Here is a 112,965-nt window from a genome sequence, read left to right as displayed (position 1 = left end):
CTACTCTTCGATGCTGACCAGACGTCTTGGAAGAAACTATTATCTTTTGATTCAAAGCTTTCGTGACTGCAGGGATTCATATTCTTGGTTCTTTCGGTAAAGTCACGTAGAAGAGAAATAATTAAATAATACAAATGTAAAACAGTAACAATTTCACACCTGATGATGATTGCTTGTGTTGCAGTCGAAACGTCGTGAGAATTATTTTATTATTGTTTTATTTTTTTATTTTATTATTTCCCTTCTACGTGACTTTACCGAAGAACCAAGCATATAAACTATTATCTGTTTTACCAGTTTACGCCCAATGAGCCATGTAGCTCTTTTTCAGAAGCGACCTGGGCCACGAATGATAGCTCCACGAAGTGGCTCATCACGTGGAAATGTAGAGCAGCCAAATATTCTAAACGCTTGATGTTGATTCTAAATGTGGATGGACTCGGGAGAAATATCCACGCGACCACGGGTAAAAAAGACACGCAAACTTCATACACAGCAGGCGTCAGGGTCGGGATCGACCCCATGCCTCCTGTATACCAGGCGAGGTAGTTAACATCTCGCCACCGTGGAAGAGGTGGGCGTATCCAGACTTAGCCCAGCATCACGTAAGTCTGTGGGTCTCAATGTAAGTCAATGTACGGGTGTCTTGTGCGAGTCTGTATACATCTTTCGTGTGTTTCGTGCGCAATTTTTTTTGCACAGCCGCAGATCTCCTTACGTAACGGAGGCTACGTTTAGTGGCCTGGCTCAGAAGCTTGTTCTACACACACACACCCTGTACCGTAGAGTTAAAGACTGCGTCTACCGATCAATGTGAATGTTCGAAGTTCACATCCAAGTCTCGGGTCGATTCAGTTCATCATCTGCCAGGGGTCGATGCAACATTTACCGCGTTGTGGAAACGTTAACAATGGTTGTCCTATGGATACACTAGTCCCCGCCATGGGAATATGGAATTTCCACGAATGGCTGAGGGTCGTCAGTGAAGATGACCCAGACCTCGCTCGCTGCGAGTGTGCGCAGTGGTGTGACCGTAATGCCCTTGGCTAGCCCTGACGGATGTCATCTAAATCTACTTGGCCCACTGGCCCCTGTTGATATGCAATGCGTGTGCGTGAGAGAACAACCCCAACATGCTGAAGCGAAACGCTTCGGGGAGCGTTGACCGAAACCCAAGCAACGTGGATGATGAGATAGCACCACAGAAGAGGAGAGAGAAAGGTGACAGACCGAGGAGGAATGCAACAAATGAAACGATTAGAAACTATATATACTTTTTTTAAATTTTAACAAGGTCCACTGAGCTATGTAGCTCTTTTTCAGAATCGACATGGCCACAAATGATAGCTCAACGAAGTGGCTCATCGTGTGGAAATGTCTATCAGCCAAATATATAAGCGCATGATTCTAAATGTGGAGGGAAAAACCGGAGGACCCGGAGAAAAAAATCCACGCGACCACAGGGAGAGACATGTAAACTCCAAATATACATTTTGATTTAAAGCTTTCACGACGTTTCGGCCACAACGCAAGCAGCTGTCCTCAGGTGAAGAACAGGTCTGTCGGGAAGACAGCGTCTGAGGACGGCTGCTTGCGTTGTGGCCGATACGTCGTGAGAATAATTGTATTATGTTTTATTTTTATTATTTTATTATTTCCAAATATACAGCAGCAGGCGTCAGGGTCGATATCTCAACCCACGACCTCCTGTATACCGGGAGAGGTAGTTAACCACCTCGCCACCGTTGGCGCCCACATCTCGCACTGCGTCAAGAGGCCCACGAGGTGGCGATGCTGCTCTACCCAAAAGGGAACCCACGGCGTCGATAGCGCTGCGGCTGTTCGGTGGCCAACGCGGCTTCTGCACAAATCAAAGGGGTTTCCTCGGTCCTTTCGGTAAAGTCACGTAGGTATAAAATAAATGAAACCACGACGTTTCTTGCTGTGGTTGTCCCACCTGATGACGGACGCTTGTGTTGCGCCCGAAACGTCGTGATTTAATTTATTTTATACCCACGTGACTTTACCGAAAGAACCAAAGAGTATGGATCCCTGCAGTCACGAAAAACTTCAAATCTAGATTGGGTTTCCTCGGGTTACGAATGAGGGCGACCGCCCGGGCCCCGCGCTTTGGGGGGCGGGGGTAGCTGTGCTTCATCGTCACGGTTTCAGATGTATATACTTACGGTATAGTTTAAAGGCGTCGGGGGCCCACACAATGTGGCGAGATGTTATTTCAATCGCCTGGTATGCAGGTGGCTGCGGGTTCGATCCTGATGCCTGTTGTTTATTAGAAGTTTGCGCGTCTCTCTCCTTGTGATCGCGTGGATTTTTCTCGGTGTTCTCCGGGTTTTCCCTTCCACATTTAGAAGCATGCGTTCAGAGTATATGGCGAATAATCCACTTAATTTGGCTATAATTTGTGGCCAGTTAGCTTCTGAAATAGAGCTATATCGTTTAGTAGACCTTACCTGGTAAAATAAAAACGGTTTAAGTTTTTAAAATAGTTTAGTGTGATCTGCCCCATGCCCCGCACCCCGCACCCCCGTATGGACTGCCCTGGTCACGCCGACCACCGATGCTAGCGGGACTCTACATTGCTTCCAGACCGCCTGCAGTACACTGCTTCTAGATTTGACGGAGACTTGTGTTGCCTCCGAAACGTCGTGATTTATTATTTTATTTTATTTCTATCATTACTTTTATTAATTGTAATTTCATTTTTTACCTACGTGACTTTACCGAAAAAAAACCTAAGAGTACTCTACATTGCTGCTCGACATATCCCCGACGCGCCCTACGCCCCTACACGGCCCACCTGACACGCAACGTTTGCTAAAGTTGACAGGTTTATTTGCGACCTTGAAAATGACCTCGACAGGACAAGCGACCTCCCGCGTACCCAGCTGTCTCTCTGCCTCTCTCTCTCTTGGGGACTTTGCTGCAGCGTTAGCTCACTCGGCTTCCACCGTGCCCCCTGCCTCTATTGTTCGCCGAGAAGAGATCGACACTCGGACGGGGGGTCAGCGTGGGATTAGAGAGACACGCACAGGTAAGATCGGCGTTTGGGCTGGCAAGCGAGGGGGGTGCTCTTACCTCTGTGTTTATATTCTTAGGTTTTTTTCGGTAAAGTCACGTAGGTAAAAAATGAAAATTAATCAAAGTAAAATAAATAAAATAAATACAATAAAATAAATGTGTTTATCTTGATTTGATCTTGATTTGAAGCTTTCGTGACTGCAGAAATCCATACTCTTTGGTTCTTTCTGTCTTTGGTTCTTTCTGTCTTTATCTCCGTCCAACCTGTCCATTGCACCTGAATTAGGGGAGCCGATTCCTTACAACTGGCAGCCTTCCGTGCTACCGGCCACTCACCTGTCTGTTAACCTTCATTCATCACGCATAGCCAGCAAAAGACCATTGCGCAAAAACGCGTGACCTCTTAAGACGACGTTCGCATTAACTTCTGCTGCCATGCGCCCGGCGTCTCGAGTGATTTGTTTGATCCACGGATCACGGGGGGGGGGGGGGGCAACCACGGGGATGGTGCAGTTCGTTTCAGGGTCGCAGTCCACTTGGAACATCAACCACAAACTGAAATGCGCCATTTAAACAACAATTTTTTAAAATTTTATTTTACCAGGTAATGCCCACTGAGCTATACAGCTCTTTTTCAGAAGCGACCTGGCCACACAAATGATAGCTCAACGAAGTCGCCTATCGCCACGTGGAAATGTATATCAGTAGCCAAATACTCTAAACGCGTGATGTTGATTTTAAATGTGGAGGGGAAAAACCGGAGGACCTAGAGAAAAAATCCACACGACCACGGGGAGCACATGCAAACTCCAGATATACAGCAGGCGTCAGGGTGGGGATCGAACCCACGACCTCCTGTATACCAGGCGAGGTAGTTAACATCTCCTAGCCACCGTGGAGCGATGCTGGAGTTTGCGCGTCGAGACGGGCGACGCATCCAGAAGGTGATATCCGTCTCCCTCGCGAACTAAAGCTCTCGATGTCGCTTAGAATTCCCGAACCTCTTTAAAATTCAATCTTGATTTCAAGCTTTCGTGACTGCAGGAATCCATACTCTTTGGTTCTTTCGGTAAAGTCACGTAGGTATAAAATAAAATAAATCACGACGTTTCGGGCGCACACACAAGCGTCCATCATCATCCCACCTGATGATGGACGCTTGTGTTGCGCCCGAAACGTCGTGATTTATTTTGATGATGGACGCTTGTGTTGATTTTTTTTGATGATGGATGCTTGTGTTGCGCCCGAAACGTCGTGATTTATTTTATTTTCTACCTACGTGACTCTTTGAATTCGTGGCTTCCTCGCTGTCCCGGGATTGTTGCGTCTCCTTTAATCCATTGCTGGACTGCCAGGTCCTGAAACTCTCTCCCGTAGTGGGCGCTTGTCCCGACGCGACCTCTCCACTGCATTACACAATCCCCTATGACAGGGGTGGGGAACGTCCGGCCCGCGGGTCGTATGAGGCCCGTGAAATCATTTGAGTCTGGCCCTGTCAAGGCAACCGCAGGCGGGACTCGAAATTCAATAAATCTCGGAGAAACCCTGGAAAAGCAGTTGCGGGTAGCAACATCATCAATACCAGCTAACATCACACGCCTCACCAAAGAGAAGCAGTTCCAGCCCATCACATTAGGAGTGAGTTAATTAAATGTTTGACCAAATATAACAGGCTATTTTTAAAGTTGATAATTTTGTATGGCCAGCGAATTATGTTCTAAATATCCAAATGGCCCTTGGCAGAAAAAAAGTTCCCCACCCCTGCCCTAGGCCAACGGTTCTCAACATTTTTTGGCCACGACTGTATTTTGCTTCTTGAATTTTGTTTTCAACCGAGTAACCCCCCCTTTGGTTCTGATAAATAAATGTAAGAATAACGAACATCAATATTTTTACCAATTGTCCATTTTCCTAGTAACTGCAAGCGGATAAAAACAGATTTTCTATGGACGCTGGGTACTTTGTTTACTATCAATGAGTTTAGAAAGGTTTGTATTTTTGTCGGCTACAATATAGATTTACAATATATCGTAGTTATTTTATACCAGCAGCTTCATACGCGATTATTCACCAATGACTGCCATGTATTTTATCATTTCACACATTTATAAATCAGTTCACGTCGCCCCTGTGACATTGACATGTAACCTCCAGGCGTCCACTGAGGACACCTTGGGCCGAATCACTGTCCGGGTTGCCTCAGGAGAAAGTCATCAGGTGGGGTGGTCTGACGCCAGGACTGTATTTTAGGCTCCTCTCTCCCCGCGTGGGTCTAGTGGTCTAATGGTGTACGAGGTGTGGGGGGCGTAGGTGCTTCTTGTTTATTTGCTGATTGCGTTTTTGAGCCAGCTGTATAAGAAACAACTTGTTTACCAGGTAAGGCCCACTGAGCTATACTCGTTTTCAGAAGTGACCTGGCCACAAATGATAGTCCAACGAAGTGGCTTGTCGTGCCGAAATGTAAGTGTGAAAGTCGCAGATCAGAGGAAGCGTCACCAACCTTTTTGCAGCTTCTACACCCGTCAAGATGGGCTCTGCTTCTGCCACAATGTGACCAGTCTGTTCGAGGTAATCGGAATCGCCTATAACCAGAATGAGTGGCGCCTCTTCATTGACTGCTCATCCAGAAGCCTCAAAGCCGTGCTGCTCCATCATGGTAACAAGTACCCGTCTCTTCCCCTGGCTCACTCGGTGCACCTCGAAGAGGATGACAACAGCATCAAGACCTTGCTGGATGCCTTGAAGAATGATGAGTACACTTGCAAGGTTATCGGAGACTTCAAAATGGTGGCATTCCTGATGGGTCTCCAAGGCGGTTTTACCAAATTTCCCGGCAATCATTAACTTTGGGACAGCAGGGACACCAAGGCACACTACCAAAGGCGGGACTGGCCACAGCGGGACCGAGTTCTCTGTGGGGTGGAACAACGTCAAGTGGGATTCACTGGTGGACCCCCGAAAGGTGCTGATGCCACCACTGCACATCAAATTGGGCCTTGTGAAACAATTTGTCAGCTGTTGAAAAGGAGTCGGCAGCCTTCAAGTACCTTCAAGACTTCTTCATTAAGCTGTCTGAGTCGAAGGTAAAAGCTGGTGATGGACCACAGATAAAGAAGATCCTGGAGTGAAATTAATTCCCCAATAAGCTCACTAGTAAAGAGAAAGCGGCTTGGAACAGCTTTGTCACAGTGGTTCGTGGCTTCCTGGGCAATCACAGGGTCGAAAACTATGTGGAGCTGGTTGAAACTCTGGTGAATAACTACGGCACAATGGGCTGTAAGATGTCCCTCAAAGTCCATATCCGTGATGCTCATCTTGATACATTCAAGGAGAACATGGGAGCGTACTCGGAGGAGCAAGGCGAGCGCTTCCACCAGGATATACTGGACTGGAACGCCACTACCAAGGACAGTATAACGAGGACATGATGGGAGACTGCATTTGGTGGCTGATTCGTGAAAGTGATTTACAGTATAATCGTAAATCTCGAAAAACTACTCACTTCTAAATATTTTGTCGTAATTTTTGTATTACTTTAGTATAAATACATGTTAATTTTGATTCATATGTTTTTGTATAACTTTGTGAACGACAAGACACAAAGTTGCCCGTTTTCTCATTGAAAATATGTACATTTCAAAATATCAATGTCCTGGTCACAAAAGCAAAGTTTTTGAGGAATAATAGCCATGTTCTATACTTTTTAGGCATAAGCAATTAGGAAATAACACTTACTACTGAGGAACAAATATTGTGTTACACTGCTATCATTCCGTTCGCGTTCTATAATACGTTCATTCATGGGCGGGTGACCACTACGCGCAAGAAAGAACAGGTGCTATAGGCTTCGTGGCCTGTAGAGGGTTGTGCCGGGAAAAAAATCAACCACTAAAATTCTCCCGAGGGATCCTTCGAGTGGAGGATCTTTCGCCAACAGTGGCGTGAGCAAGGCCATTTCTGGGTAGCGCCTTTAACGGTTAACAAGAAGAGCCATTTTCTTCGAATTCCGTGAAAAAAACTAAATATCTCAAGAACCACAATACATGTGAATACAAGACGACGGTTCTTCACGAATAACGTCAACCCATATTTTTTTCATTACTATTTTAAGAACAGCACACGCGCATGATTTGCGATGCCGCATTACAAATCATTGTTGGGCTTTTAGACGTCCAGCGTTTATAGAAAATAATTATGAGGGAGAGAGGGGGGGGTACTAATAGGGGGTTTCCCCTTTTTTCCGGCAACAAACCTGATACATTTTGCAAGGAATCATGTTTACATTAACCACAATACTTGCAGTCAAATGCAAACAAAAAACAATACTCTGATAATTTATGCATTGTCTTTGAAACTGATTGGTCCACACCAGAGACAGCTTTCTTTGGAGCCTCGTCTCATATGGTGTTCGACCAGATGACGCCAAAAGGCGCACAGTTCCAATTCAACGCACTACCAGAGTAATGAGGGCTCGGGGTGAGCAGCTACGTCATGGGACCTCCTTTGCCAGTACCAAAATATACTAATAGGGGTTTTCCCCTTTTTTAAATCCTTTATATTAAGTTCGCTTGCTTGCTTACGACCGTGCAAATCTTTCGGTCGTTTTTTAACCCACTTCCCGTGATCCAATTGAGCTGACATTTTCCACACAGACTCGTTGTGCGTGACAATAAATGTTCGTGATTAAATATAATATTTTTAGGACAAAAATATTATATTTAATTACCAATTGCTTAATGGTTTCAATGCAATCATCTGACCCATAGGTGGCAGTCATCTCAAGCCAGAGGACGAGAGGACTCTAGCCGCCACGCATATAAAGGATTTATAGTGAAAAACTTTGTTTTTACGGGTTATACTTGTTTCTGGCATATTTGGTACTGGCAAAGGAGGTCCCATGACGAGAGGGAGGGGGTGTTAAATTTCTTATTTCTCGTGTCGGGAGCCCCGTGCCAAGTCAGCGCCGTGGGTTCTGGGGTGGTTGCCTTGGCACACGTGCGCCACTCAGTGGCTGGTGTCACCGTCGGGGATTGTGTTGACTGAATGTCCCCATGTGGAACAAAACAACTCATAAAACGCGTGCTCGTGAAGCGCTCGCACGCTTGGAGATAGACAGAAATAGGAACACGCGGCTTAGAGAACACGCGCACGTTAAAGACATGCATTTAAACTGTTCAAGATAATTCAATACGTAGGCTTTCGCGACCAATAGCATCCACGAAATTGGGTTTTTTGGGTTAGATCGCGTAAATATAAATGTGTCGTTAAAACCGCCACCGCCCGACAGCCGACTAGTAAGATTTGTCACGTAAACAGAACGTGCCAATTCGTTACTAGTACAGCACCACCGGTGTGTTGGACTGACGTGGTTAGTGTTATGGATAGTCGGACAGAGTTTTAATCGCTCGCGCATACACGCAATATGCAGATGCGCGTGTGGCTTGTCAGACTGCCTAGCTCGATAAATCGAATTCACACCCAGGAATCTACACAAAGACCCCCCGTATAGCCTCCACAGACTGTTGGGGCAAGTGCTGTAGGCGATCAGCACCTATGAAGGTGGGCACGGCACAGGAGGGGTTGGGTGGCCAGCACCTTGAACTTCTTTCGCACCGTACGTAGCCAACCGTGATAATGGGAGGTGCACACGGACTCACAGCTTTAACAGTCGTCACAGTGACAACAAGCAACGACTACACGTGTCCAGTGACAAGACAATTCCTCCAATGTGCACCTAGGTGCGTGTATGTGCAGCGATTAGCGCGCTGCACTACGAACCTGAACACCCGGAATCGATTCCCGCTCACGGCCAACACCAGTGACGATTATTATCTGAACCGGTCCTGGGCCTCCCGTAGGTTGACTCAGCATCAAATGAGTACTTGGTGCGGTGTGTAAATATATCCACTCGGAAGACAAAGGCGGTCGGGCGTGGTGTTGGCCACCCACCCCCTCGTGTGCCGTGCCGGCCTGCATAGGTGCTCGCTAACAGCACTTGCCCCAAGTCTGTTTAGGATATACGGGGGATCTTTGTCTTTGGCTGCACGTGACACACGGTGGTAATATTGGTGAGGACACTGCGCCACGTGGGTTCGATTCCCGGCCACGGCTAACATCAGCGGCGAATATGTGAACCGGTCCTGCGCCCTACCATAAAATAAGTACCTGATGGTGTTAATTCTAGATTTGAAGCTTTCGTGACTGCAAGGATTCATACTCTTAGGTTTTTTAGGTAAAGTCACGTAGGTAAAAAATAATAATAAAAAATAAAAATTATAGAAATAATAATATAAATAAAAGTATTAAATACAATTATTTATATTATTTTAAAATAAAAATCATAGAAATAATAATAGAAATAAAAGTATTTTTATTATTTTCATCATTTATTATTTATTTTTATCTACGTGACTTTACCAAAACAACCTAAGAGTATGAATACCTGATGGTGTATAAACATCACTGGAGAGACAAAGGCGGCCGGGCGTGGTTGTGCCCCGCCCCTCCGGCCTTCTTAGGTACTCGCTGGCTAAAATATAAGTTAATAACTCAGTGGGTTTTACGTGATAAGATTTAAAAAATATATTGTTCAGTTTTATTTGTGTGTCTATATTTTATAAATGATTTGTTTACCTTTCCTATACTTTGAACTCATATCGCGTGTTTTTGTATTGTTTTTGTTGTTGTAAATTCTGACAAGCCCCTACTCGACATGTGTGAAAAAGAGCTTTATAGCTCATCGGATTCCTCCTGCAGTGTAAATACAATATTCTGATTCCAGTTATTGGGGTCTGGGTGGTTCTGCACGGGCTCACAGCGCCACCCGGCGGACCCTGTTGAGGATCTGCACGCAACCATCGCCTGGTTTATGACGTCGTTCCCACATTTGAAATGAAGTCAATTATAGTTAAAATACGGTATAACACCATGTGAGACTAGGCTCTAAGGAAAGCTGTCTCGTGTGTGGACCAATCAATTTCAAGGACAGTGCATACATTATCAGAGTTGTGTTTTTTGTTTGCATTCCGACTGCAGGTATTGTGGTCAATGCAAACATGACTCCTCGTAAAAAAGGTGTCAGTTTTGTTGCCAGATAAAAATGTAAAAAACAATTATCATACGGTATAACAAAACTATGAACTATTTTTTGTATGTTACCAAGTAAGGCCCACTGGCTATCACAAATGATGGCTCGACGAAGTGGGTTGATCGTCATTGCGTGGACATTTATAGCAGCAGCCGAATACTCAGAACGCGTTGATGTTGATTCTAAACGTGGAGGGGAAAGGGGCCGTCCCTAAATGACGTCACGCGATTTTGGACTATTTTTGACCCCCCCCTCGTCACACGGTGTCACAAAAAGTCAGACCCCCCCCCCTCAACTATGACGTCACAAAGCTCTGCCCCCCCCCCAAATAAAACATGCTTCAAATCGCTTTAAACTATTGTCATTGTAGTGCGTATTTAATGTGGCGCTGCACTCTGATATTGTAGGAGAGAACATTTATTAAAAAGTCTATTTAATTAAGTAAAACGTCTTGTCGCTATTTATTTAAAGTTGCGCATTTTGATGTGACGTCACATTTCTCAAACCCCCCCCCCCTCGTCACACATCGTCACAAATGTCTGACCCCCCCTAGGTGCGTGACGTCATTTATGAACGGCCCCTAAGAGAAAGCGAGAGACGCAGGAGGCATTTCAGTTTCATTCATTTCATTTATTTGGTAGAACCCTGTGAGCTATTCGGCTCTTGAATCGGGTGCAACCGCAACAAACAAAAACATGAACAAGAAAAATATCTTAAAGTGACTTTGTGCAAACAGAAAATCCAAGAAAAGACAGCAAAATATTGCAGAAAAGGCACCGTACACCAACGCTATGTGCAAAAATCCCAGTGGGATGCCAGTCAAACAACAACAACCACAAGACAACTTAGATTAAAGCCATCAGTCTAACGCCGTACTACAACAAACAAACATGCCCAAACCAAAAAACTTTCGAAATCATCAAAATAAAGTCATAAAAGCAATGTAACAGTGATCATAGGAACTGTCACCGAATTTCCACAATAAACGCCATAAACCACATGTACCACCAAAACCCTGTAGCCATAGCTGGCTGCATGAGTCACTCCACAACAGTAGGAGCATCAGTCGGAGTATCAAAAACAAATTCAATGCACCTTTAAGATCAGCACACTAAATCAAAACACAGATCATACTTTGCAGCGGTCATCCGGAGCGAAACATTTTATTTTATTTTAGGCATCAGCGTCGGGATCGAACCCACGACCTCCTGCGGGCCGCCTTGACGTCACACTATTTAAAGCGGCTGCGTCACGTGACGACCGAGACCACCCCCACTCACGATAGCCCCTCCCAACTCCGCGTGATGTCACGAGGGCCGCGCGCGCGCGCTCGCGCGCAGGCTTCGTACCACGTGACTTGACCCCCCACCGCCGCGGCTCCTCCATCTCCCCTCCCTGATACCCCCCCCCCCGCTTTAAGCCGGGTGACGTCACGAGGCTTGGGCCACGTGACCCGCGCGCCCTTCGCCGTCGGTAAGAGGCCGCGCGCGCGCGCGCGCACTCGGGGTCGCGTCGGGAGCCCCGCGTTTCCTAGTTCTCCTGCCGCCGGAGGGGTCACCCGGGGTGGCCTGATGACTAGGCCTCACTGACCCCCCCTCCCCTACCCCGCCCATCCGAGCACAACTCCCGCCGCCAACCACGACCACCGTAACCACCGCGCCGTGCGCCGTAGCGATCGCGACACGTAGAGGGATAGCAACAACGACGACGCAGGGCGATGGGAGTGCGGTAAAGGCGAGGGCGAGTTGAACTCCCACCCCCCCCCTCCTCCTCAGCCGCCCCCCACGTGCCCGCCTGGCCCAAGAGGCCACCGTCACCATTGTGGGGGCAATGCCGGCGCGGCCTCTCTCCCTGCGTGGCGGCGAGGGTTTAAACTCCACCCGCTCCTCTCTGTCTCTCGGTGTCTCTCTACGTCTGTGTAGGTCGATGATGCGTGTTGTTGTGTACGTGGCTCCCCGAGCGAGACTTGCCCGCGTGTTGCCGCGTTCGTTTCTCGGCGCCGTCCCGATGCGCCGCCACTGCTACTGCTGCCCCTCTTTCGACTTTTTTCTGCGTCTTATTTTCTGCTTCCGTGTTTCCGTGCGTTTCTTTCAACGCGCGTCTGTGTGGCTATACCTCGTGAGTGTGCCCCTGTGTGTGCGCCTCGCTGTCGCGCCGTGTCTCTGTATACCTGCGTGTGTAACTGCTTGTCTCTGCGTTCCGCCGTGTTAATGCCTTTCCTCCGCATTGCCATGTGCGTGTGACGTTGTCAATGTCCAGCCTGTTTTTGTTTTAATCTGCGCGCGCGCGCGTGAGACTGACTGACTGACTGCGTCTGCTGCGTTGACACTATTGTTGTTGTGGTTGTTGTTGTTCTCTGTCTCTTCTCGTGCCTCTTAGCGGTTGGACCGCGTCGGCACGGACGCGGCGGCGGCGGCGGGAGGAGGAGGAGGAGGCGGACACGACAGCTGCGCTGGCGGCGCAGGCTGCGCTGGTGGTGGCGGTGGCGTCTGGACGGGGCCCGCGCTTGGCTTATTGGGCCCGAGCGCGATGAAGGAGATGGTCGGCGGGTGCTGTGTGTGCTCTGACGAGCGAGGCTGGGCTGAGAACCCGCTCGTGTATTGCGATGGACACGGCTGCAGCGTGGCCGTGCATCAAGGTGAGGATGCGATGTCGGTTCCGCGGTTCGCCTGCCCTCATTCCCTTTAATGAGGTGCTCTCTCGTTCTACTGCAGCAGAGGTTTTTCGAACTGGCCACGTGTGGGATGCGTGCTTTCACTGCCACCAGATGTTTTCACTGCTGTGACGTTGGCTTGTGGTTACGGTGCGAGTTAAAGGTTCATTCATGAGAATATTCCATGCTGGCTATTAGAAACTAAACTATTTTGCATTATAAAGGTTTTCTTTGGGGTTTTATCGCGTAAATATGAATGTGTCGTTAAACCCGCCACCACCCGACACTGCCAATTTAGTAAGGTTTGTCACGTAAACAAAACATGCCAATTCGTTACTAGTACAGCCCACCGATGTATTGGGAGAGCAAATCTATAACATTTACAATCTGGCATCAGGCGGCAGCCAGATTTGTGGTGGGTATAACGACACATTTATATTTACGAGATCTAACCCAAAAAAAACTATTATGGATGATATTGGTCGTGAAAGCCTTAGTGTTAACTTTTTTTTAAAGGTAAGTCCCACGGAGCTATTCAGAAGTGACCTGGGCACAAATTATTTCTCATCGAAGTGGCTTATCACGTGGACATTTATAGCGGCTAAATAATATAAACGCACGTTTCTAAATGTGGAGGGAAAAACCGGAGGACCCGGAGAAAAATCCATGCGACCACGGGGAGAACAGGAAAACTCCATATATGCAGGCTTCATTGCAAACACCAGGCAAAAGTAGATTATGTAATTCATTTGTGTTTGTTGATGAGACCGAGAACATACAACTGACCCAGTTTTATGCTGCAGAAAAACATTTGTATGAAATGCCCATAGACCAATGGACCGCATCGATTTATGTTCTGTATTTGGCGCGACTTTTATATGTTTATCCCTGTGGGTGGTGTAGTCCTCGACTCTTCCAGCTCATATCAGACGAGTTCAAAACCATTATCCTTTAACGCAGGTGTTTCTCGCATGATGTCAGGTGACATGATAGACCTCACCTCTATAAAGGTAGTGTAGAGACCCTGCCGAGAGGCTTGTCCGCTATATATACGGCTAACAATCATTGGCCAGTAACTTTTGTACATTGAGAGACGTGAGAATCTAAGTGGAACATTCCACTTCCACCTTTTTGTCATTGGCCACCAACTCAAGTGAACTTGAGTGTACTCAAGTTGGCCTGATTTCTCCCAGCACTTGAATGACAACTCAAGTTGTGTTGATAACACGGAGTTTCACAGTTTTTTCCCAAGTTACTCAAGTTGTCACATAAGTTAGTTGGATCACTTACGTAGTATGTAAAATTAAATTTTCATTCTGCCTACAATATTTCTTATTCACATTTGGTAATGTACTCCATTTTGGCCAGAATAGTGACATAGAATTCAGGGCAGCCCCAGAGGAGACATGGGGGGACAGTGCCAGAATTGCCAGCTAACTCGCACTCCCATGGAAATGAGAGGTGGTAGAGGGTGGGGGGCGGCAACTGCCCAAATTGTAGACACGAACACTGGATTATTAACAGTAGCATCTGCCGTAGACTTAATAATGTTTGTCAAAGGACACCTAACCTGTGCCTGCCGAATTGTAGTGAATGTGAGAAGTGCATTCAGTGTTGAGTGCAGAACTGACACTGTGTAAACTATACAACACTGTGGTCAGGACGAATCACCAAATACCACTGTTTCGTACCAGTAGTGTGCTACAACAATCTACGTGGTATAAAATTACCGTGCAGACATACAGTCAAATGCAGTTTGTGTAACATTATCTTCATTCGATGTAGACTAATACCGTTCGACAAATTAACGACTGATGGGCACGACATACTGGCGCACACCACTATGGTCCAGAAATTTAGAGGCAAGGGTCTTTGGCTCATCGATATGTTTATTAAACTCCCAAATCCCCTGGGCTGCAAGAGGACCAAGGAGATAACAGGATGGAAATGTGGCTCAAGAACCCTCTTTGTGGACTTGAATTTTCCATTCTTAAGTATGGAATTTCTCTGGGTATTTTGGTCCTTTCACACAGAAACCTATTTATTACTGTGGCATGCTGGCATTAATGTAGTAGTGAAAATATATATATATTATTTGCATAATATAGTTTTGTATCAATGGGTTCTCACCTAGTATTAAATAACGCTCATGTGTGTACATTTGCAATACGATTCACTGGCTCAATCTTGCCTGACATCTCTATTGTCAGCCTCCAAGTACATGGAACTTCGTATTTACAGTTCCAGTACTGAGGATGATGCATCTTACGAGGCCGTGGTTGATATTTTTACGATGAACAACAAGACGTGCAACTCATTTTCTCTTTCAAGCTGCTCAAGAGATAATCGGAGATCACCCATAATCCTTGACACCGGCCTTAGTCCTAACACCACTTTACTTGCAAACATAACCTAGGAGGCCCCTTGCCTTAGGGTTTTCTGTGTTTAAAGATTATTTCTGTATTGTTTAGAAGTTAACAGTACGAAGCATAATAGAGGTTTTTGGGTTAGATCGCATAAATATAGAAATGTGTTAAAACCCGCCACCACCCGGCACAGCCAACTAGTAAGGGTTGTCATATGAACAGAACATGCCAATTCGTCACTAGTACAACACACCGGTGTGTTGGAAGCAACAACATTTACAAACTGAGTACCAAGACCTGATGAAGAGTTATATATATATATGTTTTTAAACAGGCTGTGGTTCATCCTGCCACTTAAAACATTTGCATAAAAAAACATCAGTCTACATACTTTGTTAATTTAACTGGTGACATGAAGGGTACCTGTCAATATATTTTTTTCACAAGTTCATGTAATTTCTTCCTAAAATAATTTCTCTTTCAATATCACTTTCACAACTTTTATCACAAGTGTTGTTGGAATTTGTTCATAAGTATCAAGTAAAATACACCTTCAGAAGACTTAACACAAAATGTGTATTGGACAGATGTGGAAATTCTATTTATTAATGACTGTGACTTTGTTGTGAGATCCAATGCTTGCTAACACGTTCCTGTCCAACTGCTCAGATTGAACGATTGCCCAATGATATAATCGCAATTAATAGTTAATTCACGACACGTTTAAACTGTGGCGTAAGATATTGATAAGAAATTAAAACGTGTAATTAAATCGGTAAAACTTAATCGATGTTTTAATGCACGCTGTGCACCGTAGTTTTATAACCAGGCAGTGTCGTGTTATCTGGCTGGTGTGCGTATGTGTACTCGCACATGGCCCTCCCCGTTACATCATGCGCCTGCTGCTGTCGTCCGCAGCTTGTTACGGGATAGTGCATGTCCCCACGGGGCCGTGGTTCTGCCGAAAGTGTGAGTCGCAGGAGCGAGCAGCGCGAGTGGTGAGTATGCAAATGGTCCTGCACACTTTCACACATGCATGCATGCTCACCCTGCACATGTGCATGATCGCTCTACATGCATTCAAGACTGTCCACCTACTTACATTAGTAGTGGCCTAGGACCTCAGAATGCTTCTTAATCTTTTGCGATACTTTAGCATTGCTATCGGCATGTAACGATTCAACACCAACCCCCCCCCCCCCCCCCATTAAATCATTTCTTATTGTCCCATTTTTCTACTGTATTGTTTGTTTTCTTAGGTATTCTGTGTAATTTGTACAACTTTAAAATATTAGCATGAAAACAACAGCATATGTGCATTTTATTTGCATAGAGATCAATGACTGATTTTTGCATGAACATTTTGGTGTCTATCACGAGTGTGAAAAATAGGTACATTTTAACAAATGAATAGGTAGATATGTTATTTGCTTAGTTAAGTAACTGAGCTGCAATACTTTTGAAGAGGAAAACTATTTAATAGCCACTTGTTATCTTTGCCCAGTCTTGGAAAGGGAAATTAATACCATCCTTCTGAAGGAAGGTGTACTTTGTGCCTAAAAAAAACATTGGAGATTTCAGGAAAGATTTTTCTTCTTTGCCAAAATGGATTTCGAACCGTTGGTTTTTCTTCAGGTCACAATAGCAACTTGCGGCACCGCACTTTTATCTTTGGCTTGCCGTGTAGTGCGCTCTGCATTCTGCGTGCATAAATAGCTACTGAAGACACTATTGTGTCTGTGTGCCCGGCCGCGTGGAGGCGTTTTCAATGGGTGACAGCAGGCGATGACAGCCTCCGACAAGAGCCCCTCCTGCTTAGAATGGGTGCGCGAATCAGATTCTTCCCCGCTTGCCACGTTTGATGCTAACGCTCCCATGCACTGCTGCATTCCACGTCCCTCCATGCAACTTATTCAAGGTTTTTTTTTTTGGTACAGTCTTGAGATGCCCCTTTTATTCGTGATAAAGTTTGTTGGGTTAGTTTGCGTAATTGTGTCGTATACCCACCTCCACCCAACACAGACCATTAGTAAGGTTGACCTGGCATGTATTGCTCCACCACACCGGTGTGATGGAACACACCTACAACATTACCAATTGAGTGACATTTTGCTGGTTCTGTTCATGTGACAACCTTACTAATTTGCTGTGACTGGTGGAGGTAGGTGTACGACAAATTTACCTTTACGCGATCTAACCGAAAAAACTTCATCATAAATAATATTGGTGGTGAAAGCCTATCTGTTAAAATGCCCCATTCATACTTTGTACATTAAGAGTATTTTTTTTTATTGTAGAGCTAAGTCAGGGCCAGCATTTGGCAGTGCAGAAATATCCACTCTTGTATTTTGCTTACGTGCTCCCATATCACACTCACATTCGCTAACCCGCATTATTGACCAGCATGGTGACCCATATGGCATTGGAGGCCTTCAAAAGGGCTGTATATGTACATTAGTTAAATGTTTTTGTTGCACAGACCTCGGTTCGAATGTTAACGCAGCATAGCGATTTTTTACATTCATATTTGTTCGTTATCTTAATTCCAGTTTGGTTGTCTGTGCCAGGCGTTGTCTAAGAGAAACCACATTTTTGGGTTTTATCATTTTAATAAGAGGCTCAATTTTTTTTGTTGCACGTTCGGGGCGCAAACACAATTGGCACATGCTGAGTGTTGGGTCAACGGTCAGCGGCTTGTCAGATTGCTCCTTAAAAAAAAAAAACCCCAGGGTGTGTCCCTTTTTACTCATTATCTTCCTGCAAGGGTCACCATTGTCAATAGTAATTTGTGAACTATTTACATGCACACGTGGGTTTGATTGATCGCATGGCTTCAATGGGAAAGATGCCGACTTGTTCAAGTGTGTGGCAAATGGGCCTGCTTTCAGAATGCGCCTTCGTGTGTTTTTTAAACGTATGTGTCGCGGCAGACGGCGCACTTTGGATGTAGATCCCTGCAGTGCATTCAAACCCTCTGATCCATCGTCACCTGCTGCTCGATGTTAACGCACGCAACGCTGATTGATGTTCCCACAGAGATGTGAGCTTTGTCCACATAAGGATGGAGCATTGAAGAGGACGGATAACGGAGGTAACTGACTGGCCATCAGGGAAAATGGTTACATCCACAGACGGGAAGGGCGAGCTTGTGTGGCATGCTGTTCGGATCGGTGGGCTTCCACCAGAGACGAGCCCACGCTATCCTTCTCACATGCCCACTCGTGAAAGCGGATCTCATGGCCCAATGAGCCTGATGAGATAAAACGTCCAAAAAGGAAGTGGGTAACTTGGCCTTCCTCGTTACAATCAGTTCTGTAATCTGCCGCTGGTTTGCATTGCCACATCGTTGAATGTCTGCGCACGTTTAATGCGTGGTACATTGAATCCAAAAGTCGTCGATTCAATCACCTGTGTGTCTACACTGTTGCATGGTTACTTAACAACTGCAAAGCGGAGACAAAGATGGACGGTCATAGTACAGTACTGGTCACTTGACCCCCTTGTATGGCACGTCAGCCTAATTAAGTATCTCGCTACAAACATTTGTACCTGCTATCCGTAATGTTACGATGCATCTTCATGTATACGCATGTGGGGGGTGGCGACGTAGTCGTTGGCGTGTGCATCGAGCTCGTCTCTTCATAGGTGCACGCTGACGGCAATTTTTCTCTCACCTCGGGCATGCAGGCTGGGCACACGTGGTGTGTGCGCTATATATTCCTGAGGTTCAGTTTGCAAATGTGTCCACCATGGAGCCCATAGTACTCCAGTACGTGCCTCACGATCGCTACAATAAGGTGAGTGCCGCCCGCCTCCCCCGCTGCACTTCCCGTCGGAGCCATCGCCGCCTCTCCCAAGAGGCGCCATTCTTTGCCGAGCCATGTCGCGTCGCACTTTTCCGTTTCGGCCGAGCTGAGGGAGTGCCGCTTCGTTGTCGCCGCGTTGCCGCACGCAGACGTGCTACCTGTGCGAAGAGCAAGGGCGCGAGAGCAAGGCGGCCACGGGCGCCTGCATGACCTGCAACAAGCATGGGTGCCGGCAGGCTTTTCATGTCACATGGTACAATGAGCGCTCATGCCTGCACAGATGCATACACACACAAAACATTATACATTAGTCCCTCGGTTAAACTTTTTTTTTATCCGTTCCACGAAAACTTCTGTTAACCAAAATAAGTTGATTGAATTCACATGTAATAAAAAAGAAAGTCTTAAAAAATCACGTCTGCAAGAGAGCTGTTTCCACTGCCAAAATAGAAATATAATATAAACAAAGCCCATAGTGGTCTAAACGCTCAAATGGGCATCGCTGATTGGCCGAGTGCACGCTCTGCCCGCTTACGAGCGCGCGGATTGGCCGAAGTTGGCGCCATTGTATGCATAACGCAAACAAATCGTTAATCAACATTTTCTTGGTTCTTTCGGTAAAGTCACGTAGAAGGGCAATAATAAAATAATAAAAATGAAACATAATAAAATAATTCTCACGACGTTTCGGCCACAACGCAAGCAGCCGTCTTCAGGTGAAGAACAGGTCTGTCTTCCGTTGTGGCTGAAACATTATCTTATTATTTCCCTTCTACGTGACTTTACCGAAAGAACCAAGAAGATGAATCCCTGCAGTCACGAAAGCTTTAAATCGAAAAAAATCTACATTTTTTTTTTTTAGAAAAGTATTTTATGAACACCGTTAATCAACATTTTAACGTTAGTCGAAACGATGCGGTCCTGTCGGAGGCGAAATGTTAAGCAAAAAAACTTTCAACGATGTCACTGTTAACCGAGGGACGACAGTAGTTTATAATAGTGTTGGTTTATATCAGCAGGGGTGAGGATCCTATGGCCCGAGGCATCATTTCAGATGCTCCACTGCCACTTGAAAATGGCCCAAAAACGAAATCCGTCGTTGCAACGGATTTGGCCTCACTGAGTTGGCATGAAAGGACAATGTTGTACTTTTAATGTTAATGCATTCGGTCATTTCGTTCGCTACAAGGGCATCTTGCGTTAACAGAAGTGTTTCTCAAGTGTGTGTTTATGTGCGGCCCACGAAGGTATTTGAAAGTCTTATACGGAATTTCCCACCCAGAGTTTATACGGTGGTACTCTCCCACATGTGTACGCTAACGGACCTGTTTTAATTGTATGATGGTATAGAGTGACGGAGTTTTTTTCTGGCCAACGAGGACAGTTTATTTAGGTGTATTTTAATAACAATTATTGGTTGAGAGCATACACACAACTCTGGGGGTTGTCATGTGACCTCTGTGATCTGGTTGGAAATTGCCTTTCCAATAGCCCATCAGGGGGGAAGAACCGATGACATTCAGATTTGGGAAACTGCATTTCCTTTACGTTGGAAAACTGCAGCAACTATTACCAGGGTCAGTTGCCAGCAGCGATGGCCATAACATGCCCAGGTGTCGGTATCTGAAGGGGAGTACATATGTGCTTGCTTCAGTGTGGCCGCGCACCTATACATGTGGTGCGGCACGGTGGCGAGATGTTAACTACCTCGCCTGGTATGCAGGAGGTTGTAGGTTCGATCTTGACCCTGATGCCTGCTGTATATTTGCAGTTTGCGTGTCTCTCTCCCCGTGGTCGCGTGGCTTTTTCTTCGGGTTTTCCGGTTTTTCCCTCCACATTTAGAATCAACATCACGCGTTCAGAGTATTTGGCTACTGCTATACATTTCCACGTGGCGATAGGCCACTTCTTCGATCTATCATTTGTGTGGCCAGGTCGCTTCTGAAAAAGAGCTGTATAGCTCCGTGGGCATTACCTGGTAAATAAAAAAAAATTGTGATTATAGTTCAGTGCGATGCCTGCTGCACATAGTGATGCCAGTGTGTGCCTTCACAGCGCGCAGATGGCCGGCCTGCTGTGCGAGGAGGAGGGAGTGGGGGCCGACAATGTCAAGTACTGTGGCTACTGCAAGTACCACTACAGCAAGATGGTAAATGGCACGTGTCGTGGAGTTTGTGACGTTCCTATCTCACTCTTAATTGCAGTTGCTTGCTAAAACAAATCGGATACGCCGCAAGCGGATAATCGAGTCTACTGTATTTGGCTGCTATAAATTTCCACGTGATAAGTCGCAGCGTTTATTTATCATTTGTGGCCAGGTCGCTTCTGAAAGCTACATAGCTCAGTGGACCTTACCTGGTAAAATACAAAATAGTTTAGTTTTATAGTATCAGGACATTGATGCTTACGTAGGTAGTTGGCACTGCTGGTGCAGGCTTGATATTAGCGGCGATGTTGTGATTGTCGCTGCTGCCACTGTAACGCTCACGGTGTTGTCCAACAGAAGGGGCGCCCGGCCGGACGGAGTGCGTTTGATGCCGGGCTCGGCGAGGCTGCGTCGCACTCTCAGGAAAAACACGAGCGCGACAAGAAGGTTCGTTTGTGCCGCTGCACACGCTGTGTCCATGTCCGTGCAAACGGGATGCGCTCAGTCCTAATGAGGCTCGGTCAGTGCTGCTGGGTTCCCAGTCAGTGCAAATGAGTCTCAGTGCTCCTGGGATTCATTGGGTACCAATGAGTCTCAGTCGCATTGGTTTTTTTTATCATTACTCATGAGTCTCAGTGCTACTGAGTATCTGTCAGGACTGATGGGTATTGGGTTAGTTAGTAAAGTTGGAGTCTATTGAGGCCAGTGTTCTTCATTGCAAGGCCTGCGGGCCACTGGTGGCCTTTAATGCGGCCTTTGACGAGCAGCCCCCGACAATACATAAATGTGAAAACACCCCCCATCGTGCTGTCACACCCAATGGTTTCAAATATGTGGTGGCCCTCATACTGACGATGTCTTATCGGCGAAAGTGGCCCCCCTCTGAAAGTTGGTGTAGAACACTGATTTAGGATAATGATCCTCCGTCAGTATTAATACATCCCAGTGAATACTGCTAGATCAGTGTCAGTACTACAGGGATGCAATCTGTACTGCTGTACCAGTCTCTGTACTGATACGTTCCTGTGAATACATGTATGTATCCTTCAATACAACAGTCTGCTTGGTCTCTGTGTGTCTCTGCATGTGTCTTAGTTTCTGTGTATGCCTTCGTATCTGTTTGGAGGGAGTTATGAAGGCGGGGGGTAGGGACTGATGGCTGTCTGCTTTGCCACGACCAATGGAGACAGGAAGGCGGGAGGTGGGCTTTTGGGTGTTTGAGGTTCTTTCCCTTCCTATAATTCCAAAAATACCGCGGCACACCGGCTGCAAAGCTGTGTGTGTGTGTGAATGTTGAACTTCTTTCGCACCGTACGTAGTACTGCCAGACACTGTCTCCCAGTGGCTTAGAGTTCCAGTGGCTTTTGTCGGACACCTGCAGAGAACATCACATTTTTGTGTGAGGTTTGTCCCGGTTGTCCTGACGTGCCCAAACGGGTTTTATGGAATTCCGTTTGTGGGTGTGGCATTGAGTCTTCGTGCGAATTGTTCGGGAAAAATGTGCAAGTTGTGGTAAAGCGCTTGATGTGACACGACTGACAAGTGGTGATGTGCGCACTGTGCAAAAACACAGGGAGGCACGTTGGGTCAATCCGGATCCCAGCCCGGCTCATTACCCGTTCCGTGTTTGCAGAAGAATCGAGAGAAGGAAAAGCAAAAGAGGCATAAACGAGTGGGGGAGCCGAGCCCCCTACTGCCTTCCCTCACCGTCACCACTGAGAAGGTCAGAAGTCATGCCATCGATGTCCTTAATTGTCTTATTTTTCCCAGAGGTCCCTTTTGCTGTGCCATTTTCGGGAGGGTTTGGGTGGCATTAAACACCAAAGGCGGTTTTGTTCCCGTGCACGCTTGACAAGGTGTAGTCCGTTTATTCTTGTTTACTTTCCAAGACAAATTAATTAGATATAATTGACATGTTTTTTGGTAATTTACTTCGGGAGAGGGCTTCTGTGTTTTTTTTGGTGGGGAAAAAAATTAGAACGTAATAGGCGAGGTAAATGTTATCGCGTAAAATGACTCGCATTCGTAGTGCCTAATGGTGGTGTCTCACCACGGTGACCATGTCGTCGTGTGATCGTCGTGAAAGATGGGGGATTAATTGGAGTGACCAAATACGTACTTCTCTGATATTCGCTCGTTATCCATTGCTTTGCGACACGCAGATGGAAGAGGCGGTACATGCCGAGCAGGTAGTTCTCACCGGAACTATTCTCTTCATCAAACATTTTTTTCTCCTGGGTGCGACCCTCTTAAAAATCAAACTTGGTTCTTTGGCAAGGGGGGGGGGCGATCTTTCTCTGGATAATTGGTGTATTTCTCATCCTATGGGACATTCTTTTGCCAGTATCAAAGTATGAAAAATAACAATAGGTTTTTGCCATGTTTGGCAATAAAACAGGTGTTAATATGTTCAAACACCAAATAGATAACTTTTGCAAGGAATCAAGTCTGCATTAAACATACGTACTTGTGGCAAACATGAAAGCATGTTGTTTGCATGCTTACCACACGCATGTGTGGTTAATGCAGACTTGATTCCTTGCAATAGGCGTCTATTTGAAGGTTGAACATCTTAACGCACCTATTTTATTGCCAGAAAGGGTAAAACCTATTATTTCTCATCCTTGTGCTGCATTTGGCTCTCTGGTTATACTTTCGCTCTCTGGAGTGATGTAACAAATATCTCTCGATTAAAATACTACCGTCCGGTCTCCCATTTTCCACCACTGACCAATCGGGGTTAATTTGGCAGCTGCCTACGTGAAGTGGAAAATGTAAATGAGTTTATTTGATGCTCCTCGGTGTCGGTCCGTTATCACCAAGCGTGGTGCGTGTCTGGTGAGTGGCGAGTAGTGAATGTCCGGTGCTTATCAAGAGTGGCAAGTGGTGATGGTCGGCATTAGGCATGTGTAGTGACGCGAGTAAAGCTAGTCTTTACATAAATTAACAGCAGGCGATGTCCGTCGGATGCCGCGTGGTACAGACGTACACCAGCCCGAGTGGCGCCTTCCTGAACGCGTCGCTCAAGCGCCTAGACGACCCGACTTCTCGATTCACCCATGCCAACTTCAAGGAGGTGCCGGTGCACTCTGGCACCGGCAGTGAGGGCTCCGAGGGCAAATGTCAGGACGGCAAGAAGAAGAAACTGCCCCATGGCTCGGGGCAGAAGGGAAAGAAAGGTGAGTGTGGGGAGTTTTTTTGTAAAAGTTGCCATTTCATTATCGTCCAGGGCCACACGCCAAAACGCGTGCGGTGTGCATAATGACAAAATGCTGATTTGAAAATGTGTTGTGGTAACAATAGTAATAGGGCATGTAAAGATTCATCGTTTGATACATTAAATACATTAAAATCCATTCTTACATTTTCTGTACTAGTATTGAATAATAACATGTTTGACTTAAATTAGTAAAATTTCGGTATAAAATGTTCATAAGTTAAACATTGAAATTGGTGGCCTTGGTAGTTGAGTCCCTGCACGCGACCATTGATACTTTAGTTTCCACACATGGCCCCTTCCCTTCCCACTTGACTACGACGCAACGTCTCACAATCGTACGTGCACGCCACAGGTGGCAGTGGCGCCGTTAAGTCGGTAAGCCTCGTGCAGTCAGCCCAGGAGCTGCTGGGCTACGTGGACCTCAACACGCACAAGGACGGTTACGCGCCGGCGAGCGGCCTCAAAGGATCCGGCCAGGGCTCCGGCGCCACTCGCGATGGCCCCAAGGCCATGGATGGGGCCTGCCAGGACCCCACGGCGGCCCCGAGCAAGGCCGCGCTCGGCGGCTCGGCCGCTCCGCCTCCACCGCCTCCGCCGCCCCCGTCGTTGTGCGCGCCGGCCCCCACCGCATCGCCACCGAGGCTCTACGAGAAGGCCTACGAGCACTCGTCGCCCCCCAAACTATACGAGAAGGCCTACGAGGAGTACGTCATGAGTGGCTTCAGCACCGTGGCTGGGAAGCGTTCGCACCCCTGCTCGTCCGGAAAAGACGAGTCGGGCCCCGGCTGGGAGAACAAGCGCAAGGCGAGCAAGAAGGCCAAGCCTTCGGTGGGCCTCGCCAGGGCCGCAGCCGCGTCGGTCGGTGGGCCCGGGGGGGCGCCGCCACCCGCCGCCGCCGCCTCGTCGATCGCCGGTGCCGCGACGTGCCCCGGAGGCGGCGCCGTTGGCGGAGGTGCGGCGGGGCCCCCCGCGCTGGACGGGCTGGCGACAGGTGGCGGAGTAGGAGGTGGCGGCGGTGGCGGGGGAGGAAGGGCTGGCGGCGCAGGGCGGCCCGACGCCTTGCCCACGTCCTCGCGCCTATCGAGCTCCTCCAACTCTTCGTCGGCGTCCTCGGTGGCGTCGTCGACGAGCAGCGCTTGCGGTTCGAGCGCCAAGTCGCCGTCGTCGCAGCGCAACGGCAGCTTCCACAGCATGAGGGCAGCGAGCGCCTCCCCGCCCGGCTCGTGTTCGCACAGCCCGCCTCCGCCTGGCCTGCCCGCCTCGGGTACGCCGTGTCACCATCGTCGCCATCGTCATCAACGTTATCTTCCTTGTCGTTGTCATCTTTATCATTCAAGAGATGCGTGATGGTGTATTTTGGTTTATGTGGCAGTGTGTGTTGTGCACGTGGAGCGGGCGTGTAGCGGTCAGCACGATGCGCTACGAACCCGGCAACCAAAGTTCGATTCCCACTCACGGCCAACACGAGTGACGTTTATCTGAACCGGTTCTGGGCCTCCCCTAGGTCGACTTGGCCTCAAATGAGTACCCGGTGCGGTGTGTAAGCATCGCTACTAGCGAGACGGAGGCCGGGCGTGGTGTTGGCCATCCCACCCCCTCTTGTGCCGTGTGCCGGCCTTCATAGGTGCTTGCTAACAGCACTTGCCCCAACAGTCTGTAAAGGCTATACAGGGGATCTTTGTCTTCGTATGCGGTGCTTGTGTGTGGTGAATTCTCTGCGTGCGGTGTGTACGGTCATTGTGGTCCGTATGGTGCTGGTGATGCATGTGGTGCATATTCCCAAGCAGAGCGTGCGATGTGTGCGTGCTGTGCACTTGTGGGCGCGTTCAGGTGGTTTCCTGAGTGGGGACGCGCCACCGTCCCTGCAGAGCTCGGGGGGTCCCTCTCCTCTGTTTCCGTCGGCGCTGGCCCAGCCGCACCTGCCCACGCTGCCCCCATTGCAGTTTTCCTCGCCCGCTTTCCCACCAACGCTCTCCACACAGGTGCGGTTGACCTCCCTACCTCCCTCCCTCCCTACATCCCTACCTCCCTCCCCCGTACGTCTGCGCCTGAATCTTGTGTGCCCCACCCCCTCACCGCCTCCTCTTATTGAAGACGATGCCGTTCCTCGACTCCCGAATGGTACAACCCAGCCCATTGAGCTGCTCAAGTGAGCAGCGGGCAACTTGCATGATCGTGTTCTATTCGAACACGAGAGAGGCTGATTAATTTGGCAACTTGCCACTGATGCTCACCCCGGTGGCAAGCGATATCTCAACCGGACCTTGGTCTCCCCTCGGTCGACTCGGCTTTGAATGAGTACATGGCACGGTGTGTATAGGTCAGCGCTGAAGAGAGGGAGGCAGCCAGGCGTAGTACTAACCACGCCGCACACTTGTGCGCCATGCCAGTCTTCATAGGTGTTCACTAACAGCCTATGTAGGTGTTATGCAAGGTTATTTGCGTGTTTGTGTGTGCACGTGTGCGCAGAGTGGAGGGTGTCTGCGGTCTCCCCATGGTCTGGCACCGGCTCATCTGTACGGGAGTCCCCTCAGTACGGCCACCAGCGTGGCCGCCCTGCCCGCCATTACGCCCGCCGCCGAAACAAGCTCCCTGGACGGTGCGAGTCGGCTCCTGAAACGCAGTCGGTGTCGCCAGCGCAGCCATCGGCAAAACTACTTGCGCCGTCACCACTGTCGTCTTCATATCATCGTTACCATCATCGTCATCGTCTTCATCGCAATAAGTTTTATCACTACTGTCGTCATTTTCTGAACATTTGAAGATGTACACAATCATTATATACGTGCAGTATTCATTTTACATCATCATTCACACTTTTGCAATAAGATTTTTACATAGATTGCTAAGTTTACGATTAACAGTGCGTGTACACGCTGCAGACACCGACATTTTTTGTCAAATTTTTGCGCTAGCAGTTGCATCTCGCTGAGGTTTGCGTGATGGTGCCACGTGCGTTTGTAGACAAGGCAGTGGACAACTCTGACTCGAGGCTACATAAAAAGAGCATCGCGTCGCACAACAGCGCCCCATCTTTGTGAGTATCCACACGAGAACACCTTCCGGCTGGCGTGTGTCTGCCATGCACAATCGTGAGTTGAGGCGATTATCAAGTCGGGGCAATTTTTAAAACAAGTTGGTGCCAGAATTTCTCTCTGTTGCTGGTTGCCACCACCATTCTTCGTGGTAAAAAAACGAGTTATCTCCAAATATTGGATCCACCCCCTCGTTGACAACTGGGATGACAACCTTTAAATCAGAACAGAGATCACATGACAATCCAAGGTTGTGTTCTCTGTCGACCTATTAGCGTTCATCAAATACAGTTTTCAAAAAGTCTGTCTTCATTGGCCAGAAAACAACTGTCACTTTGTAGCAGTTGCCAAAGTTGCTCATAGTAGAGGAGTAAATCACAACTTTGTGGAACGTCAACGCTGTGATCATCCCATGCAGAAGCTGGCCCAGCCATGGGTGGTGTGAGTTCTCAACGGGAATGAGGGCTGCCCCCAGAGCTCCCCCTTGACTTTTGACGAATTGCACCGATTGCAGTGTGAAAAAGAGCTACACAGATCAGTGGGCCTTGGTCAAATAAAAAAAAATTGTTTAGCTTGGTGTGCGCCCACGCGTTATTGCCTATTAACGTGCGACACCATGCCCGGTGCGTGCAGTCTGCAGACGTCCGACATGCAAGTGCGCTTCGACGCCGCTCCGAGCGCTCCCTCCGGGCGCTATGATGTCCCGCAGCCTGGCCTGTCCGTGCGCTACGAGCCGGGCCACCTGGGGCCCGGGATGGGCCGCTTTGACCTGGGCCAGGCAGGCATGGGCATGGGCCCTGGCCCTGCCGGGCTGGAGGCTGCCCAGCAACCAACACCCACCAGCATCGAGCAGCTCTTGGAGCGGCAGCTGAACGAGGGGCAGCACTTCCTGATTGAGCAAGCCGCTCCGCCTGATGGTGCGTTCCAGATTGCCGTCATTCACTAAACTAAAACTATTTTAAACGAAACCTATTTTTTATTTTACCAAGTAAGGCCCACTGAGCTATATAGCTATTTTTCAGAAGCGACCTGGCCACAAATGATAGCCCAATGAAGTGGCTTATGTGGAAATGTATAGCAGCCAAATACTCTAAACGCATGTTTCTAAATGCGGAGGGGAAAACCGGAGGACCCGGATAAAAATCCACACGACCAAGGGGAGAACATAAAAACTCCAAATATATAGGTGTCAAGGTTGGGATCGAACCCACGACCTGTATACCAGGCGAGGTAGTTAACATCTCCCCTCCGCTAAGTGACCCACATATTACGGTCACTCTGACCCACATAACACACTCACGGTGACGCACACGGCGACCCACGTTCAGTACCAAACTCCCCACCCATCCTGTCCGACTGCGCGTGCAGTCATAGGCTACTTGCGGGGCCTGCACCGGCTGCAGACGGAGAACCGTCGTCTCGAGGAGCAGATCCGCATGCTGACGGCGCGACGTGAACGCCTCATGCTGCTCAGCAGCCAGCTCGCTCTGCCGCTGGGGCACGCTGGTACGGTGCTGCTAGACGTGGGTGGGCGCTGGCGGGCATTGGTAGGCATGGGCGGGCATTGGTGGTCGCGGGCAAGTACTGGCAGGGACTAGCGGGTGCTGGCAGACACTGGTAAGCACTAAGGGGCATGGGCGGACATAAGCAGGAATTAAAAGGCATTAACAGACACAGACTGGCACTGGCGGGTACCGGTGAGCACTAATCGGTGTGGCGAAAGCGAGGCAGTGTGGCACACACCATGCAGGTTGTAGCACCACTTCATTGATCGTCACAACTGGAGGACGGAACTCGAGTTAAACTGGAGGCCCCATATGGGTGCAGTGTTGAATATATTAGTTGGGCATGGCAATTACTTAACAAATGTAAATTACCCGTGAAAAACAAACCTGTGCTGTCAGTGCGTTCTTACCTGGTTACCTGGCTGTAAATAGAGATAATGTATCTGTAGGCGTCAGCAAATATTGGTATCATATGGGGCAAGCACACACAAGGGATGCATTTGGACAGTGTTAATTGTGTATCATGTAAATAAGATAAATCTACCAAAATATAAAGAAATACCACAAGACTACTTATCCTTACCAGTTGTGACCGCTGAGCAGACTTGGCCTCTGAGTTCCATACAGAAGTGCAAGTCAGAAGTCAGAACTGAGTTTGTGGTGGAGGGAAAGGGAGGTCGTCCAAGTAATGGAAGAAGTGATACTGACCACGATAGAACACGTGCGAACTCGATAAAGTAATTATCAATCCCCCAATGGGATCACGAGCTCAAATTTTGACAATTAAATCAGTCATGGGGGACTGAATCATTACGGTCCTAATTGACAGGACAGCATGAGAGCTGGCATTCGTGCAGTATTATATTATCATTCTATTTAGATCAACAGTGTCTTTCACACATTACGTGTTTATCCATAAATCTCACGCATAGTTACACTTTTGTAATTGCAGCACAGCCACTGCTCCCTCGCCAACATCGCACACTCCCCTCTTACTTTCACCACCTCCCACCGATCTGATGTGAAACGATGCCTAATTTAAACAAATTATTGCACTCACGAATCAATCGTTATTTGCAAGTGATGTGGCAATGTTACATTTAGGCTGATAGAGCAATGAAAACGAACCGGAGAGAGAATCAATAAAAAGTGCTTACAAGATGGTCACGTTGAACCGCAGGGTGTTGCCGCCCAGGGGTGGTCACTCTGGGAAAAACAGCCGTCAACTTTTACAAGCACACAAAACAATGTCCCGTGGTGGATTTCCTAACGACTCGGATTTGTTGTTGTTTCTTTTCACTTTGGGATTATAATGCTTCTTGTCAAACCCGCCCCCCCGGGGCCTTGTGTTTATTGCCACAGATCAGCAGTGCAGCAGGAAGACTCCGCCGGGTGGTGCCGGGTTTCACATGGACGGGTCGCTCACCATGTCTGCCGCTGTGAGTCGTCTCCCCCCCCTCGTTCTTCTGTATCACTATTCCTCACCGCTCAACCGATTCGGTGGGGGAGCCCTGGTCCGGCCAGCTGAAAATTCGGGGGCTTAGCCGTTATTTAAATAAATATATACATAAAAAAACACGTGTGTATGTGTATTACACACACAAATAAGCTCTCCAGTATATGTAGTACAAATATTAGTGTGTTGGGTATGTGTGTATTCGTGTACATATAAAAATTTTTAAAGTACTTTGTGGTATGTACCTGTTGAACTTCTTTCGCATCGTATGTAGCCAACCGTGCTTATCAAAGGTATTTGTATGTTACAGTGTACTGTAGTTATGTCTGAGGGTATGTTTTTTCTTAAACAAACTAAGCTACTGTGGTGAAGGCCTCACTCTTAAATGGATCGCTGCAGCCACGTGTGTTGGCTGTGCCGTTTGCTGGTAGTTAGGACAGTTTTACAACTCAAGTCTCGTTTTAAAGTTCAAATCCAGCCGCAGACTTAATCGCAATGTTGTGAATGTGGCAGTGAGATGAGCCGCTCAGATTCGTTTGCTTATGGCCCCCCCGTGGTCAACAGGAGTCGGGCTCGGGCACCCCTCTGTCCGTACCAAGCAGCTCCCCTCTCCTCCCGGGCGCCTCCCTCACCCCGGCCGGAGTGGCCAGCGTCCTGCATCAGCAGCAGCAGCAGCAGCAGCACTCACTGCCTGTCGCCTCCGGCATGCTCGGCATGCAGCAACAGCAGCAGAAAGGAGCAGCCATGCCCACCCTGACGCCAGCTCAAGGGGCGGCGTGCATGCCCACGGGAATGCTCGTGCACCCTCAGGGCCCTGGCAGCAGCAACTCCATACCAAGTCTGGTTGTGCAGCAGTCGCCACAGCAGCAGCAGCAGCAACAACAGGGCCTGGGGATGCAGCAGTCGCTCAGCTTGCAGCAGCATAACACCGTTGGGATGCCGTCGATGAGCGTGCAGCAGCAGCAGCATCAGGGCGCCGGACTGACGGGTGTGCAGCAGCAGGTGGCAGCTGGTGTCGGCGCGATGCAAGGCGGCGCCGGCAGGATGTTAAGCGGCCTCCCCGGCAGCCAGATCTCAATCAACGGGCTCGTGGGGGCACTCAACAGCGTCGTGCAGACGCCAGCGGCAGCGCCCATGGGGCAAAACTCGAGCCCCAACCACCCCACGCTGGGCCTCTCGATGCCCAGCAGCCTCGGCAACAGGTGTGGAGATGAACCCACCCGCGCGCTGCCAACGTCCACATGCGCCCGCTCACTTGTTGTTGTTGTTTATTTTGACTTGTCTGGCTTTTGTCTACAATTTTAACCTAATTTTGCTCTGCATCATCACGAAGTTAGAATCTATTGGGGTTTCTCACAGAGCAGTTGCTTCAAACACTGCGAGTTTAAAAATGCGCTGCGCTCAAGGTAAATTCACAGAGCCACCTCTGAAAGCCCATCAAGTGACCTCTCCGTCCACTGAGTCGAGGGCAGCACTTTCCCACCAATTCTGCTTCTGAGAATATAATGTTGAAATTTAGAATTTCTAAGAAGAAAACGTTTTCATCAAATTAAAATCCCAAACCCACTTTAATGTTTTTCCTCTTTTACAGTCATTGTTAAACAGGCTGAGACCATCAACTAGTTACACTTGAGAACCTGATGTAATCACAGGTAGGTGCGTGGATTCAAACCCAGAATCTCAGCAGTGCCGAATGAGGGCGCTTACGGACCCCCCTTCCTCTCGGCCACATCTAATGAAATCCGGGTTTTATTTTATGATCCAAGCTCTCATTTTTTAATAACAAAAATGTGTATTCTAATTATCGTCACCTTTTCATATTCATCTGATATATGACTCTCAGGCCCTTGGCCCATTGTGCAATGCAGCCAGACAGAGAGATTTTTAAAGGATGAAACCCAGATGAAGAGAAACATTCATTTATATAACAGCTGACCAGGTGGTTTGAAGTGGGAATGGCCTCTGAAAAACACGTCATTAATTGGGCCACTTACTGTGTGCTTAATCTTCCAGAGTTGTTTGCCGCCGACTTTCATTTGCATCCTCTGGCAAATATTGACACGCTTTTGTGTGGCTTGCTGCTGCAGAATTGCGTCCGCGTGCGTGTTTATCTCCGCCGGTGCATGTCTTTGACTCTCTCGTATGTATGCAGCATCTCTGGGCTCGCCCTGCTGCAAGACCAGCAGCGCCAGATTTTGATGCACCAACAGCAATCCTTCCACCAGCTCCTGGGAGACCAGCTCTTCACGCAGGTCAGACTCTTGGGCTGTCAGAGGTGCAAGCACCAGTGAGTTCGCCAATTATGAATTCGCTTGGCGGATGCAACGATTTGTCGATCAATATATAGTTTTTATTGCTCTACATACATTGACATCTTGTAATAATCCATTATTTCAAATCTTAACATTTAAGGGAATTTTCGTACCCAAGTGTATTTTTTATCTGTTTGCATATTTACCCCGTGCCATTTCTGAAGCAGTCGTCAAAGAAAAGTTTAGTCTTTCTACGTGTAATGATTTTACGCAGGGCCCCTCAAGCCCCCCTCCTACACCATGGACTGTTGTGTATTGCAGCGTAATTTTCTTCTTTCGTATGGCTGACGTAGATGCAGAGCAACAACTACAATTTCACATTCAGGTGGTCAAGCCAGATAACCGCATCGGGAGCAGCGGAGTGTATCGATCGCTGTGATGTCTCCTTTGTATTTGTGGATCGGGCATTGCGTCGTTACATGGTTGTACGGCCTCTATTCTGGATGACCAGTCGCACACTACAGGAGAGTTTAAAATGTTCCATTTGTGTATCAGGTCTTCGCATCTGCCATGGTTTGTGCGGATGCGATTTAGAGTGAACCATGAGTGTAATGACTAACGTGTGTGCCGTCAATTGCATCAGAACAATAGGTCAATGCGCACACCTCCTTCATAATTGGAAAATTAAATACAAGCCACAGTGCGATTGAGCCCATGAAACCCAAATTACGGACCATATAATTAACCACTGGTCTGCGCTCCGTCAACGGAGGAAGAATAGCAAATACGCACTAACTCTCACCTGAAGCCCTGAATATATTGCCATGCGCAAGGTTGGAATGAATCTGTCCAGGTAAAGCCCGTTTGTCAACCGGTTGATAGATAAGGGCCTCCCTACATCATGCGGGACATGGGGGTTATTTGACTATCCTTAACTACGCTGGTCTGTGTCAATTGGTGAAGGTTGCTTGAATAGATAACCAGGAGCATAGAAGTTACAATTACTGATTTGAGTCCCCCATCCTGCATGGCCACTGGACAGGATCCTCAGCAACTGATGTACCACCTCATGCAGCAGCAGCAGCACCAGCAGCAGCAACAGCACCAGCAGCACCAGCAGCACCAGCAGCAGGGCCCCAGCAACGCCGCCTCTCACGAGCAGCACCTGGCGGGGGGCCCATCGTGCACGCTGCCCCCCCTGGGTGGCACCCCCGTGCCCGTCTCTGCTCCTGGCCAGGCAAACCCCTTCCTGAGTCTTCATTCTGACCAGGCTGCTCTGAAGGTGAAGCCGTCTGCACAAGCTGCTGCTGCTGCTTTGCTCTTCTCCTTTGATTTGGGCTGTAAACTAGGTGGCGGCGGTGGCGGGCGTGGTGGCGGCGGTGGCGGCCGTGGTGGCGCACGCCTGCAGACCAAACCACTTTGGTGGCAGGGTTGGTCGATCGAGCTGATTTCATCTTGTGCTCTGAAATGCCAAACCTCCTGGGTTTCAATGTGGCCCAGTGATGGCAGTGTACATTCATTGACATCTTGCTGATATATCTATATATATATAAAATGGAAATTTGTGAATGTGTCTGTTGGAAATGTTTAGCATACTTCCCAACATGCAACAAACTTTAAATTTGGCACGTGGGTAGCTTCCAGACTGGACACAATGCAAAAAGTATAAAAATAGACTTTTGTATTTTTGAGGGGGGGGGGGCGCAATAATGGATATATTTTGCACGGCAAGTGAGCGGTGACGTCACATCTGTGATGACATTACATCTGTGATGTCACCCGCATGCGGCAGCGTCACGCAGTGTGCCTGCTGACGTCACGCACCCCCACCCTCCGCGTAGGCCGTGTATTAATCCAAGACAAGAATTCAAGTCTCGGGTGAAGCCGGGTAGTATAAAGCTAGTTAGTAATAAGCTGCATTTTTTTCTTCAAAAGTTGTATGCACTAGCAGATGTGGCTTGACTTTGTCTCGATATGGTATACGGTAACAATGTGGACAGTGGTACACTGAGCTAATATTGGGCTGGGTTTGGGTTGAAGATGCAAATATTTAAACTCTTGAAGTTGCTCCTTCACATGTACGATATCACCTGGCTCAAATATAGATTTTTTTTTCTTTAAATGTTTGTAAAAGCCCGACGATGCATATTTGGCCCATGACCGCCCCCCGACTCCTCTGCGCTCTCCACTTTCTCGTCCACCACAGAAGCGCAGCGAGAGAGGCACCCCCGGCAGCGGCGATGGAAGCTGAAGGGTCGTCTCCGCAGGGCCGGATCTGCGGAGTTTGCGCAGGGCAGCTAGCGTGAGCGGTGCAGGGGGTTGAGGAGAAGAGGAAGAAGACGGGGCAGGGGTGGGGGATGTCGTGCTATGCTGGCATGGAGACGGCGGCGGTGACGGCTTGCCCTCGTCGCACGGCCGTTGAGATCACCGATTACTTGAGCTGAGCCCGGAGAAACTGAACTCATTTGGGGGAGCACACGGAGCGGCATCGACAAGACACCAAAAATGTACCTACCTCCTCTGGCATGGTCTCGGCAACGGCTGCTCTGCACGCCTGCAGCTCCACTTTCTCACCGCTCTTATGGTGCGTGAGGATGAGTGGGAGGCAAGCTTTTGAGTGGTATTATATATTTTTTTTACAATTCCCAGAATGTATAAATATTTAGCGAGTGCCCACTAGGTTTAACTTAATGTGGGAAAATTGCTTGGATTTTCGCAAAAAAAGGATTGTGGATAGTAGGACTAGCAGTCGCCCGTTGTGGCCCAGGATATGGCGGAGCTGACGAGACCACGTTTATAGAAAAAGTAAAGTTTATTTGTTTTTATGAACTTGATAATTTTATTTATGTTTTTCCGTATTGAAATGGACACGTGTGTGCTTAGGGGGGCCCACATTGGGATTTTATTTTGCAAATGGTCTATCCGTCACGAGGGGGGCTACTGTGTTGTAGATCTTAAGTTACAGAAATTCATGGACAAGGACTCAAACCCAGGAAAATCATCCCTGCAAGTGCCCCCACCCCCCCTCCCTATATCCACTGCACAATTCACCAATGAGAGGCCAGCGTATTGTGGCCCCTGATGCACATCGACATCTCCCTTGCACGCATTTTCTTGACCGAGCCGTAGAGGGATATATTCAGTCCTGGCAGCAGACAATTAAATCTGCTACTATGGTAGTTTGTGTGCAGGCACAGGTTTCCTTCACGCCAGGCACAATGCCCCAATTTGCGAGTCCCGGTCACGGCGAGTTTGTGCCGTTGGGGTTCACGCTGCCAGCAGCTGCTGGACTTGGGGGGCAGCATCTGTCCCCAGCAGCATGTGGGTCAAGCCACGAGACGCGGTATTCGTTGAAGCAGAACTGCGCCGTTCCCAAACCTGCGCCGCATTGCCAATTCTGCACCACGCTGAAATTGACGGCCAGTCTGTTCGCATATGGCTCTCTTGGGCAGTGGTTTTTTGCCTGTCGCGAACACCACGACCGAGTTTCCGAGCCGTGCGCATTCGCAGCGAGTGAACTCTTGCTGCCACACGCACGACGGTCGCTCATGAGCAAGCACGAGTCGAGCCCCCATGCACGTTCCCAGGCCTCTCTTTGTCCCTGAGAAGGCTGCTTGCATGCCGTGTAGCATTAACTGAAGTCTGTGCACTGTGCACAAACACTGGATGTGGCCACAGGAGTCGTCACAAGCGAAAAGGTGCGAGGGGAAAGTGGACTCACATGCCTGGCCTTGTTTCTCTCCTCTTCATTTTGTAAAACTCCGACCCGAATGACGTTGCTGCCACCGCCCGTGCCCGTTTTGCGCCTGCGTCGCTGCTCGTCTTGGAAGCCGCTCGCCCCCCGCCCTCGCGCGCGACAGTTTTAGACCGATGGTAGCAAATACCTTTATAGTTGTGCCTCGTGGAAAATCAGGTTTTTAGCACTACTAGATCTTTTATAAAGAAAGCTAAATTATACGTATTAAAAAAATGAGATTATTGCAAACGCAATGGGGGTGTGTGAAGAGAGAAGAGGGGGGTGCTAGCCGACACGCGCCTTAGACCTCGAGGCCCTGCGTTGCGTGCGGTTGCGGTGAAGGCACGAGCGGCCGTTTGGGGATCGAGGGCTCCCTCCCCATGTGCTTTGGGCCTCAACGTTGATCATTGCGGCTGAGGTTTGATGGTGTCGCTTTTTACCCGGCAATGATCTCCCCGAGGTCTCCACAGACAGACGCGTTCATCTTCAGGTATTGTTTCGATGAAATGTTTCCATGTTTACACTATTTTTGTTTTCCTCAAAGTGTAAAGGCGGGGGTGCATTAGATCTTGCCCGTGTCGTGGGGGCCTCGTCAGCTGACCCAGGTGCCTCTCATTCAACCCAAGACGCTGGCTCTTGAACTCTATAAACTCCGTCTGCCATTGATGTTATGGCAGGAGCTCTCGCCCAGCATGGGATCTCAATGCCTAGGATACTTGTTTTTTTTTTATATCCACCTTTTGCTATTCTTGAAAGAACTATTTCACGAGTGATTAATTTGTGGTGCCAGTAATGTATACGTTATTGTATGTATACCTTTTTTCTAATGCACGAAACTACGCGTGATTGCACGTGTAACTACCACCACCTGTTTACAGTATGGACAGGATGTGCAGTCGAAGTTGGCGGTGGGCAGTCTCACAACCCTGGCTTCTCCATCCGCAGATTTTGGCGACGGAGCTAAAATGATTGGCCATTGTTCCAGCTGTCGTCCTGGTGATTACACATCGATCTTTTAACACGTAAATTCAACCCCATCTCTAACTTGAACTGTATGTGGAAAATGCATTTGCAGTTAGTGATCGCCAACATTTGATAGTCGGTGGCATAACATTCATGGAATAGAACTGATTCTTATGCTTGCGGTGCGTGCATCAATTTGTCATTTGAGAATTGGTTATTTACAATTCGTGCAACTTGTATGCAATTAATAGCAAATGTTTCGACCTATGAAATTAACAAACGTGCACAATTGGGAGACAAATGAGTGCTAATGAAGTGGTAAAAATTAAGTTCTTTAAATTTCTGCCTAAAGATCTGACAACCATTATGAATATGTTGGCTCCTGAATATCCTGGAGGAACTCTTTGGTTATTGCTGAAGAAAAATTTGCTTTCTTGTTGCATGCTGAGAATGGTTCTCCATACCTCGTGATGACTTGCGTGTTTCAGACTGAATCAGATTTTTGTTGGAGACTGATTTGCATTTACCATCAAACTGGTGCAACGCAAAAAAAAACATATTCCATGATCTTGTATGAACCACTTAAGAAATGTACAACAGCCAGTGTAGTGACAAACACCCATACAGTTATTCAACACATTTTGGTTCAGAAATGAGCAGCAACATAGCTTTCAAACGAACTATCCGGATGGGAAATTAGCCTGAGAACATCATGAACCAGCCCATACCCCATTCTCCGACTATCTCCAGGATTTTCACTGCCCAGGTCAGGAAATTATTTCAATCTGTGTTATTGTGTTATCTTTGTACATTTAAATGCACTGGCCACACCTCACCTTAGGGCGCTCTGCAAACTGCCCAACAAAGGCCACGCTCCCCACAGCTTCCTCTGCCCCATAATACAAAAAAGAGCACAGGCCTTTTTTAGCCGCCCTGCACACAAACTTGCATGGGTTTTATCAGAACTGTACTGTGGGAATAATAGTTCTTCGGGGAGGCAGCTCGGTGGCATGTTCCTACGAGCCTCTGAAACGTTCTGCTCAGGGACGCGAGCGAAACGCATGTGGACGTGCCCGTGTCCATACGTGTCTCTGCCATCGGGGCACCGTTTAGCCCGTTGCCTTACCAACACTGAAGCACTACACACGTATGCACTAGCAATGACAAGCATGGCCATCGAACGTGAAACGCGCGCAATGAAAGGGTCGCAACGTGGCGGGCTCCTTGAGATGTCTCCACAACCGATCTTACATTCAGTACTTTTGTGGGCTCCTCCAGAAAACTTCGTGATGCCCTCTTCATTTTATTTTGATTAGGGTTTCATTCACGAAGATTCCTCCACGATGCATCTTCCATGCCACTCTTTGGCGAGGGGCCTCCAAAAGGCCGTTGGTGCGACCGCTTCCGGAAGCTCCTCCATTCTCTTCCTCGAGGCTCTTCTTTCTGCAGCGTCTCTGTTCGAAAGGTCGATCATCTCCGTGGCGAACGAGCGAAACGTTAACGTTGTGCACGTGTCATCATGTCGCGGGTAATGGGCATGTTGTGTTGTAGCGCTACGCAGTTGAAAATATTCCTGTAGGGGGTTTGCTGAGCACTGGCCTGGCCCCTGGTCTTAGCCCGTGCATGTCGCGATGGGGAAGGAGTGGGGGGGGCACGATGGTAACACGCCTGCGTCCTGCTCAACACGCAATGGGGTTCTGCATATTAACTCACATTTTCATTTCATTTTGTACGTTGAAGAGGCCCAGCAGATGTGTTTGTATTTCTAATTTATTTCTACACGTTTTCCTGTGAAACAAGTCTGGTTTGTAGGATGTACAGTGGGTGATTTTTCTTCCCAGTTGCGTAATAATGTGTACAATTTTTGTACAAATTTGTACCTGATACTTCCTAAAGTGTAAATGGGTAATTAAATGTCTTTTGCAGTTTAATATTTTTTTACATATTTTTGTGCTAATCAAATTTTTTGAAGAATTAAATGACATGAAAGTTGTAAAAAATGACATCAGCTATGAATTCCGGCTTGCGAGGAATGGTGCCCGTCTGAATGAACCTCATGAGGTTTTAAACTCGCCTGGACACTGCACTAAACTGTCTGTGCTTGCAGGATCTAGGTTTGCTCTGTCCAACCATAACTGGCCATTTGCCTGGGACTATCAGCTGGTATTGTGAGGATTTACAGGTATCTTGTAATCGCTCAATTTATTTACAATCGGGTAATAGATTGGAGATGTCTTCAACGTCTCGTGGATGGATCATGAGATGTATCCAGGAAAGCCTTGCCAATAAATACTTTTGAGGAAGTTCCTAAAATTGTAAACTAGTGCTTAAACAAACCCCACTTGTATGAGGATAACACAATTGTTAATTAACCTTCCTGCTGTACTGTCATGTGGTTGCATTGCACTCAGAGCTTTGGGAGTTTCGCTAATCTATATGGTTCTTGCCTTAAGGAATGCACCACCACACCACTTAAATTGGGTGGACCGCATTCCTTGTTTACAATGCGAGTCCAAGGCTAACACTTACATTCAGTGTTTCCAGCGACCAGGCTCCACCCCAGTGCATTGTGTGCAAAACTATTTGTCAATGACAATGTGTGAATATGAAGTGTGGATATGCTATCAAGTGGTGACAAGAATTTGAGAATTCACTTAGACATTAATAATTATGAACCGATAACGACTGTCTAGGAAGGGAATGCTTTGGCCAAAACTTCCCACCTCTGGAAAGGCACGCATTAACGCCACTTGCAATAAGTGACTGCACTAAAATGAGCAGTTTTACCAACTTTAAAGTGTTCTCCAGATAGTCCGATCAGTTTGCATAAGATGTCCTGCAGCAACAAATACTGTTTTTGCGCAGTCTTGAAACGATAGGGCTTCAGGTTTCTGCTGGCCAGTCCCCAAACCTGCCTTTGCACAATCTCTCCTGACAACCCAGCTGATGTCTAATAGGGGGGGGGGGGGGCAGCTTCACTTGCATTGATTAAACGCAGTGTTGCCAGCAAGGACTGACGTGGACATCAACCCTCCAATGTGACACCAAGCCCTGCATTCCATTCTCTGAATGCAACTTACCCAAGCCGATTCACTGCTCTGCCTTCAAGCCTGCATATGTACAAGCTTGTTTAATTTCACCTGTGAGAAGGCCTTCAGGTGCTTGCAGTGACACAATTGTCCATTTACAATCGAGATTATCCTGAGAATTCCTGCCGATACGTTTCAAGTTTCGTGCACCATGCTTCAATTTGTTAAAGTTAGGCATGTGGCGATTTTATAAAAAGGTATGGGGAGATTTAAGGGTACCCATATCACTGGCAATTTGATATTTCGTGGTGCAAAATATTGCTTCCCAAATTTGGAAAAAGCCAATTACTTCCCTTCCACTCTAGAACAAGGGTGGGGAGCATTCCTTACTGCAGATCAAACAGGGTTCTGGAATATCTTTGGTCGGCAAAGCACATTACCATATACACACCTTGATCACATCTCTGAACACGAGGCTCTTGCAAGTGACAAGTGATTCGGTGCACTAAAGTTGACGTTTCCAAAAGTATGCTCATCTAGTATTGAATTAGGGATGCAGAAATACCTCCAGTGGATAGTGGTAGGGCTCACGTGGCTGTGGGCTATATGAAATGAAGTCAAGACCACGGGTAGCAGGTTCGCCTGTCTTAGAGGGCAAATGGCATTGAAACTTCCAATTAGATCACAAGTTAAATTAGTACCCAAGGTTTAACGGCTTGGTGAGTTATAACTCCACTTCGCCACTGCTGTGCCATATTATCTTTGGTCATGCCTTAATCTCCCAGGTATTTCATGGTCTGTCTTAACACAGCTGTTGCAGACCACTGGTTTTTGCCAGACCCCATGGCGACATGGTACAGCGGTCACATGGGCTCCGTGTTGATTAGTCGTTTAACCAGTGAAAATGCACAACTTGTGTCCATGCATCCCATTATTATCGCACAGACACTATGCACACTTCCATTGAAGATTTTTTATTTTGTGACTTCTATAAACAACATTCACACAAATCAAGTAAATGATTATTTAACGTGCCAAGACAGGATAAAATAATACCATCACAATGGACAGATGGGTCCAGAGTGAGAACATTTGACTTGACTGAGGTTTAAGTTTTGAGGTGAGCTTGGCGAGTTTTTTCACATTTGCATTAACATAACGATTGTGTCAGAAGTGGCATCTGGTGGACATTGGGTCATGGAAGCCTGCGGGGGTGGGGAAGGGGTATATGCAGTTTATAATCTGAGCAGGAAAGTATCATCGAGGTATTATTACTCTGCTTTTTCAGTAGCACGCCCCAGCCCCCACTGGCTCTAAATGAGGGTCCGCCACTAGGTGTTGTTTGGGCCGTGTCAGCGTCACAGCAGGCGATGGACGACAATGGCATAACCACCAGGTGGCACTTGAGGGCCCTGTTGTCGGCGAGGCTCGTGCCCCCTGTGCAGCTGACAGGAGCAGCCTGCGCCACCCAGAAGCCTGCCTCATTGCGAGGGAGGATTCTCGGATGGCGCCGTGCCAATCTTTTTGTGCGCACCGTCACAGAAGGGTGGCTTGCCTGTCTGCTTGCACAGACAGAGCCACGCGACGCCACTCTCGGGCACCTTGAAGAGCACGGGCCACTTCTTGGATTCCCCCTTCCAACGGGCCTTGAAGTGAGAGCCATCGCAGAACGGCTTTGGGATGGGGGAGCAGGGAGAGTCAGAAAATGTGAAAGTTAGACTCGGCGACCAAGAGATTTCCACGCTCGGCACATCACATGCAGTACTCTGTCCTCGCTGTGGCTACTTGTCACGTGATCCCTCCCAGATTTTTTTTTAGCTCCCAATCACCCAGAAAATATTCAGTGAGGAATTAAAACCCTTCCGTGAAAACAAACTTCACTTTGCATCTTGAAACCAGTGATACAAATTACGCAAATTGGCACAAACTAAATCACCAGTGATGTGCAGAAGCCGAGGCATCAGTGGTGACCCCTTGACCATATCGGCTAAGGGATCTACTGATGTAATGCCCCTTACAAATGTAATTGTTTTTTTATAATTCATAAAACTCCGTCTATTCCTCACTGCGTTGAGGTGGGTTGCACACCTACAATGCTTGTTGGTCTTTTACTCCATGTAGAAAGGGTGCAGCAGTGATTATCTTGGAGCCGAGCGACCTAAGTTCAATTTCCAGCTATGGATACCACCGGGGGGTGAGTGATATCTGAACTGGTCCCACTCCACCAACCCGCTTGAAATACGGTCAAATAACGCCGACGATCTGCCCAGTGGTGGGGGGGCCTCATCCAGCAGTAGATTGACAAAAGGGCTGTACATGTAAATACATCACGTAGATATGCATTCAGTTTGACAGGTATAATTAATGTGCATAATGGCGAAAGTCCATGGTTTGCTGCGACTGGTGGTTGACACCTAGAAAACATTAACGGTCTTAGATTTGCGGACCAGAAGGCATTGGCATGACCATTGGAAAGTAACTACAGCAAACGTGAGAACTTGATAAGGCAGATACATGAAGAGAAAAAAGCAAAAGTCATATGCAACAAGAAATGGGTTTGCCGCAAGTCTACGACCCAGGTGTTTATGCCTAAATGTTCACATTTTGACAATCACCAAGATAGACGGTAAATCAACTTAATCAATTGACACGTGAATGGAGAAGATTAATAAACTGCCACTGTGGGGTGCACGATGCCTTTGTTTCGTTTGCATATGCCTAGCACCAACACTGATTCATGGGAATGAATACACGTGATGCTATCTTGAATAAAAGAGCAAGGTTTCAAATGCCTATTCCAGCAACATGTTTTACGCATACCACAATGATGAATGCAGGCGACTGCCATTTGTAAGTGGAATGTGGGAATCTGCGGGACTGCTGTCAAAGGATTAAGGTAATTCTCGACCATCTGTTCCCCAAAAAATCATCATGGGTTTCTAATTTTTCTTCAGCCCAGCCAGTTGCGTTAAGTTCCACAGGAATCGGTATTATCACGTTCAATATTTACATTCCACCACGGAAGATCTGATCAGAGGACATGGACTTTCTGTTCACCAGTGTGCTTGACATTGTAAATCTGGGACAAGCAGGACGTTACTACCCTGCCCGCTTGTCTGTTGGATATCGATAGTTGGATGTCTGACAACTGGCTGAAACCCGGACAAAGCAATATTTGCTGGTTGGACAAGAGTCTAAACTTGTTAACGTGCCTCATGACAGGATCTTTAACTGTCAATTGAATGACACCCCAACTAGTATATAGGACTCAAGAGGCTTGGTGTTGGATAATAATCCACTGCTGTTTCTGCTCCACTGAAGGCAAATAAAAAAAGATCAAACCATTCCTCTCGGACTGAGATCGTGCTATCGTTCCGAACATCTCGTCTCAACTGGCAATGCCCTGTGCGTGGGTCTTCTACGGTGTCGAGTTAAGACGACTCCAAGGCATTCAGAACGCCTCTATGCAACGTTTGACCCATCGTTCTTGTTGGGACCCAACCTCCCAAGCTTTACTGGACCGACACTTGCTTCCAATTGAGCTCTGTGCACGATTCAAATGATCGTTCCTAATTTACAAAGCCATCTTTCAGCAATAGCCTCAACATTTGACCGGTAAACTGCAGCTTTACAACCCTTGTAAGGAGTTTGAGGTCATCACGTACCATGCGCCTCGTCAGCCATGCTTTCGGCAAAAAACGTTCAGGAGCTTGGCCTTTTTCGGCCCTCAGATTTGGAATTCTCTTACATGTAGAACTGCCTCAATTTAACACGTAGGCTTTCGCGACCAATATCCATAAGAGGTTTTGTTTTGGGTTAGATCGCGTTACATCCAGCATAATCAATTCTGGCGAATTGCGATGATGCTGGATGTAATTACCAGCGAAACGTCGTACTCAAAAATTGTAAATGTTGTGGATTCACTCTTCAACACACCGGTGAGCTAAAGAAGTGAACTGTTTATCTTTTGTCAACGTGACACTTTTACTGATTGGCCGTGTCGGGTGGTGGAGGGTTACGACACATAAATATTATGAATGATTGTGTGATGCATGTTACTACTGCACGGCGCTCTCAAGGCGCTCCCCGTTGGTTGGGTCGCCCGCGCCTTGGACAAACGAAAAAGGATAATCACCTAAATAAACACGTGTCGAAATTTGCACTGCAAACACAATAACCGCTTAAACTCTCGGAGGCGTAGGTGTGTATTGACGAAGTTTATGGAGATTTTATTTGAAAATCCCAAACTACACAGCCTTTGAGGAGTTGCAATCGGCGAAGAGCAGTGTGGAAACACTGCAGGCGGTGGACTTTTTTCGCACCCTACGTGAATCGTCCGTGCTTGTCGGAGGTGCACGGAGAGTACACGGCAACTGCGGCATTGCACGCTCTCGACTCAAGAAACCACTGTGACCTTGACAAGTCGCCGTACACTTATGTGCAACATGGAACAGCTGCGCTAAAGACCGTAAAAAAATGGACACCTTGTGCTATTCTTCTTCAGGCCAAAAATCCCATTTTTTTATTAACACAAAGCTAAACGTGTGTGTGATGTATTGTTAGTTGCGAAGCGTCTGGAAGCTGGGGCTTGAGGGCGAAATGTGGCGGAGTTCAAACTCTAAACTTGCCCCGGTCACTGTTCAGGCGATTGCGAAAGTTTCCAAAGCAGTGCCATTATTGTTTTCCCCCTTCTACGTGACTTTACCGAAAGAACCAAGAAGATGAATCCCTGCAGTCACGAAAGCTTTACATCGAAATTTAATTGTGGGTTTTTTTGGTGTCTAAATGTACCTGAAATAATCCTCTCCCCCCCCTCCCCTTTTATTTGGTTATAAAGCAAAATGTTACACGTTAGTAGGATGTTGGGGAACACATGTTACAGACACACTTGGTGGCTACATTTCCCATCGTCGTTCTCAACTTTACGTACACGCTCATCGACGCGAACACTTGTAAAAGATGAACATACGATCGAACAAGTTATCGAACTGCTTTTACGCACACACCTTCCAGCATCTATTTCTGACACGATACGAAGATTTGGCACCCTAAGGAGGGCACCATCCCACACCGTCCCACACCATCTCGGGCCCGGCCACGTTGATCGACCCCTTGCAAAAAAAGTTACCGCCCGTGCGATCCCAGCCCCCGACACAACCCCGCCGTACCTGGTTACGACTGAAGCCACACGCGCACCACAAGTGCCTTTTGCCCGGTTTGCCCTCCAGGCGAAACGGCTTGAAGGCGACGGGCGCCCCGGGTGAATCTTCCCCGGCCCCGACTGCTGCTGCGGCTGCTTTGGCGGTGCCCTCGGCAGCGCCTCCGGCCGCCTCCCCGCCGCTCGCCCAACGCGTCGAGACGACCGGAGACCACCCGGGGGGTCGAGCCCAGCGACCGATTCCTGCTAATAACTGCGCCCGTCCGATCATGACCGCCGCGAGGTATTTTTTGAGCTCACAGATATGATGTTGATGTCTCCCCCGACGAGACAAAGCGTGCTGCTGCGTGCGTGATGCTGCGTGCGTGGAGCGGCAACTGTCAGGAATTCGTGTGCGGATTTCCTTTTATGGTCGGAGCGCTTTCCGTGACGTCACTCGCGCGGGGGGGGGGGGGCACGCCGGGAGCCAATCACGGGCGTGCAAATGAGGCCCCCCCCCCCTCTCTCCCCCGCCCCTCTTGGGAGGCAAAGACCGCGTGCAATTAACGTTGCACGTTCAAGAATGTTGGGGATCATTTTAACAGAACAAAAGCCTCCGGTGTAGCCTTCAATTTAAGTTACAGTATACGTGCGTTTTTTTACTTAGCCAATATGAAAATTAAAACCGTTTTTTTTCAAACGTTTAACCGAATCCGAACTTTAAAAAAACATTTGAACCCATTGAACCGTAAACCTTTTCTAACGGTTTTCGGTGCACTCGGAAACCAATAATTTCAAATCGAAATCGCAATTTGAAACAATGCGGTTAGCAAATCGCAAAGGCTGCGATTTTTTTGATATTTAAAAGTCCTATTACTTTCTTATTCGAATAGTTTTATTTATTATTATTATAACTTTATTTATTTAACTTAACAATTTTTCTATGTATGATTGTTCTATTTCATTTCATTTTTTTAATAAATACATGTTGGAAGCAATTAATATATTTTAAGTTCTCATCCTTGCATGAGAAAATAAAAAGCAGTTCATATGTTAATGGTATCATATGGTAATGCTCCATCACATGTTTTACATCTATTACACAGTGAATTATGAACTGAAGCTTGGCTTAAAAATGTTTTAATCGCAATATCTGTCAGAAAAATCGCAATTAGATATTTTCCCCAAATCGTTCAGCCCTAGTTTTAAATTATATCATTGATAGAGGTTCTTCAGAAACCATTGAAAGCATGAGTGTGAGTACCAGTGCTGTTCAGCACGGATGATGTATAATGAAGGTGAAACCATCTCACACTGGTCATGTCTGGTAACTACTGATTACGTATAATAACGATGGAACCACTACACAGAGTTGTCATATGCACAAGGTAGCAGGGCTATAATGTTGATGATGTCTAATACATTTTGAACCACAGGTCATGTTGAGTTGAACATGGCCACGCAACACTGAAGATTCATAATAATGCTGAAATTTGTGCAGTACCCATAGTGTAGAAGTGGTGTGATTCACTGCTCATCCCCAATAAGAGTGAAGCCAATGCACTGCAGTCGTATTCAGGGACACATATGATGAACTGAAAATGCATAATACATAATTATGATTGAGTGCAATTATAATACTGTAATTTACTTATTTATCCAGGAAAGCCACACTGAGTCGTAGGACTATTTTCAGGAGGGTCCTGATCCTACATTGGGGTTTTATGTTTAAAAAAATTCAGCCAATTAACGAACAGTGTTTGTAATACACGTGGACGGTAACTAGAGCACCCGGAGAAAACCCACGTGTTGTGCGAGGGGGCAACACTTTATCCCTGTAGAGATGGACACAGATGGCGATTAGTCCACTCCGCTATACCGCCTCCTCCTGGCTAGCCCGGGTTACGGCAACTCCTTGACGCCCAGGGGTAGAAGGGAGTTTCACACCATCAGTGCGATAATCCATCAACCCTCACTGCTGCCTCCACAGCGCGCGAGCACGACAGGCAGCAGCCACCACCACTACCCGGCTATTCATAACAAAACCATTTTACAGTATAGAGCATAGGTGGGACAAAGTCATTGTTATGCAAGTCCAAGTCGAGTCGCAAGTCATCAAATTCATGACTCGAGTCTGACTCGAGTCCAAGTCACATGACTCGAGTCCACATCTCATAGGTGGGACAAAGTCATTGTTATGCAAGTCCAAGTCGAGTCGCAAGTCATCAAATTCATGACTCGAGTCTGACTCGAGTCCAAGTCACATGACTCGAGTCCACATCTCATAGGTGGGACAAAGTCATTGTTATGCAAGTCCAAGTCGAGTCGCAAGTCATCAAATTCATGACTCGAGTCTGACTCGAGTCCAAGTCACATGACTCGAGTCCACATCTCATAGGTGGGACAAAGTCATTGTTATGCAAGTCCAAGTCGAGTCGCAAGTCATCAAATTCATGACTCGAGTCTGACTCGAGTCCAAGTCACATGACTCGAGTCCACATCTCATAGGTGGGACAAAGTCATTGTTATGCAAGTCCAAGTCGAGTCGCAAGTCATCAAATTCATGACTCGAGTCTGACTCGAGTCCAAGTCACATGACTCGAGTCCACATCTCATAGGTGGGACAAAGTCATTGTTATGCAAGTCCAAGTCGAGTCGCAAGTCATCAAATTCATGACTCGAGTCTGACTCGAGTCCAAGTCACATGACTCGAGTCCACATCTCATAGGTGGGACAAAGTCATTGTTATGCAAGTCCAAGTCGAGTCGCAAGTCATCAAATTCATGACTCGAGTCTGACTCGAGTCCAAGTCACATGACTCGAGTCCACACCTCTGGTATAGAGGTCATATATAGGAATGCTACCACAGTGGATGCGGTTCAGGGTTCACCATGAGCTTCTCGTGGGAGATCAACAACAACCACCGTCCCCCCCCAGAGACGATCTTCCTTTGATCCCAGGGCCTCTTCCACACCTGCTGCGAGCAGCGACGATTTCGTGTCTCACGCAGCGTTGCGAACACTTCGAACGCCGATTTAAACGATTGTTTCGTGCACACGTTGTTACACGTTGGCTTTTGCGACCAATATCATCCGTAATATGGGTTTTATTTTTGTTTTGGATTAGGTCGCGTAAATTTAAATGCGTCGTTAAACTCGCCGACACAGCCAATTAGTACGGGTTGGCACGTAAACATAACGTGGTAATTCGTTACTCGTACAGCACACCGGTGTGTTGGAGAGCAAATCCACTCAGATTGTAAATGTGCATTTGTTCTCCGACACACAACCGGTGTGCTGTACTCGTAACGAATTGGCACGTTCTGTTTTACGCGACAAACCTTACTAATTGGCTGTGTCGGGTTTAACGACGCATTTAAATTTCGATTTAAAGCTTTCGTGACTGCAGGGATTCATCTTCTTGGTTCTTTCGGTAAAGTCACGTAGAAGGGAAGTAATAAAATAATAAAAATAAAACATAATAAAACAATTCTCACGACGTTTCGGCCACAACGCAAGCAGCCATCCTCAGGCGAAGAATGAAACACCCCAAGCTTGGAGCGTATATTTAAGCTGGGTTAGAGGGGGGGGAGGTGGGAAGAAGAGCGCCTAAACAAAATAATTTGCATATCAAGAGGAATTCAGCATATGGAAAATGCGTAGGAGGTGGGCGGGGGGGGTTCCAAATCAATACTATGCCCGTGCATTATGCAGGATTAGCAGCATCAAAGGGGGGGGGGAAGGGGGGGAGCATTAACAAAGGAAAGGAATGTTAATAGTATGTAGCTTTATTATGTTTTATTTTTATTATTTTATTACTTCCCTTCTACGTGACTTTACCGAAAGAACCAAGAAGATGAATCCCTGCAGTCACGAAAGCTTTAAATCGAAATTTAACCGCCTCTACGGGGAGGGTTTCCACATAACTTTGAGATCCTTCAACAAGCTCCGGGACAAGAAGGCTCAGCTAATCGAGTCTCTCACCTTTCTGAAGAGATGCCGCGACTCTAAGGTAATACCGAACGCATTTACACTAACATCTGCTGCTGTAACTTCTTCTAATGCGAAACGAATTCTGTCTAGAACTAGCTTAGCTCTTATCTCAGAGAAAATCAGACTTACGCGCACCGAACTAGATCAGTTAGACAAGACACTCTACAAATCACACTTATTCTTGAGTGCAACAATGTCCACATCGGATTGGGAACATGTGGAAAAAATGACTGCCTCTTCAGCTGCCGCTATGTCGACTAAATGTAAGGACAACTTGATTTCCAAATTCAACCGCCTCTCAAACAAGAAACCGGACCCACACATTGAAAAGCTAGATGTTAACAAAGTCGTAATTAATCGCAGTAACAGTCCTATTTCTGAAGGTTTGAAATCCGTTTTAGCTAAAGGACTAAACTTTGCAGTCACACCTAGACACATACCAGTTAATGATATAATTGCTCGAGTAGATGTAGCTCTCAAGGGCTTGAGTCACATCGCTGCAGACGTAGCAAGATCGGAAATCTCTGTAACCCTCAAAAACGCTAAGATGCCAGCTAGCAACATCAGCAAAGATGAGCGTTTTGAATTAGCTCAATTAAAAAAGAGGGATGACATTGTCATCCTCTCAGCCGACAAAGGCAATGCCACTGTCATCATGGACAAAATAGAATACAACAACAAAATTCAAGAACTACTCACCGATGGCAGCTATACAAAAATAAAAAGAGACCCCACCAACAGCCTCGTCTCCAAAACCAACAACATCATTTCTGCTTCAACCGCATTAATTGATCAGACCAAACAGTTCTCGTTGAAACCTTCTGCAGCCAGGCCACCAAGATTGTACGGCTTGCCAAAGATACATAAAGAAGATACACCTCTTCGTCCCATTGTCTCTACTATCAACTCCCCGACTTACAAACTGGCTCGTTTTTTGTCCGAAATCCTACGGCCTTTCACTGGAAAAACCACCTCTGCAGTACTAAACTCTACTGACCTGGTATCAACAATCAAGGGGATTGCCCTGTCCCCAGACGACCTGCTTGTCAGTTTTGATGTGGTTTCCTTGTTCACCAAGGTGCCTGTGCCTGACACCATCGCAATCATTGAAGACTTGGTTCATCAAGGACTGAATGCTGGGGTACCCCCCCTGGTGAGACACTGCTTAACCAATACATACTTCACCTGGAATGGAACCTTCTACAAGCAAATTGAGGGCACCCCAATGGGCTCCCCCTTATCTCCGGTTGTAGCCAACATCTTCATGGAGAAATTTGAGACGGACGCCATCCAGACTGCCACTCTACGCCCGACCTTATGGAAGAGGTACGTAGACGACACTTTTGTCATCTGGCCACATGGCCGGCCTGCTCTAGACCAATTTCTCGACCATATCAATTCCATACACCCAGCCATCAGATTCACCATGGAAGTCGAAAATGATGGCAAGCTACCCTTTTTGGATGTCCTAATCAAAAGGAGACCTGATGGTTCAATGAGCCACTCTGTCTACAGGAAAGCCACCCACACGGATGCTTATCTAAAACCGGATTCCCACCACCATCCATCCCAGAAGAATTCCCTCATCAAGACTCTATATCATAGAGCCCAATGCATCTCCGACCATGAACACATTTCCAGTGAACTCAAACACGTACGCCAAGCTCTTAAGGCTAATGGTTACTCCGACTACACAATCCGCAAAGCCATCACTCCAACCACCAAGAAGGATCCTGTTGAGGAGCCTTTCAAGACCATCACCTTACCCTACATTGCTGGGGTCACAAAAAAGATCTCCAAAATCCTGATTAAACACAAGATCCAGGTCCGATTCAACACAGTACATAAAATCCGTGATCTGGTACCGTCTGTAAAAGATGTGGTTCCAGACATACAGTACCCTGGTGTCTACAAACTAAGTTGCCTCTGTGGTAGCAGTTACATTGGGGAAACCAAACGACATGTCTCGGACCGCATCCGTGAACATAAAGCTGACCTGAAACACTGTAGAACAAACACCTCAGCCGTGGCAGATCACTGTTACAACTCAGTGGGCTCACATGACATTGACTTCTCCAAGACAGAGGTTCTCTGCAAGCCATCTGGCTATCATGAGAGATTCGTACATGAGGCGATCCACATTTACAAACACAGAGACAATTTTAACCGAGAAGATGGATTCTGGCTTAGCAATCACTGGAAGGACGTAATAAACCATTTTGATACACATTAGGGTGGGTAGAATAATACATAGTGTTATATTAAAAATGTATAAGGTATAGGGTGGTTTATAGCAATACAGTATGTAATTTAATGTTGGTTTTGCCTATGGAAGTATATAGTACGGTATAGACGCGTGTGATGTAAGAGAATAAAGTTTAGATGGAAGCATATTATATAATTTTTTACAACGTAGAATTTTTCATGTATTACTTACTGTTAGTAACTCAGCTTATTGTAGAGTATAGTAAGTTTACTGATGATGCTATGTAGTTTATACTTTAGTTTGTCATGCAGTTTATACTGTAGTTTTTTACGTGGTTGTTTAGTAACTACAGCTACATACTATTAACATTCCTTTCCTTTGTTAATGCTCCCCCCCTTCCCCCCCCCCCTTTGATGCTGCTAATCCTGCATAATGCACGGGCATAGTATTGATTTGGAACCCCCCCCGCCCACCTCCTACGCATTTTCCATATGCTGAATTCCTCTTGATATGCAAATTATTTTGTTTAGGCGCTCTTCTTCCCACCTCCCCCCCCTCTAACCCAGCTTAAATATACGCTCCAAGCTTGGGGTGTTTCATTCTTCGCCTGAGGATGGCTGCTTGCGTTGTGGCCGAAACGTCGTGAGAATTGTTTTATTATGTTTTATTTTTATTATTTTATTACTTCCCTTCTACGTGACTTTACCGAAAGAACCAAGAAGACGCATTTAAATTTACACGATTCAACCCAAAGTAAAAAAAAAACCTCTATTATGAGAGTTGTGTTGTGGGTTTGAAGCTTTCGTGACTGCAGGAATCCATACTCTTTGGTTCTTTTGGCAAAGTCACGTCGGTAGAAAAAGAAAATTACTTTATAAAATAATATTTTATACAAGAATAAAAAATAATAATTAAGTAAAATTATTTTCATTATTTTATGAAAATAGTATTTTTTAAAATAATAAAATAAATGTATTTTAATTATTTTATAAATATTATTTCTAAAATAATTTCTAAAATAATATTTTATAAAATAATTATATTGTATACCTACGTGACTTTACCGAAATAACCAAAGAGTATGTTTGTGTTGTGAGGTTTTCGCATTAAAAAAGCGTTGTTCGTGACCCCGTCCGGGGGCGGGGCTTAGTGACCTGGAAGCGGAAGCTGCGCGCACGCGCCTTCGCGTTTCCCGCGAAAGTGGCGACCCAAGATTCCCGCCCGCCACCTTCTCGTCCTCCTCCTCCTCCATCGTCGTCGTCGTCTCCCTGGAACCTTATCGCCGTGCCGCTTCAAAACAACAGCAGCAGTAGCAAGCACGCAACCCGCAACGACTGCGACATCAACACCCAGCGGTAACAATCGCGACTGTAGTAGGAGCACTCGGTTCCGTAGCAAGCGATTTAAAATCTCTCGCAGTTCATCTCCGTCGGCCTCCCTTGTTGTTGTTGTTGTTGTCTCTCTCTCTCACGGCCTCCCGTGAGAACCTCCTCGCACACTGTCCCCCCCTCGTGTCGCACGCACGACCCTTCCCGACCTTCTGCCCTCTCTCGTCCCTCCTGTGTCACCCCCTTTCCCCGTCGCTATCTTGCACCCGCGTGTTTTTCTCTCGTCTCGTTAGTTTATCGAGACCCCCTTTTCTCTACACGTCACCTGCCATAAGCCCAAACCAAATGTTTCACTCGTGGGTACCACCTGAAGTGAACGTTAATTGAGCGTTCAGTGTTCTCCATATGCGGCCAAGTCCGCTGAAACATTTAATAATCTACTGAAATAATCGGGTCGTCAAGTAATTCAATCTTGTATACATGTCGGTACACGACTAACCTTAGGTGGTGAGATTTGCTGCGTCTTGTGTTGCAATTGCAGGAGCTTAATTAGCAGTCAGGCGTACAAATACAATCCTTCGTCCAGGCTCCACGGTGGCTAGGAGATGTTAACTATCTCGCCTGGTCTACAGGAGGTCGTGGGTTCGTTCCCGACCCTGACGCCTGCTCCTGTATATTTAGAGTTTGCGTGTCTCTCTCTCTCTTCATCATCACAGTGGCTAGGAGATGTTAACTACCTCGCCTGGTATACAGGAGGTCGTGGGTTCGTTCCCGACCCTGACGTCTGCTGTATATTTGGAGTCTGCGTGTCTCTCTCTCTTCATCATCACAGTGGCTAGGAGATGTTAACTACCTCGCCTGCTATACAGGAGGTCGTGGGTTCGTTCCCGACCCTGACGCCTGCTGTGTATTTGGAGTCTGCTTGTCTCTCTCTCTTCATCATCATAGTGGCTAGGATATGTTAACTACCTCGCCTGGTATACAGGAGGTCGTGGGTTCGTTTCCGACCCTGACGCCTGCTGTGTTGTGTATTTGGAGTCTGCGTGTCTCTCTCTTCATCATCACAGTGGCTAGGAGATGTTAACTACCTCGCCTGGTATACAGGAGGTCGTGGGTTCGTTCCCGACCCTGACGCCTGCTGTGTATTTGGAGTCTGCGTGTCTTTCTCCCCGTGGTTGTGTGGATTTTTCTCCGGGTCCTCCGGTTTTTTCCCTCCACGTTTAGAATCAATATCACGCGTATTTGGCTGCTGCTGCTATAAATTTCCACGTGATAAGACAATTCGCTGGACTATCATTAGTGGCCAGGTCACTTCTGGTAAAGAGCTATGTAGCTCAGTGGGGCTTTACCTGGTAAAATAAAAAATAGTTTAGGCAAGTCTCGTTTAGCCTTAATACTCCTATTAGTCATATACACGAGGGTCTTGTATTGGGATGTTTTGCCATTCCATTCAGACGTTATCTATGTAAGGTGTAATTTGCGAATGTAGAGCCACCTCACTCGTGTAAGCTCTCCAACAAACTTGTTTATTCCATTCAGGAATGTTTAGCATGTGGAAGGAAACTGGGGTGACGCTCGGCTTTGCGCAGATAGTTGGAAACTTAATATTGTACTGTATTGTGCAGATTATTTGCTGTCAAGATCGAGTACCACAGGGGGCATCTATGGAAACTTAGATTTATGTATTGAATCATTTAGGTTTACAATGCACTGTGAGACTAGATTTGCGTTTTAAAAATGAATAAATTCACGTGATGTCCAAAGTTGCGTTAAGGCGAATAATGAGAACAAAACTGTGCCCCGAAAACGCTCGCTGGTTACTCTTCAACCCCACATTGTTTACTATTAATGAGTTTAGAAAAGTATTTTATATCATTCTAGGTTACTATAAGGATTTAAATGTTATCGTAGTTATTTATAGTAGCAGATTCATACATGATTATTCACCAATTACTACATATATGATATAATTTCACGCATTAATCACCTCACGTGCCCCCTGGGACATTGCCACGTACCCCCAGGGGTCCGCATACCCCCGGTTGAGAACCACTGCAATAGATGGACTCAGCCTCATGAGTCTTGAGCAGTGACACTGAGTGGTGTGTTGTCGGTGTGTGCATAGGCGATGCCGCTCCCGGCCGTGGAGGGCCTCCTCCGCACGCTTCAGGATGGTCCCCCGGATGACCAGGTGGATGCGCTGCTCACCCTCTCCAGGTGAAGATGCACTTTAGCTATGTCTGTGGGGCTGCCGAGTTTGCGTTCCTAGTTGCACCTGTCCAGGGGTGGCCAGGGGTGGCCAATGGTGGTCAGGGGTATCTGCTCAGCGAGAATTGAAATGCGGCTGTGGCGCACATATCATCAGTCTGCCTACGGTCACCTCTTTGCGAATATGTAAGTACAGTCATACCTCGGTATACGACCGCTTTTGGAATACGTCGACGAGAAAAAAATGTCTTGGGATACGACGTCTTGCTTGGGATACGACGCGCTTGCTAGAACTTGTATGGTTCGGGATGAGTCACCGCGTAGACCCCGTTCACGACTGAAACAAAGCGCCGCTCGTCAGTCTGCCTGTATAGTAGATCTCGTTTAAGTGCACAACCCGTGCTATAACTCTCCGTGAATTTTCACGTGTTTTTTGTCATTTTAACGTGCATTTTTTGCGAATTCATTCAACTTCTCTCAGCAAGGTAAAGTGATGTTAAATAGTATTTTTATTTCAATTTATTTTAATTTATTTATGCATTTATTTTAATTTATGTATGCATTTTAGTAAAAAGTAGTGTCTAAATTATTTTATACAACCCCATTAATGTATAATATACCATATAAAATATAATTTCTTATACTCTGGAACGCATTATTTCCTTTCCCTTTATTTCTTATGGGAAATATTCGTTTGGTATACGTCATTTTCGGTACAAGTCCTACCTTCTGGAACGAATTAACAACGTATACCGAGGTACCATTGTACTGTTATTTTGGGAGTGACTACCGTCCCTGCCGCTATTGTCCACGCATATTTTCATCCAGTCGTAGAAAATGTTTGGGTTATAGTTGCCCATTGATGGTCCTCTCTACGTGTTCTTTATTTGTATTTTAGTTAACCAAGTATGAGGGGACGCTGCTTTGTTTAGGGTTAGGGGTTTAGGATTAGGGATCAGAGATTATGAGTTAGGGTTTAGGACTAAAGATGGTGTGTCTAAATTGTCTTTTCTCTAACCTGAATCTGTAGTGCAGTAACCTCGGTCCTTTTCAATGAACAGCAAATAATGGAATTTGTCTTTCAGTCCGTTATACAAGTAGCATAAATTGCAGTGGTAATAATGCGGAGAAATCACTGCACTGTTGCAGCCCAAACCTGGTAATGTAAGTTGTGGTGATGTTTAATTGCACCAATGGTGAAGACAGTTGTAGTATAACTACATTCACCACAAAAGTGACCTACGAGTACATGGTAACTATGTGATAATGAAATGATTATTACACAAGCACTGTGTGCATAATAGTAGCAATGCAGCATTGATTGCGTTTTGTGTATTAATGTCAACTAGCATTGCTCGTGTGGCGAGACGTTAACTACCTCGCCTGGTATACAGGAGGTCGTGGGTTCGATCCCGACCCTAATGCCTGTATATTTGGAGTTTGCATGTTCTCCCCGTGGTCGTGTGGATTTTTCTCCGGGTCCCCCGGTTTTTCCCTCCACATTTAGAAACATGCGTTTAGAGTATTTGGCTACTATAAATTTCTACGTGACGATAAGCCACTTGGTTGCGCTATCATTTGTGGCCAGATCGTTTCTTAAAGAAAGAGCTATATAGCTCAGTGGGTTTACCTGGTAAAATTTAAAATAGTTACATAGGTGAGCGTGTCTGTCTGTGTGTGCAGTAACTTGAGCTCTGAAACAGCTGGTGAGGTGGTTATGGAACTGGTTCCCAAATCGGAACACCTCTTCACACTACTGCAGGTGTGTGCATGTCACTTGTACCTATTCTTAGGTTTTTTCGGTAAAGTCACGTAGGTAAAACATCAAAATTAATGAAAATAAAATAAAACAAAATTTTGATGTTTTACCTACGTGACTTTACCGAAAAAACCTAAGAATATGATTCCTTGCAGTCACGAAAGCTTCAAATCTAGAATCACTTGTACCTATATTCATGCTGAACCCAAACCAGGTTGGTCCAAATGAAAAAATCTCTCCAGTGAGATCTAGCGAGGTTCAAGCAGTACTGCACATGCCCATAATCAATGTCTCCGAACGCCCCCTTGTCTCTTGTTTCCCACTTCCATCCATCTTCTCAGTCACGAGTGGGTAGCTCCCAGCAGGTGCCTCCAGCGGAGGTTCAGCATGCCGCCCTGCGGACACTGGGCTTCTGCCTGGCACAACCCTTGCTCGTTGCTACTCTCTCCGGTAATGATGCAATTCTTGGCATGTCATTGACGTTCTTCTCTGTGGTGTCAGTTGGCAGCACGATCCGATGGTTGGATTTGCAAGTCGAAGATCCCTTGGTTTGAATCCAACCTGGATGAGGTGTCCTGGGGGCTTCTTTGTGAGCCATTTGTGTGGAGCTTGTCTGCTAGGATTGTCTCCTGTTGGCAGAAGAGTACAATGGCCTACAAAGCTATATGCGGAATCTCTTTTTTTTTTTTCTGTCCGCTTGGTCCTCCGCACATGCTTCGTGATCCGTCCACGTGCCTCTGTGCTAACGAGCTTGTGCTTTCATGTCTGCGTGTGCAGATGACACTGCCGATAGCCTGCTGTGCATGCTGCTGGATGTGGCACACGGCTCAGGTGATCTGAACACCTCCACCAGGGTGCTGTGGGCCCTCTCTCAGCAGTTGCTGCCACCCACCTTCATGGAGGCAAAGGTTTGTCTCTGGAACCTTGTAGTGGTTCAGGCACTTTCTCCCATCACTGTCGGCCTAACCGTGGGATTGTGCCACGTTGCATCGTGTTGTATTGTGTTTTGTTGTCATGTGTTTTGTCGCATTGAATTATCTCATGGTTGTGATGTACAAGCAGTGAGGCTTTTGCTATGGCGTAGCTATTGAGTCTGCATGCGCTATGCAGAACAGGGCGCTCCAGCGCCCGTGCCAACCACATTACACCACTGGGCTATTGCCAAACTGCACTCACAAGTGGCCGTAGTGCAGCGTTTATTTCACAGCCAGGTTATTTTAGCTTCCACGGTTTGTATTTAAAATACAGAGGGATTCGCTGCAGAATGAGGTGTGTTGCTCGCAGGACAATTGTGACCTACACAATCCTGTCTTTTAAACAAACCTGAGGTGCGATCTGGAATACTGGAAAGAATGTTCTTAATACTTACGAAAATGATTAAAATAAAAAAGGAGAGATGTCATGCCTGAATGGAGCAATCCAGTAAGGATGAAAGGTTTTAATTAATCAAGTGAGGTAGGCATGCAATATGTGATTTATTGTTTACATGTGCTCTTTGTGACTGTGTTATGGGTGGTCGACATGACAATGGTGTGTGTGGTTGATTTGTATAAATATGAATGAGATGCATGCGTCCGATGTGTGCCTATGATGGTGTGGTGTGTGTTTGGTTGGCCTTTGCCTATGGCGGTGGAGTTTGTGGTTGACATGTGCCTGTGGTGTGTGTGCTTGATGTATTGTGGTTGAGGCGATTGTGGTTGACATCAACCTGTGCATTGCCGTGGCATCTGCACAGCTTTCTTCGCTGCTGTCACTCCTGGAGAAGCTAATGGCGCCAGGGGAGGCTCACTTTGTGGTGGAGAATGAGGCTCTCAAAGTGTTGAGCAGGTTAGCATCGCACTGGGCACCATCACTTGTCTGTGTTAACAACAGAGGCACCATGCATTGAAATCACAAGGCATCTGTGAAGCAACTACTGTGAAGTTCTGACGTTTGGGTTAACTGTGACAAAATTAATGTATTATAGTCATTTACAACCCTTTCTTAGTCCACTGCTGAATGAAGACCTTACCTCACCATGTCATATGTAGGGTGTTATTTTACCATTCTTTGCCCTGCTGGTTATTGCTGGGGATAAAGTCTGATTCTAAGATTTGTCAGAGGCTTCTCTATCCTTCACATATTCGACACGGGAAGTGGTCACAGGCTAGTTTGCTCAACGTTACACTTTTAAATAGAGCCGAAGAGAAAAAGTAATTCATGGACATGTACAATTTTACTCTGAACAGATCTCTGTTGAATTACTGAAAATGTAAAACAATTCAAGGTATTTATTGAAAATGGACCATGGTTAAATTGATGGAATAAAGAGGCTGGCGAGAGCAAGTTGGAGTGCTTTTGGAATAATTAATTGTATCATGAATATGAATTTTACCTTATGCCTATAGAATATGTATTAATCACTGTGTATTACCTCAAATCTATTTGATTTGGAAACATGGACGATGTAAAAAACAAAAGCTGATGTCTGAAGGCAAGGAGAGGTGCATGCTTGAAATTGTACTTAAAAAAATAAAATAAAAATAATACATTTATCAGAGAACGCGAATCAGAGACATACTGACTGAAGAAAAGTGAGCTTGGATAGATACTTTTCTCGCAGTGATGATGGCTAGTGGTCGAAACTAACAATGTAGCTAAAGCAGGCAACACGTTTTAGCATCAACCACTATGGATAGAGCAATGAGATCAGCCCTTGTGCAGCATTGCGATCGCTTGTTTCATCAGGAGACCGTAAGGGGTACCACCGGCTTGGATAGACCATCTTCCAGTGGATAGATCGTTGTTGTTGAATATTGACGGTGACATTATTGATGTGATGATGATGATGACAACTGAGTTGACGTGGAAGGATGGCGGCGTAAACAGTGCGCTTGTGCTTCCCGATCGCAGGATGTTGCAGCAGGTTCCGCGTGCGATGACACAGAAGTCCACCTCGTGGCTTGCGCTGCTGCTGCCTATGCTTGCCCACTCCATCGCCAAGGTGCGTGCGCGGGCCCTGTCCGTGTTGGAGTCGGCGATGCCGCTGCTAACCCCCGGCTCGTCGGCGGAGCTCTCAGCCTCCGACTCCGCTGCTATCTCCGTCGTCGTTGAGGCTCAGCTCAAAGGCGTGAGTGAGAAAAATTACGCATGCGCACGAACGTACGACAGGGTTGGCCCGGTGACATGGCCCCAGCACAAACGCTTTCGCCGTTCGTTGCAAAGGTTCACGGATTGAATACCAAGAAAATACTACGCAGTCTGCTTTACAGTTGACGTTAAATGACTTAATTCGTAAAAGTGGGCCATTGTGTGCCATCGTCATGGCCCAGATTTTACTGCAAATATACATGGCAATCACACCCTTAGGCGAATATTGTGCAAGTTGCTGTTGAAAACAGTCTTGAGGCTCGGTGAGGCTTTCCTGGGTAAATAGGTTTGGTAGAGACAATAATTCCACTCCCGTATGTACACACCAGCTCCCTGGATATCTCATGTCGTTTGTTGCACGCAGTGCTGGAGCAAGAGCGGTGTTTATAGAGTGCGTGCACGTGCGCGACATTGTGCTGCCCTTGTGTGACTGCTTGTACGTGACTTTGTTTGCCTTGCAGAACCTGCTAAAGGAGATGGAGAAGCTTTTCGCTGCCAAGAACGAGGTGCACGTGATGCGCGTGTGGGCTCTGTGCGTCACGCTCTTGTACTCGGTATGTATGTATAACTTCTTTCGCACCGTACGTAGCCAACTGTGTTAAATCGGAGGTGCGGGAGGGTCGATTTGATGCATTGTGCATTCACTGCAGAACTTCCTTGTCCGACACTCCAATGAACATCAAACTGCACTTTTCTATGTTGAACTGCACTGCTTTGCTTAGCCTCGTGTGCCAAGTTTCAAGGATTGTACTACGTTCTGTGTGTCTTATTCTTTGTGTGCCATGCACCTTGTTTTGTGTGCACCGTACTATGCGCCCTGTGTTGTCTGTACTCCATGCTGCCCTGCACAGGTGCTGCGCAAAGGAGGGAAGCTCACCAATGCCGTGCTTCACCTGGCAGAGCTGGGCTTCCGTAGCAGCTCCTCGGAGGTTAAGAGCGCGGCCTATTCCGCGTGGAAGAATCTCATCGACAACTTTACCTCCGAGCCCGGTGAGCAGCAGCAATGAGGATAATGCTAATGTTGACTCACGAAAACACTTATGATTTAACTTCTTTCGCACCTTACGGAGCCAACCGTGCAAATCGGAAGTGCGGGGGAAGGACAACAAACTAAACACAAAAATCAGTTTTAAAGAAATTAGTTTTCAACTTAGATTTTTTAAAAGTGCATAGCTTCAGTGGCTTTTTAATATCGGAAGGAAGAGCGTTCCAGATGGCCGCAGAAGCGCATCCGAAAGCGTGCGATGCAGTGCCGTCTTTAATATAATAAGCAAACGATATTTATATTGAAGTTGATAAGCAAACTATATTTCTTCTTCACATGTGATCATGCACATAAAGTACAATTGTTTTAACAGCCCATCGGCCGCACAGCCTTCTGGGAGTGCCAGATTTCAGAAAAATGTTTGCCCCTACGAGAATTGGTTCGAGAATATATTTTGTGCATTGTTCCTCATTTGCTCTTTATTGTAAATTTTGTGAACTCTGCTCGCCCAAATCTAACCAGCATTTATAGGAAAAGCCGCGGTTATCCAGTATCCATGGAGAATGGAGGTTAATCGAATATGCCGGTTATCTGAGTGAAACTTATGGTTCACCAAAATTTGGCTAGAACATACAATTTTTAAGAAAGAAATGAAGTCTCCATTTTAACGATGATTTGAGAAATAATATGTTCTTTTACAGAGGTGGTCACCAGTCAGTTGTAGAGCATTCTAAGTTCATGTTAAAGAAGCAGTGGGGCAGTTTACCCAGATCACTAAAGTGTCGCACTTATAACATTACACTTATAACATAACTTAAGGGTACGGTACAAGCACAAAGCAATCGCAATGGCGGATGTTTACAATCGAGGCTGCCAATAGCGGCACCACTTGGCCGTGTCTTGAAGCTTCCGTGAGCAGTGGATCTATGAGAAGCGCACGGCAAGATGCCGGATGGCTATCGGAAATTTTCCCACATACGTGAAGAAAGATTTGAATTGCCGTCTGTAGCAGATGTTGGTTAATAGTGCATTCCTGGATGGTAAAGTGCTGGATAACAGAGCTTTTCCTGTAATTCGCTTATCATTTACATAGACCATAAATAATACATTATAACATGCACAATTTAAAGCATGCATAAGTTGTGAGATAATTTATGAATCGATGCAATGTTTCATTCCGACCACTAAACTTTTTATATCACGTTTTTTTACACCCAGGAAAGCCTCACTGAGTGTTTTGACTCGTTTTCAGGAGGTTTCTGCCAATTTTACGGAGTAGGGGGTGAATTGCTGTGTTTTTTCCAATTGAGGATTTTGCGGTGTTTAATTTCAATTTTGGACTAGGTTGCTGGTACGCAATGGGCCCATTCTTGCAAATTATGTTACGAGATCTTTAACATCAATCGTGAAGCAGACCTTGCATTTTATTTTTAGGATTGATACACATGGCAGTATTCACCAGGGTGACTGCTGGATCCATACCATGAACCACACAAGCAGCAAACGCCATACCGTTAAGCCGCGTGGATTAAAGTCATGACGACAAGAGTCGCGGTGAAGGCTTAGCCTCGCCTCTTGAGATGGCCTTTGCGTGTGTGTTGCTTGCTCATCGCGCTGTGTGCGACCGGCTGCAGAGCTCCTGAGCAACGGGAAGCGTCTGCGTCTATTGCTGCAGCCACTGTTGGTGACGACGGTGCGGGTCGAGGTGCTGGCCCAGGCAATGCTTCATACGTGGTGGCACCTGGTTGGCCGCCTCAAACAGCAGGTGGCGAGCAGCTTTGAGCAGGTAAGGCTTATTAACCTCAAGGCTTCACCTTCCAGTTGCCTTCAGTCCATTTTCGTTATCGGTCATCACCATCTTTAAAGTAATTGAATAATTATTTGCTTTTGGGTAAAGCACCATAAGTGTCTCAGAGTACTTCCATCTCATCTCAAATATTTTAAAGGTCACCCCCAAGTGGCATCTGTCCCTGTTGATTCATATTGACTCGCGGAATGAAGTAATGCTGAAGTGTTGAAGCAACTGCAGCATGAATCCTAACATCCACTTTAGTGGAATATTGTTACGTACATTTTTTTCCATGAGGTTTTGCCTTGATTGTATTTAGCCAGCGGAATTAGCAGTGCCAGGATCTTTGCAGAATTGTATAATTGGTCACTTAATCACTACAATTGACATGTAACCTTGTTTGTTTACATATCAGTACAAGTCATCCTATATCTGTTTATGCTTTTTGTAACTTAATTGTGATTGCATTATAATCGGTATAAGAATAATCTGCTCCAGGGAATGTATAATTTCAAATTGTTTCATATTTGTGCAATATTTTATGCTTCTCTTGTGACAACAGTTGTATTGTGCCGACTTCTCTTTGCTTCATTGCTGTTCTTTTATTTTGTATTTATTTTGGAGGTCTTGGAGACTATCAGCATCTCTCTCAGTTTTCACCTGATTAAACAAATAAAGTTGGCACCACCCTAAGAACGTCATCTGCCAACCTCACCCCTTGTCTGCTCTCCCCGGACGATGCCCAGGTGTGTATTCCACTGCTGCAGTTTGTCCTGGGCTCACCGCTGAACGAGACAACGCTGACCTCCGCTTCCACCCCAACTGGGTCACTGAAGCCCGGTAACGATGTGCATCATACTCGCATTGCAATTGTATTACCACCAGGGGGCAGCACTATCCTGGTCTCGAGTTCTCACCGGGTTAAATAATTCAGCTTCAATTAAGAATGTGGTCATGTGGTTAATTTCAATTATTATTCCTATTACGCTTATTTACCCAGGAAAATTTCATTGGATCATGTTTTTCAGGAGGGTCCTGCCAAGTTTTTGCAGTCGTGGGCGATGATCGCTATGTCGATTCCACTTGAGTAATTTGCGGGGATTTTTTTTATTTGCCAAATTTGGACCACGACACCGGAACATGATGGCCTACTCTTGTGAATGACGTCACAGAGTCTTTTAATGTCGATTGTGCAGCAGATGGTGCGTAGTGTTTTATGGCTATGACACCCACAGTATTAACCAGGGCAGCCACTGGATTTGAACCGTGAACCTCTGCAGCAATCGGAAAACTCGATACCTCTAGGCCATGTCATGACCTTTCACCCATGTGGTTGATGAGATGATGTTTTGTGCATTTGTCCAGGCTTGCCGGTGACCTTGACGCCCAATTTCCGACTGTCACTGGGTACGGGCTCGGGGTCGGCACGCGTGTCCTCCCGTGCCATGCAGCTACGAGGCTGTGAGCTGATCGGACATCTGCTCCTGGGTCCTGACATTGCAGTGCTTGGCCTCCCGCTGACCTTGGGTACGTACGCCTTAAATGGAAGACATTAACTGGCAGAAAACAATAATTCCTTATCTTCACCTGCAATTGCATTTGAGTTGTATTACATATTAGTGCAACAGTCACCCTATTATATCTCTTGCATCGTTTATGTAACTTAATTGTTGTCGTATGATGATGAATAGAAAAGTAATCTGCCAAAGCCAACTTATGCTGCAAGGAATTTGTTATTTGACATCTACTTATATTTATTGAACAATTTAGATTTTTCATATGCTATTTATTTCTGAGTTCTATTTGCTTAATTGTTAGTTCGTTTCTCAATCCGCTTTTCCTGGTGAGGGTTGCGGCAGTAGCATGTTGAGTAGGACTGTCCAGACCTCCCTTTCCCTGGCAACAAGACTCAAGCTCTTCCTGGTGAATTCCCAAGTGTTCCCAGGCCTGCCTAGCTGCTTCATTGTTGCGATTTATTTTCTTTGTTTGGCTTTTGTCGTTTTGGTGACCCGTATCATTCTTGCAAATGAGACCATCCTGGTCCCTTGAGTTCTCACCTGGTTATAGAAAATAAACGTAACTCGTAGGTACGTATCTATGTTGTGACAAAAGTGTGTCCTCGAAGCAGCCATTGTTGCTTCAAGCTGCAGCTTTACAATTGAAACTAAAAATGTGTAAATGCCCCATTACGTTTAGTGATTTGTTGTTATTGTGAATTTTTGTACGCAGGTTTTTGATTTAGGTTTATCAAAAGTTTTGCTTTGATTTTTTGTGCGTGATGTCTTTGTCGATCTCTTTGCAGCGCCGCTGGCTAGCGTGCCGATCACGGCGGGGAGCTCGTTTACGCGCCTGGCCCCCACACTGATTATGGCCACAAACAACGCCCTCAGCATCGCCGGCAGTGACGTGCAAAGTGAGCAGCGCCTGCACGCAACACGCAGCAAACACAACACACATGCACACGCAGCAAACACAGCACACACAACACACCCAAACACAGCATACACAGCACACGCAAACGCAGCATATACAGCACACACAACACACGCACACAGCACACACAACATACACAACGCACACGCAACACACGTAACACACAACACATGCAGCACAATATAACACGCAACACACAGCGCACACAACACACACAACGCACACGTAATACACGCAACGCACACACAACATACACGCAACACACATGCTCTCACATATACGCAGTGATTAAAACAAATTTCAATCATAATCGTGGTAATGCACGACTGTAATGAAGTCAGTGGTGGAGTTGTAATAGCACGTGCAGAATTAATTCTGTTGGAGGTGTCCAACATACAGGGCTATGATGTGGCCACCAGCAGGTGATGGAATAGCAAGGAGGTAGATGACTTGTCTTCGTGAAAAAAATTCAACACATTCATCAAAAACACTGCCTTAAAAGGAAATATATTTTAGGAGACATTTCAGGCAATGTACCCTCTTCATAACACGTACGTATGGAGGCCATAGATAGATTTGGAGGCTATACCATACACGTTTGGGTCCGATACGAATAAAAAATATATATATATTAGTAGCTACTGAATAACAGACAAACCCTTTAATAATAATACAAAATATTACTAAATAAACTAATTTGTATCAAAAGTAAAATAATAAAAATATTGCTAGCACATTGCAATTTGGGTATCCCTGTTGCAGTGAGGTTCACAAACCATAATTAGCATAATCCACTTAATAATGCATTCCTTGTCCCAATTATCATTGTCATTTCAATATGGTTTGAGAGGCGTTCACTATTTGTTAGGATCAAAGGGTCTTTCATCTGTTTTAAATTCCTGAACCTTGCAAGCAGGGTAGTGAAATTTATGGGTGACTATTTCTGTCCGTCTGCACATACTTAGACACCTTTCGCTCGACAATGTATCGTCATCATCATTACCACACCTCATTGCTGCAATCCTTGCTGTTGTCATTGCCAGGTTCGCTGGTGTTGCCGGTGTGGCATAAGCTCCTGAGCCACGTGGCAGCAGGCATCGAGTCAGGTAAAGGCAGACATTATTGTTATTATGCTTGTGTACCTAGGAATGCCTGACTGAGTTTCATGACTTTTTCAGCAGGGTCTTGCCAAGTTTTCACAGAAGGGGGGTGGCGATATCCGCTACACATTCCAATGGGGTATTTTTGGTTACTAATTTTTTTTGGCTTATTTGATCCCAAAACACTGGAACGCAATTGGCCTACTCTTACAAATGATGTCACCGGATCTTCAACATCCACTGTGAAGCTGACCGCGTATTTTTACGTACCCGCCAATATTAGTCGTGGTAGACGCTGGATGCTAACCGTGCAACAAGCGGCAAATGTGCTACTGCTCGGATGTGGGGTATGCGTCAGCTACCCTCTCCACCAAAATGCAATTGTGTAATTGTGCTTACTCAGGTGGCTCTTGGTGTGTGAATTCTCCCTGTGTGCGTGTGTGCATCTCTGCACTTGCGTACATGGCTAGCTGGTAATCGCAAAGAGCGGCATGGAACGGACAATTTCGCACTACTGCTAATGAGCCTCCAGCATCTGGTGCGATCGGAGAACCTGCCTGCCTCCCTCTCCATGGTGAGCACAAATAACCCACTTCACCTGTGTATGTTTCCCAATTTATGTGTTCATCTTTCTGTCTCCCATCATTATTACAAGCATAGACACACATCATGGGACCTCCTTTGCCAGTACCAAAATATGAGAATAGGTTTTCCCCTTTTTTCTGGAAACAAAACAGTTGTGTTAAGATGTTTAAACACCAAACTGAAACCTTTTACAAGGAATCATGTCTGCATTAACCATAATACTTGTGGTCAGAATGCAAAAAAACATCCTCTGATAATATATGCATTGTCTTTGAAACTGATTGGTCCACACCAGAGACGCCAAAAGGCGTCCTCTGGTCTAACACCGTTTGAGACTAGGCTCGAAACAAAGTTAGATCTCGTAAATATAAATGTGTCGTTAAACCCGCCACCACCCGACATAGCCAATCAGTAACTTTGTCAAATAAACAAAACATGCCAATTAGTTATGAGTTCAGCACACCGGTGTGTGGGAAAGTAAACCCACAACATTTACAATTCGACTACGACGTTTCGCCGGTAATTACAACCAGCCTCATCAGGCGACAGCCAGAATTGTGTAGAAATCTTCCTATTTCTTAAATAGAGGGGGGTATTTTTATAGCTAATACACCCACAGTATTAACATGGGTGGCCACTAGATTTGAACCGTGAACCTTGGCAACAAGTGGCAAATGTGTCACCTTGGGCCATGTCACCACCCTGGTCTCGGTCACGTGGTGTCTTACGTTGACATGTCGTAAATGAGTGCCCGTGCACTTGCCTTGCTCCTTTTTGCAGTCCCTACTGGAGGCCACGGTGGCCGGGCTACCCAAGAAGGTTCTGGGCTCTCCAGCGTACCATGTGGCTAGCATGGACGTTATGCAGGTGAGCGCTTTGCCCCGGGATGTGTACAGCTGTGGGCAAGGAGATGATGGGTAGAGATGGATTGGAGACCGGTGGACATAGAGGAGGGTGGAGATAGAGGGGAAGAGGCTAGGCTGGCAGGAGACTGGTGGATGTGTGTGTAGGAGGGTGGATGTGGAGATTGTTGAACTTTTATTAACTCGTGTTAAGCGTTGACTTTGCTCAACGCTTTCTTTATTTTCTTTTGGGGGAAAATATATCCATCAAGTATTTAGCGGAATTAACCAAGATACATCTTGACTTAAAGCTTTCGTGACTGCAGGAATTCATATTATTTGGGTCTTTCGGTAAAGCCTTGTAGATAGAAAAAAAAATATCACGACGTTTCGATCGCAACACGAGCAATCGTCATCAGGTGACTCTAGCATTAGGTTATTTGCTTTGCCCAGGATGCGACCTACAATACCACTGGGCTCCGTTTTAAAAGTTATCTTGGATAATATTCTTTGGGTCTTTCGGTAAAGCCACGTAGATAGAAAAAAAATATCACGACGTTTCGATCGCAACACAAGCAATCGTCATCAGGTGAATTGTTTTTTTTCGCTGTGATTGCTTTGCAGCTGGTGTAGTAGTTTTTGCTGTTCGTTTGTGTGTGTGTGTAGGGCACCTCTGCACTATTCCTCATTCAGATTCTTTTCCATGACAGCCTGCTGCAACTTGACTCAGCAGAGCAACGGTAAACACGCGAACATGCACAAACGCACATGCACTCGCTTACGCTTGGCACATGAGCCTCACATCTTTTACGAGCACACTGAGCTGTCGATTCAAAATATACTAACCTGGTGGCACTGCCTCTCCAGTTTTCCTTACAAATTTTTTGTTGCAATTATAATACTGTAATTTACTTATTTATCCAGGAAAGCCACACGGGAGTCGTAGGACTATTTTCAGGAGGCTCCTGATCCTACATTGGGGTTTTATGTTAAAATATTTTCAGCCAATTAACGAACAGTGTTTGTAATACACATGGAAGGTAACTAGAGCACCCGGAGAAAACCCACGTCTTGTGCAAGGGGGCAACACTCTATCCCTGTACAGATGGACACAGATGGCGATTAGTCCACTCCGCTATACCGCCTCCTCCTGGCTAGCCCGGGGTACGGCAACTCCTTGACGCCCAGGGGTAGAAGGGAGTTTCACACCATCAGTGCGATAATCCATCAACCGTCGCTGCTGCCTCCACAGCGCACGATCACGACAGGCAGCAGCCACCACCACTACCCGGCTATTCATAGCAAAACCATTTTATAGTATAGAGGTTATATACAGAGTACTGCCTTGATAATCCGAAACGAGTGAATCCAGTACACGATGACGATGCATTATATGTCTAGACTTCACGGCTGATCTCGAATGAAGGTGAAACCAGTAGTGGTCATGTATAAGGGGGGCATGCCTGTGCCTGCACTCATGCTCCCAAGGCACCGTGGTGGCGAGATGTTAACTCCCTTGCCTGTTAGGTAGCTCATAGGTTCGATCCCAACCTGTATATTTTGAGTTTGCATCTTCCCCCCGTGGTTGCGTGGAATTTTTTCTCCGGGTCCTGCGGTTTTTCCCTCCACGTTTACAATCAACATGCGTTTAGAGTATTTGGCTGCTATAAATTTCCACACGATGAGCCACTTCATTGAGCTATCATTTGTGTCCAGGTTGCTTCTGACAAGGAGATATATAGCTCAGTGGGCCTTACCTGGTAAAATACATTTTCTTTTTTATAGATTTCAGTGTTAATACAGGAGCAACATAGAGGACTTGCTATACATAGCAATCAGCAGCACCTCCTGCAAAAAATTGGCAGGACCCTCCTGAACAAGAGTCACACTCGTATTAAATCAACACTGCGGAATTTACGCACACTCAGAAAGCCATGGGGCTTTTAGGTTGAGAGACCCATACATGAAGGAGACTTGCCCGCTCATATATGTTGCTTTTCATTGTAACAATGCATTGATTAAAATGTATTCGTACATACGATACGTGCATTGATTCGTGCTTGTAAGAATTGGTTATTTATGATTGATGCAAGGTATACAAAATGTATAATCTCGTGTAACACTTCAGCTAAAGATACAGACAAAGGGGTAGAAACGAGATAGACCAAACAATACAAATTAGATGCATAAGAGAGGTTTTTTTTTGGTTAGATCGCGTAAATATGTAAAAGTGTCGTTCGAACCCGCCACCACCCGACACAGCCAACTAGTAAGGGTTGTCACGTAAACAGAACGTGGCCAATTCGTCACTAGTACAGCACACCGGTGTGTTTGAGAGCCAAGCCACAACATTTACAATCGGAGTACGACGTTTCGCCAGTAATCACAACTAGCTTCATCAGGTGACAGCCAGATTTGTGGAGAAGTCCACCTGTTTCGTTCCTTATATAGAGGCGTAGATGTGGTGACCATGCTTCTGCGCTCTTGCGCCAAGTGGGGCGGGGCGGATTACTGAGTCAACTACATTATGCATTATGTGAGCCCTTTGATCTTGTCCTTCCTGTCTATTGTGTATGCAGCACTAAGGCGGTAGCTATCTGAACGGTTAAAATTATTTTTATTTCTTTAAATTTCCATAGATTATCTAATTTGTCTTGGCTCGTAGTCGCTAGTTTTGAGTGTCCTTGTTGACACGTGTGTTCTGCTACTGCTGACCGTTGTATTTGGGAGAAATTCATATTTTTCTGATCTTTTAGTCTCGTGCTGATCATTCGTCCTGTTTGCCCAACATAATATTCACCACACATGCAGTTAATCCTGTACACACCTTCTGTTGATAGCTTCGGTAATACATATTTGTACCAGATATAAAATTCTGTATTTTATGTACCGTGCCAAATCTGACTCTGATGTTTTGTTTTTCCCAACATCTGGCTAGTTTATCAGTTACTCCCGCAATGTATGGTATTTTGATCGTTTTTATTACTTGGGCAGTTTCAATGCTCGTGTTATTTGATTTGGTTTTGTAATTCAATGCCCTGTTGATTTGTGCATCATTGTAACCATTTATTTGAAGCGCTTCTTTGACATGTTCTATATTTACGCGATCTAACCCAAAAAAGCTCTATGGATGATATTGGTCGCAAAAGCCTACGTGTTAAACTCACATATTAGATAGTCAAAAATATACACTTTTTTTTTTACTGAATTATGTCCCGAAATCATGACACATGATCGTATCGATGGTTGGGGGCAGGAGTGTGTGAATCGTTACATTCCGAGTGCGCCTACACATGTGGGTTGCGGGCGCAGGCTGGAGTCGCTCCTGCACACGCTTGTTGCCTGCGTACTGGACGGGCCGGCGTCCCCCCTGGGCTTCAGTGCAGCGGTGCTGGGGCTGCTTGAGCAAGCCGCGGTGGGCGCCACCCTGCCCTGCCAGCGCCTGTGCACCATTTGGGAGTTGGTGGTGCACCCTCTGACGGCCCGCATTCAGCAGGTGCGTGCGTGTGTGTGTGTGGTCTCAGGCTAGGTCGGTCCTTCACAGATGCCATATTTTACGTCCGTCTGCTACAGCAGAGGTGGAGGGAATTCTAGCAGCACCTACATCTGCTTTATTGACCTGGTCAAGACCTATGATACTATCAATAGGCCTGGGCTCTGGCTTGTTCTTCGTACTTACACAATCCCTGACTCTGCTCACATTAATTAAGGAACTACATGATGGTGGGCAGTCACTACAGATGTAATATGGATAGTTACGCATCCAGAATAACATAGTTACGTAGCTTACATGATTTTCAAAACTCGTTTGCATGTTTGCATATGATTACAAGCAAATATGATTGGGAAATATGCTGTAATTAACCTTAATTAATTGTCTTAAGGAGGCGAATGGGCATAAATTATAATAATGGTTGAACAATTATATAATAATTGTATAATTTACCATTAATTTGAATAAATTAGACCAGACTATAAAGTAATTTGTGAAATGTTTATTTTATTAAAATCGACTGGTGTATTCATTTATATGATTAATTAGTCCATGAGAGTACAGGTAAAAAGAGCCTTAAGAGACTGGCTCGATTAATTTGTGTGGTAATTGACTCACTGAACGTTGTCAGCTGCTGCGTAAATGAATACAGTACTGTAGTTATTGTCAAAGAGTTTATTTAATTCGCTTGGTGGTTTTGATTTTAAGTTATTGATTTAGTGTTTAATATTTTAAATGTGTTAATACTGTTGAATGCCAGTAATGATATTGTTATTCATATGAAAATAGTGGGTAGATAGAAAACCAATATCAGATTCACAGCAGTGATGTTGTCAACCCGTGAGGCTGGGAGAAATGGGCTAAAGTGAAAGTAATACTTTTTACATACAGGAGGTTCGAGCTGAAGTTCCAGATAAAAAAAAACACCTCCAAGAAGTCTCTACATCCATTGTTGTGTGCCCGTTGACACCTGAATGGACACATTTTCTTTATTTTTAAACAATAAACGTGCAGCCACTGAACTAGACATACGCTCTACAATTCGATGTGCTACACATGCAATGTTTGACCAATTTCCTATTGAGTATTTAGCAGAGGTGTGGACTCGAGTCATGTGACTTGGACTCGAGTCAGACTCGAGTCATGAATTTGATGACTTGCGACTCGACTTGGACTTGCATAACAATGACTTTGTCCCACCTATGAGATGTGGACTCGAGTCATGTGACTTGGACTCGAGTCAGACTCGAGTCATGAATTTGATGACTTGCGACTCGACTTGGACTTGCATAACAATGACTTTGTCCCACCTCTGGTATTTAGAGAACTACTCATTTAAGCTATACAGTTAATGCACCAATGGATAAAAAAAATCCGACTTGCTCTACTGTGCTGTACTGGCTTTTGTAAATATCCTTGAAACGTAATTCTGCCTCTTGTAGAGATGCATTGTTTCGCGAGAATCCCATCCACTGCAGTTCGATTGTTTGCCAATCTGTGGTGGGCTTCCTGTTAAGTGAACTCGGTATGTGCAGACGTGCATGTATTAGCACGCTGCGATATGTACCCAGCAACGATTAGATTCCCAGCCATGGCTAACGTGAGTGGCAAGTTATATCATACCTGTCAACCCCTTATCAGCAGTGCCTACCTTATTACAGACCAATTCAGACCTTATTGGTCACCCCGTGCCCTTATAAATCTGAACATTCATCCTGCAAAGTCTCATCACAAGGAAGAAAAACAAATAGACTTTTTTTTGCCAGTTTTGAAATGGCTGTATGCCATATGGACTTGAAAACTCAATTTCCCTGTGCAAGAATACTGGTAAAACCACATGGGTTGACAGGTATGTGATATCTTAACTAGGCCTGGGTCTCCCCCTAGGTTAACTTTCCCAAATGTGAATGCCTGGTGCGCTGTTTAAAACATCAGTGCTAGGGAAACAAGAGGTGACAGGATGTGGTACTGGCCACACCACCCCCCTCGCCAAAAGCATTTGCCCCAACAGACTTTGTCGGCAACATTGGAGATCTTTGTCTTTTGCGTGAACACTCGGATGGTGCTAAGGGTGGCAGGGCAAAGGGGCGGGTATGAAGTGTGTGTTTACTTGTGTGGTTTCGTCTCAGACCAAGGAGGTGAACCAGGGAGATACGTTGGAGCACAACTTCACGGCACTTTACAAGGCCTTGCTTTTGCCCATCCAGTTCATCTTCCCAGAGGCCAGCCTACGTCCGGTACCACACCCACACTTGCATAGGATATTACTGCCAGTCTCCCCCTTAATTATATTAAAGTCTAGATGAAATACATGGCACCCAAAATATATTTCCAGAAGTAGTTAACTCGGAGGTTCAATGCTTGCGTCTACACCTGGCGTCCTGAAAAGGTGTCTTTTAATGTAGCATCTCAACAATTTTATTTAGTGATGCAGAGGAGCGCATTGTTTTTCTCGATGTCTGCGTACAAAGGAAAGTGCTTCAGAGCCGGGCTGGACCAGCGATGGGTTTTTTGTCCGGTAGTTGTTGCTGATCAGAGTGCGTGTGCGTCAGCAGGCCAGCTTGAAGGCGGTGCTCCACAGCTGGAAGCAGCTATACCAGGCCTTCTCGTGCTGTGCCTCCCTCGTGTGCACCGCCGAGGCAAACGTGTGGTGCGAGGAGCTGTGCGCCCTTGCGTTGCCGCACCTGCATGTTGACCAGCTCGCGGTGAGCGTCCCAGTCCACCACGCCGTTCGACGTCCAATGTTACTGAGCCCCGTGTTGCCGAGCCTCACTCTGCTGCACTCTATGCTCTGCTGTTCAGGTGGGGAGAGTTAGCGCAGTCGTAAACCAAATAACATGCACGTTGAACTCGGCAACCTTGGGTTAAATTCTAGGCTGCGGCGAACATTGGTGGCGAGTAATATCTGAACTGGTCTTAGCTCCTGACTGTTGCCAACCCACACTGACCAGCGTGGTGAAGTTTGATTCACAATGGGTTTCTTTTGGGATAAATTGTGTCGGTGTAATGTCGATTAGAGCCACCCAACAAAGCCAACCAAAGAAAGTTGTCACGTGGGCAAATGTGCCAACATAATAGTTTTTCAGCAAACCGCAATGTTGAAAAACAAGCACAGCGTAATTAGCATGAGCTCAGATCTTAATTGATAGTGCTTCCTGATCTGGATCCTTAAGTAGATCCCATCATGTCATCAGAACAGCCATACAAGTGAATCGCTTTGAGAATAAATTGATTGCTGATTAATTTCGTTGTAATTTACAAGGTTTAAAAGTGTAAAAAACTGCATTTGTTTAATGATTGATGAAAATAGGCCATACTTAATTATGTTTAGGTGTAGTGTGCTAGTTTTTCTATAATTTAGTATAAATTATACTAAATTATATATAAATTATTCCAAATTATAGTATCATAGCTCCAGCACTTGAAGTTAAAGCAATTTATTATTTGATTACAATAATGTAAAAACTAGATTTGAAGCTTTCGTGACTGCAAGGAATCATCTTCTTAGGTTTTTTTTCGGTAAAGTCACGTAGAAAGTAAAATAAAATAAAAACAAAAGTCACGACGTTTCGGAGGCAACACAAGTCTCCGTCATCAGGTGGGACCGTCACAGCCAGATTAGCTGTATCAAGTGAGGCAATGATTCAAGATGTAATCCCTTAAAAGCGAGTTGAGGGGGGAGGGAGAGGGAGGGGGGAGCTCATCAGACTATGGTAGCCAATGAAAGGAACGTATCGGGAGGGAGGGGGGGCGAGGCCAAAAGGGTGGGCGATGGACGTGGAAGCGCTTGTGCGCAAGCGGCCAATTACTGCACACGCCAACCAATGGAGCGATTGTGCGCAAGCGGCCAGCCACTGCACCCGCCAACACAATGGGCAGAGAGGAGGAGGGGAGGTCTAATACACATGATAGACAAAAGAACGAAAATGATGATGGGTACAAACTTAGGGGGAGCTCATCAGACTATGGTAGCCAATGAATGGAACGTATGTTATCAACCACGCAAAAAAGACTTAATCACAAATTTTTTGGACTATCTTATCTGACAGGCACTATTTCACTGTACTTTACCGAGTGTTAACATCCCCAGTTATTTTAACAGTACTCTCTTCATTGTTCAGCCAGCATTGGTATAAACATGGGCATTTTCGTTCTTTTGTCTATCATGTGTATCAGACCCCCCCTCCCCCTCTCTCTCCATTGTGTTGGCGTGTGCAGTAATTGGCCGCTTGCGCACAAGCGCTTCCACGTCCGCCGCCCACCCTTTTGGCCTCGCCCCCCCCCCGCCCCCCCTCCCTCCCGATACGTTCCATTCATTGGCTACCATAGTCTGATGAGCTCCCCCTAAGTTTGTACCCATCATCATTTTCGTTCTTTTGTCTATCATGTGTATTAGACCTCCCCTCCTCCTCTCTGCCCATTGTGTTGGCGGGTGCAGTGGCTGGCCGCTTGCGCACAATCGCTCCATTGGTTGGCGTGTGCAGTAATTGGCCGCTTGCGCACAAGCGCTTCCACGTCCATCGCCCACCCTTTTGGCCTCGCCCCCCCTCCCTCCCGATACGTTCCTTTCATTGGCTTCCATAGTCTGATGAGCTCCCCCCTCCCTCTCCCTCCCCCCTCAACTCGCTTTTAAGGGATTACATCTTGAATCATTGCCTCACTTGATACAGCTAATCTGGCTGTGACGGTCCCACCTGATGACGGAGACTTGTGTTGCCTCCGAAACGTCGTGATTTTTGTTTTTATTTTATTTTACTTTCTACGTGACTTTACCGAAAAAACCTAAGAAAATGTAAAAACTAGCAATATATTGAATTAACCTTACCAAAATATTGTAATTAACAAAATAACTGTCTCACCTGAAACATGGCTTGCACAGTGTTGTTGTAAACTTTGTCCAACAATGTATAGACAAAGGGCTATCAATTATAACTGCACATTACTGCATTACTTTATCGTACTGTTCACTGAATTGCACCACACTGTAACGTGTTGCACTGTATCAAACCCAACTGCACTGCATCGCACACTAGTCTGCATGGCGCTGCACATCGCTTGTTCTGCACTCCGCTGTGATGCACTGCGTTATAATCCCAATAATGGTTTGTGTACACATGGCCCATGCACCGGAACTCATTGCTCAATTTGGAGCTCTGCTTCAGAGTTTCATGCTACACTCAAAAGGATATATGCCTGGTTGGGTCTTTGGATGAGTGACCACAACGTTTTGAAAGAAAATTGCAAAGAAATTACACCTTCACATTTAGCGTATTGATAATATTTTCACTTTACAAGTATTTTATTTGTCTAGTTTATAATGATGTCATCACCTCATATCCCCTGAGCAGCGTGATCACTCCATTGTGGACTCCGTATCATCACCCTCCTCACCTCTCCCTCCACAGCACTGGCACTCTCTGCGTGCAACGGCTCACCTGGTGAGCGTGATGCTCGCCAACTTCGACTTCTCTGCTCTGGCGCAGAATCGGGCTGCCACGGACAGTTCCAAAGGTGAGCTTGCTGCCCTGCCCGTAGGGGTTGCGTGCCCCATCGCCCCCCACGGGTTTTCCCTCAATCGCGTGGAGGCTGGCGCACGGCATGTAATTGTTAATCAATTCTTAGATTAAAATTCATTGCTACACTTGGGTTGAATGTTTAAAATGGTGGGTGTAAGAATGCATTGTTGACGTTATGCAAATGTTAGATTTCTGCCAGGCAGTGTTGGTGGCTAGGTGGCGAGGGGTTTGTGGATGGCACAAATATTGTGAAATTCCCTTCCCATGAGTGCTGAGGTGCCATACCCTGTCTTGCCTCATAAGGCAGTCCGGCAAATGTGGACCAATCTCCATCTATTGGCTCTCTGCAAGGATAGAGTGTTGTTGCCCTCTCCTATGTGTGGGTTTTCTCAGAGTGGTCCTGTTTTCTCCCATATTCATGAAGTTAGCCAAACATCCAAATTTAGGCCCATAGAGCTTGGGAAATTGTTCTTGGGCCTCTGAATTTACAGAAACTGTGCATTCCAGATATGCAACTTTAACTTTTTTCTGCTTATGAAACAAAACAAGACAGGAAAAATGACACTGAACAGAAGAAACAGATGATTCAAACGTGACAGTATACGCTGGACAACAAAATACATTTCTTAAATTTGAATTGTAGCTCCAAATCATCGGAATGAATTGAATCGTGGCAATAGCGAATCATTGCATGTCCACCGTGTTCCACCCCCCCCTCCAAACGCCAGGGTGCCTGAGCCCCGTGTGTCCTCGCCGGGTGAGGAAGGACTCCCTGGGAAACCTGAGCTCGCTGATCACTTTGCTCGCAAGGGCCATTGAGGCGTTCGGCAGTACTGCAGCAACGCCGGCGACAGTGGAGACAGCGCAGACCAAGCTTTGGGCGACAGGCGCGAAGTTGGTGGATGCGGCTGCCACGCTGCTTCGCCGATTGCAGACGTCGTCTGAGATCCGGGCGGCTATGACCATGATGGTGCCTCCCATTGCCAGCCTTTACGCACAGTGAGCATCTCGAGGATGATCGCAATTACGGGGTATTTGGGGTGATTTTTTTTTCATCCTGTGAGTTGTTGAGTTGCTGTCTTGTGTTAATGCACTCAACTGTGTCCCTTTTCTAGGAGTGGGAGAAAGGGCCATCGTTACAGCCCCCTGCTGATGGGCAAGGTAAGACGTCACACTACGAACACGTGTGCGTGCATGTGTCGGTGCCGGTTTGTGGCTTCAGGTTGAGGAGCCAACAAAGTCTATCATCTTGGGTTTTCCAGTCTAAGATGACGCATGCAAAAACTTAAATGGTCTGGCAGTGGCTTCATCAGCACCGCTTTCTTCAACAGGCGGGCATCCATAACCCACGCATGTTCCCAGGAATCGCCACTACCACACGCTGCCTTTGTGTTTAAATGATCAATTAGTTCACCTGCACAGCCATATTATCAGCTGAGACTGGAAAACCCAAACTGGACTTTTTTGCCTCCTCCTACTATTTGACCTCTCGGTTTTTCCGAGTGCCTTCACCATCGGCAGTGGCGCTGCAGGGTTCGATATGTCTGGTGGTGGATGGCCTGCAGCGTTGTGGGTTCATGCTAAACGAACCGAAGTGCAACATTCAGCCCTCCCAACGCATCATACACCTCGGACTGGTGTGGGATACGAAGTGGAATGCCATTGTTTGTGCGAGAGGAAAAGTGGGAACAGCTGGTGCACGTGCTAAGGAAACTATGCTCTCTCATGGCGGGTCCACCGCCAGGGCGTTCCCTGTGGTGCTGGGACACATGGCGGCAGCTATAAACAATTTTTTTTTTCCTGGTAAGGCCCACTGAGCTATATAGCTGTTTCTAGAAGCGACCTGGCCACAAATTACAGCTCAATGAAGTGGCTTATCATTTGGAAATTTATAGCAGCCAAACTCTCTAAACTCATGTTTGGTTCTTGGACCTTCTGGCTGTGCAGGTAGGGCCAAACGTGGTGCCTACCAAGTCGCCCAGACCTGTTGTTCTAGAGGGGCAATTGGTGCCAGGATCTGCCGGAATTGAATTTGTCAGTATGGCGGTTGAGAGGGCATGCTTTTCTGCTCTAGGGCTTAGCAAGTCAGTGCATGATTTACTCTTGAAATCTCGACATCAGTCAATTTGGCAAGGTTATAACTCCTATTGGTGACAATTCTGACTTTTGGTGTAAGTCACACAGGGTTCACCCGGTGACATGTGGCCTTGACTGGGTAGCCCAGTGCAGGGTAGACCAGTTACAGAAAGGGCTCTGAATTCCCCCACTCAAAAGTGAGAGCTGTGGCGATGACAGATTTTCACGATAAGTATTCGGGGAAATCGGTTGTGGCATCCTAAGTGACATCCGTACTTCTCCGGCCATGCGCCTGGAGTACCTGCCGCACCGATAAATAGTTTCCCGTGGAATCTGCACCTCGCACTGAATGTGCTGTGCAACCTCAACCTCTTTTTAAGGGACAGCCATTACTCTAAAGTAAAACTTGTTGTTTGAAAGCTGATCAATTGGATCATAACATCATCAGAGTGCATAATCGGCCTATCATCATCATGTTATGCGAGCAAGGATTGAGGGGGGGTGGAGTCTGGGTCACGTGGGGAGTGGGTGGAGTTAGGGTCACGTGGGGGAGAGGATTTAGGGAGAGAACCGGAAGGGGAAAGGGGAGTTGAGACGGAGTGAAATACGAGGAGGCCACGCTGGGCAAGACGGAGAGTGTGGCGCGGTTGCCACGCGGGGGCAGACGTCGACACAGACGGCCATCGGTGTCAGGTGAAGAGAGCTAACGGGGCAGTGAGAGGCTAGCTGAGAGGGGCAGCAGTGACGCTAGATAGCGGGGCAGCGGTGTGGCTGCAAGGATTGCCTGACGGGGCAGCAGTGAGACTGCATATTGGAGCAGCAGGGAGACTGCACAACGGAGCAGCCGAGGCTGTGGAGAGGTCGTCGAGCGGGACGCGGGCCTGAGCGAGACGCCGTGGTACGGAGATTCTACGAACCCAATAAAGGACAACGGAGATCGACATCTGAGAGAGTCCTTTATTACAATCAGAAGCAGTTCCAGCATCATCAGTACCGTAGTGTCATAATATAGCCTCTAGCTCGCTGTGAAGGCAAGTGCTGTTCACGAGCATCAATGACGGCCAACAGTGGAAATGGGGGTGTAACAGCACCATGCCTGACTGTCTTAAAAAAAATATTTGTATTTTACCAGGTAAGGCCCACTGAGCTATGTAGCTCTTTTTCAGAAGTGACCTGGCCACAAATGACCACGGGGAGCCGGGATGAGTATCTGGTACTTGGAGTAAACATCAGAATTTGGAAGACAAAGGCAACCTGGCGTGGTGTTGACCACCCACTTCCTCATGTGATGTGCCGGTCTTCATAGTTGCTCGCTCACAGAACCTTTCCCTAATCGTCACTTAAGGCAATATGGGGGATCTTTGTGTTTACGCCCATACTGCTGGCTCACTAGTCACTGTAGTCAGCCAGTCAAAATATGTATTTGTCCTGTGACCTGCCAAACAAGCCTTTGTGATGGCAACTGACCTCATTCGATTTGATTCAAACTGAAAATTGAAAACTTCTTTGCTGAAATAAGCCACAGTTTTGCTGTTTCATTACCAACACCCTCCAAAGCTATCCAGCCAATTTAATTTGAAGCAATGCTCGCGAGCGAGCCCCTCTTCGTTTCCAACAATACAGAAAACGTGATGCAGTGTTAATCGTGGCGAGGAATAAGAAACGCGGAGTTGCTAATTGCGCCGTCTCGTTCGGCCCCACGTGTGTCGAATAGCTGCCTGAGCTGTGGGAAGTTGTGGCAGGCCTCCTGGAGGGCCCGTCGGCGGGACCTCACGACGACTCGCTGCTGCAGCTCCTGTCACCGCTGCTGTGCCACACACTGCCTCACCGGACCCCTGCTGTGCGATCGCGGGCTGCGCAATTTTGGGACGCCACCTTCGGGAGGACGAAAGCGCCTTTGAACTACCCTGAGCAGCTCAGGTGCTGGGAGCGTGTGCGTTCTCGTGCATGTGTTGTGAAACTGGGACACGTGTGGTGTGACGCAGGGGGTGTGTTCGTGTGAGACAAGGGAAGGTGGTGTGACACGGGGGGTACTGTTTGGCTTCTCACTCATACTTTCCAGATGAAAAACCAAAAAAACCTATTAAAACTTTTTATTTTACCAAGTAAGACCCACTCAACTATGTTGCTCTTTTTCAGAAGTGACCTGGCCACAAATGATTGCCCAATGAAGTGGCCCGTCATATGGAAATGTATAGCAGCCTCTTAAACGCATGTTTTTAGATGTGGAGGGGAAAACCCAAGGACCTGGAGAAAAATCCACGTGGCCACAGGGAGAGAGATATGCAAACTCCAAATATACAGGCATCAAGGGTTGGGATCGATCCAATGCCTTCTTGCGTACCAGGCGAGGTAGTTAACATTTCGCCACCATGGAGCCCATTTAATTTCTCCTTTAGGGCAGCGGTCCCCAACCTTTTTGGCACCAGGGACCGGTTTCGTGGAAGACAATTTTTTCACGGGGAGGGGGGGGGGGGGTTCATCATGGAGTCTTTCACCCTTTTGAAAGAAGCTCTCCAGCAACGTTTGTGTTTTACTCATTGTGGCTACTAGGGGTTAGAGCTTGTGGGCTCACCAAAACTGTGATTGAGACGAGTGCGCAGTGCGGGAAAGAGGCGCGGACGGAAGGGGTAAATTAAATAATGGGGGCGGGCCACGCGCGGACTCACCGCTCTCACCTCCTGCTGCTGCTGTGCGGCCCGGTTCCTAACAGGCCACGGACCGGTACCGGTCCACGGCCCGGGGGTTGGGGAGACCCCTACTTTAGGGGACTGTTTGCGTCGGCCAAACGCAAGTTTTTGGTTTGGCATACCTGTTCACCTTTGTCTCGCCAGTGTTGGTAGCAAAGCCACCACATTTCCGTTGCTTCAGTGCACATGCACGAGCTTATGAGGGTATACGCTGTCTGAATGAGGCAGCTTGTCTGTGCCGCTGTCATGCACTTGCAACGTGTTCATGGGAACCCTGCTGTGCACTGTTCTCAAATAGCAGCCGCCGCTTAATCGTGTGACATCTGCGCTCATTAAATATTTTGTGTATGTTGTTTATTGCTTGTGTGAACAGCTGCGATTTGTGTGTCTGTGGGTGTGTGCATATCTTGTCTGTACTTGGATGTGCCTTGCTATGAAATATTTCTCCATTTTCTTGCTCAGTGTTTCTTTAAGCATTCAGTTTGATGATTCATTTAAAATAATCATTAGCCACTGTGGAGAATATAAATAACAAAATACATAAGCAGACAATGTCTCCTTCACATATCTATTAAAATAAATTATGCTTTAGACAAACCATTATTTTTAGTTATTTATCATTTGATTTTGCATACAACTAAGACCCATATATTAAAAAGAAGAGTTACTTGCCTATAACATTTGGCAGTTTGCCAGCATTGGTTCAAGCAATCCTGACTGCTGATGAGACTGCGTGTTGAAACTGGTCCAGAGTTTGCTCGTGTTGAATCAATGCTACTGAAATTATGCACTCAAATAAGCCCCGTGTGGCTGATAAATGTGGATATGATAATAGGTTTTTCCCCTTTTTTCTGGCAACAAAACAGTGGTTAAGATGTTAAAACACCAAACTGAAACCTTTTACAAGGAATCATGTCTGCATTAACTACAATGTTTGTGGTCAGAATGCAAAACAAAAACACTGATAATATATGCATTGTCCTTGAAACTGATTGGTCCACACCAGAGACAGCTTTATTTTGAGCCTCGTCTCAAACGGCGTCCTCTGTGTCAAGAAGACTGCGTCCTTAAGAGGAAAAATATGTACTGGGCGAGGTTTCGGGCAATGGTCCTTCTTCGTACCACATTCAGAGAGGCCAAAGAGCCATGGTGAAGAGTAGTTGGAGATTACACGATACACAATGGGGCCTGATAATAATTGCATTTTACAAATATTTTCTGATTTAAGTTTTAAAATGACGTACCTATTACTAGATATTGTGTAACAGAAAAACTCTCCGATAATCAAAAATGTATTCCTACAAACTCATTTGTAGTAATATTAAAACGTGTTGTTGCCACATATTATCGGCAATCCTGTTGCAGTGTCGTCTCTTATTATATATTTATCACATTAATAATTCACGTAATTACATAGACTTGTTGATGCAGGTCATAATTAATAGATTAATCCTTGACGTCTTGATGAGGCTAACGATGTGTGTGCATGCTTGCTGCATATTTGGAGTTTGCATGTTCTCCCCGTGGTCGGGTGGATTTATATTTTCCCGGTCCTCTGGTTTTTCCCTCCACATTTAGAAACATGCATTGAGATTGTTTAGCTGATGTTGCTACTATAAATTTCCGCATGATAAGCCACTTTGTTGAGTGATCATTTGTGGCCAGGTCGTTTCTGAAAAGTAAGTTAATACCTCAGTGGGCTTTGCATGGTAGGCTGGGGATGGTTTAGTTTTATTTGTATGTGTGGTGGTGGTATCGGGGTATGCACACGTATTTTGGTGATTTGTTTGCCTTTCTTGTACTTTCCTGTACTTTGCACGACTATTTTGTTTTTGTATTGTTTGTTGTGGCGTTCTTACCCCGTGCCCCGACTGGACATTCTTTGAAAAAGAGCTTTGTAGTTCATCGGATTCCTCCGTTATAAATATTCTGTTTCTGTGTGCTGACGTGGCTGCTGCGCAGGTTGGTGATGCAGCGCCAGCGATCTCCGCTTGCGTTGCCTGGTGTGGAGGTCACAGACGAGGAGGCATGCTCCGCCCCTCTGCTTGACAACCCAAATGATGACGACGACGACGACAACGACGCCGTTGCTGACAAAGGGGACTCCAATCGCTTCGCTGTCAAGGTGCAGCAGCCAGCGTTAAATGTTGGCCCATGTAGAGACCTTTTTGTCATTCTGCTGTGGAATGGGGGCCCATGCCATAGGGAGACATGGGTGTTCTTAACTGTACTGTCAAGGATGCACCTCCGATTAGCATGTAAAGCTATGTACGGTGTGAAATAATTTCAACATACTTGTATAAACAATTGGAGAAAATTCTCCTTGCAGAAATGCTGCCGAGCCTTACACAAGAGGGAACGGTGTTGTCAGTGCCATGCCTGACTACCCTTTGTGTGCTGCACCGGTACACAAGACAAGGCCAAATACCACTTGACACTGATGGGCATGGTTGGGAATCTTGCCAAGCTCACGGGGATTGTCGTGCAATGCACAAATCACTGCTTCACCACTCCGACACACAACCCTTGATAAAGACAAAGATCCCCCGTATAGTCTTCACAAACTGTTGGGGCAAGTGCTGTTAGCGAGTAGTACTAATGATGGCTAACACGGCACACGAGGTGCCAATGTTTACACACCACACCAGGTACTCATCTGAGGCTGAGTCGACCTAGGGGAGGCCCAGGACCAGTTCAGATATTCGTCACCGATGTTGGCCGTGAGCGGGAATCGAACCCGGTTCACCGGGTTCGTAGCGCAATGTGCTAATCACTGTGCCACAACTCCCCACACATCACATTACACATACACCCCATGACACAGCACATTACACAACCGTGTATTATGACCAATGGTTAGTCAAAGAAAATCTGCCCATTGTGAACCTTTCATAAAATGTCGCTTGAATTGTTCTGTCGGTTTACTTCTGAAGCTGATTTCAAGACATTGGTATCGCATTGCATCATCTCATTTGTACACTCCCGACAGCAGGAAGCCACAGTCCAGGATGGTCGGCATCCCACGGGGACCGGCGTAAAGGAGGCACAAGCGATCCACAAGGAGACACAGCCAACCATTCCCACACCTGTTACCCCAACCCGTAATAAGACCGCCATAGCTACCTGCGCCTCTCCGTGCCTGCCTGTGGAAAAGGCAGCTACACCGAAGGTACACGCTCGTTCACGCACACGTACGTACGTGTGTGTTTGTGTGCAGCTTGGCATTCCCAAGCAGCTTCTGTTATTATGGATAGAGGGCGCTAAACCAGCACGGCACAGGCGAGAGAAGAGATGGGCCGATGTTGTGCAAAAGGATCTGGAGCTCTGGACTTGCTGAAGACTGGTATAAGCAGTGTCAAGATCCGCCTCTGTGTAGAAGGCTTGTGAAGGACGTTACTTGGCAGTTAGAGGCAGTTGCCCTCTTATCAACAGCGGAAGGCAGAGGGGTGACGCTCACAACAATGGTCGGGCAGCTAAAACCTAGCAGGTTGGCACAGTGGTGAACACAGATGGGGGTGCATCTGTCAGTAATCTCAGTCAAACCATGGTACCTGGATCTGTCCTCTGACCTGTCAGCAAGCCGTTGACAGTTCACTTAGCCTCAAAAGTGCACGTAGCCTGGCACAAGCGCTGTGGTGATGTCACCGTCACTTGGAGGCGAATATCAGTTTTTGTTGTTGCAGCCTGGCAAGCGCCCACTTGTTTGCCACTAGGAATTCTTACAAGCCATTTAACAATTAACCTTCACGGCAGTTTGAACTGTCACATTTTGGGGTCACGATTCTGTTCAAAAGTAGGTTATTTTTGTCTTCTTTTTAGTGTCAGTCCTGTTCTGGTTTTGACATTACAAATGTACCACGAAAATGGATAATAGGCAATACGTTAAGATAAAGACTTACGTTAAGAAAAATCTTTTTAACTGCAAGAAACCAGCAATATTTGCATCTGTGCGTCTTTTTGGCAGCATTTGTTTACGTGGGCAAACTCTAACTTTCTAAGCTTCAGCAGAATTTGGTATGTTAAACATTTCCTGCTGGGTATATGCATGTAATGGTATATGCCGGCCCTTCCACAAACATTACAGGAACTGTGCTGTGCAGCAGGAAAAAATGTTACAAAATATAACTTGTCAAGTTGTCGGTTATGATTTACACATGCTGTTTTGAAAATGTCAGTGTTTTTCTGAACAGCGTTGGACTCCATTTGAGCCCGTGAATTTTTGAGGCTCTTTGAAAAAGTGTTAATTGGTAAAAACGGACCGTTGCCGTGCCACGCGCGCTTTGCTGCACAACAGGCAAGCAGCCTGCGGTCAACCAGGACAGTGCGCACACGCCAACGTGTTCAGCTCGAGGAGGAGAGCTCCCAGGACTTTGTGTTCATCCCCCCGCCAGCTACAGCCGCCAGCCGATCCCGTGTGCTCACAGAGCATCAGAAGGAGGTGCTGCGGACCAAGAGGTGCTGACTGACCCGTACCATGCACACAATGTCTATGCATAATGGCCATACATGATGTACATACATTATGTATGTTGATTTTACTGTGAATAACCCAACCAATAATATATATCGATTGTAATTTATATGAATACATTAATCTTCCCCCCCCCTCTTGTCCCCCCGCGGCTGATTGGCTCGCCAGAGACAACATCACATCTATCCCTCTAAAACCAAAACAGGAGGATTTCTTTACAATTCTAGCTGTCGCCTGATGAGGCTGGTTGTAATTACCGGTGAAATGTCATACTCGACTTGTAAATGTTGTGCGATTACTCTCCAACACACCGGTGTGCTGAACTTGTAACCAATTGGCATGTTTTGTTTACGTGACAAACCTTACTAATTGGGTGTGTCGGGTGGTGGCGGGTTTAGCGATTCGCGATCTAATCCAAAAACCTCTATTATGGATAATGCACAGTTTAGCATTCCGTGTGTCATGATACAGGTTCATCATACCATAACCAATCAGTTCTGGGTATCACAACAATTCGATTTAAAATTTCGCTTGGGATATGGGCACAGGTGCATAGTCTTGGGAATGGTAAATGCTTTGGCTTCATACAAGTCGATCTTGTAGATGATTGTGCGCTTTGCCAATTCCTCGCAGACATAACCGGCTATCTGCATGAACGATGCCTAACTGACCACATGTGAACTGGAATGCACTGACTTCAAGGCCACCAGTCCAAGCGTATGGTGTGAGAGTGCGTGGTACGCAATGCATGGCATCACACTCTCTGCCTCCGCATGTCTCTTCTCACCCTTGCCTCTTACTACGTTCCTTCCCCCACCGCCCATGTCCCACCATTGGCGAGCAGGGTGGACATACCGACCATGTACAACACACTGGACGCCTCTCAGGACTCCACCGTGTTTTCTCAGCTGTCCGGCACGCAGGACTCTGAGTGAGTACTCTGCCTCCACGTCCACACGCTCACCGCACGGCCCATCGTCATTATTATGATCATCACCACAAATCTTAAACACTCCCTTCTACGTGACTTTACCGAAAGAACCAAGAATATGAAACGGTGGCTGTGTTAGTGAGACATTTAGCGTGTATGTAACTCCGATAGCCCTGTTCTTCACCTGAGGACGGCTGCTTGCGTTGTGGCCGAAACATCGTGATAATTTTATCTTATTATGTTTTATTTTTATAATTTTATTATTTCCCTTCTACGTTACTTTACCGAAAGAACCAAGAATATGAATCCATGCAATCACGAAAGCTTTAAATCGAAAAAAATCTTGTCACCATCTAACTTTTTAACGTGTGGATCTGGCTTCTTCATGGAAAGGAGGTTGAACTTGGAAATCAGGTTATCTTTGCATTTAGTTGACATTGATGCAGCTGAAGAGGCTGTCATGTTATCTACATGGTCCCAATCAGATGCAGACTTTTTTCGTCAATGTTAAGTGTATTTGCAAGAGAGTCTTGTCTAAATTGTCTCGTTCAAATCAGAGCAATAATATTCTCTCTGAGATCAGGGCTAGGCCGGCCCTGAACAAGATCCGTTTAGCATTAGGAGAAGTGACAGCAGCAGATGTTAGATACCCTTTGCAAGGCATCAAGTCTGCATTAACCACATATTCTTGTGGCAAAACATGCATACAAACATGCTCTGATAATATATGCTTAAAAATATTTAATATATATTAACATAATACGTCACCTTTTATGTTTTTCATTTTTGACTTTACTTACTTTTTCAGGAAAGCCACACTGAATTATAGGACTCTTTTTTTTTAGGAGGGTCCTGTTTTGGGTTTATATTTTATTTTAAGATGTTTACAGCCAATTTAATGGTGAGTGTTTATACATGCGAGAGAAAACTGTGGAGCAACCCGGAGAAAACCCACGCATTTGATGGTGCAACACCATCCCATTGCACATGGAAAGAGGGGGAGCGATTATTCCACTTGCTCTACTGCCTTTTTGACAGCCATGGTATGGCACCTCGATGACCACTGGAAGGGAGTTTCACAACATCAGATCGACCAACACTTGAACTAAAACTATTTTTATGTTACCATGCATACTATTTAAACTATAAAATACTATTTTTTTACCAGGTAAGGTCTACTGAGCTACATAGCTTTTTTTCAGAAGCCACCTGGCCACAAATGATAGCTCAACGAAGTGGCTTATCATGTGGAAATGTATACCAGCCAAATACTCGGAGAAAAATCTACATGACCATGGGGAGAACATGCAAACTCCACATATACAGGCGTCAGGGTTGGGATTGAACCTACGATGTCCTGCATACCAGGCGATGTAGGTAACATTTTGGATTACAGGTGTGCGCCATCAGTGCCCAGAATAGACGGTGTTAGTGATGAATGTGAGTTTTTGTGCTTGTGGTACACTGACAACGCAGCATCACCAAATAAATATTTTATTGTTCAGAACCAAAATAAATAGTTACACATGGTACCCAGCTGATGATTCATAAACACTGAAGTCTGTGCTGTGGTTGGGGCTTGAGGACTGGAATTGATAAATGGCTGTCGTAAGCCTGCCTGTAGTTGTTTTGACCTGACGGTAGTAGGTGTCGATTTAAAGCTTTCGTGACTGCAGGGATTCATCTTCGGGGAGATAGCGTCTGAATTCAGACGCTGTCTCCCCGACAGACCTGGTCTTCACCTGAGGATGGCTGCTTGCGTTGTGGCCGAAACGTCGTGAGAATTATTTTATTATGTTTTATTTGTATTATTTTATTATTTTCCTTCTACGTGACTTTACCGAAAGAACCAAGAAGGTAGTAGGTGTGTTTTAACCGGTGGCTGTTGTTGAGTTTGACAAACATTAGCTTTACTTGCGTGTTCCATGACTGGTTCTGCAGGAGCAGTGGGTCCTGCCCTCTCACACACAAGACTCCGATATTCGCCGATCAGATGAATGCGGATGAGACGGCTGTGAAGAGGGTGGTGGAGACGGGAGCCATTGCAGAAATAGAGTCAACGGAGACAACAGTGGATGAAAATAACCGCACTGCACTGGTGTCAAGCGGACACTTGAATGGAAGCGCCGACAACGCTCAAGAGGTGGTGCAGTCAACACCGTGTGGTAAAGACGAGGTCATCAATAGTGCCAGCAGCAAAGAGATTGAAGTAAGTTCCTCGTGCGTGGACGACAAAGCGCAGGCCCCTCCGAGTGGAAACGATGCTCCAGAATGCGACGCTCACAACGGAGAGGCCGAACCGGAGCTGCTGATCTGTAATGGCAGCACAGATAAAGATGGAGCGAACCTGGATTCGGACGGGAAAGCAATGGGGCTTGCAGTCGACACGGAGGAAGCCAGTGAAGATAATGTGGCTGTGGGCCCTGCCAACAGCAGCAATGAGTCGATAGAGATGGTGGCTGGTACCCCGCCAAAGCACACTCCGGGAGAGCGAGCCCTCCCCACTCTTGGCAGCCAATCGAGAAAGACGTTTCAGGAGTTGGAAGTCGATCTTGAAATGGAGGAGCAGCAGGAGCAGGAGGATGCCTCCAGGGAGCTGCCGGTCACGCCGGTGACACAACCGAGAACCCGCCGCAGTAAGAGTCGGGAAAACGCTGCGCGTGAGGGCCCGAACTCAGGGTCGGATGGCAAGTTGACGGCAGAACGGAACGTAATGGTCGACAGCCAGGAGGAACTCCCACCAGAGGGCGCTTTACAGCCTCGACGCGGCCTCAGGCAGCGCCGCATAAAGAGCAGTGATCATGCAGCTCCCATCGTGACCCCAACGAGTAAGTTGGTCACGGAGAGCGACATTCCACAGCCAACACCCGGGACCGATGGTCGGGCAGCTGACCAACGGAGAGCATCTCAAAAGGGGCGGATGTTGAGCGCAAGCAAATCCCGCAGGAAGCTGCTTACTATCGAGGCCGGCATGTACATGGGAGATTCAGAGGTGGAAGTGACGAAAGCAGAATCTAGTTCTGATAAGAGCAGACTTGAATCCCTCTCAGATAGCGCTTCTCTTCAAGAGCATGGTTCTTGCAAGGGCTTAATGGCCGACAGCAGTTTGAAAGGGAATGCTAATTTTGGTGTTGCAGTGGCAGATGCAGCAATCCCAGGATGTAGCATCGACCTCAACACTCCTCGCAGCAAAGCAATCCGGGGGCGACAGCTGAAGCTGTCTCAGATCTCCATGCTAAGCACCAACAACAGCACACCCTCCACTACAGCAGAACAATCTCTTGTGTCTTCCCTCGTGGTTTCAGAACCTGCCACGACCTCTCCTGTAGTGGCACAGTTACCTGTTGCTGCTCCAGTTGAACAATTCCCTATGATTTCTTCTGAAATGGAAGAATCCTCCAAATATTTCTCTGCAGTGGTAAAGTCATCCACTCCTATGATGGCAGAATCCCCCACGATCTCATCTGCGGTTGAAGAGTCCTCATCTCCTTCACCAATAGTTGCACTGACCCTGCTCGAGGCCTTCAATTCCGGTAAACAATCTAGTAGTCAAGCAAAGGACGGCTCCTCCAGCTCAAATGTTGGAGATGGTGTAACAGAAACAAGTGACACTGCAGCGGTGGCAACGGAAGAGGAGATTAATGGCACCAGCGGTGACAGTACTGTGTTCAGCCCACAGGCCAGCCCTAGCAGACCGACTAGTTCTGACGGTCGGATCCAATTAAGTGGAGAGCCAAAGAAGAGGAGGGTGAATTTGGTGAGCATCCCAGGTGGGCAGGTAAACTCTGGGTGGGCAAACGGGAGTGTCCGCATTTCTGTACGCGATGTGGTGCGCACGCCAACGAATGGGGAGAGAGCGCTTACTGCATTCGAGAGTAGTGAGCAGAGTGCAGGTGTGACGAGGGACAATGGAGCAGCCGGAATCTTGGACAGGGAAAACACAGCTGTGGACACCAACCCGCAACCCACGGAGACATCGGCATCTGCAGAAACAAGTGTTTTGTGCTCGGAGCTCGTCCTCTCAGGTAGCTCACATTTAGAGCCCAAGCTCGGCTTGAGCAACTTTCTGAGGAGGTCCCAGAGGAAGAGGAAGAGCTGGGGCTGCGGAAGGTACAGTTGGGAGAATGTCTCCATGAAGAGGAGAAGCTCGATGCCCGAGGCGTCCGCTCCAGAGTCAAACCCAGCAGCTGGCGGAGCCACTGTGAGCGACATAGACGATTGTAAATTGGAGGGCAAAGCCTGCGCCAGGCTTTGTGGAGATGCCATCACCGAGTCAGATTCGCCACTGCAGCCATTTAAGTCACCGTTAGAGAAACTGTCGCATAGAACAGTTGAAGGAGAAAAAGGAAGCGGGAAGGATACAAAGTTGCTAAAGAACGTTGAGGATGAGGTGGAGGAAGGGACTGCCAAGGAGAAGATGGAGGAGGATATGGAGGAGGATGGGGAGGAGGAGTATAATGTGAGTGATCAGGTGGGGCTTGAAGAATCTCCACGGCTCAGCGAAACAAGAAACACCATGGAATGCGCTGCTCAGGAACAATCGATTATAGATTTGAACTGTATCGCCACGTCTGATTTTAAAGCCAAGGAGCAAGACCCCGAAACAGAGTTTGTCAATGCAGGAGATGACGAGGTAAACACGTCTCAAGTTGTAGATAGGGAACAGCCGGGCAATGTGATGCTGCCCCCCTCTCCCTCGCTGCTGGTCTCCAGAGGGAGTGACTGCGCTGCCTCCACCTCTCTCTCATGTGGAGCGGATCCCGACACAATTGATACAATCGCCACCGCATCTCATTCCGTGCCAACCGAAGGCGGATTTGTGGAGGAAGAATTTGGTGTCGTTTCAAGTGAGATGAGCAAGGAGACAGCATCACCAATCTTGACCGCTCAGGAGAACCCAGCAGAAGAGAGCAATCCCAAGGGCCAGGAGGTATTGCCTGGGGAGGATGGCAGCGAGCTGGAGATCATCAACTCCAGCAGGGCCTCGCCAGCAGAGCCCTTGGTCAGTGCCGTATGCGAGGAGGTGATGGTTACGGTGACTGAGGCAGTGGCAGGAGGAGAGCAGAAAGTGTTGGGGGAGGAGAAGATGAACATGGGTGACAGCAAGATGGAGGAGGGGCAACAGGAGGAGGAGGAGGAGGAGAAAAAAAATGACATTGCAGCCCAGACTACGGAAGCTCCAGCCTCGCCAGGGTGCAGCACTCTTCTGCGGTTGAACGGAGACATCGCCCAGAGGGCAAGCAGCCCTCCGCCGGTCGCACCAAGAGGCACGTGGTCCCCAGCTGCATCCCCATCCCCCAGCATCCTCAAGAAGGCAGCGGGCATGAAGTCGGAGGCTGAGCAGCTGCCGTCAGACTCTCCACCAAACAAGGTGAGACCTGCGTCACAAAAACACATCCTGCCAAGTATTACTGGCAGTTAAGAGAGTGGAATATTCAGATCCTGCTAATGCATCGACTCAGTCCATCACTTTTCCATTGGTCATTAAATGTGGGATGCCCAACAGCGGTTGTTATAAGGAGAATTTGGTGCCACCATTTACGTTGAATTTCCGGCATCTCAGAATCGCTAACAGAGATGTGCTTTGCATGACGCTTGTTTCAACAGGGGGACGCTTTGACTTGTTTACTTTAGTTTAAACATGGCAGCATGTCTCTGTGTGTATGTGTACAGACACGACGCGTGTCATTTGCTAACCCCATCCGGCACGAAACGCTGGCAGATGACATCGACCGCCGCAGTCCCAGCCGCAGCCAGTCCCGCACGTTCACACAGGTACGTACGAACACGGATAACAACCGCTGTTCGCCACTCGGTGGCGGTTACGTCACCATGACGCTTGTGCCAGACTAAGTACACTTTGAAGCCACCTGAAGAATGGAAAGCTCATTGGCAGGAGGTCACGGGACAGACCCAGGTGCCATGGGTTGACTGAGATGACTGGCAGATGCACCACCTGTGCCCCCTGACTGTCAACTTTTGTTGTATTTTAGCCGCCCGGTGCTCCACTCATTGTTGTGAGCTGCACTCTTCTGCTTTCCGTTGTTGTTAGAGGGCTACTGCTTGGCGGAGCCAGTGGGGGGGGGGTGGGGTTGTACGTGCCCCCCCCCCCAATGATCTGATCGAAATCCCTAATTTCGATCAGATCATTGGGGTTTATTATTAATAAATCGGCATTTGGTGACCCCACTGCCACTGTGTAGCATATTATTACGTGCCAGGGACTTTATGAGATGATAGGACAATAGTCCGAGTCCATAATTGGCAATAAGTAACGGCAAAGCAGTTCTAAGTGACTCGCAGAATTGTGCGCAGTTGCGTATACAGTACACGACTTCCCTGAAGGCATTAACACCTTCAGCGAGCGCGATGCAGATCACATACGGTATGAATTCGACCCTCGATCGATGGCTGCATCATCGCCGCACACGCGTCGAATAAAAAGCAAGGGACAAGTCCTTACTTACTAACAACTATAATTTTTCATTGCTGGAGGGGTTGCCCCCCCCCCCCCACCTGAAAATCCTGGCTCCGCATTGCCCACACCAGCACACAGGTGGTTGTGAGCCCCCATCTATGGTGACAGTGGTGCGTGTGTGTGTGTGTTGCACAGCACCTTTTGACTCCGACGCGGACCTCCCCGATGAGCCGGCGGCCTCTTTCTCGTCGTGCTCTCGGAAACACCCCACCCAAGAAGCGGCTGGTGAGTGGAGGAGTGGCAGTGGCAATGGAGAGAGCAAGGGAGTGCCAGGGGCGGTAGTGTGGTGGCAGGGAGTGTTAGGGAATACAGCAGGCGAGTGAGTGTAATAATTATGAATTACATTTATAAAGCGCATTTCGACGGAGTACTAGAGGCATTGTAAATTACACGAAAAAATCGTCGGCCAGTAGGAGTGGCAGATTGTTGTTTACATATTTGTACAATAGTAACGCTATTTCTATTTAACTAGCCATTTGCCCGTCCAAGGCTGGTGTATTGCAGTAAATGTGAAACTTGCAAGCGAAGAGCAGACCGCGACGTGATATTCATTGTATGAATGCGTGTGCAATTTGTAAGGGCGCGGTGACACAGACCTGTTTCATTTTAAGGTTATAATCCTTTGTTCATCATGACGTCCTTTTTACTTTGATGCCTCAACAGCATTACGGAGATCGCGTGACGTGAGGGTTCTGCCTTTGTAGTGAAGGTTGTCAGTTGACGCCGAGGAGGGGGGAGGAGGCGCATCGGCCCCCCACGTGGAGTGACGTCAGCCGCTAATTATTATTAATGGAGGGGGGGTAGCCCATTTGGAGGACGTCACCTGTTCATGATTATTGATTATGGGGACTGTTTGATGTGGAGTGATGTCACCTGCTCATTATTAATGAGGGGGGGGTTCTCCGTGCAGACTGACATCACCCGCTCATTATTAATGAGAGGTGGGGGGCGTGTCCATTTGGAGGACGTCACTTTCTCATGAATATTAATGAGGGGGGATGGTCGATTTGGAGTGACGTCACGAGCATTAAGGACATTCCTGGGTGATTATAGTAGGTATGTGTCTGTAACTTAATTGTAATTCTTATGATGGTCAGTGATTACAATTTTCTGCCTGAACGAACTTACATTACAGGGAATATTTTGTTTAACATTGATTTATGTTTGCAATATTTCCGATTCCCCTGTTGCCGTTATTAAATCCTTTATAGTAAGTTCGCGTGCTTGCTTGCTTGCTTAGGACCGTGCAAATCTTTCGGTCGTTTTTTAACCCACTGCCCGTGATCCAATCGAGCTGACATTTTCCACACAGACTCGTTGTGCCAGACAATTAATGTTCGTGAAAAAAAATTCCCAAAATTTTACACTTTTTAGGCAAAAAAATAATATTTTACATATATTCAAATAGAACTCATTCATCGCTTTGGCTGAACGTCACAGTATAAGAGCCCAGAGCGTAACCCCTCCACAGGCCGTGGCGGAGTAGCGCAGTTGGTAGCGCCCTCGCTTCCCATGCCAAAGGTCGCGGGATCGATCCCCGCGTCCTCCACAGGCGAATATATTTTTAAATCCTTTATATTAAGTTCGCTGCCACGCATATAAAGGATTTATAGTGAAAAACTTTGTTTTTACGGGTTATACTTATTTTTTCCCTGACTTTTTTGTCGTTATCGTGACATAGGCCACTTGCAAAGGAGACTATCATGGTCTCTTGAGTTCTTACCTAGTAAAATAAATAAACTGGACTTGATAACCAAGTGTCCAAATAGTACAGCAAGCAACATTGCTAGTCGCTAGGCATGTAGGGCTTTAATTTACGGTTCATGAAGACGACCTTAGAGATGAGTGCCACGTCCTTGTGCCAAGCTGTGTCAAAAAGCATTTTTGTTTCTCCCTTACTTGCCCCCTACCTTGTTCTGATGTGCCAAGTCTCATCGGGTTTCGAGTTACAGCCAGGCTGGTTGTGCTGCTGCTATGTGCGTTGCGCAGCATGACTTTCCACGCTTTCACTGCTCCGTGCATCCTCAGCAGGAACAGCTGTGCACCATGTTGCCCCAGCCACTGGAAGTGGTTCCCGTGCAGAGCGTGGGCCCCATTTTCCCCGCGCTCATCGGCTGTAAAACTCCAGTGGAGGCCGTGCTGCACCAGCTCACGCCGGCGATATGGTGAGGCCAGTGTTAACTATTGGCACGGCCACATGTACAGCAGTCCTGTTACACATACACAATCGCAGTGCCACAACCATGTGTATCACAGAGCAACGCGGTGGCAAGATGTTAACTACCATGCCTGCTATACAGGAGGCTGTGATGTCGATCCCTACCCTGATGCCTGTATGTTTGGAATTTGCATGTCTCTCCCCGTGGTTGCGTGGGTTTTTCTGCAGATCTTCTGGTTTTCCCCTCCACATTTATAAACATGCCTTTACTAGAGTGTTTGGCTGATGTAAATTTCCATGTGATAATCCACTTTGTTAAGCTATCATTTGTGGCCAGGTCACTTCTGAAAGAGATCTATATAACTCAGTGGGCCTTACCTGGTAAAATTAACATAGTTGATAGGAAAGTTTCCATTTAAGTTAGTTCTGCATTTTGAACAAGTGGGTGTTGTTTTGAAACTTCACGAGACGTGATCTCAGACCAGCGAGGGATTCAGAACTGACTGTGTTTGACCTACTGCTCAGTGGACTGAGGCGGACCAATATTATTTTACAATAAATAATACATATTCTTTGGTTTTATCGGTAAAGTCACGTAGGTAAAACATTAAAATTAATGAAAGTAAAATAAAATAAAACAAAACAAAAATAAAATTCACGACGTTTCGGAGGCAACACAAGTCTCCGTCATCAGGTGGGACCGTCACAGCCGAATTAGCTGCATCAAGTGAAGCAATGATTCAAGATGTAATCCCTTATAAGCAAGTTGAAGGGAGGTGGAGAGGGGGGGGGGGGAGAGCTTATCAGGCTGTGGTAGCCAATGAATGGAAACGTATCGGGAGGGAGGAGGAGCGGTGATCAAAGACTGCACGTAGTGCTCAACACAATGAATGGAGACGTGTCGGGACGGAGGGCGAGCGGCGATCAAAGACTGCACGCAGTGCTCAACACAATGAATGGAGACGCGCCGGGACGGAGGGCGAGCGGTGATCAAAGACATCACGTAGTGCTCAACACAATGAATGGAAACGTGTCGGGACGGAGGCCGAGCGGTGATCAAAGAACAATGAAGAGATTACTGTTAAACACTGGGGATGTTAACACTCGGTGAAGTAAATTAAAATAGTGCCTGTCAGATAAGATGGTCCAAAAAGTGTAATTAAGTCTTTTTTGCGTGGTTAATAACATCTTTCCAGTGATTACTGAGTTTGTACCCATCATCACGGTTGAAATTATGTCTGTGTTTGTATATTTGTATGGCTTCGTGTACAAACCTTTGATGGTAGCCCGGAGGTTTGCAGAGAACCTTGGTCTCGGAAAAGACAATTTCATGAGAGCCCGCCGAGTTGTAGCAATGATCGGCAACGGCCGAAGAATCAGTTCTGCCGTGTTTCAGATCTGACTTGTGCTCGCGGACATGATCAGCAACATGACGTTTTGTTTCTCCAATGTAGCAATCACCACAAATGCAACTCAATTTGTAGACTCCAGGATACTGTAAGTCAGGAACGACATCCTTCACAGATGGAATCAGATCACGGATTTTATGCACTGTACTGAATCGGACTTGGATCTTATGTTTGTTTAGAATTTTGGAGATCTTTTTGGTCACGCCTGCTATGTATGGTAACGTGATAGTTTTGGTCGGAGTTTCATGTGGTTGTTTCTGTGTGGTGGGAGAGACAGCTTGGCGGATAGTACGGTCAGAGTATCCGTTCATCCTGAGGGCCCGATGTACATGTCTTAATTCATCAGTCAGGTGGTGTTGGTCAGAAATGCCATGGGCTCTGTGGTATAGCGTTTTGATGAGAGAATTCTTTTGAGATGGGTGGTGGTGGGAATCCGGTTTCAAGTAGGAATCTGTGTGGGTGGCTTTCCTGTAGACAGAATGTCCCAAGGATCCGTCAAGCCTCCTCTTAAACAGAATATCCAAGAATGGTAGTTTACCGTTTTTCTCCACTTCCATGGTGAATCTGATAGATGGGTGTCTAGAATTGATGTGGTCCAAGAAGTGGTTCAATGCTGGGAGGCCATGTGGCCAGATGACGAAAGTGTCATCCACATATCTCTTCCACAGGGAAGGACGCAGGGTGGATGTCTGGATGGCGTCTGATTCAAACTTTTCCATGAACATGTTGGCTATAACTGGTGACAAGGGGGAGCCCATAGGGGTACCCTCATTCTGTTTGCCATCCAGACATCCACCCTGCGTTCTTCCCTGTGGAAGAGATATGTGGATGACACTTTCGTCATCTGGCCACATGGCCTCCCAGCATTGAACCACTTCTTGGACCACATCAATTCTAGACACCCATCTATCAGATTCACCATGGAAGTGGAGAAAAACGGTAAACTACCATTCTTGGATATTCTGTTTAAGAGGAGGCTTGACGGATCCTTGGGACATTCTGTCTACAGGAAAGCCACCCACACAGATTCCTACTTGAAACCGGATTCCCACCACCACCCATCTCAAAAGAATTCTCTCATCAAAACGCTATACCACAGAGCCCATGGCATTTCTGACCAACACCACCTGACTGATGAATTAAGACATGTACATCGGGCCCTCAGGATGAACGGATACTCTGACCGTACTATCCGCAAAGCTGTCTCTCCCACCACACAGAAACAACCACATGAAACTCCGACCAAAACTATCACGTTACCATACATAGCAGGCGTGACCAAAAAGATCTCCAAAATTCTAAACAAACATAAGATCCAAGTCCGATTCAGTACAGTGCATAAAATCCGTGATCTGATTCCATCTGTGAAGGATGTCGTTCCTGACTTACAGTATCCTGGAGTCTACAAATTGAGTTGCATTTGTGGTGATTGCTACATTGGAGAAACAAAACGTCATGTTGCTGATCGTGTCCGCGAGCACAAGTCAGATCTGAAACACGGCAGAACTGATTCTTCGGCCGTTGCCGATCATTGCTACAACTCGGCGGGCTCTCATGAAATTGTCTTTTCCGAGACCAAGGTTCTCTGCAAACCTCCGGGCTACCATCAAAGGTTTGTACACGAAGCCATACAAATATACAAACACAGACATAATTTCAACCGTGATGATGGGTACAAACTCAGTAATCACTGGAAAGATGTTATTAACCACGCAAAAAAGACTTAATTACACTTTTTGGACCATCTTATCTGACAGGCACTTTTAATTTACTTCACCGAGTGTTAACATCCCCAGTGTTTAACAGTAATCTCTTCATTGTTCTTTGATCACCGCTCGGCCTCCGTCCCGACACGTTTCCATTCATTGTGTTGAGCACTACGTGATGTCTTTGATCACCGCTCGCCCTCCGTCCCGGCGCGTCTCCATTCATTGTGTTGAGCACTGCGTGCAGTCTTTGATCGCCGCTCGCCCTCCGTCCCGACACGTCTCCATTCATTGTGTTGAGCACTACGTGCAGTCTTTGATCACCGCTCCTCCTCCCTCCCGATACGTTTCCATTCATTGGCTACCACAGCCTGATAAGCTCTCCCCCCCCCCCTCTCCACCTCCCTTCAACTTGCTTATAAGGGATTACATCTTGAATCATTGCTTCACTTGATGCAGCTAATTCGGCTGTGACGGTCCCACCTGATGACGGAGACTTGTGTTGCCTCCGAAACGTCGTGAATTTTATTTTTGTTTTGTTTTATTTTATTTTACTTTCATTAATTTTAATGTTTTACCTACGTGACTTTACCGATAAAACCAAAGAATATGAATCATTGCAGTCACGAAAGCTTCAAATCTAAATAATACATGTCTAGCGAAATCCTTTGTTGTACTGTACTATACTCCCGAACGCTATGCTTCACAGTTGGACTTTAAAGATTCTGTCATGTCATCTGCAAGGGTAGGCCCATTATATTCCGACATCGTGCTCAAAATGTTCCATATACATTTTTTAAAATCGATTTTATTCATACATGGCAACCATCGCTCCCTACTGCGACATGGCAGGATCCTTCCTGAAACATAGTCGTGAAACTCAATGAGGCTTTATAGTTATAGTTTTACCCAACGGTGTGAACAGCTACACACGGGATATTTTTTTTGTCTTGACACGTGCGCGCGTGTGCGTGTGTGTTGTGTGCAGGGCCCGTGGGCTAGGCCACTTGGTGCGAGCGCGCTCCATCAGCACCGTGGGCGACCTGGCGGCACTGAACGCCGCAGACCTGCACTCCCTCCCCATCCGCTCACCCAAGCTACACACGCTGCACAGGGTGCTGAAGATTTTCCATGAGCAGGTGCAACCTTGTTTTTTTCCTTTTATAGGTGGTGGTGGTGATGTTGATGAGACTGGTCTTGCTGCAGCCCATCGACTCGTGGGCATTTAGAGGGAGACGAGATGGCCGGTATTTTGGTGACATGGCCCAGCGGTTGCACATCCGCTGATTTGCACAGGTTTGTGGTTGGAACCTAGCCGCAACTCTGATTAATTTTGTGGATGCATTCTGTAAGCTTTCCCAAGAAAAGCCTGACCGAGTATCAACACTCTTTTCAGCATAGACCTACCAAGTTTTCTCAGGAGGAGGCAATGATGCCGATTGAGTAATTGTCAGGAAATGTCTAAGCATAGGGCTGTTTGGCCAATACCACTTGCTTGTTTTTTTTCTATTGGAGGAGATTAAAAGATCCAGAATAGAGGGAGAACATACAAATTCCACACAGAAAGGCCCCAAGTCCGGAATCGAACGTCGGATATTCGTGCTTTGAGACAAGTGTTACTGCTGTGCCATCCTTCTGCCCAATGAACCGTAAAATAGCCCCCTCCCCCCGGTCTGTTCCACAATGTATATTAAAGATCCCGTGACATTGGAAGAAAAGTAGGCCATTTTAGTGCGGGCACCATGGTAAAACGTTGCCAAATGTGAAAAATACACCCCAAATGACTTGCCGGAATTGAATTTCAGTCACCGGGTTCAAAGTGCATTGTGTTAACCACTGCAGAAGCTAACTAGTGAAGGGATAATGATTCGGCTTAACAACGATGGTGTATAGACTACGTGGAGGTAGTCGGTGTCCCATCGCCAATCAAATTACATTTTATTTGTTTAAGCAATTGAGAGGTCAAGAGACCAGGATAGGCCAGTTTGCGAGAGTGATTTGTGTCACCAAAATTACAAAAGCGAGACAAAGTACATCAATGAAGAAAATCGAAAACCCTGCAAAAACAACCTTTTCACACGAGAAATTGTAAATATTGCACAAATGTGCATCGGTGCTAAGTAACAAATTGGCTTAAGCATAAGTTGGCTATGGAAGGTTATGTTTAAGCTAATCATAGTACAATTACAATTAAGGTACAGTAAACAGCCTTATAGTGCCTATTGTACTGATATATAGATAACGTTATATTTCTAATGCACTTATCCTTCTCTCTTGACATAATAGTCACTCTTGGCTTTAAATTGGAAATGCCCAATCACTGCAGGAGTAGTAGTCCTCACAGCATCATCAGCCATGGCGCAATCATACAATACATTAGTTAGTAAAATCTCTTTGAGGGTTGATAATGGGAACATTACTCGAAATGCTATAATTGGCTTCCTTTGTTTTGTTTTCATTGCTTGAATACATTAAAGTGTACGTAAGTGCTAATTGGCACTTGGTTCCCCTGTGCAATATAGATTCAGGGAATTAAGCAAAACGGGTGAAGCAGACAGTGATGTGTGTGTGTGTATGCCATGGTGGCGAGATGTTAACTACCTCTCATGGTATACAGGAGGTTGTGGGTTCAAACCCAACCCTGACGCCTGTATATTTGGAGTTTGCATGTTCTCCCCTTGGTCGCGTGGATTTTTCTCCAGGTCCTCCAGTTTTACCCTCCACGTTTAGAAACATGCTTTTAGAGTATTTGGCTGGTGTTCATTTCCACGTGATAAGCCACTTCGTTGAGCTATTATTTTTGGCCAGGTCGCTTCTGAAAAAGATCTCTATAGCTTAGTGGGCCTTACCTGCTAAAATATAGTTTGTATGGTTTAAATACCATAGGTGGGACAAAGTCATTGTTATGCAAGTCCAAGTCGAGTCGCAAGTCATCAAATTCATGACTCGAGTCTGACTCGAGTCCAAGTCACATGACTTGAGTCCACATCTCATAGGTGGGACAAAGTCATTGTTATGCAAGTCCAAGTCGAGTCGCAAGTCATCAAATTCATGACTCGAGTCTGACTCGAGTCCAAGTCACATGACTCGAGTCCACACCTCTGTTAAATACTATGCATGTGTCGGCGTGAAGGGGCAGACCTGTGGGTGGGTCAGCAACAACACTACCATGGCTCCAGTGGCTGGGCGTCATTTCCCACACAGCGTTAGCAGCAATTGTCAGTGTCTTAATCGGGCTTTAAGCTCCTCAAGGTTAATTATATGTAAAATATAAGTACTTTGGGGAGGGGCGGGGTTTGACTGGTGTTGTTTCCTGCTTTCACTACCACCACCCCGCTGTGCTGACCTTAATAGGAATAAATATATTACAGGCGACGTTTTCGGACTATGGACTCTCTTCTTGGAACATAGAGAGGCCAGGGAGACAGTAGATAACTGTTGGAAGCTGCACTTTACACCGTGGGGCATGATGATAATAAAATTAGAATAGAGTTTCTTATTGAACAGTTTTTCTTTTAATTAAGTACCTATTCAAGTTAGCACTTGAATAGGTACTTGAATAGGTGCTTATCAGTAGCTTTTGAGGAACAGGCAAACTCTGCAATGATCAACAATGTGTCACTCAATAAGCTCATTTGGATTCAAAGTAAATGTTTATGTTCCTGGCACATTGCGTTTTGGGTATGCTGTCATAGTGAGGCCATCATTAACATCATCTGCTTAGTGATGCATTCCTGGGCCAAATGATAAATTCAACCGGATTAGAGAAGTTACTAATAGATATTTCGTGTTTTGTTGTTATTTATGCTCGTGCACGTCTGCAAACGCAGTACAGTCTGTTCTCCTATAACGCGTGTTTTCATCACACTAATTGGATAGAACGCGATGAATATATTCGGGAACACAATCCAGTGAATGGAAATATGTCGGCGAGTAGGAATAAGCTGTTGTACGGCTGCCTCGGTATAGCATCACACAAGGCGGGATGCTGCTGGATGCTTCTAGATGCTACCCACCACACGCCTTAGTCTTTGTTCATCCCTATATTATATATAAAATTATTATAACGCCATTTTTCCCATCAAGTTGTGTTCTTCAGGAACCCAACCTCTTCCTGCCGTTATAGGAGAAACAGGCTGTATCACCGAATGATGTGACTTTAATGTGGGTTCGCTTTCAGTGCTTGCTCTCTGCTGCCCAGAGATCCGCATTCTAAACAGGATGATGATGGTGGTGGTTGATGTTATTGTGGTTTGTAGAAGGGGCCAGGGGCCACGGAGCAGGAGATGGCGCTGGTGCTGCCTCCCGACGACCAAGGTGACCTCTCCCTGAAGCCAGTGTTTATCTCCTCTCTCAACCCTGATGAGGGGACAGTCAAAAAAGTCTGGATTGAGACCATATAAGAAAAACGGTAGCAGCCACCGAATGTAAATCGTCTTAATCATTTAAATGTTTCGCCAGTAATTACAACTAGCTCCATCAGAAAACAAATCTGGCTGTCGCCTGATGAAGCTGGTTGTAATTCCTGGCGAAACATCGTACTCCGTTTGTAAATGTTGTGGCTTGGCTCTCCAACACACCGGTGTGCTGTACTAGTGACGAATTGGCACGTTCTGTTTACGTGACAACCCTTACCAGTTGGCTCTGTCGGGTGGTGGCGGGTTTTAATGACTCATTTATATATTTACGCGATCTAACCCAAAAAAAACTCTATTAAGGATGATATTGGTCGCGAAAGCCTATGTGTTAAAGCATTGCTATCATTTTGTGATATACAGAGCTCTTGTGTTATGCAACGTTTTCTTGTTTCCATTCTCCAAATCCTTTAAATAAATAAGAATAATCAGTTCAAATTCCACTTAGAATTCTCTGCCTAGGAGAACTTGCTGAGATTTTCTCTGATGGAAAGTAAACCTGAGTTTAAGCTGATTAAAAATGAATATTATCCCTGACACAAATCAAAAGCATAAAAGTATTTATAATGATCATGCGTGCCACCAGCGCCATGTCAGTGTTTTTTTTTAATATATATATATATATAATCCTCACTGAGTTAAACATTGTTTCGACAAATAAGTTGAGTTTTTCGTGAACCACTTTCGGAGCCTGCCCTGAGATGTTTGGCTAGTTCCTGACTGAGAATGTTGGCGTGTCTTTTTCTATGTTGCTTCCAACATAGTAGACTCCAAGGCGCTGGTGAATGGGCTGAGCGAGGAGGCTAGCAGAGCTGAAGCCCCAGGCGCTCCTGTCTCTGCAGGGGGCACGGGGTTCTTGACGGCGGTGTCAGCGCTGACACACCATAATCCTAGCGAAGAGCTGAGGGCCACGCCGCTGCCTCTGCTACTGCAGGCGCACGGTGAGCTTCTCTCCGCACTGGTGCACGTCGCTCAGGCAATGGCGCGGCGATGAGCACCATCTCAGTGAAACGCCCTTGTTTCCTGCAAAACGGCCTTGGCCACCCGCAAACAAACGGCATCACTACCCATGCCCGATGGAGAGAGAATCAAGCAAGATCCTCAACTATCAGCAGCTGTGCTGATGCGATGCAACCACAATGTGGCCACGTCTGGCACACAATGACTTCTCAAACATGACCTGGGTTGGCCAAAGTGTCTGAGTCTTACTTGATGCAGCCTTGATTTGAAGCTTTCGTGACTGCAGGAATCCATACTCTTTGGTTATTTCGGTAAAGTCACGTAGGTAGAAAAATAATAGTGATTGTCCCACCTGATGACGATTTCTTGTGTTGCGATCGAAACGTCGTGACCTATTATTTTTCTACCTACGTGGTCTTTACCGAAAGAACCAAAGAGTTTGGTGCAGCCTGTTTTGGTCACATGTGAGAATGAATAAGGTAGTGGCCATCGGTTAGCAGGGCCATGAAGCTTGCCCGTGAGCTTTGCCACTTTCCTGCACAAGCCTTTGTTGTTGAGGGTTTCAGCCTAAATGTAACAGCAGCCGGCACGGAGCACTAGCTTGCCTCTGTGTTAGCCATGCCTGGCAAGGGGAAGTAGCAAGAACCAGCCGGTGCTCACTGAAGTTTTGTATGTGTTGCTTGGAAGAAACATGAACAAGAGAGGCGACAGCAGCACATCTCAGCCTGCGAGGGGAGAGGGCTTGGAGCTCTGCTCTCTTTCTCTAAAGCAGAAATTTTAATTTACCTGATAACTCCCTGTGGTACGTGGAGAAGTCCCAATTCGGAGTTAGCGTTGGACACATTTCACTCGGTTGACGTGTGAAGCTGTCGCACGCATTTACGAAGCATCTGTTCTGTAACCCGGCCACGTCTTATCGCGTAAACCCTCGCTCCGCCCGCAGGCACAATGCAACAGGCACTGCCAACCTTATTTGATTGCCAAGGTTGTCTCTTGTTGCCAGTGCGCCCACCCACTCTTACTTTCCAGCTGAACATTCTGCCCCAGCACACACTCCTCCCTTGACTGCCAGTTGTGGAAGCACATCAGTGTTTGTTTTATCCCGAGGGATGTCAGTTCATTATTTTAATTTTTCAATATAGTTCATTCATTGCTATTCTTGTTTATGCATACCACTTTTGTGAATATGTTGATTGAACAGTTGCTAAATAAAGTTAACAAATATAACACCTCATTCTCTTCTTTGTCATAAGCTTAGTTGTGATTTCATCTGGGAAATTACCACCCAAGTGGTTTTATCACCGGATTCATATTTTTGTTAGAAAATGTCAAGTGGATTAGTCATTAGGTCTGATGTTTGCCTAAAATTTACTGGTTCTGAATTATAAAAATTTCCTTGGTATATTTTTACCTCGGGATGAAGTTGGTTATGACATGGACATAGCGGTAACATGTTTGCCGTTTATTGCAGAGGGTTCACCGTTTGAATCTTAGCAGCCGTTCTGATTAATACTGCGGTAAAGTCATGTAGATAGGTTGAACCTATCTACGTGACTTTACCAAAAGACCCAAAGAATATATGTATATGTGTTGAACTTCTTTCGCACCGTACATAGCCAAGCCACTTTGCCCAGCTATTTTGCAAGGGAGATCTGTGGTGCATGAGCACATTAACAAAAACACACAGACAAAAACGTCAATATTGCAGAGAATGAGTTAATGGATCCTAACAGAATATTGCACAATAACAAACGAGGTATGTAACAGTTGTATACAAACCACCAAATATAAAAACAGTGCAAGTGTACTACTACTACTATAGAGTCGGTTGATACTACTATTGAGGCTGTAGATACTACTGTAATAAGAGCCATGTAGGGCTCACGTGGTGATTGGCTTGCCGGTCCCGCTTTGTAGTTAATAAGGGGTGAGCCAGGGAGCATGGCCTCGGCGTGATCACGGCATGTTAGCAGGGGTGATTGGCCTGGCCGATCGGGGCCTCAGCTAATGGGAAGCCGGATCAGAGGCGTGGTCCCGGGATTGACGGGGAACCATCTGGAACGGTCAACGCTGACTACGGAGGATTGGCTTAGGGGTACCACGTGACCCAGGGATTAAGAGGAGGGGAGACAGAGGAGTCGGGAGCAGACTTGGGAACGAAAAGAGCAGGGGTCACGTGCATACGGGGCTCCGGGTGCCACGTGCGCGGTGGGGACTTAGCTGGGAGTCTGCCCGCTTTCCGTTGTCTGTCAGCAACGGGGAGTGTGTGTGTGTAACTGTGGAAGTTGAAAAATAAAAGGACGGATTCCGGAAGCCGTCTCGAGAAGGTTTATTACACTACTATAGAGTCAGTAGATACTACTGCAGTCATTAGATAGCACTACAGTCAGTAGATACTACTATACAGTCAGTAGTTACTACTACAGTCGGTAAATACTACTGTAGTGTCAGAGGCGTGCATGTGCCGTGCAGCGCACACTATTCAGTCGGAGACGAGGTAGTTGCAGGAGGTACTGTCTCTCTATATTATCTCATTCAACTCCACCAAATCCGGCTTCCTCTCAACCACGCTGCCGTACAGCCCGGCCCAGACACGACCCTGTCCGCGTTGCACCAACGGTGTCGACCGAGACAGCCAACTACTGTCGGGCCGCGCAATGATCGGGCGACGGTGACAGCGACGAAGGCGGCGACGACGAGATGAGTCCACTCCCAGAACCGGCAGCCCAGAGCTCTCGCGCTCCGCTGCTGATATTTTCTTCCGTGCAGCTTGGCTCCGCCCTAGCTGTGCCTCCCTTCTTGAACCCACCACAGGGTTCCAGGAGCCTCCCTATAAGGTCTACCGTAAGCCTTGCCCCAGTTCCTCCGCCCTGCCGGCACACCTGTGTATATGCTCAACGGCGTGTACGCTAAGTGTCCACTGCAGTTGACGCTATGTCACTACATCACCCCCCTTCGTTAAAAAAACAGCCGTCCCGGCTGCCAATACAGCAGCCGCAACCAGTGGACAGGCAGAGCAACCCCCTAATCTCAAGGAACACTCGTAATGTCAACTCAACGAAGAAATAAAAAATTCCCACAATCCTGTTACAACCGCGGTGCCCCCCCCCCCCCCCCGCACACTTCGCTACCACACCGGTGCCCCCTGCTAACCAACTTAACACTCAACCCAACGCGACGCCCTAAATCTCGCGAATCTGCAACATCTTACTCAGCACGGCGCGCACTTCCGTGAATCGGCGACATTCTACACAGCACGGCGCCCCCCATCCGTGAATCGGCAACACCTTACACAGCACGGTGCTCCTCCACCCCCGCAATCGGCACACCTTTAATTCCCCTTTCTCTCCCAGGGCCTTAGCCCCAACACCTCCTCTGCCTCGGATCCCCTCCCCTATGCAAGGGAGAGACACCCCATACCGGGAAATGCCTCGCGTGATCCGGTTCAATGAGAAAATGTGTGCATTTGTGTCATTCCTTCAAATATAGTCCTGGTCAGAAAAGCAAAGTTTGTGGGGAATAATTGCCATTTTCTATACGTTTTAGGCATACGAAATAAAAAAAATAACACTACCCAGGGACAAAAATCGTATTACATAGTTCTAGATTTGAAGCTTTCGTGACTGCAAGGAATCATATTCTTAGGTTTTTTCGGTAAAGTCACGGAGGTAAAACATCAAAATTAATGAAAATAAAATAATTAATTATTAATTTTGATGTTTTACCTACGTGACTTTACCGACAAAACCTAAGAATAGTATTACATAGTGTTATCAGTGACCATCGCAAACTATTTCCAGACTTTCGGAAATCCACACCGACTGCTTGAGAGGCCTTTCTATGATTCCACTATGTAACACAATTTTTGTTCCTGGGTAGTGAGTGTTATTTTGTAATTGCTTATGCCTCAACAGTATATAAATTGGCTATTGTTCCCCTCAAACTTTACTTTTATGACCAGGACAGTGATATTTTGAAATTTACCTATTTTCAATGAGAAAACGGGCGAATTTGTGTCTTTTCGTTCACATAAAGTCAGCAAAAAATAACATGAATCAAAATTCACATGTATTTATACTAAAGTAATACAAAAATGACTACAAAAGATTTAGAAGTGAGTAGTTTTTTGAGATTTACGATTATACTGTAAATCACTTTCACGAATCAGCCCCCAAATGTAGTCTCCCATCATGTTCTCGTCATACTGTCCTTGGTAGCGGCGTTCAAAGTCCAGTATATCCTGGTGGAAGCGCTTGCCTTGCTCCTCCGAGTACGCTCACATGAGCATCAAGGATATGCACTTTGAGGGACATCCTACAGCCCATTGTGCCGTAGTTCTTCACCAGTTTCAACCAGCTCCACAAATATAGATTTAAAGCTTTCGTGACTGCAGGGATTCATCTTCTTGGTTCTTTCGGTAAAGTCACGTAGAAGGGAAGTAATAAAATAATAAAAATAAAAGCAGCCGTCCTCAGGTGAAGAACAGGTCTGTCGGAAAGAAATTTCAGACGCTGTCTTTCCAACAGACCTGTTCTTCACCTGAGGACGGCTGCTTGCGTTGTGGCCGAAACGTCGTGAGAATTGTATTTTATTATGTTTTATTTTTTTGCCCCTCTTGGGCTGGCACCACGCCCAGTAACCGGGCAGCACACAATGACAACACATTACCCGCCGTGGCTTCACAAGCCCAGCACCACGCACTGACATTCACAGTCACTACATATATAGAAAACTAACCAGAATGTATTGTTAAAAACAATGCATTGGCAAATAAAAAATAACGCATTTAAGTAACAGTTGAACAAATATGAAGATTGCACAATTTATCTGCATTGCGCCAGGTTTGCCTTGCAAAAGGGAATTAATTCCTGCACTCCCACCTGGATACACTAAGTACCAAGTGAACCTAACGCATCGCTGCAGAAACTTGATGGCAAAACGATTGCCGTTCGCCGAGGGAGACATTATAGAGATCGAAACAATACAAATGCGAATGTACTTAATTATTTCGTAAGATCATTAGTTTTTATTTATTTTATATTTTTAAATATTTTATATCTTGTTTATTAACTCTTGCTGCAGCCGTGTCTGTCTGCCGGACCGAGTCACCCTTCAAAAAAGAGCTGTATAGCTCAATAGGCAAATTACTCGGATAATAAACTTATGATTCTGAGAGATGTTTCGTGATAGCAGCGCATCCACAGTTGGTCTTGACTGGGGGATGTTTTGGAGGCGTATGGAGAGAATGTGGCAGCTTGACGTGCCCTCACGCACACTGTTAACGAATGCCCCCTTTATTGACTAGTGGCTCATCTTCTTGGTTCTTTCGGTAAAGTCACGTAGAAGGGAAGTAACAAAATAATAAAAATATAACATAATAAAATAATTCCCACGACGTTTCGGCCACAACGCAAGCAGCCGTCCTCAGGTGAAGACCAGGTCTGTCGGGGAAACAGCGTTCAGACGTTCAGACGCTGTCTCCCCGACAGACCTGGTCTTCACCTGAGGACGGCTGCTTGCGTTGTGGCCGAAACGTCGTGAGAATTATTTTATTATGTTTTATTTCTATTATTTTATTACTTCCCTTCTACGTGACTTTACCGAAAGAACCAAGAAGATGAATCCCTGCAGTCACGAAAGCATTAAATCGAAATTTGACTAGTGACTGTCTCTAAATTGTCCAGGGCAAGTGGCGTGCTCGGGCAAGCCCTTGGAGAACTCGTGCAGCGATGTCCGGGCAGGTGTGATCAGGGTAGAGATGATTGTGGACACTGACGCTCGGTTAACTAGGCAAACCTCGCCGAGTCTTGTGATGCATTTTCTGGATTTTGCAGTCGGGGCAATGATTGCAATGTGTATCCCAATTGAGTCCATTGCAAGCAGTTTTTTTTATTGGATTATGACATTGGCACACAATGGCCTACTGTTGTGAATAACGTCACAGGCCTACGACGTCCACTGTGAAGCAGACGGCACGTATATTTTTTGGGTTAAAACACCAGCAGTAATAATATAATCAGGGGAACCGCTGAGTTGGAACTGACCCTCATCAACAAGTGGCGAAGACGCTACTGCCAACGCCATGTCACCACCCACATGGTGTTGGTGATGATGGTGGTGAAAATTATTGTTGTGAATATGACGCTGCGGGTAGTGGTGGCAATTACGTGAGTTATCATGATGGAATTGATGATAATAGTAGGTTTTTACCCTTTTAACTGGTACAAAACTGACACCTTTATTCAAGGCATCATGTTTGCAATGACCACAACACAAGTAGTCAAAAAAGCAAACAAAAAGAAGCAATTCTGATAAGGATGATAATATGCACTGTGCTTGAAGTTGATTGGCCCACACCCGAGACGGCTTTCTTTAGAGCCTAGTCCCCATTGGTGTAGGGCCAGATGACACCAGAAGGCGTACAACTCAAAAACAGTGCAATATCAGAGTATTGAGAGCTCGGGGTAAGCATTTACACTATGAGATCTCTTTTACCAGTGGCAAAATATAATAGTAGGTTTTTACCCTTTTAACTGGTACAAAACTGACACCTTTATTCAAGGCATCATGTTTGCAATGACCACAACACAAGTAGTCAAAAAAGCAAACAAAAAGAAGCAACTCTGATAAGGATGATAATATGCACTGTCCTTGAAGTTGATTGGCCCACACCCGAGACGGCTTTCTTTAGAGCCTAGTCCCCATTGGTGTAGGGCCAGATGACACCAGAAGGCGTACATATTATCATCCTTATCAGAGTTGCTTCTTTTTGTTTGCTTTTTTGACTACTTGTGTTGTGGTCATTGCAAACATGATGCCTTGAATAAAGGTGTCAGTTTTGTACCAGTTAAAAGGGTAAAAACCTACTACTATATTTTGCCACTGGTAAAAGAGATCTCATAGTGTAAATGCTTACCCCGAGCTCTCAATACCCTGATATTGCACTGTGTTTGAGTTGTACGCCTTCTGGTGTCATCTGGCCCTACACCAATGGGGACTAGGCTCTAAAGAAAGCCGTCTCGGGTGTGGGCCAATCAACTTCAAGGACAGTGCATATTATTATCCTTATCAGAGTTGCTTCTTTTTGTTTGTTTTTTGACTACTTGTGTTGTGGTCATTGCAAACATGATGCCTTGAATAAAGGTGTCAGTTTTGTACCAGTTAAAAGGGTAAAAACCTACTATTATATTTTGCCACTGGTAAAAGAGATCTCATAGTGGAATTGATGATATTGATAATTATGAAATTGGAAGGCCTCACAGTAATTATGATGTTAGTGTTGATGGTTGCGGCGTGAATGTGGTGTTGACTGTAATAATTATTGATTACGATTAGCATCTTCAGTTTCCAGCAACCAATTAGCAGGGTCGTGCAACACGCATTCCCTGGAGACTGACGCATTGAGTGACATCTGAATAGGCGGAGTTACATACGGTATTCCAAGGAACATAGGATGCATTATACCACCTGAAGTGGTACGATTTTAGTGATTTTTATTAAATGGCAAACAAAAGTGAATTCAAGTCATTTTCATGGTATCATAGGGACCGTCTATAAATGACGTCACGCACCTAGGGGGGGGGGAGGGGTCAGACATTTGTGACGATGTGTGACGAGGGGGGGAGTGAGAAATGTGACGTCATATCAAAATGCGCAACTTTAAATAAATATAGACAACACGTTCTATTTAATTAAATAGACTTTTTAATAAATGTTTTCTCCTACAACATCAGAGTGCAGCGCCACATTAAATACGCACTACAATGACAATAGTTTAAAGCGATTTGAAGCATGTTTTATTTGGGGGGGGGGCAGAGCTTTGTGACGTCATATTTGAGGGGGGGGTCTGACTTTCTGTGACGCCGTGTGTATCACGCCTGCTATGTATGGCAACGTGATAGTTTTGATCGGAGTTTCAAGTGGCTGTTTCTGTATGGTGGGTGAAACAGCTTGGCGGATGGTGCGGTCAGAGTATCCGTTCATCCTGAGGGCCCGATGTACAAGTCTTAATTCACTGGCCAGGTGGTGTTGGTCAGAAATGCCATGAGCTCTGTGGTATAGCGTTTTAATGAGATAATTCTTTTGAGATGGGTGGTGGTGGGAATCAGGTTTCAAATAGGAATCTGTGTGGGTGGCTTTCCTGTAGACAGAATGTCCCAAGGATCCGTCAGGTCTCCTCTCAAACAGAATATCTAAGAATGGTAGTTTGCCATCTTTCTCCACTTACATTGTGAATCTGATGGATGGGTGTCTGGAATTGATGTGGTCTAAGAAGTGGTTCAATGCTGGGAGGCCATGTGGCCAAATGACGAAAGTGTCATCCACATACCTCTTCCACAGGGAAGGACGTAGGGTGGATGTCTGGATGGCGTCTGATTCTAACTTTTCCATGAACATGTTGGCTATCACTGGTGACAAGGGGGAGCCCATAGGGGTACCCTCATTCTGTTTGTAGAAGGTACCATTTTACCTACGTGACTTTACCGAAAAAACCTAAGAGTACGATAGGGGATTGTGTGGTGGGAACGGCTGAACGAGTTGGAAGGGTTAAGAGATGGAATTTGGAGGGGGGGGGGGGTCCTGGCTAGGATCGACCCAATGTGGGTGAAAGGATTCAGCTCACGCGGTGTTCGGCTAAGGTCTCATTATTGACAACCCACAGGTAATGCAACCGGTCATACAGCAGGTAACGGTTCAGCCTTCCGCACTCAGAACTCGCCTTCTGCTCTCTCTCTCTCTCTGTCCTCTCCCCTCCTTGCCAGTTTACCATTGGCAAAGGCTTCTGCCGCAGATCCTGACTAAGAGGCAAGGCGACTCTCTAATCTGCTAGATCTTTGTCCAGGGCTTTCGCCCCAGATGATGATTCATCAATAAGA

At 46.5% G+C, this 112,965-nt stretch overlaps 3 protein-coding genes across 11 annotated transcripts; 2 read left to right on the top strand and 1 right to left on the bottom strand.

Moving 5' to 3' along the window:
- Positions 1-11,524: 11,524 nt before the first annotated feature.
- On the top strand, positions 11,525-39,577 carry MLLT6 (MLLT6, PHD finger containing). Of its 6 annotated transcripts, none has more exons than XM_078610400.1 (22): positions 11,525-11,599; positions 12,506-12,764; positions 16,064-16,143; positions 18,182-18,236; positions 18,833-18,942; positions 19,101-19,204; positions 21,007-21,100; positions 21,455-21,544; positions 22,671-22,820; positions 23,260-23,286; positions 24,081-24,276; positions 24,670-25,581; positions 26,148-26,299; positions 26,787-26,916; positions 27,282-27,354; positions 27,986-28,269; positions 28,721-28,858; positions 30,220-30,296; positions 30,878-31,515; positions 32,466-32,565; positions 33,608-33,847; positions 34,772-39,577. In XM_078610400.1, the coding sequence occupies exons 2-22, from the start codon at positions 12,656-12,658 to the stop codon at positions 34,814-34,816; spliced, it is 3,804 nt and encodes a 1,267-aa protein (XP_078466526.1). In that variant the 5' UTR covers positions 11,525-11,599; positions 12,506-12,655; the 3' UTR covers positions 34,817-39,577. The 6 variants fall into 6 exon arrangements, 5 of the variants coding, with proteins under 5 accessions (XP_078466526.1, XP_078466609.1, XP_078466830.1 ...); XR_013587783.1 differs by lacking the exon at positions 11,525-11,599 and having other exon boundaries at positions 11,616-12,764; positions 34,772-35,149; positions 38,581-39,577; XM_078610483.1 differs by lacking the exon at positions 11,525-11,599 and adding an exon at positions 11,616-11,773.
- Positions 39,578-41,251: 1,674 nt separating this feature from the next.
- On the bottom strand, positions 41,252-45,874 carry CISD3 (CDGSH iron sulfur domain 3). Its single transcript, XM_078610897.1, has 2 exons — positions 45,462-45,874; positions 41,252-41,966 (listed from the first exon to the last, which is right to left on the bottom strand). Exons 1-2 carry the CDS (start codon positions 45,720-45,722, stop codon positions 41,775-41,777), a joined length of 453 nt encoding a protein of 150 aa, XP_078467023.1. The 5' UTR covers positions 45,723-45,874; the 3' UTR covers positions 41,252-41,774.
- Positions 45,875-52,794: 6,920 nt separating this feature from the next.
- Positions 52,795-105,318, top strand: RIF1 (replication timing regulatory factor 1). 4 transcript variants are annotated; one of them, XM_078610270.1, is made up of 35 exons: positions 52,795-52,983; positions 55,082-55,173; positions 56,848-56,926; positions 57,265-57,373; positions 57,701-57,831; positions 58,659-58,750; positions 59,816-60,032; positions 60,514-60,606; positions 60,904-61,042; positions 62,672-62,823; positions 63,573-63,666; positions 64,192-64,353; positions 65,129-65,239; positions 66,303-66,365; positions 66,830-66,933; positions 67,725-67,811; positions 68,453-68,526; positions 71,099-71,282; positions 73,409-73,516; positions 73,832-73,984; positions 76,685-76,790; positions 77,524-77,794; positions 77,911-77,956; positions 80,586-80,791; positions 83,524-83,686; positions 84,554-84,730; positions 85,856-86,016; positions 86,877-86,963; positions 88,905-92,334; positions 92,637-92,738; positions 93,577-93,666; positions 95,470-95,606; positions 99,703-99,853; positions 102,974-103,031; positions 103,894-105,318. In XM_078610270.1, the coding sequence occupies exons 2-35, from the start codon at positions 55,085-55,087 to the stop codon at positions 104,121-104,123; spliced, it is 7,656 nt and encodes a 2,551-aa protein (XP_078466396.1). In that variant the 5' UTR covers positions 52,795-52,983; positions 55,082-55,084; the 3' UTR covers positions 104,124-105,318. The 4 variants fall into 4 exon arrangements, with proteins under 4 accessions (XP_078466396.1, XP_078466478.1, XP_078466235.1 ...); XM_078610352.1 differs by having other exon boundaries at positions 84,551-84,730; positions 103,897-105,318; XM_078610109.1 differs by having other exon boundaries at positions 84,551-84,730.
- Positions 105,319-112,965: the final 7,647 nt, after the last annotated feature.

Source organism: Lampetra planeri, chromosome 1 (assembly GCF_965212315.1).
Source record: "Lampetra planeri chromosome 1, kcLamPlan1.2.h2, whole genome shotgun sequence".
NCBI lineage: Eukaryota > Metazoa > Chordata > Hyperoartia > Petromyzontiformes > Petromyzontidae > Lampetra > Lampetra planeri.
Note: the sequence above shows the minus strand (reverse complement) of the source record. Positions and strands in the feature narration are given on the sequence as shown.

Excerpts from the sequence above, each read along its gene's own strand:
- CISD3 (XM_078610897.1), bottom strand. The coding sequence starts at position 45,722 with ATGATCGGACGGGCGCAGTTATTAGCAGGAATCGGTCGCTGGGCTCGA. Across the intron at positions 41,967-45,461 it reads GTGGCTTCAGTCGTAACCAG|CCGTTCTGCGATGGCTCTCA; the intron begins GTACGGCGGGGT and ends CCCATCCCAAAG.
- RIF1 (XM_078610109.1), top strand. The coding sequence starts at position 55,085 with ATGCCGCTCCCGGCCGTGGAGGGCCTCCTCCGCACGCTTCAGGATGGT. Across the intron at positions 73,985-76,684 it reads TGCATGTTGACCAGCTCGCG|CACTGGCACTCTCTGCGTGC; the intron begins GTGAGCGTCCCA and ends CTCCCTCCACAG. Across the intron at positions 86,017-86,876 it reads GAGGTGCTGCGGACCAAGAG|GGTGGACATACCGACCATGT; the intron begins GTGCTGACTGAC and ends ATTGGCGAGCAG.
- MLLT6 (XM_078610400.1), top strand. The coding sequence starts at position 12,656 with ATGAAGGAGATGGTCGGCGGGTGCTGTGTGTGCTCTGACGAGCGAGGC. Across the intron at positions 18,943-19,100 it reads CTCACGATCGCTACAATAAG|ACGTGCTACCTGTGCGAAGA; the intron begins GTGAGTGCCGCC and ends TGCCGCACGCAG. Across the intron at positions 30,297-30,877 it reads CGCTCACCATGTCTGCCGCT|GAGTCGGGCTCGGGCACCCC; the intron begins GTGAGTCGTCTC and ends CGTGGTCAACAG.